Source organism: Ranitomeya imitator, chromosome 6 (assembly GCF_032444005.1).
Source record: "Ranitomeya imitator isolate aRanImi1 chromosome 6, aRanImi1.pri, whole genome shotgun sequence".
In the NCBI taxonomy this organism is placed as follows: Eukaryota; Metazoa; Chordata; class Amphibia; order Anura; family Dendrobatidae; genus Ranitomeya; species Ranitomeya imitator.
The window spans coordinates 46,523,423-46,639,757 of NC_091287.1; the positions used below are offsets into that span (position 1 = coordinate 46,523,423).

Below are 116,335 nucleotides of genomic sequence, written 5' to 3' on the forward strand. Positions count from 1 at the left end.
CCAAATATTAAAAAAAAAAATAATCATAAATCCAGAATAATCCTCTTCGTGTGATACATTCCAGAGGAGTTGTGCCTTTAGGTAACACTTATCGTCCATGATGTGGCTCCGTAATATGGAAAATGTGCAAGCGGCAAACGCCCGCATGAGTTAAAAATGGCGTCGGCGGGGCTCTGTGTTGAAGAATGGCAGATTGGAAATGACCGGCGGTGCGGAGAAAAAGCAAGTACAAATTACAAAATACAGATTACAACCAGTATCATTACACAGACAATTGTTTTTTCTTTAACGGGTGTGTACTTAGAAGAAGAATGTTGGAAGCATTGCGGATTTAAAAATTTCAATTTTTTTTTTTTTTTTTTTTTTTATAGGCATGCTTTAAAAACAAAATTTTTCAATATTAAGAATGAGCGGTTATCTAGAAGGCAGTACAACCAGCAGTAGCATCGACATCGGAGTCCAGATGTTAAATGGTAACCTGACGTAGTGTTAGTTTTCATGCTGCGTGGAAAACGTATGTTGAAGAGAGAAGCGCGCGTTCGTGGCACAAGATGAGGATTTATCAATGGGTATTATTACACTATTCCCTACTTCCCAATGAAGAACTGATCTGGAAAAAATAAAAATAAAACACAAATAACCGTGATGCCAGGTCAGTTTGGTCGGTCCATCAACCAATTGGTCTTGAGAAATTTGGGTCATTATTTGTCTTAGAGCACAGATGCATTAGAGCTAAACCCTTCTGATGAAAGAGCAGATCTCTGGCACTAAATGGGTTAAATAATTAAGAAAAAAACACCAGAGTTTCAGAAATATGAAGACTTTTTTTGTTTTTAAACTTTGCTTTAAAATCAGATTAGACTTGTTGGTACTGAATTTCAAAAAGAAAAATATAAAAAAAAAAAAAAAGAAAACATGTAAATCATTAATCCGCATAGTGCATGATTGTTTCGACGTAATTTCCAGGGAAGAGGCCTGTGACTCCGTTGGAGACCCCTTCATACCAGCCGTCGTCATTCTTCTTGATGACGTAAATTATTGATCCCTCCATAAAAGACAGCTCGTCTTCTTTGTCCTTCGAGTAGTCATAAATGGCAACGACTAGAAAAAAAAAACAGCAAAATTGTGAGGAAACAATGGGGGAAAAAAGAGCAGCAACATGAGAACGCAGCCAAAACTATGTACTGTAACAAGGAGGGCACCAGCATTACATTTTGGTAATCACATCCAAAGTTGGCAGGCTTCACTGATTAATATGCAAAGGTTAATGATGTCCAGTAAATATAAAGCTGGGCCCCAATGAGTCGGACGCCAATCATGTGCCAGCTATGTTGAGGGACCCCACTCAGTCAGCCGCTGATCGCGTGCCAACGATGGTGAAGCGATCCTCGGTCGGCCACCGATCACGTGTGAACGATGGCCCCTTCGTCGGCCACTGATCGCATGCCAATGATGGCAAGGGTGCCTCGTTGGCATTCATTATGTACCAACAATGGTGAGACAAATGGTCAGCCTCCAATCAAATGCCAACGATGGTGAGGGACCCTTGGTAGGCCGCTGATCGCATGCCAACGATTGTGAGGGATCCTCAGTCGGCCGCTGATAGTGTGCCAACTATAGTGATGGAACCTCGATCGGCCACCAATCGCGTGCCAACAACTGTGAGGGATCCTCGGTCTGCCCCGATCACGTGCCAACAATTGTGAAGGATCCTCAGTCGGCCGCTGATAGCGTGCCAACGATTGTGAGGGATCCTCGCTCAACCACTGACAGCGTGCCAATGACTGAGGGACCCTTGGTCGGCCACCGATCGTGTGCCAACAACTGAGGGACCCTCGGTTGGCCGCCGATCGCGTGCCAACAATTGTGAGGGATCCTCGGTCGGCCACCGATCGCGTGCCAACGATGGGGCAGGCGACTCTTGGTTGTGCAAATGTTCATTAAGACATTTATCAGCCCATGAAAAAAAAAAAGAAAAAAAAAAGCTGAACATTCCTGGACTAATCAATTCAGAACTCCAATAAAAACAATGGATTCTCCCACTCCCCACAGCGGTGCCTTTTCCTGCGATGTCGGTGCCACTATTCCTAGACGGTGAAGTGTCATTGTTGTTTGACACTTAACCCTCTGATTCTTGTCACGTCAACCCCTGGGAATAGCGGCGCAGAGATAGCAGAAAAAGCACCACTGTGAGACTGGAGTGTCACTTGTTTTTATTTTAATTGATGTCATGAATTAATTAAGCAGGGGATGTCCAGTAGAGCAGAGGTCCCCAACTCCAGTCCTCAAGGCCCACCAACAGGTCATGTTTTCAGCATTTCCTTAGTCTTGCCCAGGTAATAATTGCATCACCTGTGCAATGCAAAGGAAATCCTGAAAACATGACCTGTTGGTGGGCCTTGAGGACTGGAGTTGGGGACCTCTGCAGTAGAGGACGACCCTCTAACACCTGACCGCAAACATCAGGAGGAAACAAGGGCAACTGCTTTTCCCCGATTCTCTGTGACTTGCCCGATTCATTCATTTAAATGGTTGCAAGTAACGATAAGCGAGCATGCTCCTGTGCTAATAGATCGTATTCGAGCACGCCGGAGACAATGTTCGAGTCCCCGCGGCTGTTCAACAGCCGCAACACATGTAGGGATTGCCTAACAAACATGCAACTCCTGCATGTGTTGCGGCTATCAAATAGCCGCGGGGACTCGAACATAGTATTTAAGCACGCAGAAGATACTCTATTAGCACAGCAGCATGCTCAGATAACACCTTATCTGAGCACATGCGCTCATCACTAGTTGCAGGCAACTCTACATGTCACCATTCGCAAATACAAAAAAAAAAAAAAATTATATACATATACATATACATATACATATATATATATATATATATATATATATATATATATATATATATATATATATATATACACACACACATATATATATATATATACACACACACATATATATATATATATACACACACATATATATATATATATATATATATATATATATATATATATATATATACACATATATATATATATATATATATATATATATACACATATATATATATATATATATATATATATATATATATATATATATATAGATATATATATATATATATATATATATCTCTATATATATATATGCATATATATATGCATATACATACATATATACATACATATATACATACATGCATATCTACCGCGGCAGCACCAAAAACAAATGTGAAAGATCATTCTATAGCACCTCGATTAGAACAAAAACCACCACCTTTAGAACAGAAAGACGACGCGCCATCATAACTCCACAGCACCTGACTGGAGACACATGGTGCCTAACCAATGGACCCCTAAAATCCATCCTGATCACCCACGATCTAACCAACACCAAAAACCTGAAAAATATTTTGAAGAAGAACCACCGGACCACTCACCTTTCTCAAGATACGTCTTTGGAGCCCATATTGGATCTCCGTCTGCATAAGGGTCATTGTATTGGACCACAGCGGCTTCTTCTTCCTCGTAGTCTACAGGGGGCGGTGGCGGGGGAGGAGGAGAGTCATCGAACATTGGAATCTCGTCCGGCGGGGGCGGAGGTGGAGGTGTAGGACTGTCGGCAACTTGAGAAGAAATTAGGACAACATTATAAAAGTTTCAAGCGTTTGCCAACAAACTAAAGTTTAACCCTTTTACTAGAGTTTTTATTTAAAAAAAAAAAATGAAAAAATATTTGCCATCTGGGATGTGAAAGAATTAAGCCCCATGTATTACAGTATAGAGGCGAGCATGCGTTAGAGAGATCATGCATCAGCCGCAGCTAAGAAGCGTCTCCCGATCCCTACGTAGACATTCATACAGTTCCTCCATGGATATGATCTGAGTGGGGCGCAGGTCGGTGCCAGACCGGGGACGGATTATCTAGCCAGAAGAGACCCTAGATAGCAATATGCCCGATATCTCCCCTGCGACATCTCATGTGTATAGGGTGTCCTAACGTTTTTACCCCCCAACAGATGGTCGTCTGTCTTGCCAAAATCTGTGGGCTTGGCTACCATTAATCAAATGTCTATGGCCAGGTTAAGACAAGTACCATGAAAAGTTTAAGCATGTAATCGGACATTCACCAACCTTGTATGCGGCAGTCACAAAAATTAATAACTTTAGACATCATAAATGACATAACATGAAAAATGCAACCCACAAGACGCGATCGCACACTCACACCAAGTACGAGGATGGCATTTATTGGAAATCAGGTTTTACTTTTTATGGCTAAAGTGAACGGTTCTGTGTAAAAACTCCGAGTGAAGCAGCGTCCCCTTCCTCTCTCGGAGCAGGAAATCTCAGCGTGGCCGTCACTGACGGCAAATCTCCTGACTGTACTTACGAAATGGGGGCCCCGTTTTAGAAATTTGACAAAGGGTCATTTCTAGCTGAAGTATAGTCAGAAAATGAGACGCTCCTTTCCCCTCAATTCAATCAAAAGGGTATTTCCTTGATGTGCTTGAATCTTGTAACATCGCATAATGACTTGATCATTGGGTGTCTCAGCACAAAATGACTGTTCAAACCAAGCACAGGAGCTCAGTGGCATCACCACTTCCCACCAGTGCAACCTTCCCACCTACTTATTTTCCAGTCATTTTGTGCTGACCGATGCCCTTATAAACACTTAAATGCTTCTGTCAGGATGTTGTAAGGGTGGTGATGCCCCTTAGTCATGCTGCGTTCAGAACAGAGCGCTGCTTCCAAGGCACCCAAAAAGGAATGGCGCGGACAAAGCTCCTGCGCTAGCGCCATCACTACGACGTACTATTAAGTAAACAACTGCATGGTTCCCCTGATGTCACATTAATGTCACGGGGTAGAGATCCATCTAAAGTTACATTCACATAAAAAAAAAAAAAAATCTATAATCTAAAAAGAAAAAAAAAAAAAAAGCACGTTAATGTGAATTTCTAGTCAAAATGTAAAGTTGGCCATGAATTAGTAAATCAGAAATTCGTGTGAAGGCGGCTGACAAAAGAATATTGATGTCTCTGTAAATAAATGGAATATAAGTGACAAGAATTAGTGCAGCCACCATACTAATATGAATGGGAGAGAAGAGAATTATTTAGGATTGTCTGGTAAACATAAATTACGTACCACAGGTGAAGAAGACTTATTGATCAGTGGGGGTCCCAGAATGGGAATTTTTTATCCCCACTACAAATTGATGCAGGAGGTTCGGACACCCATTCATTCTCTATGGGGCTCCAGGAAAAAAGTAAAAGCGCAGCGCTCGGCAGCACTATGACATGAATGGAGCAGTGGTAGAGCAAGTGCACTGTCACTCCATTGCTTTGATTGGTCCTATCGATCAGTAAGTTCTCACTAGTGATGAGTGAGCACGCTCTGGTGCTAACAGAGTGACTTCGGCGTGCTCGAATATGTTGTTCGACAGCCACAATACATGCTGGAATTGCATAACAAACAGCCAATCCCTGCATGTGTTGTGGCCGCCAAACAGCCGCGAAACACGGAGTCACGGGGACTCGGACATAGTATTCGAGCACGCCGAAGTCACTCGGGTAGCACCCAAGCATGCTCAGATGACGCCTTATCCCAGCACGTTCGCTCATCACCAGTTATCACCTGTGGATTGGTGATAAAGGGATAATCTGGTGAACACAAGTTAAAAGCAAGCTGTCCGTAGGATCAACCCTCCTAAGCAGTCTATATGAGCATGCAGGTCATAGGAAGCCGAATAATATATCTCCATATCTGCTATTCAATGTCTTATTCCAGACAAATCCACAGTTTCTTAATATGTAAATGAGCTGTTAAGATCTATGGGCCGGACATAGTTCTCTTTCAGAAAGGGAGGAGTTACCAGTGAGACATGTAGATTAGGAGAGCAGACTGTCAGTCATTACATGTCTCACACCGGTAACAGCCAGTTTTCATTTATTATATGTTCTGTAGGCAGATTCTCAGGGAGATCTATGTCCGGCCCATAGATCTTAACAGCTCATTTACATGTTAAGAAAAATGTGGATTTCTCTGGAATAAGACATCAGATCACAGACATCGAGGTATCATTTTATTCATCTTTCCATGACCTGCGTTATCATATAGACGGCTCAGGAGGGTTGATCCTACTGACAGATTCCCTTTAAAGGGCGACAACTGATATGGTTGCACTTCCTGTTATTTTTGCCAAAATGGCCACTAACAAGAATGTCAACATCTCAGAACGCAACGCAATGCGTTGATTAGTGATTACACTAATCTTTGGCAGCTTGTTTAGCACTTGATTTACGGCCAATTTTACATTTTGGAATGTAAACTCACTTTAAGATGGTTTAATAGAGCCAAGAAGTACCATGCAGATTTACGGCCCCTGTGTGAAAGAAGCACCTAGTAGACCACCAAAACGGCAGACGCTACCGGCAGCCAAGTGTGCAGCCATGCAGAGAGTGAGGCTTGGTGCTCCTTAGCAGCGCGTGGAAGGACTTACTGTTTTCTTGCACCCTGGCCACGAAGCCTGTGAGAGGTATCTGTGGAGTCAACTGAGGCATTGGGGGAGGGGGAGAAGCGATAGAAACTGGAAGCAGCGACATCACAGTGGAGACGAAAAAGAAAGAAAAACAAGTAAGGAAAGAAAGAAAAAAAAAAGACAAACAAGCGGCAGTCAGTAACGAGGACCAAAAGCGGCAACATATCTACAAATTACAGAAAAGGGGGAAAAAAAAAAAAAAGAAACGAAAAACACTGGTGGTTTACGTGTCATTGGTGACAATTATAACAAAGTGAATTAGGGAGACGTTTGCAATAAAAACTGAAGTAATATAAAGTTGTGATCAACACAAAATCGCTTCCAAGAAAGAAAAAAAAATGGCATTTACGCAATAAAAAAAAAATATTTATATATTTTTTTTACAAGTTGACTTCAGTCTTTATTGGAAGAACAACATTACAAATAAATATATATATATAAAAAAAAAAAAAAAAAAAAAAGAAGTGGTACGCTTCCATTACTGGGAGCAATTTCCCAAATTAGGTCCTGTGAAATAGTGCAGTGCCCTCTTATGACCAGTAGAGGTCGCCATTGTACACAATGAGGCCAAGGACCTTGTTCTGCAGGGTCGCACAGCAATGGAAGCGCCACGAATATTAGCAGCAGGCGAATAAATAAAAAGGTGAAATACATTTTTTTTTTCCCTTGTTATGCAATTGCAAACAAACCAGAAAGAATTTAAATTCACAGACCTGGTCATGAGATTCAGTACTAAGGTCCTTTAAATACATTTTTTTTTTTTTTTGCAGATCAGCAGCTTAATTATATTTCTGACCAATCAGAAAGCCCCACAATATATGCTGGGAACAAGTTATGGAGATTTCCAAGAAGGGAAAACTGGCAATATGTTAGTTTATTTACTGCATGTCTGTTAGGTCTGACAGCGCTGTTCTTTCCATCCGAGCCACAGATGTCTCATTGGTATTGTCAGACCCCATTGTAAGTCTATAGGGTCCAAGGAAGATGGAAAACATGATGCAGATTGGAGCACGGCTTTATTGGGTTATGTTATATTAAGGGGGCATGCCAGGGTAAACTCCCACTGCCATGTTCTCAGGGGTTTGGTATGGAGATTTAAAGGGGGGTTGTCCAAGATTTGGGTCATCAGTATCAGATTGGTGAAGGACCGATACGGCCCCCCTAAAGAATCAGCCATTAATGTCTGTTGATTGTGGACCTGCACAGCGCCATTCACTAAGTAGTGGCCATTCTCCGGTACTGCAGCTCAGCTCAGCTCCCATTGGCATCAATAGGAGGCGATCTGCAGTACCTGAGAACGGCCACTACAGTGTGTACACAGAGCTCTGGTGTCCCAGCTACATGGTTTCCTCCTGGACCTATGAGACCTGTAAAACAGACTGATGGGAGTGACGGGCATCCAGCCCCACTGATCTGATATTGTTGAACTATTCTTAAGGAGCCATTTACAGGATTAATCTTTAGGGGGCGCACTGCTCTTCTGTCTCCTGGGTTCCTAGTTGCCAAGGGCGGTGGGCTTCCGAAGATCCAGTTAAGACCAACAACATGGTCACGCAGCTTGTCCGACCAAGCATGGTCCCAAGCTGCTAGCAGGGGCAGCTTTGGCTCTGCAGCATCGGAGGAGGCAGGGACACCATGCCTGGTTGGATCCAGTAGAAAGCACAGTGGTAACAATAACTCAGAGGTGGCCTGTAACCTGGGTCACGAGCGGTGCATTATAATGGTGAAGGGGCTTGTGACCAAACCTGGCCATCAGAATTTGCAGAATTTTACAATTGGAGGACGTGTAGGACCGGTCTTGGTCATATGACTTTGTATGGATAGACGTGCTGCTCAATTAGTAGGGAAAGTGGCACTAACGAGAGAAAGTGGCCAACCCTTTAAGGATAGGTCAACAATATCCAACCCCAGGAGAACCCGTTTAAACAGACTGTCCAAGATTTTTAAGAAATTGTCTTGAAGGGAATGAATATCACTTCCCCCTCATCTAGTAAATTCCCCGCCACACTGTTTGTAGAGATGGTGTGCCGTGCACAACCGCTGCACTGAGGAGGACAGTCAATGGCTGCGGCGCGCATGTCCCAGGCCGGTACATTAATGTGGCACTTAATCACAATCCCTGCTGGGAAGCCTTTTCCACACACCCCCCTCCTTGTATATAATCCTAGACAACACCTTTAATTAAAAGGACGTATCCCATAAATCCTAATAAAGGGCCGGCGGTGCTCAGAGCCCCATAAACCTGAAAAGCCATAGATAATATGCCCAGGAGGCCACATATTGTAATCCACAACTTCTCAGGTTTATAGGGCTCTGAGCACCGCTGTCCCTTTATTTAAGGCATTATGGGGGTCCCAGACTTCAGATCTCCCACTAAATGTCACTGAGGAACATTACAGTCCTCTATAAATGGAGAAGTGAAAACAGTTTGGGGGGGTTAGCGCTAGGAAAGTGGTTCCTTCGGAGGATTAGCTAGAAACAGATGCCACCGCGGCACACCGCACACACAAATGCCGACATACACTGCACACAGCGATATGACGAGAGGGGAACAATCAACAGGTGAACTAAAGTCAATCAGCAACTCAAGAAGGTTATTGGTGAGGGTCAGCGAGCTCAGACGACCACCAATCCCCAAAAATAAAGTGGCCATGGTACGATTTCTGTGGACAGCTGTGTAGGAAAGGGCTGCCTAACCCACGAGGCTTCTTGGGGACTGACCAGAACCAGAGATGTAAGAAAATAAGATTAGCCGACTACTCCGAGATGCCTCCACTTGTGACAAGGTCTAGTTTTTGCCAAATGTTTGAGGATTGGATGTCATGCAAGCTCCTGGTCCTTCATTGATGACCTCTTTTGGGTTCTTACTAGAAGGGATGTAAGTTTAGTGGTTGAGGACCAGTCTTCTCCTTGGAGAAATATACGGTACCGTAGCTCAGCCACATCTGATGAGCTGCAGTACCCGACAACCTACAGGCAGGAGTGGTGCCGTTACCACTTTACGTTCCAATGTCATTTGTAGTATTTCACATTTATGTAACAGGACTAGGCAAAAAGACCACCCAATAAATACTGGAGAATGTTAGAACCAATAAATGTGAAGAAAAAAAAAAAAGCACAGGCTTACTTGAGTTTTGGGAATACAGAGGCCCGCCATTGATATGAGGTTGCCCCGAGAATTGGGAGGTGACAGAGGGCGTCCGTCTGTATCCCCCAGAAGAAGCAGTAGACGTAGTAGAGTTGTGCCGAGAGATCTGCCTCGCCATTGAGCCAAACTGAGAGCCAGGAGCCGGGCCACCACCAACTGCAAAGAATGAGCCGAGAAGAACCCCAGAAAAGAGCTAAGTTATTATTATTCTTCTCCATTAGACGGAGTAGAGAAAAAAACAAAACAAACGCAGAGCCTCAAAACAGCAGCAGGAAAGATCTGCAGAGTCCGCTCGTACCGTAGCACTTGGTAGAGGAAGACACAGGTTTATGGCGGTTGTGCCCTGTATGATGCCATCTCCTCGACATCATGACATCCGCCGTCCTGTGCAGAAAGGCGCTCGCAGAGAACGTCTGATGGGAGGTCGCACCAACTTTGTAGCATGCACATGTATCACCACGCAAAGTTGGATTGGACTTTGCATCTGGGCGCCATGTTTTGAGGATGCTCGAGCATGCGATGGCAAGTGAACAATACACTGAGAGTGATCACCCAAGATGGAACCAGAGGCTGAACGCCCTAATAAATACACAAAAAAGCTGTATAAAATAAATCAAGAAGGCATGGTGTCCCCCGACTACAAGTTCAGGGGGCCATTTAATGGTTGACGTTTGTATAGAGGTTCAGGTTCATCCTGCGTTACATTTGATCTCTAAAAACAAAAAAAAAAGAAAATCTGGGAGCACAGACTCTGGTTACCGCTCTTCAGTAATTATTCCCATTACAGAGCATTTTATATTGTCGCTAAATGTACAAATGGATCACGGCATCTAGTCCATCACCAATTAAGACATCTGGAATTAGCAGTTTTAGATTCATGCAGAATAAATTATTTCTTCGCCGAATGAATGAAAACCTCTTGAACACTTTCCTTCTTGCCAGGTTCAGAACGTGGTTATTGTACAGATTAACGCTACGAGATGAGAGCAGACGCCCACTGGTGTTATGTCGGGTCAGACGCGCTGCTCTGCGGGAAGAATGGGGTGGGACTTCCTCCGAGATGTATTTGTACGTCCCGACCAAGTCATTACTTATTAACGATGCTCAACAGAAACGCTGACGGCAAGGAAAGTCCACAAGACGTTTTGCAAAGCCTCTAAAGTGAAATGTGACTGAAGGAGAAGCTCGGGAGACGCTGAAGACACCGGGGAACGTGTCTCCGACACTGTGCCATAAACCTACACACATGGGTCATACGTGGCACGCGTCACATCACTGATCGATGGCCGTGTACCATACAGGGGTGCTCTGGATCTTCCACATTGGAGGTGAGCTGTGCCGATGGCGTTACGACCTCATACACGGCATGTATTCTCTTCTAACAGGACACGGGCACCGTACCCGACACCTGTGCACATTGACTGGTGCGCGGGGTCGTAACGTCATCAGCAACGCTAGGGTTTTAAGGTTAATGGTAGACATAAGTCCATCAAGTTCAACCTATCACCGGAGATGATGACCCAAAGGAAGGCAAAAACCCCTGGAGGAAAAAGCCAATAGCTTAATATTAGGGGGGGGGAATCACTTGCCACCTCCATGTATGCCAGACTAGTTCCCTGGATTAACGTCCTGTGGTTTACTTCCAGAGAATGACAATCAGTCCTGCCCAAACGATGACCTCACTGGTGCACGGCACAGAAAGTAAACAGGATTGATTTTTATTTTTTTATTTTTTTTAAAGTGACTGCGTTCTTGTGACTCTTGACAGTGTGCGCCGTCAGGATTTTCCACTGCCGGTGGGGAGACTGGGCAGTCATGTGAGCACAAGTACGCGTTCTACATACTACCGATCACATTCCGACTAGATGTGTCCGGCCTTGCATAATTCACTTACATTGAGCGATGCCGCGCACGTCAAGTCTGAACGTGACCGCACGTATGCAACAATGCAATATTTGCAGTCACATGCCCGCCAGCTCCCGACGCAGGAGAATCCTGACAGCGTGCACACTGTGCACTGTGAGGGTTCACAAGTTTACAGTCACAGAACACCTGCAGACTTCAACTCCAAGCATGAACAAACCCTTTAAGTAAAGCTACCATTCCAATACTACTAGCAGACATCTAGAAGACCCTGAGGAATTGAGCCACTAAATCATTAGAGATGTGCTGGCCGGGGAATGACAAAGTTTATTTCAAAAAGGAACCTGTCAGCAGGATTGTGCACAGTAACCTACAGTGTCAGGTCGGCGACGTTATACGGATTACAATGACACCTTGGTTGATTAAATCCGTCTTGTGGTTGTTTAATATTTATTTTCAGTTTTGAGTTAATGATATGCCCGGGCTCCGGCGCTGAAAATAAAGAATAAACAACAACCACAAGACGGATTTCATCACCAGGTATCATTGTAATAAGTATAATGGCGCCAACCTAACACTAAGTTACTGTTCACAATCCTGCTGACAGGTTCCCCACCTCTCTAAATATACACCCACATCAGACTAGGCAGAGAAGGGGGCTGGCTTAGCTACTGAGACGAGCTGACATCACTGATAATGAGGGACCAGCTGATCAAAATTGTATGTGAAAGGTGACAGCTCATTTCAATATCTAAAGCCAGCACCCTTCTTTGAATTTGAAAAAAAAAAAAAACAGGGGGGGCTGGCTGAGCTCATACAATAATTATATTGCTACTTTGTAGATAAAAGGTTTTAGGATAAAAGCAGTGATTCTATAGAGGCATGCAATATAATGAGGCATCACCGAACGCGTCATCAGAATGATGCCACAAGTAGGAGATGGCCATCACGCACATATGAAAACGTAGATGTTTTGGTATTCAGGCCAAAAAAATAATAACCAATTCACTTCAGAGGCTTTTACACCAAATGACATTACATGGATTAGAGACATGATAAGTCGTGTGAGTCACCTATGGATCATTAACACCAGGAAATGAATCTACAATCATTGGTACACCTTGAAACCACCATGGATTAATGTAGAAAGGCACCCAGACTCCACGTTGTAGAGGTCTCACCTGGAGGAGGGGGTGGAGGTGGTGGTGGCGGTGGAGGAGGAGGTGGTGGTGAAGGTGTGGGACCACCAGAGACACCTGGGGGAGTTTGGGTAGTGAAATAACGTGTATTGTCAGAACAGACACAAGGTTGTAAAGCGACGCTTTGTAGTCTCAACACATGATATGCAATAATCGGACACGGTGAATCTGAATACACAGCACTTAATGAAAAAAAATGTCCTAACGCAGTGTGTAAGATGAACAATATATTATAATACCCCAAGTAAGATTAGAGGCGGAGGTGACTGATCACTACAGCTGTCTTATGGGATGAAACGTCCTGTGTTCTGTAACTCATTTGTGTCAGCTTTGCTGTGTAGACTGGGACAGAATGAGCAGAATGAGCAGTTACAAGTCTACACTGCTCCAGATCTAGATCAGACAGGAGAGTAGAGCTGGCCATACACATCCGTCAGCTGAATACTCTCAAACATACACAAACTTTTGGCTCAGTCGAGCCTTGTAAAAAAAGAAATAAAAAAATTAAAAAAAAAAAACAATCAGGATTAGGCCAAGATTAATCCAATGTGTATGGCCAGCTTCGACTCTGTATACATCTACCTGCCACTGGTGAAGGGGGTGATCTCCATTCCCGGACACTTGAAGCCCATGGTCTATCAAGTCCTCTTCTAAACGCCTAAAATTGCAATGTGTACAACCAAAAACATTCATGTCCATGGAAATGAAGCTTTGGCTAAACCTCCCATAGTTCCTGGGAAGAACTAGCCCATAAGCCACAGGTGAACTATCCCACCCGATGAGCAGCTGACACCAAATCACAAACCTGTCGCCTCATTGATGGTGGAGGGTCAATCTATGGGAACACCAGGAGCTGTGAAAATACACAAGTAGTCCTGAAGCCCAGTCCTACGCTAGGACAACAACCCAGAACAAGGGTCAGGGAAAACCACTCTACCGCCCAATGTAAAGTACAAGGAGAGAAGACTATGGCCTACACGGCATCTTTGGCCACAATACAGTTTATGCAGCCAGAGATTGGTGTAAGTCATGGCTACATCACAACATATTGCAGATAATGGGTGGTATTGCCCCCTGCAATGTACCGCGGCTGCAACAATCAATTTGCTTGATACAAATCACGATGTCCCCTTGCACGAGGCTACGATGTAACAGTGGCACAGAGCACACGTCATAGCCAAAGTTTCCTTGTAGGCCCTGTCTTAGGTCATGGAACAACACGTATTACCACAAACTCTATACTGGTCATATCTATAAAAAAAAAGAAAAAAAGGTCAACCTGAACACAGATGAAGTATCAACGTGAGGCCAATTCGTTTTTTCCCCCTTCCTATGTTCGGCTTGTGATTCATGGTTTAACCAAAAGTTGCATCTAACAACATTTCTAAAGAAAAACTTTTTGGGGGCACTGCACTGAAGTTTTCCACCAAGTTGCTTCCCTTAACGCTGCCTTGTATTTGGCCCAGGATCAGCTCATAGGTGATCTCCACAACCCTCACGTACAGTGCTACATCCTTAGCCAGGTTACTTCTCTCTCGTAAGTTTATCATACAATGCCGGGTTTCTACCAACAATGGAAACATCAAAATATACAAAAAGTATCACAGAAGATTCCTAAATGTTGTGGTCGAGACAGCTTCACCCAAAACGCCCCCTGCATCTGTCTGGCACGTACCGTATGTTCTTTTAGACCCTTAATCACTTGTTCCCAGGGCGATGGAAAGTTTCTATAGACCGGCTAAGAATTTTTTCTTGAGCTGCTGATGTTGACGCCAAGATCCGTGGTGTGGAGAGGACAATGTTCCCCGCACTAACGTAGGCAGTGTCTTCACTAGTGTCACAATTCTAACTTCCGAATACCGTACAGATGAAGCACAGCGATTACGATGGGGACAAAAACCAGAACAAGGAGCCCTACCTTGCCCAATAGTTGGTGGTGAAGGTGTTGGCACAGCGATAGGAATGCCAATGCTGCTGCTGCCGCTATTTTCTCGACTTCCACTTCCTCCGCTGCTTCCACTGTCAAATGACACAGCAAAATCAGATCTAGTGGTATTATTATATGTATATCTCAGCATTTACAGGTGTATGTAGAGAACAGTGCGCTGGACCAGAGCAGGAATACTCCAGAATGACAGAACCAGTCATACTAAATCTCATTATACCCTATGACACGTGCCCCTATAATGTTGGAGAAAGGAGGCATTATACTCTTTATAAAAAGATCCATGGATGTATTGTTAACTTTTATAGGCATATCCTTGGGAAGACCACCGTGGTGATGAAGCTCCTCAGACCAAAGCAAATTCTAAATCATGGCATCTTTTTCTCACAACTTTGTAACGCCGTCCCTCCATTATTCCTCATAGAAAGTTTATAATAAATAAAAAAAAAAAAAAAATCAACAACTTCGCACTACCACCCCCTTTATCAATATTGTGTTTCGTTAAAGGGAATCTGTCACCAGTTTAGTCATACCAACTAAAACCATCTGTGCTGCAGTCTATAAATGGTTATACAATGCTCTGACTCCCCCCAAAAAATTTTTTAAAGATCTCCTACGCTGTATGGTAATCCAGTCGGTCTGATCCAATGGGCCTGATTTTGGGCTTCTCCATCCCTCCCCTGCGGCAGCCGCTTGCCGTCATCTTTAATTGACACTGCCTGGCGAAATTTTGCGCCTGCGCACTATGCTTTGCACTAAAGCAGACAGACGAAAACATAAGTATGTAGGTCAAAGCATAGTGCGCATGCGCGAGCCGCGATTAATGTGCGCAGGTGCAAGGTATCGCCCGGCAATGGGGATGACAGAGGAAAAGTCATCCATGTTAATTAAAGGAGGATGGCAAGAGGAAGCCAGGAGGAGGGATGGAGAAACTACGCCCATCAGACCAGACCCACCAGATTACCATACAGTGCGGGAGAACATAAAAAAGGTTTTTGGGTGTACAGGACCCCGGTATGGATGATGAAGGCAGGACGGAGAAGAGATTTAAAAATGCCCAAGATGCTCTGAAGAGGGTGCGGACCTTCTACACACGATGTGGTCGTGTTCTCGCCTTCAGCCCTTTTGGGTGAAGGTGCTTAATTTGATTCAAGAGGTGATGGGGTAAATATTTTGCGTCATCCGCCAACTTGCCTCTTGGGATGTATGGATGAGATCGCTACGGATGAATGGGGGAGATTGGCCATTACCAGGCTGATGTACGCTGCAAGGAAACTTATTGCGGTGCATTGGTTGAAAGAGAAACCACAGGTTAAACGAGAATTTGGGAATAGAATAAATGTTATTGTCCTTATGGAAAGAAACATATTAAGAGAGGTCAACATACACAATTTGAAAATGGGGTGGATGGTTGGATTATCCAGGAGTGGAGTCTGTTGAGCTACTGCAGAATAGGTTGAGTGCCTCCTATTTGTTTCTGACAGAATTTATACACTTGTACAGTTGCGCAACTAAGGCTTTATGTAACTGTACCAAGCTGTGACCAACTAGGTTGATAATAAGGGATATTGGGCAAGGGTGTTGCTTAAAGAAAAAGTAAAATTGCTCTGAACATTAGGCATCTGTTTGGAATTTGTACCAGACTGTTACAACTTTTGATATATGCCTTAATAAAAAATACTTGATTAAAATAAAAAATAAAAAGTTTTGGGGGGTTATATAGGGGGGAGTCAGAGCGTTATAGGAGTATTTATAGGCACCAAATACGGTCATAGTTTTAGTTTAAAGGTTCACTTTAAGCAATTCAACAACTGATAATGTATATATGTGGCGACCATACTATGTTATTTTATGCATCACTTAATTCCAGAATCCTTCTTGTATATAACACACACCTCAATCACAGTAAGAAGAAATCTGGAATTGATTGTAATATAAAGAAAAAGGAAAAACCTGAGTAACTTTTTAATTTACAGAAGTTAGAAGGCGTCTTTTAGATAGACGCCATTGAGCCCAAGTACCTGTGTGTCCTTGGTCTCTGGTTCAGTGATGCGGTCCTGCCTGGGCTGTGCTGACTTCCGAGCCTCGCCGGACTGGTCATATAATCGTTAGGAACAGTAGGAGGCTTCACGGGTTCCAGGGTTTTATACGGAGTATTCCGCCTGTATAAAGAAGTTAAAAAGATGGCTCCTTAATCTGGTCATTTCCAGCGATTGCAAAATACAGGACTGCAATGAGTACGGGATATAAAAGAAGTCAACAGCTGAAGACCCAAAAAGGTGCCAATAATAGTAATCAGAGGAAAGTCCAACATAAATTCATGAAAAAAAGAGAAGCAAGTAGATCTTCAAAATATGAAGAACTGATAAGTATATTTACAACTTTATTATAAAACACGGCCTAATTTTCTCAAAAAAAAAAAAAAAAAAGAATCTGTCAGCACATTTTTACAGACGTGGTATGAATGTATAATGTTTATCACAAAAATAAATTCTACCTTTTATGTAGCGATCTGATGTGCCAGCCATGAAGAATCTAGTGTAAAAATTATATGCAAATAAGGCGGGAAGTGCACTAGGGAGTGTGGCAGAAGCAGAGTCCACATGTATTGACACGCCCCAGTGCACTTCCAGCCTGATTTGCATCGGGCTTTTACGCTAGAATTCTTATGACTGGTACAGCGGATCTGTACAGAAAAAATATGGTTATTCTTGGGGGACAGGCATCTTTACAGCTGTACCGTGACTTCCATATATAAAAACATGCACAGATTCCCTTTAAAGGGTATTCATTTTGAAGCAATTTAACCCATTATCTACCAATGTCTTTTTTGGGATGCCTAATCTTTTGCTTCTAGCAACTAAGATTTTATAATTTTTATAATTGCCGTAGGTCCAATTTTTGGTGTTGGGTTCGTAAAATGAATGTTTTCAAAATAGGAAATCATGTCTGTCATTTTTAATTGAATATTGGGATGCCCTTTGCTGAAAAATCCATAAAATGAAAATTTCTAGTTTGGCAAGTAATGGGTTAAGCTTATACTGCTATTTGCATATGCATCAATCAGCTGACTGGTTCCCTTTAAAAGACGTTAACTCAGCAAGTTTCATACATAGAAAACTCTGGGGAATATCCTCAGTCAAGGGATTTTCCAGGTTTAGGTTAAGAATGCTTAGGGCTTGTTCACACCTTGCTTTTTGTGTGTGTGTGTGTGTGTGTGTGTGTGTTTGGGGGGGGGGGGGTTTTACCCCAAAAATGCGACATATCACAATACCAGCAAAGGGAATGAGACTTCTGAAATCTCAAGCACAAGCTGCTTATTGTTTCCTTGCAGATTTGAAGCAGTTTCATCCCTGTAGCATCTTAATTCTTGGAGCAAATGAATGGGGAAAAAAAAAAAATGCATCAAAAGCGGACGTATTATAAGCAGCATTATTGTTACCAAGAGACATTTTTGGTGAAGGAAAAAAAAAAAAAGTCTGCGTCAAATACTTATTCAAGGTATCATGAAAAGTTCAGCAACTTTCTAAAAAAAAACTTTCATCTCAATTCCAAATACCCTCTAGACTTTGTCCTGCTCACAGCTGAGGATTTGCTACAATTAGGTCCAGTCTAGGTCATCCTCTCCAAGCTAAACACATCAGCACAAACTTCTCTCTAGTCCTGATGGTTTGGTACAATGTATTGGTGTAGGTAAGTATTTTAGCCTCAACTCCAGACTCACCGGTTAATGTCTACAGTCAGTACAACCGTAATATCCCATCCGCTATGATCCAGATTGTACAAGTTTTTAGACTAAGGATGTAAACAAATTCGAACAGCACGCAAATGCAATAATAATCCAATGTATAAATAGGTGCAGAGCTTTAAATATAAGAATGAACATTCTTTTTGCGCAAGAATTGGAAACTTCTCTAAAAAGCACGGTTTTGTTTAGAAAGTCAATTTCTAAATACCATATTAGGGGAATCTTGAGTTAATAAGAGGGGAACTCCAATTACTGACCCTCATTTCTTAGCCAGGAGCGTCTACAAATAGTGTTGCTGGCTCTAGGGGACCCAATTCGCCCAAGCATTAGAACGTTTCCTTTATTGGATGCTGCCCTTCCCTTGGTTGTTCCTTCCCGGGTAAAGGCCTGGCTATTCACTGCTTGCGTTGAGAAACACGTGATGGTGTCTCCGCAGCTCCTCTACATGCATTTGCATATTTGGGGGCAGTGTTCTGGATCACTGCGTTGAAAAACACGTGATGGTGTCTCCGCGGTGTTGGATGTTTGGTCTCCACGAGGTCAATCATCCGTGCCTTTATAGACTTTCTACTAGGCACTGCTCCTGATAGCCAGTTTCCTACCCCACACTGATGAGGGGCAAAAACCCCGAAACAGCTGTCTGTGGATGGATACCATGCTTGGCATAGGTGGTTTTCCTTTATTGGATGCTGCCCTTCCCTTGGTTGTTCCTTCCCGGGGAAAGGCCTGGCTATTCACTGCTTGCGTTGAGAAACACGTGATGGTGTCTCCGCAGTTCCTCTACATGCAAGCATTAGGACAGGCAGCCAGATTAATTTCAGTCATAAAAGTGTAATGCCTCATTTCACCTGCGGAAGTGCTGCAGGATAATTGAACGCTTGCGTCTATGGCCCTCCACAGATTAGTTGATTAAAAATAGTGTTTGAATAATACATAATTAAACGACACCTTTAACCAGTTTTTCTTTTATAGTCTTACCCCAAGGTTCCCCTGCCCTGCATCGGTGGACTGGGTGGCTTCTGTGTAGGAGGATTTGTCCTGCTCAATGTCCCGGTTCTCGCCGCCTGGTTACTTCCATGCTGGATAGGAAAAATTACAAACGTCAGAAACTCATATCGCACATCGCTGGAATGGTTATCATCAGATTATATTAGGCAGTCAGGGTTCCCAGACGTAGCTCAAGGGTCAAGTAGGCATGTAGCCTCTAATAATTTGGTATCCCATCGTCATCCTAACACAATTATAGAAGAAAATCTTTTTTTTTTCCCACTTTGCCAAAATAGCAAAATTTGAGAAATATTTCTGGCAATTTACAAGAGATACTGTGACTTCCTTGTCTCGAGAACTAGCAAGTACGTCAACTTAAGGAACCCCATTATAGTTTTCCTTTGACATGACTATTGTGGAATCCCCCTTACATAAAACTCCACATATATAGATTCATGGACACTTGTACAAGAGCAACAATCAATTTGGAAGACCACATGTCCTTAAAAAAACCTAAACACACAGAAATTAGTTCAACTTGTCTGGGAAGCCTTCCATAATAAAAATGCAAGTGGAGAAAGCAAGGAATTTACAAAATGTGGGAAGTGCTTGGATAAGGTTAGACGAATGACTATGCTACAATTATAAGGTCAATACATCAGTGCTACATGGTCATATCAAGCTACGCTGAATATCCAGAAGGATGCGGAAGAGAAGATGGAAGGGGGTGGATAGCTCGGCAGCCACGGTTACTGACACTATGGGATCAGATGGGATGAAATGACAAAGAGCGTTGCTTACCTTGGCTTTTAGCCACTTAATGATGGCAAAGGGAGAAACAGAAAGGTAAAGATTAATAAAATGGTCACAATGAGAGGTCACTTATTAGACATACATGGAAAGAATTCCAACAGATTCCGTCTCTGGTCTTTGAACCGATCTACAAAGTCGAAAATCCACTGTCTACACCAGGGATGGACAAAATACTGAAGATAGTCAGAAAGGCCACTCCTGGAGCTAGGAACGAGAAAAATATTGATGGCCTTTTCTCAGAAAAGTCCTTCAATCAATATTGATTCTGTGGTGTCCAGCTTACGGGAGCCATGAAGCACCATCATTCTGCTGATCAACAGAGATCCAAGGGGACAGCTATTAACTATTAAACAGGTAACCCAAACACGGACTTATGAATATGGATCCTACCTCTGAGACCAGCACATGTCGAGAAGAAGGGTCCCAAAGGCAGTCAACCAGTCTGGTGAGATGGCCGTCAATGGTTGCATCCAGATGGGATGAGGCTTTGGGACCCCTTTTCTTGACGCAGATACAGGTTCCAAAAACAAGACCTACATCTCAAACGTTTTTCAAATATCTTGTATATAGCCCTGGACGTAAGATAATTACCCCTCCATGGCCTAGCCTATAACGTTCAAAATGTCCATCCAATGTTACACTACTGCCTAATCTTCAGAACAGGTGTGGAGAGAACACTGGGCATTGAAATTCCAGATAAACATAAGATGCTAAATATTTGGCACCGTTCCCGTTAATTAGAAATTGATCATTTAAAACACTCATTAGGGTCAGGAGAGGAGAAGTAAAATTAGAAATTTGGGGGAAGGTACCATACTCCTTGGATTCATTCATCCCTGGTCTATGCACAGTGGAGAAGTTAATTTCATGAACCAAGATAATTTAAGAAAATACCAAGGACGCCACACTTCAGTAATGTCGGTCTGGCAACTAAACGAATCACTAATCCTACAATAGGATGACAATAGGTACATTCGACTTTTGCTGGCATGTCCCTTCAAGGATGGATAACACAAGTGTGGCTGAATGAAATTAGCTTTCCAAAAACAAACTTTCAGGTTCCCAAATATTACATGGGGTTCCTCAATATAAAGAATTTAGAGGTTCTCTCTTTTCCAGTTTCCTCGGGGGCAGGTCTACTAAGTAATCTGTTCGTGATTTGCCAATGTTATGTAAAAATACATCCACTTTTTTTTTTTTACCGGCTATGTTGACTATTAACATGGAAACAGAGGACACCCTTTGTGGGTCATAAACTAGTGAAACTAGGCTAAGTAAACACTTTGGGGAAGCAAAGTAAGCTAGATGTAGGGTAGCAAAAAAGTAACCCTTAAGTTTAAATTTAATAAAAGTTTTACACAACTGTAGAGGTAATAACATGGCAGGTTAGGTGGACCTAACCAGACCCATAACTTAAAGAGGACCTGTTCTGTCGCTTGCTCGAAAAAATGAGTTACGGTAAATAACTTTAACTAGCCATAGTCTGAAACTTTTCCGTTTTGCATTGTGTCACTTCACTGCAGAGATATTCACATTTGTTGCTTTTGGAGCGGTGTGTGTGAAATCTCTATTTGCAGTCCAACTGCTTCAGTTTTCTTTTTGGGGTATACACGTTCACCTCTCCCTCCCAGACATTTTCATGCGATTGGCAGCATCTGGCAGAAAGTAGTGAAAGCGCACACCTCCAGAGAAAACGCTGAATAAACGCCCAGTTGGTTTGCAAGTGGAGATTTCTCATACTGTGGTTCAAAAGCAACAAATCTGAATATCTTTGCAATGGAGCGACGCAATGCAAAACGGAAAAGAGCAGCAGAATCATGGGAGATCAAGGATTTGTTTAAAGGTATTTAACTGAATCTTTTATATCAGGTGACAGGGTTCTTTTTAATGAATCTCAGTGATAGTAATATTGGTTTCTAAAACAAAAATGCATGAGCCGATCTTCCTGGAAGGGTTTGAAAGTCAGCCATTTTAGGAGATGCCAGCAATATAGTCAATGCTATAATGATGGAGAATTACATTTTTACAGACCCACATATTTGAAGTGTTCCTAGAATTGCCATAAAAAAAAAAAAAAAAAAGCTCAAGAGCATGCAAGGTACGTGCCCCACCGCAGAAAAACCTAGTAGACAAGCAACGAGCTGGCTGCAGCCTCATGAAGTCATCTAAGTGTGGAAGTGGATCAGAGCACACCGCCTCCTATCTATTCTGCCAGCTGTTGCCGCCGACGTGTTCCACACCACAACTTCCTCATCAAAGAGAAGACAAATGTCAGCACATGCACAGCCAAGAGGAAGAGCATAGGAGGATCAGCGGGGCACGGCGGGCGAGACTGCACAGCACGTCTGCTACATAGGAGGATCAGCGGGGCATGGCGGGCGAGACTGCACAGCACGTCTGCTACATAGGAGGATCAGCGGGGCACGGCGGGCGAGACTGCACAGCACGTCTGCTACATAGGAGGATCAGCGGGGCATGGCGGGCGAGACTGCACAGCACGTCTGCTACATAGGAGGATCAGCGGGGCACGGCGGGCGAGACTGCACAGCACGTCTGCTACAACCTTCAGATGATGGATTGTGGCAATTGGAACTAGAACAATGTTAATGGAGTCATATTGATAACAGGTCAACTGGTCCTTGCCGGACTAGTAAAAAAAAAAAATAGATATATATATATTAAAAATTAAATATATTTTTCTCATTCCTGAAAGTTTTTGGAACGGCTGTTTGAACCACATCCCACACACGGAAAAGGAATAATGTATGTATCGGCCTTCAAAACCATGACATAGTAAAATGTATACTGTGGGTTTAAACCGGTCACGATTTAGAAAAAACGAGGAGGGAAAAAAAAAACACAGGCATCTTGGGAAGAACAGATGTGGTTTATTACCGCTTCTGCCTTGCCCATCTCACAATGGCAAAACGTATCATGGAGGCAGAACCCCACTGATCTGATATTGAGGAATAGGTCAATGGACAAGTCCTGGGATATGCTATGCCATCAGGAAATCTCACGTGTTTGCAGTCAGACCACAGGGAATATATGAAGAATTTAATTTCCCCATTTTCACATCTGCCTATATACGAGGAAGGGTGCAATTACAATGATGTATATGCAAATCCAAAGGTTAACCTACACAATACCGGAGAGACACGCATCAGAGCGACGCACATTTACTAAAAGATTGTTCCAGTCTTACAAAATTCAGACTCGCCAAAGGTCCTGTGGGATTGCAGCTGGGAGCACATACCCGTTAGGTCATACATATATCATGTAAGACAAAGGCAAAAATAAATCTTCGCGAAGCCTAGGAAAGAGGAGGGACCCTCCCCGAGCCCTTTCATAAAAAGGGATGGAAATGATTATATGGACTGGCAGAACAATAGGCTCGCTGGAGAGAACGCACATTGTGGATAATTGTGCGGCTGCTCCGCTCTTACAACTCCAGGAGAATATCTTATGAGACAATGGCCGTTACTCATCAGACATCTCAAGATTCACAGACTTCCCCTTATTTACAGCTTATTACATAACAAAACCCGACTCCTGTACAAAACTCCCGATTTAGTACCGCGAGTAGTTCAGCTATATCGATTTAGGTACAGGATGACGTGCAGGAACAAGGAATAGAGAAAGGCGAGTATGCCCAATATTCAATATCTGAGAGGTGACATGGCAGATGAGAACAAGAAACATGTAGTGATTACTAAGGGGTATCCTTTATCCATCCCTAGGTATATGGGGCAGGAAAAGCAGAAAGTACACATCCATATGAGTATATTCTTCAGTTAGCATTTGATGGGTTAAAAACTATATACATACACACATACATACATACATTATGGAAGGCACTTCCAAACTGAGTGGCTTTTATTAAATATATTGAAAGGCGCTGTGTCAGAAGTAGCTTGTATCACCCATCCACAGGGTACAACTGATCACAAGAAGGTCCCTTAAGGGCCCCCAAAGTTTTCTGAGTGAATGGAGCGATAGTGAGCACATGTATACAACCCCTGGCAAAAATTATGGAATCACTGGCCTTGGCGGATGTTCATTCAGTTGTTTAATTTTGCAGAAAAAAAAGCAGATCACAGACATGGCACAAAACTAAAGTCATTTCAAATGGCAACTTTCTGAATTTAAGAAACACTAAAAGAAATCAAGAACAAAAAAAATGTGGTAGTCAGTAATGGTTACTTTTTTTTTTTAACCAAGCATAGGGAAAAAATTATGGAATCACCCTGTAAATTTTCCATACCCAAAAATAACACCAGCATCAAATTAGATCTGCTCGTTAGTCTGCATCTAAAAAGGGGTGATCACACCTTGGAGAGCTGTTGCACCAAGTGGACTGACATGAATCATGGCTCCAACAGGAAAGATTGAAACAAAGGAGAGGATTATCAAACTCTTAAAAGAGTAAATCATCACGCAATGTTGCAAAAGATGTTGGTTGTTCCCAGTCAGCTGTGTCTAAAATCTGGACCAAATACAAACATGGGAAGGTTGTTAAAGGCAAACATACTGGTAGACCAAGGAAGACATCAAAGTGTCAAGACCAGAAACTTAAAGCAATATGTCTCCAAAACAGGAAATGCACAACAAAACAAATGAGGAATGAATGGGAGGAAACTGGAGTCAACATCTGTGACCGAACTGTGTAAGAAACCGCCTAAAGGAAATGGGATTTACATACAGAAAAGCTAAACAAAAGCCATCATTAACACCTAAACAGAAAAAACAAGGTTACAATGGGCTAAGGAAACGCAATCGTGGAATGTGGATGAAAGGATGAAAGTCATATTCAGTGATGAATCATGAATCTGCATTGGGCAAGGTGAGGATGCTGGATCTTTTGTTTGGTGCCGTTCCAATGAGATTTATAAAGATGACTGCCTGAAGAGAACATGCAAATTTCCACAGTCATTGATGATATGGGGCTGCATGTCAGGTAAAGGCACTGGGGAGATGGCTGTCATTACATCTTCAATAAATGCACAGGTTTATGTTGATATTTTGGACACTTTTCTTATACCATCAATTGAAAGGATGTTTGGGGATGATGAAATCATTTTTCAAGATGATAATGCATCCTGCCATAGAGCAAAAACTGTGAAAACATTCCTTGAAGAAAGACACATAAGGTCAATGTCATGGCTGCAAATAGTCCGGATCTCAATCCAATGGAAAATTTTTGGAGGAAGTTGAAGAAAATGGTCCGTGACAAGGCTCCAACCTGCAAAGCTGATCTGGCAACAGAAACCAGAGAAAGTTGGAGCCAGATTGATGAAGAGTCCTGTGTGACACTCATTAAGTCCAGGCCTCGGAGACTGCAAGCTGTTATAAAAGCCAGAGGTGGTGCAACAAAATACTAGTGATGTTTTGGTGTGTTTTTTGGTTTGTTTTTCATGATTCCATAATTTTTTCCTCAGAATTGAGTGATTCCATAATTTTTCCCCTATGCTTGGTTAAAAAAAAAGTAACCATTACTGACTACCACATTTTTTGTTCTTGATTTCTTTTAGTGTTTCTTAAAACCAGAAAGTTGCCATTTGAAGTGACTTTAGTTTGGTGCCATGTCTGTGATCTGCTTTTTTTCTACAAAATTAAACAACTGAATGAACATCCTCCAAGGCCGGTGATTCCATAATTTTTGCCAGGGGTTGTAGTAGTGATGGTTGCACATGCTCACAACTGCTCCATTCACACAAAGGACTTTTTTCGGTATGAGTGGAGGTCTCAGCATTCAAACACTAAGAAATCATACAAATCACTTATTCCATGTAGAGGTGGTATGTGTTTATGGGATAACTAGGGTTGATCGAATAGCTTTGGATAAGTGCTTATCTGAATAGCTGTAGCGCTTCCTGATTAGCAGGATCTCCATACATGTGTTGTCACACAGCCGCGACACATGTATCTGCACAGATGATCGGCAGCGCTCCAGGGATCCAGGTCACCGAGGAAGCTATTCGGGAAGCGCTATAGCTAGTCAGAGAAGCACTTATCCAAAGCTATTCGATCAACCCTAGGGATAACGTCTTTAAAAATTTTTTTTTTTTTTTTTTTTAAATGTATCCTCTGTGGTGAATGGCATAATGGGAAGTCAGAATGAAAGTGATCACCTCCCTGGAAGTGCACGCGTGTTCCTCTGGGTGATCTACGGTGTTGTATGTTGCCGACAAATGTGCTGTATATAGATCATTGATGCCATTTTAAAAGGGAACCTGTGCGGTCCAAATTCCCTAGGAGAGTAAAAGCAGAGTGTTATAAAGATGATAATTAGCATCTAATGCAAGTGTCTGTCATAGGATGTGGAGTCTAAGCCAAACCTCGGACTCCTCAATTTCCCGGACCCCACAGCCCTGGTCACAGGTAGCAGTCACCAGTGAAAATGTTGTCATGCTGCACCCCAATCATCGGGGCGGGGTTCAGCGTGGATTTGTCCTCATGCCCACTGTTCAGTTGACGGACGTCCCGCTCAGCATGTAAAGGTGTAAAGGTGCCAAGTGGGTCGTCAATCAAGTAAATATTGGGCGTAATTAGAGGGCACCGGTGGTTGCTCTGTGCGCTGCCCGATGAGCAGAGAAGCAGAGCGCAGCACGATTTTCTACTTTCACCAATGATTCTAGATGCCAAATATCAAACCTGCTTTTTAGGGAGTCTAGACCTGCCATGTTCCCTTTAAAGTCTAAAATCATAAAAGAAGAAGCAGCTAAAATTACAGTTTCTTAGTTTACGGAAAATTGTTGTGTAAGCTACACGAAAACACTATTTTCCCATGCCGTACATGTGTCATACATATCTACAGGATGCGCCATAGATGTATGGGAAGTTAGAAACACGTGTGCACAACCGTATGAGGTGCACGGGTAGGTTCCCAAACCGTAATCAGCAAATAATACAAAACCCGGCACTCAACTTTGGGGTGTGAAGAAACGAAAGATTTATTATCCCAAATCAGAAAACGTTTCGGTCCCACAACTGGACCTTCATCAGTAACGTTTACTGGGACAATATATAGATTCAAGTGGCTATATGGCCTGCCCGGAGGTAGCTACCAATATAGTATTGGATATCCAGAGAGAAAAGTTACAGCCTATATGGGTGCTGTCATCGCGGCGTCCACCGCTGAATAGCAAGTGCAAGTGCCATTGCATAGCATTGTGCCCGGCGATCACATTGTAAGGGAGGAGTGGGTGCCATTTAAAGCAGTGATTGAAGCTTTCAGAAGCAGCCGGCTGCTGTGTAACACCGGGAGAACCTGCTCTGTGGATCGGGGCTCGGCTTCCAAACCCGCCGTACAATGCATATACATGTCATACGGCAGAGTTTATATAAATATTCAGATTCTGAAATGTTATGGTCATTAGTGATTAACGGCACAGGTGGATGACAAAAGGAAGGCTGGTTAAAAATAGGTTATGCAAAAATGGAAGCTTTTTCCAAAAAACACAGCGCCACCGTTGTGCACAGGTTGTTTGGGGAATTGCAGCAATTTAATAAGATCAGATGTGGCACAAATTTTTTTTTTTTTTATAAAGTGCCCATGTTTCCCTTATCCTGTACTGCTCCTTTCAATACAACAAAAAAATTATTTTTTTAATAAATCGTCCAAAAGGAAAATGCATGGAAGCTGTATACAATGAAGTCCCAGCTGTCACGTCGCGGTGATAAGTGACCCTCGGACTGTGGGAGAGAAGTAAAACGTCAATCTTCCCTGTGCAAACATCCAATATCTGTTCCAGACACCTAGGAAATAGCAGCGTGCTCTGTTGCTAGAAAATAGGACTGTTGGGGGGTTTTTTTTTTTTAGTGTGGGTGGATCTCAACTGCAAAGCCCAAAAAGACATTATCAGAATGAATACCAGTAAGCCAGCTGACTTATAATGGGATGTACGGAGGTAAATGCAAGCTGGCATGCCATGCTCTGTAGTGAAGCCTGCCTTATACTGAGGACATGCAAGTGGCGCTGCGGGCAGGCATTGCCATGGATCACAGCGATGCAGCCGAGCAGGGAATTAGTACAGGGCAGCCTTCATATCCCCCGGGGGTAAGGAGTGCAGGGGAACAGATCCGGCCTTGTGCTTTGGAGGAAAAAACAAAACTTCTATTGGGTTGGAATTATACCCAGAATTCATTGCTCGAGTTTAGTTATAAAGCATGAGCACAATACAGTAAACCGATACACAAAGATTAATGAAAGTCTGGAAAAGAGGAGACCGACAAGAGCCTAATTAAAGATGGCAAATCCCATTACATGGAGAGACGCCTGCACTGTGTCAGTCACGACACCGCAGCTCTGAGATAGAATGGTCTAATACATTCTCCCAGCTCCATATGACAACACTTCCTGCACCTGGCTACTGGCCTGAATGGAGTATATATATATATATATATATATATATATATATATATATATATATATATATATATATATATATATATATATATATATATATATATATATATATATATATATATATATATATTTTTTCATACACACACACACGCCTTCCTTTGTAAATGGGACATGTGCTGCCGAGAACAATGGTATTCTACGTGCGCAGAACAATTGCATTAACAATCGTTCTGTGAGCAGTAAAGTGCGGTCTGCCCGTCTATAGCTGCCGATCAGCTCAGCTGTTATTACTGCCGTGATGCCCGGTTGGAATGGGATCACAGTGAGCTGCAACAATACCGGCGCAGGAAGCTTTGTCATGGGGACAATTTTTAACCCTCTCTTTAGTAACTCGGGCAATTGGCGTTGGCCGATACTTTGCCATTTAAAGCTGAAAGGTACTTGTCACCGCCGGAGGTTACGTCACAGCGGGCAATTCGCTGGGGTGGTAACACGGCAGGATAACTCCACATGGTGGAATTTAAAGGGGGGGTCCGAACAAATATTTGCAAAAATCGACCACAGGATAGATGATGGGTTGCTGTTACTCGACAATGGGGATCACAAGTCCCCCATATGAATAGAGTGGCAAACAAGCGCACCCAAATTCATCATCTATGGGACAGATGTAGAAAGTCAGACCCATAGACTCAATAGACTGGCAGCGCCCACGCTTGACCACCACTGTTGAAATGGGGGGGGGGGATTATATCCGCCCTTGTGACTGACGAAGGCATCAGCACCAATAATCAGCTGCTTATCCTCTATCCTATGGCAAGGGTATTACACTAACTTAGAATGGAGTAATTGTGCCCACACAAATCAATGACTGGCCGGTGAATGTTACACAAAACATTAGGGAAACAGTCAGTAAGCCGAATTCCATTCCCGGTGATCGGATGTTTAGACACCCTGTCTCCCAACTCTTCTTAAGAAAAAAGAAGAAATGAAGAAGAAAAGAACATCTAGGAATGAGGGCGAACGTACAAACCGATCTCTTACCTTCACTCCGTGGCCTACATCGTCCAGCACCGTGTAGTCTATGGGCTTTCGAATGTACCTGACGGGGCGCTCCATGTTGGTAGGAGCGATAATTTTATGGCTCCTTGCAGTGTTCTTGTTGGTAGTCAAGATGCCGATCTCTCTGCGAGCCACCTTCTCCTTGTGGATGTCCACAGTCTGCAGGGAAAACATTTGGGCTCAGAGTCAGAATTTTACAAGTTCAGAAAATCTAGAATTTCTAGCAGTTCTACAGTATGTTGTGGACTTTCCAGATTTTCAGAGAATTACAGTAAAAAAAACTGATAATATGCAAAAATTGGTAAAAAAAAAATAAAAAATAAAGTATCAAGTTATCAATTAAAAGGAAACCCCGATGCAGATTTGCCTCCGTCACAAGAGCTGCCGTGTCCCTGTCCATAATATATTGTTGCACTCTTACCTGCACGTAGCAAAAAAAAACGCTTCAATATGATGAGGCTTATTGAGAAATGTCAGGCTACTTACACCCACCTCTGTAATGCCCAAATACCCCATTAAGCGGGGTATTAGGGTGGTTCGTAATTCTGCCTTTTCGGGTTTGCAGCAGCTAAACCTAAGGGTTAGGTTTCTTAGAAAACGTTGTGTTTTTTTTTTTTTTTTTTTTTGTTTTTTTTTTATGGTGGGTAGAGTAAGTGATGCCTTTATTCCCATAAGCAGGAACCAAATGTAGAATAACCAAAAGGATCCAGGTGAAACATCCTGGCCCCTGTCTTAAAATATGCCAGAAAGTGCCATTGTCATATTCAGAAAAAAAAACAAGAAACAAAGGCACCCATTGCCTTAACCCTTTCACACCCTGGCCATTTTTTTTTTTTTTTATTAACCAGTTTTCACTTTTTGTACGTCGTCTTTTCAGAAACACAACTTGTTTATTGCCCCCCCCGTTCACTGCTGGCTGTAGAACGAGTTAACTGAGCATCCTTCAGTCAGTCTGATCATAACTTTCTGAGCCCCCCCCCCCCCTCAGGATATACGACCACAGACAATGTGAGGACACGTTTCCTGGCCATGAGTGCAATGTCCCCATTTGATGTCACTATATTCATGCATCAGGGTATACAGGAGATAAGAGTCGCTGGAGCAATGGAAAAAGCAATTGTAAATCTTGAAAAGCCTTCGTGTCAGTAGGGCGAGGGCTCATTTCATAGATGGGGGCATTTCTCTGGATAAATATATTTTTACCCTGCCCGTCATACTTCCTCTTTAAAAACAGACAACTTGCTATCTAGAGCATTAAATCTCCAGCACGTTCCCACGCCTCTGTTAGTGCCGCCTCGCTGGCATGTAATTGATCTCTTCCATGGCACGCCACCAGCCAGGACTCCCCGCGCCAGGCATATTTTTAGACCCGACGTGTCTTTATGGTTCAGTCGGGATTGATCGATTCATCTTCTGGTAAATTGACTAAACTCCTTAGATCTCATGGAACACGTCAGGGTAAAATCTTGTGGATCCACAGAAGAGAAACACCAACCATTATACCTTCAAGGAGGGCAAACATCGCCGTGTCCCCCGCCACTCGCCGACTGCACTAAACCCACCTACAGAGCGCAGGGTTTTTATTTTTTCCGTGTCTTCTAGTAGACACAGTGCCATACTTTCTAATGGTTGTGCCAGGTACTGCAACTTATCGCAGCCTTTCAAGAAAATAAGAATGAGCTGTAATACCAGGCACAGCCACTATTAAATATGTGGCGCTGTGCCTTGTAAACAACGAAAGGATCAATCAGCTGATCGATGGGGACACCGGCAGTCAGAACTTCAATCTCATATTGGACAAGTAATTAATATCAAAGACCTGGAAAGCCCTTTTGAAAGGGGTTTCTTCATTCTCCATATATTCAAGAGCCCAGAAAAAATGGTTTATCACTATTCCAGCTCTACATGATATGGGTGGCTCCGCTCAAAGGCTGAAGTGACAACCAAACAAGGGGTCAACATTTGTGATGAGCAAATGTGCTCTGATAAGGTGTTATCTCAGCATGCTCGGGTGCTAACAGTGACTTCGGCGTGCTCGAATATTATATTAAAGTCCCCGTGGCTGCATGTCTCGTGCCTGTTCGACAGCCACAATATATGCAAGGATTGCCTGACGGGCAAGAGCACAGCTCATCTGGTCTTCAGCATTGCCTCCATAAGAATGAATGGAGCAGCAGTGCGCATGAATGACCTCCACTCCATTCACACTGGGTTCTTCAGTGCCCTGGTTCTTGGGATTAGTGGGGGTCCCAATGGTCAGACCCTCAGCGATTGGAACGTTATCCCCTTTCCAATAGATACAGAGACTGGCCCTTTCACACGATACAATAATCTGCGCATGATATGGTATATTTCACCTGATTTATGGGAACGGCCGTTATCTGACATGGTCAGTGATGGGTCTTGTAATGGAGTCTCAGAAGTAATCATTCTCTCCTTACAGAATTAGGACTTTGAGAAACCCGTGCAGAAGTGACAGTTCATTTTGCCTTCCAAAATGTTTAATTTGTCATGAATATGCCTTTTTTTTTTCACGTTGTAAATGGCGCTGTGCTCCTGAAGCTGGCGTTGGTTTTCCTTCGGTCCGGTGCCTCTCGGTCTTTATTTGAATACAGGGAAGAACGGGCCATATCTCAGGCATTGTCGCCAAAAGTGTTGTGATGAGGATATCACTTTGAGGACCACGCCCACTTGGCCATCATGATTAGATTTGCATATAGGCAAGAGGGAGCCAAATCAAGAAGAAAAACCATTTCCAGGTTGAAGAGAACAGCGGCGTTTATAGCAAATAAATGAATGACATTTATGACAAATGATGGGTCCGCCAAGTCTTTATAAGGAACATATAATCCTGCCAGGAAGAGAACCTGAGATTCTCATGGACGCCCCCCATCTGTCCACTGTCGGGGTGGATTTTCCTCCAGTGGAGCCGAGCTGCAATACCACACACAACCTCAGCACAGGTGTGGAGCAGTTTTAGGAAGAAAGCCGCCATGTTTAATTTTTTTCAATGGAAACCGAGTACCAATTGGTGTTTCCACGGATTCTGGGACAGTTTTTCCTTTTGCCTCTATGTCCCTTCCCCCTATTTCTAAGCTAGACCCCTGGGTAATAATGCTGCAACTTCTCCCTTTGAACAACTGGGCGTATACCATAGAACTTGAGTGGGCGTTTCCCATTTCTGCCCCGACGCCGGCCAATTAAAAAAAAAGACAGCCACACCCACTGAGAAGTCCCACGATCTACAGCCAGTTGGTAAAAGTGAAAATTTGCATCTTTATTACCAGGATGCATACATGTAGAACGGAGGGTCATGGAAGAAGAAAAAAAAAAAAAAAAAGTGTGAGAATCGCTGGAGCAGCGGCAATTGGAGGAGGAAGTTTAAACAATTTAAAAAAAAAAAAAAAATGTGACATGTTCTCTTTAAATGAGCAATTTTCTAGGGCCAATTGGAATACACCCATCTTCATTATACCCCGAAGAACGGATCTATTTGAGCACGAGAAAAAGCTATTTATGCCAAAATATTTCAGGGAAAATGAAAAATTTATATGCAATGTGACATTTACACTAATCATTCGAATCACAAGGAACAAAAAAAAAAAAAAAAAAGGAAAATGTTATATTGCAGCTGAAGACTATGCAAATTCTGCTCAGTTTCCAAAATTGAAGTTATGTAAAATGTCAGCAGGTGCGGCACAGCTCCCGAGATAGTCACGGATCCACCAATAACCCACAGGAAGGAGTCTTTCTGCCAGTTACATTGTAAAAGGAGCTTGTAGAGTACTGGACAACGACTGAAATAAACCCTTAAGGGCTTGTGCCCACGCTGCGGATTTTCCCGCAGCGGATTTGGAAAATCCGCAGTGCAAAACCACTGCGGTTTTCACTGCGGATTTTCTTGCGGTTTCTTCTGCGGATTCTTCTGCGGGTTTTCAACAGCTCTTTCCTATTGGTGCTGGTTGAAACCCGCTGCGGAATCCGCACAAACAATTGACATGCTGTGGAAAATAATCCGTAGCGTTTCCGCGCGGCATTTTCCGTAGCATGTGCACAGCGTTTTATTTTCCCTTTGGTTTACATGGTACTGTAAACTTTGGGAAAACTGCTGCGGATCCGCAGCGGTCAAATCTGCTGTGGATCCGCAGCAAAAACCGCAGCGTGTGCACACAGCCTTAATCTGCCATCACTCATTCATGTGACTGCTGCAGCCAATCACAGGACTCACTGCCGACAAGCATGATGGGTTTTTCCCCCTTCAGAGAGCGCTGCATGCTGCCCTATTCAGGTCTTCAAATGGGACGGAAATGTCAGAGCCCCTATCGGGGCGGGGGGGGGGGGGGGGGGGGGCTTATAGTGAAGATGTAAACAGGGGCAAATGCCATAACTCATAGGCTAAAGCAGCAAAAAAAAAAAAAAACAAACGTTAACCTTTTTTCCCCAAAATTTATAGGTTGTCTTTTTGTTTTCTTTTTATAGGTCTTCGGCTACTTTCACACTAGCGTCGGATTCGGCCCGTCGCATTGCGTCGGGCCGAGATTCCGACGCTAGCGTTTGATGCGCCGCACAACGGGTGCAGCGGATGCATTTCTCCGGCGCATCCGCTGCCCCATTGTGAGGTGCGGGGAGGTGGGGGCGGTCCGTCGGCAGCAAAAAAAGTTACATTTAACGTTTTTTGCTCCCGGCGGTCCGCCACAACACGGCGCAACCGTCGCACGACGGTTGCGACATGTGTCAATACTTCACAATACATCGGTAATGTTACTCTGTGGGGCAAAAACGCATCCTGCAAACAACTTTGCGTTTGCGTTTTTTCCCCTAAACAACGCATTGCGACGTATTCAAAAAACGCCAGTGTGAAAGTACAGGATATTTGGACCTTTTCTGCCCACTTACTTCTATTACGTGCAAGTGAATAAGAAATTAAATGTGAATTACTACATTACGATAATAACTGTTACATGCAAGTCTTCACCTGTAGACATAAGAACCTACATTGGACTTTTTTGCTTATATATTCTCCAAAGAGATAACATGCTAATCTTGTTATTACTACATCACCCAAAACCACAGAGGTAGTCATCCTCTTAACCTTCGTCCGGCTGAGTAGGTACAATTGTAACTATTCAGTTTTAAAATTGCAATAACTTTTTTTTTTTTTTATTCTCGAAAAACCGTAGAGGGCTGAAATTTCGTGACATCTCTGCAGTTTTGGTCCAGAATATATTGGCCAAATTTCAATAAAATATATATGAAGGTACAATTGTACCTCTGCAGCCTGTTAACATTGTAAAACTATGCAGCCTGACAAAGGTTAACTAATATCACCCTGAAGTTGCACTAAACCACGGGCAAATTTTGGGCAATGTAGCCTGACAGTGGCCCTATCATATCTACGTCCTTCCCTATAGAATAGTGCAGCAAGATGCAATTTTCTAATCCTAAAATACAAATAAGGAACATTAACAAAAGAGAAAAAAAAAAAATAGACTTCTTTCATGTATAGTGATCCTGAAGTGCAGCTTGTATTATACTCCAGAGCTGCATTCACAATGCTGCAGAACCAGACTCTACTAGCATCCTTTCATGGCCTGACTTCTGCACATAGCTTTAGTGTGGCGATTTTCACGCTGGAAATTACGTTTTTACACTCAATACTGCAAAATAAAAAATGTCAATCGTTTCCAATGACCACTAACAGAATTGAGAATGCAGCTCTGGAATAGGTCGAGTGTACATATTAAAGGGGATGTTCACACAATGTGTTTTTGTCAAGATTTCTGAAACCTCATGCATGTGTTGATTATTTTTCCTTGCCGATTTAAGCACTTTCAAACCAGCAGACTGAATTCTTTCAGTGTTTTTTTCGCCCACTCTAATGAATGGGAAAATGTGCATCAAAAACACCAATTTATTATCCAGTATTTTGCCAGCCATATTTGTTTTTAATGCAGAAGTGCCATTATTAGGCTTGATGGATGTCTCCCCCCCAGGGTCTCCCAACCATTCCGAGAATCCGGTCTGACCCCAACACTTTTCTGTGCAGTGAATTGCAGCAATGGCCCCATTCCGATCACGGCAGGGGCGGACACTGTGCTGGGAAAAATTAGAAGGGCTATACCAGCACCATAGCTTCTTCATTTTAGAATGGGTGGGGGGTCCAAGAGGAGATACTGATCACTTTATCCATCCGTTCAGAGGAGTTTACCTGGGAGATATGATTGATGGAGGACTCCATCCTCCGCAGCTGGGAAGCTTGGATGTCCAGCAACTGGAGAACATTGTTGGCCAATGCATTGATTTGATAGGCAACGCTTGCCAAGGATTGGGTCGTGTAGGCCTTGGTCTCTTCTAATGCTTTCCTCTTGTCTGGAGCCTGCAGAAGATAAATTAAATAAGATATTTTAAAATGTAGCTCAGTGCGATGGCATCAACTAAATGAGGTAGGTTGTCTCATTCATACCGCCGTGCGAGTCCATCACCAGACCCACCAGAAGAACCTGGATTACAATGATAGGGCTGGAGGGATTCAATGGAGGCGCCATTAATGAATGGTAAGGTATCAAAATTCCAGATGTGGGCCATAAAAATAAAAAATACAATGGGATCCCCCTAGTGTGGAACAGTGTACACCGACCGGTGCAAACGTAGCGTTATCGATCCACCGAGTACGTGGAGCTGTAATACACCAAATTTAGCCTCACCATCACGATCCAGGACGGTATGAAGTCACACCGCCCATGTGCAGACATGTCCACAATCTCTTCATTGTAGGAATGTACAACCATGCGAGTAAATAATGTCATAACCTTGGAGAAGGTGCGTGCTTCACATAGTTGTGATATCCAACGGCGCACATTCCCCGTTAACCCTTTACCTCTCCACATCATTAAAAGCAAACCCTTCCTTTTATAGAAAAGGAGCCAAAATTTCACTTGTATTACGATATATAAAGTCCAAGGGGGGCACTGAAGTTTTGGCGCTTGAACGTCAAGGGATTTACCTGGAAGGTAATGGTGGGTTTCTTCAATACCTTTAGCATACATGCAAGGAACAATACAGAAATTTATTTTAAGAACGGCCATTCATTAAATCTCCATGATTTGATTCAAGTGCACATTTCTCCACCTCCGGAGCTGTACTCCTGCTGTCACATTATGTGAAGCTCACAGAAGCCAGGGTTATATGCAATGTTCTGCTCCTACACACACAAAAAAAAAAATCCTTCAGTACATAATGTGACGGAGCTGGCAGTCGTGGGCGGCCAACTTCTAGCAACCAGATAACTATGTGCTTATATATTGCAGCTATTATACAGGTGAAATACCAGGATACCGCGCCACACATTGCACTGTATAAAGGCGCTCCAGCGGCTCAGCGTGCATCATCTTATAGAAGTCCCATCAAACAGAAGACCAATTCAGATCGCACCAAAAAAGCACGAATAGTGCACCAAATGACTTATAAACACCCACTTGATTAAATAGCAGGGTGCATACACCAACAAGTTCGGTGCGGAGGATCTATGATCTAGAATGAGCTGTCATAATTTTGCAAGAACAATTGCAAGTCAACAATTGTTGACTACTGCCTCCTACGTCTGACTTTCCGCCTCCAGTATGCGCACACGGCCAAAAATGATGCACGTCAGAGGGCACGTTAGCTCTGTCAGCATCGCTATAGTCTTTTTTTCCTTGTCAGCACATACGTCCAAATCACATTTTTGGGGCGGTGCGGACGCAAGCCACCACTGGGCCATTGAACGGGTGCCAAAATTCAATGTGAAAGCCAGGGTAAGTTCACACTAGGCGTTTTTCTTTAGTTTTTCTTGCGTTTTTGGCATGCTAGATTTTTCTCTTGTGCATGCTGATAAAGTTCAGTGTTGAAGGAAAACAAAAACAAAAACAAAAAAAAAAAAAAAAAGTCCTATTCCAAAGAATGGGGTTTTGGCACAAAAAAAAAAAACCGCAGCAAAACCTCATAGTTGAGTTTTTGGTGCGTTTTTTCACCACTCAGTTAATGGGAAAAAAATGCTGAAAGAAGTGACATGCTCTATGTCCAAAAAACATGCAAAGCACAAAATACTGGTGAAAAAAAGCAACACCAAAAAAAAAAAAAAAAAAATACAGTGTGCGTGCATGAGATTTCTGACATCTCGTAGGTTTTATTTGTACTGTAAACCGTAGATGGAAACTAGCATAAAAAAGGCAACAAAAACACCCAGTGTGAACTTAGCCTTGCTATAATTTTGGGAAGTCGGGATGGGAGAGAGAGAACCTAAATAAAAACTCGGTCTAGCACTCTTGCGTTCTCTATGAAGCAGTTAAGTCATCAGACATGCCTGTTGGTGGCTAATCAACAAGAAGAAGCGATTGGCAGAAATCAGACATGTCCGTTCGACATCTCGACAATTCGTTGTACGCACCCATACACACTAGACTGCCGGGTGATTGAGGTCATGTCGGCGAGCTCGGCTAACCTTCATCTAATGTCTATCGGGGCCTTTAGGTCAGTCTCCATATAGCAGCTGTATCGCTTTATGGACCCCAGTATGTTTTAGGGTAATGAAACCCATACAAATTAGATTGAAGTCTGCCGTTTGGGACAATTTTTATGATAAAGGTGTGATTGTCAGCCATTTTGGTGAAAATAGTCAATTTCCACTGATGAATGATTTTTCAGCGTTCAGAACATTGGTCGGACATTTTTTCAAGCCATTAGCAACAAAAAATCCAATACCGGCCGATGTAATCAGATGTATTTTCGGTCATCAACAATCATTCGTAGACCCATTTTAGTCTATAGGGGCCTAAAGGCTAAAAAGAAAGGCTGGATTCGTGGGTGGTGCGCAGCTGGTGACCACTGTGGGTCTCAAAATTTTCACTAAAATCACTGGCGGGAAAGAGGGCATTTCCTTAGTGCAGCCATTGAAATCAGCAGCGGTCAGATGCCGGACCAGAGCAGAGTGAATCTTTTTGCGCAAAGATAAGGAAGAACTACAATTCAGGCTTGTAGGCCTGTGGCAAACACGCCATTTCACTGGCCAATGCTTTTATTCTACCTCAGACATGAGCGTTGCCAGGCATACATAACACCAGCTTATCACATGTTCCATTATATTCACATACACATAAAAATGGCTCAAATGTGCATAGTAATGGAGGACACTAGGGAGAAAGTCAGACAAAAGCCTCATGTACCAAAAGCGTGAAAGAAAAGTCATCATTGCCCTTAGCAACCAATCAGCTCTCAGCTTACATTTTTTAAACTGCTCTGATAAAATGAAAGCTGGGCTGTGATTGGTCGCTATGGGCAACAAAGAAGGTTGTTTTTAAACACTTGATATTTGAGGCGTATATAGCATTTCTATTGGCAGCGTTCTTACCCCTGTACCTCAGCTTCCTGGGGACTGAAAAGGAGGAAGTCACTTTACAGTTACCCCATAGAAATTTAGGAATAACTGGTATTTTAGTGACCCTTCCTGCAACAGTATATATTGGTTAGCGGTAACAAATGGTGTCTGATAAAGGAGCAGTGCGCAGAGTATTGATGGCAGGCACACAACTGCAGCTGTTTAGGACATCCAGATAGCCAGTGGCCTCAGCGCGGGGGCGACCGGCTGTCGAGGAGAGGGTTAACGCTCCATTATTCAGCCGCCTCTATACAGGAGGCACATTTGTATGCAGACGACACAATATTTCACTTACTGGTCCTACTCTAGAAACACGGCTTACAATCCCGCGCTGATCTACAGCCCATTTATCATGGCGAGAAAAATTTAAAAAAATAAATTTATTTAAAAAAAAAAAAATCAGGGTGGCGTGGCCAGTGCCCGACAGATTGGAGAGGTGGAAAAGTTATAGAAAATTAATTCCATTTTATTTTTCTTTACAATGGAGTTACACAGTTTCCGAGAACATGTCTGTGTACCAAATTGTTCATGGTATTCTGTCGATTAATGAGAACCTTCATTCCTGTTCTGGACGTCTAAGGCAAGATTTTACGTTGGATACCTGCCCTGTAAGTCTATGTGCACACGTTCAGGAATGTCCGCAGAATTTTCCTGAATAAAAAAAAAAAAAAAAAAAAATTCGCATTTTTTTTTGCGGATTTTTCGCGTTTTTTGGCAAAGCTTCCCAATGCAATAATATGGCGGCAAAAAAGCAAAAAATCCGCAAAATGAATGAACATGCTGCGTTTTTTACCGACAAAATGCAGCATGTGCACAAAAATTGCGGAATGCATTGAAATGATGGGATGCTTAATGTAAGCTTTTTTTTTAACGTTTTTTCCCCCACAGAAAACGGCTGAAAGAACGTGAAAAAAAGTGAAAAATCCTGAACGTGTGCACATAGCCTGAAAAGCACTGCACCTGTGTGTCCATTGCACTACCAGGACTTTGGTTGGACTCAGACATGGGAGGGTCGGTCATTGCTTTGCCAACAACGCCAAAAATTAGTGTGACTGTGTGAATAGGAAAAAAGAAACATTTCTGATTAGTCTCCTGTTACAATGCCTATACACATTAAGGTCAAATTCACACATCTGGGACACAGGGTCCAAGTACTGACCATGATATATGGAACGGCCACGTGACTCTGTATAGGAAAATATAAGGTTGGACGTTGAGTTTGGGTCAGGAAACCAAATGGCCGATCCATACATCATAGACCATACAATGGCCGAAAAGCCGCAGACACTGGAGGTACCATACAATTAATTTATGTATTGGGGCCTCCCAAATACCTGATGTCAGAAAGGTGGGCGAAAAATTTAAAAAAAAGGGATGTTATGTTGAATTTTATCTCCTAACCATTTGGTTCTCAGGGTAGATAAGCAATGGCTAGAAATGACCGATGGGGGATCTAATCCACACTTACCCACTGAAAACACATACAAGCTTTGCAGCACCACAGCAAACAGGGAGGAAAAATAAAAAGATCGCAACTTAAAGAAAAAAATAGAAATACCCCACACACCTATACATTAGATCCTTTCTATAAATTTACTGTGTAAAAATAGCAAAATAAATGGCAAAAAAAAAAAAAAGCAAAAATTGTAATAACTAAAAATACTATTATATTCTATTATTTAACAGACAGGTAATCACACGCATGCTGCAGGTGACATATCATAAGCCAACCAGAAGTAATGTTCTATCTAGTTCCCCATACAAACAAGGCACGTACTATATAGACATACACCAGTGTGGGCGAGCAGCACAGAGGAACTTCCCGGGATGTTATGCAATGCTGGTAATTTCCAATAAAATGGAGCATTACAAAAATTAGAGATGTAGAGACGGGCAGTAAATGGTGTCTAAACTCATCTGCAATCGATTCATCAACTTTCACCCAGATCCCCGGCATTCAGAGCGGCTCGTTCCAGAGCGCAGCGAGCCCGAAGCTTAGAGACACAACGGCCCTCGTGTAGCCAAAATGCCCGTGAGAAAAGAAGTCCTCGTTTTCTCTGTAAGACAAGTTGACTCATGAGGTCCAGTGAGCCTCGGGCTGCCTCCACATTAGATTTGGGAGACGCGCTCTTCAGGAGGTCTTCGTACCAAAAATGGTTATAGTTCAAAAGTAAAGTAAAAGTGATTATAACTGGGCATAATAGATACTCTCAAGAATGTTCTTCTGTACACTAACCATTTGTTGTTTTTTTTAACACTGATCCCCCTTCTTTCCAGACAACCATAATTGGTGATTAGTTTGCTAAAACCATCATTTGTTGTTAAATGTCACCGGACGATTGATCATTTTGGTTGACATTAGGCCTGGGATACGCTGCGACTTTTTGTAGGGCTACTGATGGATTTTAGCTACAGATGTGGCCCAAATAAAAACTACCATATGTTGTATGCAATTGGGTGGCCTGCAGCTTCCACTTATTAGTGGCTGTCACATAGTTACAGTGTAGAACCGGCTGAAAATACACTTTAGACCAATATGTATGACCACCTTAAAGGGAACAAGACACAGATGATCAATATAGTGGGGGTTCAACAAACAGCAACCCACCCTGCTCAGCAGATATCTGGGGCGGCAGCAGACGGACATTCAGTCTATGAAGCTGGAACAGCACAGCTGCGTACCCGGTGTAGTAGCCGTTCTGCGGCTCGGAGCATAGTCACTTCAACAGGAGCTGAGCTGCCGCACCCGAGAACGGCTACTACACAGTGTACAGAGCTCTGTTCTGGCTCAGTACAACGCAAACTTCATTCGGCCAAGGAGCTAGATATCAGCGCACGGTGGGGTAGATGTCAGACCACCGACCATCTGACTTTGATGACCTTTCCATTTAAATGTATGGTTTTATGTAACAGCTAAAATGTTTAAAAAAACAAAAAACAAAACAAAAAACAATTTGGGGCTTACATACAATATTGTCCAAGCAAAAAAAAAAAAAAGGATTATTCCTATATTTGCGACATCTGTGTTACACGGTATACTCCACACATGTAACAAGTAAAACTCCAGGCAGGAAGGAAGTCCCCATTCTTCCACCGACAGCGAGAGTTAATGTAAACTCATACGGAGATACACCCTTTCCTCCCGCCCTCCTGACCTCACAGATCAGCCAACACAAGCTAGAAAGCAGAGTTTATAGACTCATTGACACTCAGACTCTGCCAGGAGCCGCAGATAAAGAAAGTCCTGGACTCCACCACTATAAATAGGCTCCGACCCTATAAACGGACATTGCTCAATGGCAGATTGCCGTCCTTCCTTCCTCCTGTCTATAGGTTACGACACATTTTGGGTTCTGTTCAGGTGACGTCAAGTTCATGTTCTGGAGAGGTTCCCAAATCCTCGCCATCGACAAACGTGTTTACTTCACTCTGAACAAACAGAAGATCTAATATGAGAAGGGCGGCGCCAAAAAACAAAACAGATCAGTCGTGTGGAAAATGCCTAAAAACATGTAAATTATGGATGGAGCTGTGTGGCGTCGTCACATATCGTATATAAAAATAAAAAAAATGCTTAGTCAACTGCACTTTTCTATATAGAGGCATCCGGGGTGGGGGAGGGGGGGGGGGGGGAAGAACATGGTATACGGGATTTAAATGAGGGCCTAAGGGGAAACTTACGGTAGATTATATGGGTGTATATCGGCATAAAATGAAGGTGAATATTCAGAAATACCACCGACAGACAGTTTAATTGTAAGTGAATTCTGCCTTAGACTGTCAAAAGTGGAGACAGCAGCAATTTAAGCGCCATCAAGATTAGATTTTTATTTTTTTTTTATACGCTGGTGCCAAGTTCATCAAGAAAGCCGAAGTCTGTGATGAACTCTTAAAAGAATATTTGGTATTTACACCATTTTTTTTTTTCTACACGATTTAAATCTGTTTTCCTGAATTTGGCACTCATTTTTTGTTCCTGCGCCCCTCCATTCCTAAGATATAGCAGTCTTTGAAATCTGGTCTTTCGGCTAACTAGGCAAAGTCCTCAAGAAGACACCCCATAAAGAAAAAAAAAAGGGGGATGACAAAGCCCAATTGGCCAAAACACCAGGTTCTGAGCAGGTCTGAGCCCCAGTTTCTGACCGCCATCAAATGTCCCACAAAAAGGGATTTAGATTTGCCCCGCCGGAGCCAGAAAGTTTAAATTAGGCAAACAGATCTAAGACATGCAAGTCTTTCGCTCCATGGGCAGCACATCAGAAATGGTCCAGATGTGGTCTGATGTTGGGCTGTAAGGATCTTCATAAAAAAAAAAAAATATATATATATATATATATATATATATAAAATAAAAAAAATCACAACCATAAGGCTTTTTAAAATCCATCCAGTCACTATAGGGTCTAAGATCCATTAACACAATAGACTGGAAAAGAATGGCCAAATCCATTATGTGCTGAGAATCGATAGACGCATGGTGCAATCTTCACGTGCACCTCAGGGAGTGTAAAACGTTATCGCCATCTCCAGTAATGCGCTATATTCAATACAGGGAGGACGATGACTGTGGATACATCGGCTTCATACAGTATAAGGTCTGGAGAAACCAGGGGGTGAATGGAAATCTCAGGACTTCACAAATCTGTGACTACAAAAGAAAAAAAAAATCCCACGATAATCAGTTTTTCATCCGTTTGCGTTGTGTGTCAGTTTTAACAGTCACGTGTCACCAGTTTTTTGTTGGTATCGGAGAAAAAAAAAAAAATCACCACGGATCAGATTATGAACTTACGACCTGTTTAGTAAAACAGGAGTTATTTGGGAATTACTATGGAACCTTCTGGGCGACCTGACCTTAACCCCATGATACCTCAGGCTATTGACAGTTTGATCTACGGTAGTTGACAATGGAAATTACCCGAGATGTTTATAACCAATCTAGAGATCAATGGCCATCTTGGAGACCATTAACACTAGGATGGGACCATATTATATATCTCCGGACAGGGCAGAAGCGGCCGTATCTAGTGACCTAAAGCTCCGTGAGAGTCACAGCACAAGTGGAAAAGACTAAAGTCTCTGCTGGGAATTCCTCTTCAACCCAAACACCACTTGGGTGGGTGGGGAGAGAATCATGTTCCAAGATCTCCAGAATACTTGTCTTTTATAGGGATTAACTTCATATCTATGGGTTGACATAATCCAAGCAGCGGGGTCTTCTCTCCATTACAGTGGGTGGTAGATGAATACAGTAAAGCTGAGTCAGGGCTCGTATCATGGAAGATTAATCCGACTGGCCCAGTGTTTTGTATAACCACTGCAAATATTGGCGAGATGAATACACACAAGCTTACCAGGCAGCACAGTACCGTGAAGATGGCATTAATTCAGGGGGGGGGGGGCACAAATTCTCATTGCACAATAATATCTTACTGAAAGCTGGCAAAAGAGACAAACGCCCCCCCCCCCCCCCCCCCCCGTCCCCTTTCTAAGGCGCGATATACAGTAATGGAGGCCTTGTATTTGGGGGTGTATGTCCTCAATCCCCAATATGTACTTCCAATGCAAGGAACTGATGTATAAACTGCACAGGTCACTCATAGGATCTCATTATAAAGAGGCAAAAAAAAAAAAAAGTAAGCCATGCAAACTATGCATTTCATGTTTTTTTGCAATGGCGCTGTATGAAAAAGTGCAGTCTGCACACCATGATGGAGGCCAAAAAGCAAATCTTGACCTCAATCAGAAGTACCCTTGGATACATGGAATCTAAATATATATAATCGTCCAATTCTGTCTGTTTGTCTGTAATGGAAATCCGGCGTCGCTGATTGGTCGCGCCAGCCACCCGCGACCAATCAGCGACAGGTAGTCGGTGTGCCACGTAGTTCAGTCACGTTTACTGGCCAAGTTCTGTCAGTCACAGTGCCACATAGTTCAGTCACGTTTACTGGACAAGTTCTGTCAGTCACAGTGCCACATAGTTCAGTCACGTTTACTGGACAAGTTCTGTCAGTCACAGTGCCACATAGTTCAGTCACGTTTACTGGACAAGTTCTGTCAGTCATAGTGTCACGTAGTTCAGTCACGTTTACTGGACAAGTTCTGTCACAGTGTGATGTAGTCCAGTCACGTTTACTGGACAAGTTCTGTCAGTCACAGTGCCACATAGTTCAGTCACGTTTACTGGACAAGTTCTGTCAGTCATAGTGTCACGTAGTTCAGTCACGTTTACTGGACAAGTTCTGTCACAGTGTGATGTAGTCCAGTCACGTTTACTGGACAAGTTCTGTCAGTCACAGTGCCACATAGTTCAGTCACGTTTACTGGACAAGTTCTGTCAGTCATAGTGTCACGTAGTTCAGTCACGTTTACTGGACAAGTTCTGTCACAGTGTGATGTAGTCCAGTCACGTTTACTGGACAAGTTCTGTCAGTCACAGTGCCACATAGTTCAGTCACGTTTACTGGACAAGTTCTGTCAGTCATAGTGTCACGTAGTTCAGTCACGTTTACTGGACAAGTTCTGTCAGTCATAGTGTCACGTAGTTCAGTCACGTTTACTGGACAAGTTCTGTCACAGTGTGATGTAGTCCAGTCACGTTTACTGGACAAGTTCTGTCAGTCACATACATACTGTACATATTCTAGAATACCCGATGAGTTAGTATTCGACCACCATCTACTATTACATATATTGAAGGCTATGTGGGGGGCTCATACTGAATACAGAAGGCTAAGTGGGGGCTCATACTGCATACAGAGGGCTATGTCCATCCTCAATCTGAATTTAGGAAACTATGTGGGGGCTCATACTTTAAAAGGAGGCTTTGTGGGGGGCTTACAGTTGCATGTAAAAGTTTGGGCACCCCTGGTCAAAATTACTGTTATTATGAACAGTGAAATTATCTCTAAAAGGCCTAAAGTTAAAGATGACATTTCCTTTATATTTTAGGCAAAAAAAAATAAAAATCCCCCCCCCCTTCTACATTTAAAAAAAATTACAAACCTTTACATGCCACTGTACACAACAGGCTTTTACTAGTGTAAACCAAACAGAGCTCTGCCCACAGAGATGGATAGCAGACATACTGCACTAGCAATATACTAAAGCAAACCAGCCCGAAACGCACACACACACACACCTGTATATACCGGCCAACCTCTGCAGCCAGGCAGGCACACAGGTCTGGGTTAATCTTTAGGGTGAATGCAGTGTGCACTTTTTTTAGTGTGGTGTTTGTATTTGTTGTGTGTCCCATTTTTAGCATTATACATTAAAAGTTACATTTTCTCTTATTTGGGGGTTTTGTTCATGTTAGCACTCATTCAATTACCCCCTTATACCTAGTCTTTAGATTTCTGAATTCAGATGTCCAAAAAAAAAAAAATATGGTCCAAGTACGGACCTCTCTTGTCCCGAAACCAAACAGCCTCATAGGTATGTATGATTCTTCCTTCATCTCTAAACTCCTCGAACGCCTGGTCCACTCCCGTCTTACCCGCTATCTCTCAGATAACCCTCTTCTCGACCCTCTTCAATCTGGCTTCCGCTCTTTACACTCTACTGAAACTGCCCTCACTAAAGTCTCTAATGACCTACTAACAGCTAAATCTAATGGTCACTACTCCATGCTAATTCTCTTGGATCTCTCCGCAGCTTTCGATACGGTGGATCATCAGCTCCTCCTCACTATGCTCCGCTCCATCGGCCTCAAGGACACTGTTCTCTCCTGGTTCTCCTCCTATCTCTCTGACCGATCCTTCACTGTATCTTTTGCTGGTTCCTCCTCATCTCACCTTCCCCTTACTGTTGGGGTTCCTCAAGGATCAGTCCTAGGCCCCCTCCTCTTCTCTTTGTATACTGCCCCTATCGGACAGAATCAGTAGATTTGGTTTCCAGTACCATCTCTATGCTGATGACACCCAATTATACACTTCTCCTGTTATCACGCCGACCTTTTTAGTAAACACCAGTGATTGTCTTACCGCTGTCTCTAACATCATGTCCTCCCTCTATCTGAAACTGAACCTGTCAAAAACTGAACTCCTCGTGTTCTCTCCCTCTACTAACCTACCTTTGCCTGACATTGCCATCTCCGTGTGCGGTTCCACCATTACTCCAAAGCAACATGCCCGCTGCCTTGGGGTCATCCTTGATTCCCAGCTTTCATTCACCCCCCACATCCGATCACTGGCTCGCTCTTATCTGCATCTCAAAAACATTTCTAGAATTCGCCCTTTTCTTACTTTCGACTCTGCAAAAACTCTTACTGTTTCACTTATTCATTCCCGTCTGGACCATTCTAACTCTCTACTAATCGGCCTCCCTCTTACCAAACTCTCCCCGCTCCAATCTGTCCTGAATGCTGCAGCCAGGATTATATTCCTCACCAACCGTTACACCGATGCCTCTACCTTGTGCCAGTCATTACACTGGCTACCCATCCACTCCAGAATCCAGTACAAAACTACTACCCTCATCCACAAAGCACTCCATGGCTCAGCACCACCCTACATCTCCTCTCTGGTCTCAGTCTACCACCCTACCCGTGCCCTCCGCTCCGCTAATGACCTCAGGTTAGCATCCTCAATAATAAGAACCTCCCACTCCCGTCTCCAAGACTTTACACGTGCTGCGCCGATTCTTTGGAATGCACTACCTAGGTTAATACGAATAATCCCCAATCCCCACAGTTTTAAGCGTGCCCTAAAAACTAATTTGTTCAGATTGGCCTACCGCCTCAACACATTAACCTAACGATCCCTGTGTGGCCCATTCAAAAAAAAAACCAAACAAACACATAATCAGGTCCCTCGCATCATGTTCTCATACACTTTATGCAGTTAATAGCCCTCGTTGTCTGTACTGCTACATACTTAGGCTGTTAACTGGTTCATGCAGCTTTACATGAACACCCGAGCCTTACACTATGGCTGGTCCGAATAACTAAAGCAATTGTTACCATCCACCTCTCGTGTCTCCCCTTTTCCTCATAGTTTGTAAGCTTGCGAGCAGGGCCCTCATTCCTCCTGGTATCTGTTTTGAACTGTGATCTCTGTTATGCTGTAATGTCTATTGTCTATACAAGTCCCCTCTATAATTTGTAAAGCGCTGCGGAATATGTTGGTGCTATATATAAAATTATTATATGCCCACAGGTAGACCATGCATCATGGTCTACACCCCTCCTTCCCCCAAACCCTTTGATTTTGGTGGGATTGGCCAACCATTTAGTGTATGGGGGCCTCCAGACATCAATTCAACGGATCCTTTTGTATGGAGCAGAAATAAGCCGCTACCAGAAGCTCATCTAAACGTGTGATTTTTATAGGAGCTACGCGCTTAGTTTATACTTACTGCCTCCCTTTATTTGCAGATTTTAGAGAACTTTAGGAGGCCACGTTTCATAACAAGCTTTATCTGCAGCATCTTCCATACGATGCACAGAAGGAATCTTCCTATATACATGCCCTATCCAAATCTGGTCAGTTTCCAGCAGCGGTAATATGCAACATGTAGCAATGCAGAGCATTTGTGCTGGCTGTACCGTTAGCGTCACCCCATTAATGCCTCACACAGATCTACAACAGGACCAGATGGAGACACTGAAAAAGAGAAAACATCCACTACTAGGGTGGTGCCAAAGGAACAGGAAATGAGCCGGTGTGTGCAGCTGTTATCACCGCGCTGCCTGTAAATGAGCTCCCAGAACGGCCTTTGATGGCCCATTTCCTGTTATTTCTAGCGTGAACACCTCGCTGCTAATGTACATCTTACACTATACCACCCCAGCAGGCTGGCACTGCCACACCCACTCCACTTTTCCTAGCCCCTCCGAAAACACTTCATACACACAGTGACCTACTACTTGGAGAATCTGTGAAATGATGGTGTAAAAAAGTAGAAGGTGCCCTAAAAACCATTCCACAAAGTGATGATGGTGCATAAAAGGTCCTAATGGACAAGTGCCCACATGGCAGTGACGCACGTAGGCACCGCAGTACTGAATACACACAGGAAGATCTTACTGCAAGTGATTTAGGAGATACAGATCATCACTGGTCTTTGGTGTGCTGCACAGTCGCCCTCTCCCTTTTTGCAAAAAAGTTATTTGCCAACACCAAAGGCATATGAATAGCTAAAAAGGGACAACCCGGGGAGGGAGAGATGTTCGAGCATGAAATGCACTGTCCTCGGACCTACATTTCTGAATGAAGACTTGTCCATATTCAAGTCACTGAGTATTATACTGAATTACAACAGAATATATTCTCAAAATACAAAGTAACTCCAAGTCAATCACACTTCTGGTGACAAATCGACTTGTCCAGTTCTGAAGCAACACAGATTGTGAATCAATTTCTCCTGCTATTGTGAAAATGGAACAGACAGCTGGTAGAAATTATAGGCAAATAGCAAGATAACCCCTATAAAAGGAGTGGTTCTGCAGGTAGTGACAACAGACCATTTCTCTGTTCTCATCCTTTTTGATTATGTTCGTCACTATTGATTTTGTAATTGCTCTCACCTTTACAGGTACAGTAGCAACCCACAGAAATTGCTCAGATAGTACAGCTCATCCAGGATGGCACATCAGTGCGAGCTGTGGCAAGAAGGGTAGCTGTGTTTGTTAGCACAGTATCAAGAGCATGGAGCAGTTACCAGGAGACATGGAGGAGGCCGTAGGAGGACAAAAACCCAGCAGCAGGACCACTACCTACTCCTTTGTGCAAGGAGGAACAGGAGAAGTGCCAGTGCCCTGCGAAATGACCTCCAGCAGACCACTAACATCCATGTGTCTGCTCAAACCGTCAGAAACAAACTCCATGAGGGTGGTTTGAGGGTCCGACATCCACAAGTGGGTGTTGTTCTTACAGCCCAACACCATGCAAGGCGATTGGCAGATTCGACATTCGAGCCCTGTGCTCTTCATAGATGAGAGCAGGTTCACACTGAGCACATGTGACAGAGTCAGGAGACGCCATGGATAACATTCTGCTGCCTGTAAGATCCTTCAGCATGACCGGTTTGACAGTGGGTCAGTAATGGTGTGGGGAGGAATTCTTTGGAAGGCCACACAGCCCTCCATGTGCTCGCCAGAGGTAGCCTGACTGCAAATAGGTACTGGGATGAGATCCTCAGACCTATTGTGAGACCATATGCAGGTGCAGTGTGCCCTGGCTTCCTTCTGACACATCACAATGCCAGACCTCATGTGGCTGAAGAGTGTCAGCAGTTCCTGCATGATGAAGGCAATAATGCTATGGACTGGCCTGTTTGTTGTCCAGACCTGAAGCCAAATCGAGCACATATCTCCATCCATCCACCAACTGATGCTTTAATCCAGGTCTGAGAGGAGATCCCTCAGAAGAACATCCGTCGCCTCATCAGGAGCATGCCCAGGCATTGCAGGGAGATCATACAGGCACGTGGAGGCCACACACACTACTGAGCATCACTTCTTTTCTTCACGCATTTCCACTGAAGTTGGATCAGCCTTGATTTTGAGTATCACTGCTAATCCAGACCTCCATGGGATATTAATTTTGATTTACATTGATCATTTTTGTGTTTTGTTGTTCAACACATTCCACTATGTAATGAATACAGATTTGCAACTGGAATATTTCAGTGATATCTTGGATGTGGTGTTTTAGAGTCCCATTTATTTTTTTGAGCAAATATGTAAGAATGTAACCCAAAATACGGCCTGAATTTATCACTAACAATATCTGTATAGCTAGCGACACACAGGCAATGTGGTGTTCAGGAAAGATGACCCGCATACGTCATATTTAGAGCTATAGTTAAGTAAAAAGGGCAGCACACTGCAGCGCCAAAACATGCAAACTTGAAAACACGAAATTTGAACTGCATTACTGCACTACAAATATGAAAAATGAGAGCTTTTAGCGCATAAAAATGGCCATATTTATGTGTACCTCGTAGCCACTTTACGGCATCTCTCTTATACGAGGTCCTACGCTTGACCTACCTCACCGAGAATAAACGTCTCCATCTGAATGGGTACATGTGAAACCTCTTCTTGGACTCAAATTCTCTCTTTCTGTGGAGGGGTATTGGACCTACTATAATTAAAACACCTGTGGCCAGGAGGCGGGGAGTGCACGATCAGAAGGCCAAAGAATACACTTCAAAAACCTGACCTGCACATCCAAACATAGACTGAGCGTGAACAGGTGCTGAACCCAGAGTCGCCAACTCGTATATAGTTAAGTAAAAAGGGCAGCACACTGCAGCGCCAAAACATGCAAACTTGAAAACACGAAATTTGAACTGCATTACTGCACTACAAATATGAAAAATGAGAGCTTTTAGCGCATAAAAATGGCCATATTTATGTGTACCTCGTAGCCACTTTACGGCATCTCTCTTATACGAGGTCCTACGCTTGACCTACCTCACCGAGAATAAACGTCTCCATCTGAATGGGTACATGTGAAACCTCTTCTTGGACTCAAATTCTCTCTTTCTGTGGAGGGGTATTGGACCTACTATAATTAAAACACCTGTGGCCAGGAGGCGGGGAGTGCACGATCAGAAGGCCAAAGAATACACTTCAAAAACCTGACCTGCACATCCAAACATAGACTGAGCGTGAACAGGTGCTGAACCCAGAGTCGCCAACTCGTATATAGTTAAGTAAAAAGGGCAGCACACTGCAGCGCCAAAACATGCAAACTTGAAAACACGAAATTTGAACTGCATTACTGCACTACAAATATGAAAAATGAGAGCTTTTAGCGCATAAAAATGGCCATATTTATGTGTACCTCGTAGCCACTTTACGGCATCTCTCTTATACGAGGTCCTACGCTTGACCTACCTCACCGTGCACTCCCCGCCTCCTAGCCACAGGTGTTTTAATTATAGTAGGTCCAATACCCCTCCACAGAAAGAGAGAATTTGAGTCCAAGAAGAGGTTTCACATGTACCCATTCAGATGGAGACGTTTATTCTCGGTGAGGTAGGTCAAGCGTAGGACCTCGTATAAGAGAGATGCCGTAAAGTGGCTACGAGGTACACATAAATATGGCCATTTTTATGCGCTAAAAGCTCTCATTTTTCATATTTCTAGTGCAGTAATGCAGTTCAAATTTCGTGTTTTCAAGTTTGCATGTTTTGGCGCTGCAGTGTGCTGCCTTATTTAATTAACTATATACGAGTTGGCGACTCTGGGTTCAGCACCTGTTCACACTCAGTCTATATTTGGATGTGCAGGTCAGGTTTTTGAAATATTTAGAGCTATAGACTTTGCTACACCACGTAACTTTTTTTGCCGGGTTCTCACTATTGAAAAGCCCAGACATGTACACTTACAAAGTATGAGTGTAGTAAATGCCTCCATACAGATTAACGAACCCACCGATATTAACTAATTGACCAATTGTCAGGGGGGAGAGAAAGAGAGAGAAATCTGGGAGTTGGAGTTGCAGCAGCGGATCTTCTTGTTAGGAGCGGAGATAAGCCACTGCCGGAGGAGTGGGCAGCTTCTCTCTCATAGGAGGACACAGGAACAGGCCAAACTCAAGGTTATCAAGTATGGAGGAGTCGGGGAACACAGCTGCCGGCTGAAAGATTGCCCGGCTGACTGCTATCTAATGAGAATGGGGGCCTTAGGAAAAAAAAAATAAAAAAAAGTTACATCCTTAGAGATTTTGGAGGACATATTGATTACCCATTGGGAGGACAGGTCAATTAGTTCAGTGGGCTCTGGCAACTAGCACCCCAACCAATAAGCCAAATGAATAATCAGTGAACAGAGCCTGACCCCACAGCGCCATACACGGTGTAAAAGACGTCCTCAAGTACTGCAGCCAAGGCCCCTTTCACACATCAGTTTTTTGTTGTCAGTCATAATCCGTTGGCTCGACGGATCCGTTTTTTTTGGACGGATCCGACTAGCGGATCTGGCTAATTGGATCGGAGCATGCTCAGTAAAAAAAAAACCTTTATCAGTCGCCGGATTCCGTCATTTGACGGATCCAGCGCCATAGGCTTCCATTCTAGCAAATGACGGAGGGTGCTGGATCTGTCGCTGTCCGATTTTTCGTGAGGCCATCCGTTGCTAATACAAGTCTATGAGAAAAAAAAAAAAAAAAAAACAGATCCGGCAGCATCAGTCACCGGATCCGTTTTTTGTTTGGGTTTGTTTTTTCAAAATTCAACAGATTGCGACTGATGGCAAAAAAAAAAAAATGATGTGTGAAAGGGGCCTAAGCTGCCTTCACTTTACAAGGTGCTGAGCCGCAATACCCAAGAACTGCCATTACAGAGTGTGGCGCTGGTGTCCTGGCTCTCTACGCGGTTTCCAGCTCCCACAGCAGACGGAGGAGAGCAGCGGATAGGGGGTGTCCCTGTTGTCAGACCACTACCCATCGGAGTTTGATGATCTTTCCCAATAATCAGTACTGGACAGCCCCCTAAACATACACGTCATGAGCTTTTCATGGTCTAGTAAACTAAGGCATACCCTATTATTCATGGTACAGTAATACATAGGACGCCATTTGGTCTTGTCTGGTAGCCCTAATGGGGCGTTCCCCCAGCATAAATATTCTATGTATGGATGTGGCCCTCGCTATACTGCTCAGGATGGGCGACAGCAGGAGACATGGAGGTCCCCACAGTTCTGCAGTATAACATTATTTGGAGATTTCAGCAATTCTCTATGTAATCATTAAAGTGGCTCAAAAAAAAAAAAAAAAAAAAACCGCTTCATGCCCTGAGAAGCAGAATAATCAGACACAAGTAGTGTTTGCCAGTGAGAATGTCTGGATATGAGGAGCATGGCTAATCAAGTCAGAAGAAACGGAAACGCCAGCGGCAGCGCAGAGGGAGACAGGCTGTAATGTAATTAGAATACGAGACGGACCCCAAAATCCAGAGCCGTGAGCGGAGGGCGGCGCAGCTCTACAGTGCAGCTTTCATCTCCTACCGCTCTGTGCTGGGAAGCCTTTCATTTGTAGGTCAGCCTGCAGCAGACATGACCTAGAACGCTGCCCACCAAATGACAGGCCTCAGTATAGCAACACGTGGGCGACTAAGGCTGCAGTCACACACGGCGGTCACGCTGCGGATTACCTGGAGTCTGGGGGGATATAAGGATGAGGACGCTGGAATTCAATCCCCCGATCCTTGTGTCCGGGGAGGGATATAAGCCATTGAACGGACAGGAGTTCCCATGTAAGGCCTCTTTCACACTTCAGTCTTTTGGCGTCAGTTTGAATCCGCCATTTTCTTTAAATAGCGGATCCGCCATTTTTTTTTTTTTTTTTTGCGGATCCGCTATTTTCCCATAGACTTGCATTAGCGATGGATAGTGGCGGATGGTCGTCCGTTCCATCCGCCATGTGACGGATCCGTCGAGATTTGGCGGACGTCATCTAGACAGACAGAGTAACGTTTTTTGTCTCCGCCGAAATGGCAGTTCGCGATGGATGCGTCACGTCCACCATTCCATAGAATGGCCGCCTATGGGCGACGGATCCGTAGCGACCGTCATTTCGGCGGATCAGTCGCCCCAATCCGCTTTTTCAATTGCGCATGCTCCAAAAAGTAGATCCTTTTCCAAGACAACCCCCAAGTAACGGATCCGTCAAAAAAACGGATCCGTTAGAACCGTTTTCTTAACAATCGTGACAGATCCGTCACTATGTCAGCGACAGTCACACGTCATACGGAGCCGCTCCATCCAACGTTTAGAGCCGATCAGCGGGGATGCCGGGTGACGGACTTCCACCAATCTGAGGATATCATAGGCTCAGACAACACCTTAAAAGGTACCGTCACACATAACGATATCGTTAACGATATTGTTGCTTTGTGACGTAGCAACGATATCGTTAACAAAATCGTTATGTGTGACAGCTACCAACGATCAGGCCCCTGCTGGGAGATCGTTGGTCGCTGGGGAAAGTCCAGCACTTTATTTTGTCGCTGGATCTCCCACTGACATCGCTGAATCGGCGTGTGTGATGCCGATTCAGTGATGTCTTCACTGGTAACCAGGGTAAATATCGGGTTGCTAAGCGCAGGGCCACGCTTAGTAACCCGATGTTTACCCTGGTTACCAGCGTAAACGTAAAAAAAAAAAAAAAAAACAACACACTACATACTTACATTCCTGGTGTCTGTCTGGTCATGTCCCTCGCCTTCAGCTTCCCGCACTGACTGGTGAGCGCCGTAAAGCAGAGCACAGCGGTGACGTCACCGCTGTACTTTACGGCCGGCGCTCAGTCAGTGCGGGAAGCTGAAGGCGAGGGACATGACCAGACAGACACCAGGAATGTAAGTATGTAGGGTTTGTTTTTTTACATTTACAACGGTAACCAGGGTAAACATCGGGTTACTAAGCGCGGCCCAGCGCTTAGTAACCCGATATTTACCCTGGTTACCAGTGAAGACATCGCTGAATCGGCGTCACACACGCCGATCCAGCGATGTCAGCGGGAGATCCAGCGACAAAATAAAGTTCTGGACTTTCCCCAGCGACCAACGACCTCCCAGCAGGGGCCTGATCGTTGGTCGCTGTCACACAACGATTTCGTTAACGATATCGTTGCTACGTCACAAAAAGCAACGATATCGTTATGTGTGACGGTACCTTAAGTCCCAGTGATAAGCCGGGGAAGCTCCATTGATAGGTGCCTGCCCACAATGGTACACACCCTGGCTGGCACACACAGAAGCCACGTCCTCAGCACATTGGTAGTGCGCAGCACTGGAGAAACCCTTGGCGCAGATTTTTGCCAATAACAAGCACCGATCAACAAGGTGATCTCCATGGGCCAATGCGCACTGTGCGGGGAAGAAGGATCATTAATACGATCTTTCGATCCATATACATTTTGCTTATTGCCAAAGGGACGCCGCTGCTTTGTTTTGCTTGTTTGTTGGCTGATCGCTGCCCAGGATCGAAAATGATCCAGCCAATCACTTCAGTCGGTGAGGTTGATGGCTGGATCACCTAGTTTCCAAGGATCTGATGTCCTAATGATCAACCTCATTATGGCCGATCCCTAATCTTATGTATATGGCCAGCTACAGCTCAGGACACGGTGCCCATGTAGCAGACGGACGGCACAATCCAGCCTTGCACCCCATCACTGACGGCACCGAACAGCACAATTAACCAAGGTGGAACAACAATAGCCGGTATTGTGCCGGAGCAGAAGAATACACAGAATACAGTCGCTGCTCAGCCATTATTCACAGCAGAAGCAAACAGGCATTAGTGAAGATGTAAGAGCTGCGGACACCGGGATGTAATATTCATGAGTTATTCCTCTTATGAAACAGCTTTTATTCCTGCAGCATCAGTGCCGAGCAGAAAAACAGCGCGGGGATTTCATGTGAAATGCGTGGAATCTAGACAGACCATTATTGATGGCAGATTAAGGGTGGAGTTGGAAGAACTGGATTCTCTAGTCTGTCTGCTGAGCTGTGGAGCAAGAGACCAGCAAGAAAGGACAAAACCAGCACGTCTGACTGGGAGAGAGAACAGCTGCAAGGATTTAGGTTTCTGAGGAGCTGTATATTCAATGTAACCTTCATTATACCACCTTAGTGTCTGCCCGCCCCAGGAGTGGCAGAGGCACTGATCAGGATTGTAGGAAAGCTGGATTACCATTGAGCCTTAACAGTTTGCTGACAACCCATAAGGCCGATAACTTACAGCTTCCAGAGTTGTCTAGTAGGAGCAAAAGTGCAAATTCATCCAGGGATCTAAGAAAAATATTTAGAATTGAGAGTCCTCAGTGGTTGATACCTTTTAATAGCTAACTGAAAAGATGGTAACAAATTGCAGCTTTCGAGACTACACAGGTCTCTTCATCAGGCAAAGACTAAAACAAATTCTGAAGAATCACATTTATGCACAACATAGTATAGAAAAAAAAAAGGGGGGGGGAACCATGGATAATACAGGTGACATGAAGCAGAATTACCATGGGTGATAAACAGTTACGTCCATAAATATCGGGCCAATTCTTGGATAAGGATTGTTTTATTGTCCTGTGATTAGGGTCTCTGTTGTGATGACCCCACATGGTCTGATGGGCAAGTTCCTTAGTTGATGTAAAAAGACATAAATCCATGTGACACATTCATTCCTGCAGTCAGAATGTCAAAGGTCATCATCAGTTTATATTCCCAGACTCTCTGATCTTTCTGCGATTTGAATTTCCCCTTTAAACACAAGTAATTTCATGTCCATAATGTTATGATTTGGGAGACAGAAATGTATTGCCACAGGTAGATCCATTCTTTTTTCTTTTATTGTATGGCGGTGAGAGTTCATCCTTGTTCTCAGTTTCTGCCCTGTCTCCCCCACATACAGACCCCAGTTGGACATTTAGTACAAATTATTAAGTACACCACATTAGAAGTGATACAGCTGAAAGTGCCTGGTATCTTGTAGTCCTGATGTGAATTGGGGATCTTTATCTTGTCCGTGGTCATTATAAATGGACAGGTTTTACATTTTTTCTGGTTGCAAGGAAAGGTTCCTGCAGCTGTTGGAGAGGACAGGGAGCTCTTGACACTGATGCTTCTTAGGTTTGGGGGCTGCCTAAAACACAGTAGTGGGGGGTCTGGAAAAATGGATTGTAAGCGGGCATCTTTTTGTAGTAAAGGTTGTAATTTCCGTGCAGCTCCCCTTAGCACCTCCAGATTTGGATTGTAGGTAACTACTAGAGGTACCTGGTTATTTTCTTCTTTAGCTTTGTAATGTAGCAGGTGAGTACTTGATATTCTAGTTGCTCTTGTAATCTGGTTTTCAATTGTTCTTGGATGGTAGCCCTGATTCAAAAAGGTCTTTCTGAGGCGACCAAGGTGCTCATCCCTATCCATTGGGTTGGAACATATACGATTGTATCTGATGGCTTGGCTGTAAACAATAGAGTTTTTTATGTGTTTTGGATGGAAACTGTCCCATTTAAGGTATGTGGGAATATAAACTGAGACGACCTTTGACAGTCTCACTGCAGGAATGAATGTGTCACATGGATTTATGTCTTTTTACATCAACTAAGGAACTTGCCCATCAGACCATGTGGGGTCACCACAAGAGACCCTAATCAGAGGACAATAAAACAATCCTTATCTAAGAATTGGCCCAATATTTATGGACGTAAAGGTACCTTCACACATAACGATATCGTTAACGATATCGTTGCTTTTTGTGATGTAGCAACGATATCGTTAAGGAAATCGTTATGTGTGACAGCGACCAACGATCAGGCCCCTGCTGGGAGATCGTTGGTCGCTGAACAAAGTCCAGAACTTTATTTCGTCGCTGGATCTCCCGTGGACATCGCTGGATCAGCGTGTGTGACACCGATCCAGCGATGTCTTCACTGGTAACCAGGGTAAACATCGGGTAACTAAGCGCAGGGCCGCGCTTAGTAACCCGATGTTTACCCTGGTTACCAGCGTAAAAGTATAAAAAAACAAACACTACATACTTACCTACCGCTGTCTGTCCCCGGCGCTGTGCTCTGCACTCCTCCTGTACTGGCTGTGAGCGGTGGTCAGCCGGAAAGCAGAGCGGTGCCGCTGTGCTCACAGCCAGACCAGAGAAGCAGAGCGCCGGGGACAGACAGCGGTAGGTAAGTATGTAGTGTTTGTTTTTTTTTACTTTTACGCTGGTAACCAGGGTAAACATCGGGTTACTAAGCGCGGCCCTGCGCTTAGTAACCCGATGTTTACCCTGGTTACCCGGGGACTTCGGAATCGTTGGTCGCTGGAGAGCTGTCTGTGTGACAGCTCTCCAGTGACCAAACAGCGACGCTGCAGCGATCCGGATCATTGTCGGTATCGATGCAGCGTCGCTTAATGTGAAGGGGCCTCAACTGTTTATCACCCATGGTAATTCTGCTTCCTGTCACCTGTTTTATCCATGGTTTCCCCCCCCCCCTTTTTTTTTTCTCTGTGGTATGTTGTGCATAAATATGTGATTCATCAGAATTTGTTTTAGTCTTTGCCTGATGAAGAGACCTGTGTAGTCTCAAAAGCTGCAATTTGTTACCATCTTTTCAGTTAGCCATTAAAAGGTATCAACCACTGAGGACTCTCAATTCTAAATATTTTTCTATCTACTGGCTAACACGGTACCAAGATATATTTCTTTCCTGTATCCAGGGATCTAGCGAGATGGGGGCAAAATGCGATTGTTGCAGGATTAAAGGGATAATATACAAGGACAATATAAAATAAAAACACCAAACCCTCACACCTGGACTGGCGCCGCTCCAACGATGTCGGCACAATATGTGCACCGATGCTTGTGTGACGTAGTTATGTCATGCGAGATCTGGAATGCAGAAAAATATGCGGCACTCACCCAGTAGAAGCTGTATTTACGTGCTCTTTATTGGAGCGGACCCGTTAAAGCACATTTAGTTGCGAAACGGCCGTCGTCCAGCCTCCATCACTGCACCCTCCGCTCCACCTGATGTCTTGAATGGATGTATTCACATTCTTTGTTCCAATAAAGAGCACGTAAATACAGCTTCTACTGGGTGAGTGCCGCATATTTTTCTGCATTCCAGGACTATATAGATCTCATTGATTTTTATGCAGTGCACCTATATACCCATAGCTTGCGTGACGCCTAGTTGTCAGAAGTTGCGAAGTCCATAGGCTGTGCAGCGTTATACTCTTGAGTGCCATCCAAATGCTTTTCTTATTTGTTATGTCATGCGAGAGCTGCGGCCCATCAACTGCTTTGCACCGAGGGAAGTGCTCCTGTGCTCCGAGGGAAGTGCGGGCGCTGCGGCCCATCAGCTCCTGTGCTCCGAGGGAAGTGCGGGCGCTGCGGCCCATCAGCTCCTGTGCTCCGAGGGAAGTGCGGGCGCTGCGGCCCATCAGCTCCTGTGCTCCGAGGGAAGTGCGGGCGCTGCGGCCCATCAGCTTCTGTGCTCCGAGGGAAGTGCGGGCGCTGCGGCCCATCAGCTCCTGTGCTCCGAGGGAAGTGTGGGTGCTGCGGCCCATCAGCTCCTGTGCTCCGAGGGAAGTGCAGGCGCTGTGGCCCATCAGCTCCTGTGCTCCGAGGGAAGTACGGGCGCTGCGGCCCATCAGCTCCTGTGCTCCGAGGGAAGTGCGAGCGCTGCAGCCCATCAGCTCCTGTGCTCCATGGGAAATGCGAGCTCCGCGGCCCATCAGCTCCTTTGCTCGAAGGGAGGTGCGGGCGCTGCAGCCCATCAGCTGCTTTGCTCCTAGGGAGGTGTGGGCGCTGCAGCCCATCAGCCACTTTGCTCCAAGAGAAGTGCGGGCGCTGCGGCCCATCAGTGGCCACAGACTGCACCAACATCCCTAAAAAGGCACCGCTCCAGAAGGCAAGTACACAATGCTTTTATTTTATGTGGGGCCGCTTGCATTTAACAGGGGCTGTCCAAGTAGTAGACCCCCATCTTCATCCATTTGTGTCTACATCACTTTTTACCATACCTGCTGCAGATAAATATCCTCACACGGGAGCGTCCCATTAGTCACACAGAGATCACCCATCGTGCGGTGCTGGTTGCAGCTGAGGCTCTGAATTCTCCTCTGACCAAAGACAACTTCAGCGCTATACAGCCTTACAGAATAGGTTGGCGCCATATAAGCTGGCCAAAAAACAGTGTGCACCTCACTACAGGATAGATCTGGCCTGTAAATGCGTTTTTTTAACCCTTTCGTAATCTCTACCTTGCAGTAGGAAGCCCACACATACGGTGGAACCACACACACAAAAAAAAAAAAAAAAGTTTGACACTAAGCTTGTCGGCTTGTTACATGGCAACTATGAAGAAGAAAACTAAAAGAAAAAAAAAAAAACCGCGTGAGGTTTCAGGAAGTAACCCTGAGCTATCCGAGTGTCCGATGTGGAAATGTTCCGCAGAATTATGTATCACATTAGAGAAGACAGATTTATTGCAGAAATGTCGGCGTGTGCATGGATTTTTGTAGTGAGTGAAAGCCAGGAAATCCATAATCGCCAAAGAACATGCTGGGATTTGTAGTTCACAACAGCTTGTGTGCCATAGGTTGCTGATCCACAGGGAAAATGCCAATGATAAGGAACCCTAGCTCCACACCAAAAAGAAATAAGCCAGCGTTTGCCGTTTTCTGTATTGATTATGAATCAGATTCTGCATCAGAAACCACATGAAAAACTCTCCATACACCCCTTGGACTTTTTTTTTTATAAAATCCTGTTCATTTCAATGGAAAACTAGCCTATAATGCACATGGTGCTTTTTTGCTCCACTTTGAAAAAGAAAAAAAGCAACTTGTCAAGTGTTGTTGTAATTCTGCATGGAAAAAAAATTGTTGGAAATTTGAAGAATTGAAACATTAAAATGCTCCATACACAAAAAAAATAAAAAAATTATAATATATATATATATATATATATATATATATATATATCTTAACAATCCATAGGGCCACAGTGAAGTTTTACATTTTTTTTTTTATTATTTTTTTTATTAAAAAAATCTGGTGAGGTTTTCAAGAGAAACCCATGCCATTTTTGACCAGGTTCTCAGATCTGAAATGTGTTTTTTGATGAGTGATGTGGAGGACATTTTATTTTTTTTAGAAGCCTTTGGACTTGACAGTGTCAGGTTGGGCAGATTCTACAAAGAATGGGCAAAAACTAACCGGTCCCTTCTTTTTTGCCCCTGGGAAAAAAGGTTTTCGAAACTTCATCAGAAAAACAAATGAATGGTCAGTAAAGTGTATTTGTCATTGAAATCAATAGGAAGAGTATTTGATCAGCATCGAAATCCACATTAAAATAAATAAGAAACAACATTCACCAAACAGGAGCAATTCTGGATCATAGAGGGGGCGAGTATTGCGGCGTTTGCTTTTTTTAAGCCTTAAGGAAAAATAAAACTAATAACCTGAACAAAAATAAAGATAAAGCTAAAGATTCTTGCCTTCCTTCCATCAAATGCAAAGCCAAATAAGTCATAGCCCCTGACTCCATTTATAATCCGGCTATCTGAAATTCTGGATTATTGGAATTTTACTAAATTACTTTATCAAAAGGACAATTAATAATCTCTCTATACCGTTGCCTTGTTATTCCCAATTAACCATTTTGGGCGTCAATAAGACGGAGGAAAATGACCGTCCACAAGATCAGCTATTTCCAAGCGTCTATCATGAAATCATTCCGTGCAGATGTTAGTCACCGCTCCAATATGACTTCATGGACCTCCGCCTCCAGATTCTGACTGTCACAGCACGTATTACTTCATCTTCCGGCCGAGTACAAGGCGGCGCACGACCTGAGCAGATCACAAGGTGCCGGACTGAGAAGTAGGACGCAGGGGGTGAAAGGACTCCATTCATGGCCCAGTATAAACCTCTAATCTGGCAAGGCTGGCACCAGATAGGGGCAGGATTAATGAGTAATTTGGACTAAAATACTGAATTAACAAAGGGGGTCCGGATCGTCATCTTCGTATCTACTCCCTGAGAACATCTTTTAATGGCAGATCTTACACACACAAAATGCAATGATTTGACCGAGCGAAGTGTAATGCCCAATTTACCCTGTGGGGGAGCTGTAGAAAAACCAAACCCTTCCTGCGAGGTTCCCGCAAATCTGATCAATGGGGATCCTAATTAGGTCGACGCTTTTTGTTCAGCTATATATTCTTGAGCAAGTGAGGATTTGTCCACAGCGGAGAACCTCTTTAAAGTAATAGTTACATGTAAACTGTCGCCACGGCCCGTTTGTTTCTAGAGATCGTGTCCCGCACACACATTAGGACAGGTCGACCATCTGATGTGTATCCCCCAACAGAAGGAACAGCCATTGGAATTTCGATACTTGATTCTTTTGCCCTTAGGAGAAGTCATTGATGAAGTCTGGTAAAGGCTTTCTCCCCTCTCCCCATTGTAAACACCAATGCTCAACTGAGCCAAGCACTCTTGTGCATGGAGGGTGGGGTCTGCCAAACGAACTGCTCTCAGGTATGGCAGCTTTAGGTGTCAGCTGAGACCGCCGACTGGGGTGGGATCGGCCTATTTGATGTGTATGGGGGCCTCCCGAGCCTTCCCAGATGGATGACATAAGGGAAGAGAAGGATGAGATATACTGAATTTCAGAGCCTAAACCTTAGGTTTCTGAGGAAGGTAAACCGTTGTCAGAGGAGTCTCTGAGCAGTCTACTATCCTCTTCATATGGAAAACATATGCATGATCAGCCAAATGGAGTGTCCATGTGTTTGGTCAGGAGGAAAAGAGGTCAGGTAATGTGAGGGCATATTTGGTTCTGACATTTGCTTGCAATTAAACTGAAAGTGCACGGGGGGATAGGGGTGTCCGTGAGTAAATAATCAACCCCAACACCACTTTTAGTCCGATTTGCTTATGACCGACACATCAGATCTTTACAAAATCTATCAGTTTAATGGAAGGGGAGGTAGTTGACAAGCGCCTAGATAGATACACCACTACTTCCAAGTGTAGAGAACATGTCCCTTTAAATATCAGTAGTTTTGTCTCAAGCAATGGAATCAAAAAGTTGCAAACTTCAACAAGCAGAGAAAAATGTAAGGAGCAGATAGTGAGGGATTTACAGCAGAATTCACCAGGATTTGTACCGATAGGGGTGAAATCTGCAGCAAATCAGCGACAGAAACTGATAAAGCGAGATTTAAGTATCCTCACTGCGAATCTTCAGTGGAAATCCACAAGGAAATCCTGCAGCATTTCCATCCAGCGTGGAAACAGCACAGAGGCGACTGCCAGGAACCGCTGCACTCGATCACTGGTGCCCCCCTACTTCAGAGCGGGCAGCTCGTGAACATGGACGAAGCAGCAGCCCCCCATCTAGGGTCACATTCTGAGTTCGGCATTCCAGTGCAGGACCCCGAGGGAGTTTCTGGATTCCTCCAGAGCAGGAAGCAGTGGGGTCTCAGTTTATGGAGGACACGGTCTCACCAGCTGTCACCTCTCCCTGCACCGCATGTTTACACAGGAGGGATCAGGATTACACCACAGCATGGGGGTCGTCATCCCGAAACTCCGCACACCGACAGCTCCATGGCCCCAATGCATCACCCACCATATGGCAGACATACTAACCATGGCAGCGCCAGTCAGTAGCCATCACAGGGACCCAACTGGCCAGCAGGACTAGTGACAGTAACATGACTTCATGCCACAGGCTGGCACTGGGTATAGAAAGGGCAATATAAATAAGTGTAGGGCTACTACTCCCAGCATGTCCTGGCGATACACCACAGGTTGGTTCTGGGCACACAATGGGCATCGGGTAGATGAAGAGCCTTTCCTTCCATCTAGATCCATCGCGCACAACGGATGACTCAAGTGTTAGTGGAACAACAACCCCCAGAATGTCCCGATGCAGTGGCACAGGCTGGCGCTGGGTACAGAATGGGCATTCAGTAATCAGGGGACTTTCCTTCTGGCCAGACCAGTGCTCCCCAGCAAGGAATGGGCACTGCATGAAAATATCCTCTCTATCTCTAGGGAAATATAGCCCAATCTAAGTACTACAACTCCCAGCATGACCTGTCTCTGCATCTAATGTCAGTGCTGGGCTTAGAATGGGTACTAAGTAAATGTGCATCCTTGATAGGGAAGCATTGGCCAATCTAAGAACTACAACTCCCAGAATGCCCTGTCCCAGCAGCAGAGGTCAGTGCTGGGCATAGAAGGGGTAAAACATCCTTTCCCAATCTAAGATTCCCCATCTGTCAGCAGAACTACAACTGCCAGCATGCCCTGACCCATCAGTCAGCGCTGCCCAATGTATGGTAGCAAGTTTTAGCATGGCCGCCTGCTGTCAGGGCACGCTGGGAGTTGTAGTGCCCCCACTGCTGTCGGCTGGCACAGTGCCGGATATGATAGGCAGCCATGGCCAGGGTGCTCTGACTCATCAGACAATAGGCACACCCTGTGGGCAGAGCAGGGCACCGCCGCCGGGCCGCACCGGGGCCAGCACCATCCGCACTTCCTGCGCTCCCTCCGGCCAGCACCCCCGGCAGCACTGACATCAATCACGCAGCTGTCACCTGGATGTAGTTGGTCTCGCAGTAATCCGCCACCCGGGTGAGGTTCTGGTAGCTCTCGATCAGCGCCCGCTTGCCGGCAGGGATCTCCTCCTCTAACAACATCTGCAGCTCCGCCATCGTCCAGCCCTGTGCATCTCTTCCTCCTCGTACAGCCGAGGACAGACAGCTGAGCCCAGACCCGCCCGCCCGCTATTCTGGGATTCCGAGCCTCGCTTTCACCTAAGCCCCGCCTTCCTACGTAGATCACACGCCCTGACGGCTTCCGTACTCTGCGCAAAGGATCACGGGACTTGTAGTTGTTTTTTTTGTCCCCAACCACTATCTTAGTTGCCCATAGCAACGTTATATTTTTTACAGTCTCTTTGAAAAATAAAATATTTCTGTGATGACCTAATTGACTTTCTTTGTGTGTGCAAGTTTTCATCAAGTCTCCACTGCAGACTATTTTCTTTTTGTGCATTGTTTTATCTTCCTTTTTTCCAGGAGCGAAGCAACATGGTCTAGAAGGACTAGGGAACAGGAAGTGTATGTAATAGGTAATGTGCAGGATGAGGTAGAGGATAGCTACATGGTTTTCTTCTCGATGCATTTCAAAGTTGACACACTTGTTGAATTGTGAAATTGTTGTAGTTCTCCTGAATAATTGTGACAACTTAGAAAGGCATCGAAAATAACAGCGCATATCTATCCTGATACCTGATACCAGCAGCGCAGATTACCCACAATTCCATATACTACTGGAACACCCGCCAGGGCCGTGGGGTACTCCGTACCGGATCCAGTACTCACAGGGGGATGTCACAGCGGCGGCGACCCGGTCCGTGGCCCTGGGCACCCACGTTAAAAGGAATGTCCTTAAAGGGGTTTTCAATAAAGTTTGTGTTCGTGACCAGGGGCGGATTATATTAGGGTCAATATGGGCGGTAGCCCAGGGCCCAGTGGTGTGGGGGGGCCCTGGGCTACTGCTCAGATTGCCCGCCGCCAGTCAGGGCATTACTGCCCTGACTGGCATATGGGCTCGGTGGGCAGAGGGGGTGCCCCATACCGGCGCTGCGGCAGTTAAACGCTATTGATGGGCGGGCGCACGCCCGCACGTCAATAGCTAACACAGCCGCCAGCCAATTGGAGGCTGGCAGCTGACATCAGCCGCAGCGCCGACGTCTGACGTCATTGTCAGTCGCCGGCGAGTGCGCGCTGCTGGAGGGAGCTACTTTGCCGAAGGAGCCTGGACAGGTGAGGAGAACATTTTTTTATTGCGAACGGCAATCCGGGGGGCCCGGGCCAGTATGCTGGAGACACTGGGGGCAGAGATGCTGGACACACTGGGGGCAATATGCTGGAGACACTGGGACAGAATGCTGGACACACTGGGGGCAATATGCTGGACACACTGGGGGCAATATGCTGGACACAGTGGGGGCAATATGCTGGACACACAGGGGCAGATTGCTGGAGACACTGGGGGCAATATGCTGGACAAACTGGAGCAGAATGCTGGAGCACTGGGGGAAATATGCTGGAGACACTGGGGCAGAATGCTGGACACATTGGGGGCAGAGATGTTGGACATTGGGGGCAGGATGCTGGACACACTATGGCAGGATGCTGGACTCATTGGGGCAGGATGCTGGACGCATTGGGGGCAGAGATGCTGGACACTGGGGGCAGAGATGTTGGACATTGGGGGCAGGATGCTGGACACACTATGGCAGGATGCTGGACTCATTGGGGCAGGATGCTGGACGCATTGGGGGCAGAGATGCTGGACACTGGGGGCAGAGATGTTGGACACACTGGGGGCAGGATGCTGGACACATTGGGGGCAGAGATGCTGGACACTGGGGGCAGAGATGCTGGACATTGGGGGCAGGATGTTGGACACACTGGGGGCAGGACTGGAGACAGATGGGGCAGGATTGGAGACATGGGCAGAATGTAGATACGGGGCATGATTGGAGACACGGGGCAGAATGAAAGACATGGGGCAGGATTGGAGACAGATCGTGCAGGATCATGGGGCAGGATGGATACGATGGAAACTGATGGGGCAGGATGGGGAGATCATATGGAGCAGAATGGATACTCATGAGGGCAGGATGGGAGAACATATAGCAGGAGCCAGGAATGATATAAATCATATACACCAGACCATACATGCACCACTACGTACAATACCTACGGGTGCTCGGATATATTAAAGGTTCAGTGCAACCAAGAGTACATATCGAAACCTTCTTCTTCCTTCTTTTTGTGCAAAATCTTTGCCGCCATCTTGCACAAAAAGAAGCACGATGGATCTGGAGTTGCACGCTGGGATCCCTTCTATCCAGCTCACACCTTACCGGTGGGCGTGACCTGGATGATCCTGACGTCCTCCTCTTCTGACGCCCTTTCTGTTTCCCTGGCAACATCCGGACCAATTGCGCAGGCGCTGCGGCGTCACTATCCTTCTGTTAGACGGGACCTGATTGGTCTTTTTCCGTTGATCGCGCTATAGCGTGCCACTGTGTGCGCATGCGCGGTTGGTACCTAGCAACGCGGCATTTTAGTAGGGGCCTCGGGATTGGTTGACATCACATTTAAATATCTCATATGTCTGGATTACGTCACACCCCCGGAAGAAGGCACTGCGCCGAAACGCGCGTTGGGGCTCGTGGCAGAGTGGTCTCCCCTCAGGTATTATGACCGGTTTACCTTATGCTTGTTCACTCCTCTCTTTATTAGATTTCAGCTTTGCCTTGCATGTTTAGGTAAACACTTTGCACTTTTTGCTGTTTACTTATCTATATATCCATGCATTGGTAGGGGCTGACATGTTTTACTGCACTGTGTAACAGAGCATACTTGCACTTTATAGGAGTGAATATCAGTTTATGATGTACTGTGTATCACTTACCTGCGGGTCTCCACACTGTCTGTGTTTGGTGATCATTTGTCATGTCCTGGATTCCCTTTTTGATATCTGCATGCTGTTTTTATTGGTTATTTAATAAAGATTGTTATCTTTTACTTGGTTCTTCGTAGTGCTGGTTTTTTTAGGTCTCTCCAGGAATGATATAGTAGAAGAAAACACAGCACTCAATAGAAAAAAGTTTTTTGTAGGTGCTCAAGTAGGGTCTCCAACCCATAGAACATCAATAGAAAAAACTTGGCACTCAGTAGTGAGAAAAATTATTTTGCTTCTTTTTATTATTACTGCATCCAGACAAAATTGACGAATAAACGTTTTTCGGTCGGGCACAGAACCTTCATCAGACAATTCTTTAGTGTGAACTGGATGTAGAAGCAATCTAAGAAGGTATAAGGAGCGTCCACAGATTATATAGGTTATATAACAGCCTACTGCAATAGGTATAATCTGCTGCAATAGGTATGATCTGAGGTATGGAACACCAATCACACAGGGAGGATAAAGCGTTGGGGTATGTGGCAACATCAGTTGCAGAGGCAAAGCGCTGTGTCCAGATCAGTGAGGAGGAAGCGTGGCAACATGCCGTGCAGCAGGAGGGACACTGTTCAGATCATACCTATTGCAGCAGATTATACCTATTGCAGTAGGCTGTTATATAACCTATATAATCTGTGGACGCTCCTTATACCTTCTTAGATTGCTTCTACATCCAGTTCATACTAAAGAATTGTCTGTTGAAGGTCCTTTGCCGGACCGAAAACGTTTATTCATCAATTTTGTCTGGATGCATTATTTTTTGAGGACACTGTTTTGAATGGGGGGGCGGTCCTGTTACTGTGTAGAGTGACATTATGTTGCCTCTTTTTGTTCATGTGGTGTAATGTAGAAGTTGGGAAAAATTAAGTAATGTGTTCTGCAAGCGGAGCCCGAGATAACTGTGTTATTTCCTGTAGAGACGAGTCCTGGCTGGATGATGTGATGGCGGTCTGTGATGGATGAAAGATGAAGGACTTCACCTAGAGACATCACTGGTGAGTCAGTGTGTTACCTATACACTGACACTATACATTGTACACAGGACCTCTGTATATAGTATACAATGTTACCGGTGATCTAACTGAAGGGTAAGAGTTCGATACAACCTCAGTCTTCCGGCTACCGGTATCTGCGCTCTGCCAGGGAGGTAGCCCAGTCGCAGCTGTCCTCCCCTATTGTCACTCTCCTGTGCTTCGATCTCTTGCACGCTCACTAAATGCTGTTCTTTCCTGCTGTATATCACTTTCCAGGAGCTGCAGCACCTCTGGCTGCATGGCCCCTCATATGTCCTTCTGCCTCAATCTGCTCCAGTCTGCTGTCTAGCACTCACTAAGGGTATGTTTCCACGTTCAGGAAACGCTGCGTGTTCGACGCTGCGTAGAGCCGCAGCGTCAAACACGCAGCGTCCAGATGTTACAGCATAGTGGAGACGGGATTTCATGAAATCCCGTCTCCACTATACATTAAAAGACGCATGTGGCAGACCCACGGAAACGGACATGCGGCGCGTCTTTTAAGAACGCAGCATGTCCTTACAATGCTGAAACAACGCAAGAACAAAGCAGGTGACCTGCCAGTGACCTCAGGTGCATATTTGGTCAGGATTTTACTCAGGTAAGATCCTGACCAAATCCTGATGCAATCCTGAACGTGGACACATACTCCTCTCACCAACAGCCTTTCCCTCCAGACCAGAATGTATTTATAGGGGAGCCACCCCTAAGCAGGATCAGAGCTCCCTTTTCTGGCCTGGAGTGTGAACATGTTGTGTGCTTTATGTTACCTGATAAAAGGAATCCTTCATCGCTTCCATCACTCCCCTGTGAGGAAAGCAATGCCACTGTGACAACCAGGACCCTGGGGCGCTACACTACTACATTGGGATCTCCATCCTGTTGGGCCTGCAAAAGCAGGATCAACTTATTGCCAAACTTGATCAGTGTTGAGAGCAGAACCACTTATGTTATCTACTGTGCTGTGGGATAAAAACCCTATTGCACCTTTAATGTCCCCCCAGCTGTGGCGTATCTAGGTGGGTGAGGGCAGGCGGTACATCCAAGTGACATCTGAGTTTTATGGATACATTTCCATTATTATTTTTTTTTATATTTATTAATAACTGCCTGCAAACAAGATAAGAATCAGTAACATACATAACATATAAAGACAAAGAAGGGCATAACAATATCCAGAAAGTGTAACTTGAAAGATTCAAAAGAAGACGGGGTTATTCAGTATAACAATCAATCCAGACCCCAACTCCTCCCCCCGGCACGTCTGAAACATTTCCATTATTAAAGGGACACTGTCACCTGAATTTGGAGGGAACAATCTTCAGCCATGGAGGCGGGGTTTTTGGGTTTTTGATTCACCCTTTCCTTACCCGCTGGCTGCAGCATGCTGGCTGAAATATTGGATTGAAGTTCATTTTCTGTCCTCCATAGTACACGCCTGTGCAAGGCAAAATTGCCTTGTGCAGGCATGTACTATGGAGGACAGAGAATGAACTTCAATCCAATATTGCAGCCAGCATGCAGCCAGCGAGTAAGGAAAGGGTGAATCAAAAACCCAAAAACCCCGCCTCCATGGCTGAAGATTGTTCCCTCCAAATTCAGGTGACAGAGTCCCTTTAACCTAGAGAGATGTATTTGATCATGTACATTTTTTACTGCAGTAGTATGAACACAGATCACACACGAACATCATAAAGACGTTAAAAAAACGGACACACAGATGAAAATTAGAAAAAAAAGTCCAAGTTTTCAAAACGACGATCTCACGATTTCTCATACGTTCATCTGCAGGGGCCCTAAAACTTAGATGCAAACGAGGAAGCCGGTCCGTTTTTTTTCATGCTGCCCATGGTTTAGAAAGCATGAATCATCTCTAAAGGGCATTTCCGTTTTTAAGTTTCTATCCTACAATGGCTTATGATTAACAAATATAGTTTTGCAGGTTCATAGATGCCTCTCTGCTACTGCCCCGAGTCTTTGATGACATGCTGCAGCGTTGCTGAACTTGCAGAGGGTGTGAAAAGCCGTGGTTGTTACGTTTACACTAAGAAATCCTTTGGGGAATTGGAAATTAAAAATGGACAATCCCTTTAGGGCAGTCCCACACGTCCAGATAATTCCGGTACCGGAAAAATCGGTACCAGAATTATCCGTGTCCGTGTGCCCGTGCGTTTGTGGCACATCAGTGTGGCACACGTGCGGCACACGTGTGCCGCCCGTGTGCCCACTGGGTACCACACGCACCGTGCAGGAGACAGCGCTAAAGTTTAGCGCTGTCCCCTGCATCTGGTGCTGAAGCCGCCATTCATATCTTCTTTGCAGCAGCGTTTGCTGTAGAGAAGATATGAATATTCTTTTTTTTTTGTTTGTTTCTCGTGTTTAAAGTAAAGATCCATGTGCCCACCCCCCTCCCACCCCCTGTGCGCCCGCCCGCTGTTCTTAAAATACTCACCCGGCTCCCTCGCTGGCGCTGCTTCCTGTCCTGGCCGCACCTTCTACTGTATGAGCGGTCACGTGGGGCCGCTCATTTACATTAATGAATATGCGGCTCCACCCCTATGGGAGGTGGAGCCGCATATTCATGACTGTAATCGGCGGCCCCGTGTCTACGTGTGTCAGTGGCTTCAGTACGTGAGGAAACTGTCACCTCAAGTACCGGAGCCACTGACGTGTGAAACCGGCCTTAGGTGTATCTGTATTTTTGCACTTGAGTCTGCCACTGGTTTTCAGAATGAAAGTCTTCTAGGAAGAACTCGATTCCCTTTGGCGCTGCTCAGGAATTATTCTTACTGAAAAGCTGCCACAACATTGGAAGCACGCTGCCATTCACATGGTTTCCGGAAGCCTGAGACCTTTGGAAAAGACACCAGGACATCAACATAATGTCACGTTCCATTTCCCAACTGTCATCCCTTAATGACAACCTGTTCTCCCGTCCTTCCTTGCTGCGCTTTCTTCCTCGCCAACTGTAACTTTCCAACAGTTTAGAAAAACATTACATGATACTTTATCAATAGAGGAAGAATTGGAAATGTAAGATTAGATCACTGCCAGGATGAAGCTTGTCTGTCCCGGTGGATTTCTAAAGAAGATTAGCGGAAGAAAACTCTGAGAAGCTGGCTACAAAGCCAAAGCTGACATCATGTGCGAAGTCCTTCATGTTCTCCCACACTGTACAAACAGAAGAGAGGGCTCTCCTGCCATTAAAGTGACTATGGAAGGTGTAAAATGTAATGCTGTCGATGTTTAGGTAAATCGTCTACTATATAATTGTCTAAGGGTCACTTCCGTCTTTCTGTCTGTCTGTCTGTAACGGAAATCCCAAGTCGCTGATTGGTCGCGGCAAAACAGCCACGACCAATCAGCGACGGGCACAGTCCGGAAGAAAATGGCCGCTCCTTCCTCCCCGCAGTCAGTGCCCGCTCCATACTCCCCTCCAGTCAGCGCTCACAAAGGGTTAATGGCAGCGTTGACGGACCGCGTTATGCCGCGGTGTAACGCACTCCATTAACACTGCTATTAACCCTGCGTGACCAACTTTTTACTATTGATGCTGCCTATGCCTAGTAAAAAGATCTAATGTTAAAAATAATAAAAAAAAAAAAAAATAGTTATATACTCACCGTCTGTTGGCCCCTCGGATCCAGAACAGGCCTTTCGCGCTCCTCGCAACGCTCCGGTGACCGCTCCATGCATTGCGATCTCGCAAGATGATGATGTAGCGGTCTCGCGAGACTGATATGTCATCATCTTGCGAGACCGCAATGCACTCTTGGGACCGGAGCGGGCGAGGAGCATTGGTAAATGCTTCGCCTGGATCCGGGGGCCAACGGAAGGTGAGTATATAACTATTTTTTATTTAAATTTTTTTTAACAGGGATATGATGCCCACATTGCTATATACTACGTGGGCTGTGCAATATACTACGTGGGCTGTTCAATGTACTACGTGGGCTGTGCAATGTACTACGTGGGCTGTGCAATATACTACGTGGCTGTGCAATATACTACATGGGCTGTGCAATATACTACGTGGCTGTGCAATATACTACGTGGCTGTGCAATATACTGCGTGGGCTGTGCAATATACTACGTGGGCTGTGCAATATACTACGTGGCTGTGCTATATACTACGTGGGCTGTGCTATATACTACGTGGGCTGTGCTATATACTACGTGGCTGTGCAATATATTACGTGGCTGTGCAATATACTACATGACTGTGCAATATACTGCGTGGGCTGTGCAATATACTACGTGGGCTGTGCTATATACTATGTGGGCTGTGCAATATACTACATGGCTGTGCAATAAACTACGTGGCTGTGCAATATACTACGTGGCTGTGCTACATACTACGTGGGCTGTGTTATACACTACGTGGGCTGTTATATACTACGTGGCCTGTGTGATGCACTACGTGGGCTGTGTTATACACTATGTGGGCTGTGTTATATACTGTGTGCATGGGCTGTTATATACTATGTGGCTGTGTTATATGCTATGTGGGCTGTTATACACTCCATGGGCTGTGCTATATACTACGTGGCTGTGCTATATACTCCGTGGGCTTTGTTATATACTACGTGGCTGTGCTATATACTCCGTGGGCTGTGCTATATACTACGTGGCTGTGCTATATACTACGTGGCTGCGCAATATACTACGTGGCTGTGCTATACTACGTGGCTGTGGTACATACTACGTGACCGGCCGCGAACAATCAGTGTCAGACGCAGTCCGGCCGCGAATTTGTGCGGAATTTGAACCACGCTTCGCTAATTGGTCGCGGCCGGCCGAATCCTGTGTATTCAATGTATTATTCTAAAATCTTCATAAATAAACTACATACATATTCTAGAATACCCGATGCGTTAGAATCGGGCTATCATCTAGTAAAGAATATGAAGAGAGAGAAATCGCAAAGGAATATTTTCTGATATGTTTTTATTAAAATCAAAACAATATTTGCATTAGCTGCCGACAGGGGACCCAAAATAACAGCAGGTGTTGTCTATCAGGACTGGACCAGAAATATTTGGGGATCGTAACCTCTTTATAACACTTCGACCATCCAGCAATGTCGTTTACCTAAAGGTTTATTCTCATAAACATAAATGGTTAAAATTGCAAGTAGTTGAAGAAAAAGAGCAAGAAACTTTGCAAATAATTAAACCCCATAACAGTCCGGCGATGAGCCAACATCTCTCCCGACATATGTCATCTGTTTTGAACAGCTGATATGTGCCCCTAACAGCCGTGGGTGGAATCACGATCCACCTGCCGCTGTTAACCTGTTAAATGCCGCTGTAAATCTCTGAGAACAGGCGATCAGACAACTGTAGCTTCTAGTCTCCCATGGAGACTATTGAAGCATGCAAAAAGTAAAAAAAAAAAACAGTTTTTAAAAATATTAAAAAAATATAAAAGTTCAAATCACCCCCATTTTGCTCCATTCAAAATAAAACCATTAAAAAAAATCAAACATATACATATTTGGTATCGCCGTGTTCAGAGTCGCCCAATCTATTAATATAAAAAAATTATTAACCCGATTGGTAAACGGCGTAACAAGAAAAAAAATAAAAAATGCCAGAATTACTTTATTTGGCCACCACGACATTGTAATAAAATACAATAACGGGCAATCAAAAGATCGTATCTGCACCAAAATGGTATCAATAAAAACGTCAGCTTGCCCTGCTAAAAATAGGCCATCACCCAAATCGAGATCACGAATAATAGAGACGCTACAGGTCTAGGAAAATGGCACCTTTTTTTTTGTACCAAAGTTGGATTGTTTTTTTACACTAAAATAAATAAAAAAGAACCCAGACGTGTTTGGTGTCTATCTGCTATATAATTGTCTAAGGGTCACTTCCGTCTTTCTGTCTGTTCTTCTGTCTGTCCTTCTGTCTGTCACGGATATTCATTGGTCGCGGCCTCTGTCTGTCATGGAATCCTAGTCGCTGATTGGTCGTGGCAAAACGCCCACAACCATTGCCACGACCAATCAGTGACGGGCGTAGTCCGGCGGCAACATGGCCGCTCCTTCCTCCCCGCAGTCAGTGCCCGCTCCGTACTCTCCTCCAGTCAGCCCTCACACAGGGTTAATGGCAGCATTGACCGCGGTGTAACGCACTCCATTAACGCTGCTATTAACCCTGTGTGACCAACTTTTTTACTATTGATGATGCCTATGCAGCCTGAATAGTAAAAAGATCTAATGTTAAAAATAATAAAAAAAAATAAAAAATCATCATATACTCACCCTCCGGCGCCTTTCCCGCTCCTCGCGACGCTCCGGTAACCGCTCCATGCAAGCGGGAGGTTCCGGTGGCAAGGATGGTATGCGACAAGGACCTGCCATGACGTCACGGTCATGTGACCGCAACCTCATCAAAGGTCATGCGTGAGAAGGACCTGCCATGATGTCATGGTCATGTGACTGCGACATCATCACTAGTCCTGCGCTACCAACCCTGGGACCAGAAGCTGCCGAGTGCACCGCACACAGGTGACATGACTACAAGGGCTCCCTCGGAAGGTGAGTAAATGTTTATTTTTTATTTTTTAACCTGTGACATACGTGACTGGGCAGTATACTACGTGACTGGGCAGTATACTACGTGGCTCTGCTGTATACTACGTGGCTCTGTGCTGTATACTACGTGGCTCTGTGCTGTATACTACGTGGCTCTGTGCTGTGTACTACGTGGCTCTGTGCTGTATACTACGTGGCTCTGTGCTGTATACTACGTGGCTCTGCGTTGTGTACTACGTGGCTCTGTGCTGTATACTACGACGCTGTGCAATATACTATGTGACTGGGCATTATACTACGTGGCTCTGTGCTGTATACTACGTCGCTGGGCAATATACTACGTCGCTGGGCAATATACTATGTGGCTGGGCAATATACTACGTGACTGGACAATATACTACGTGACTGGGCAATATACTATGTGGCTGGGCATTATACTACGTGGCTGGGCAATATACTACGTGACTGGGCAATATACTATGTGGCTGGACAATATACTACGTGGCTGGGCAATATACTACGTGACTGGGCAATATGCTACGTGGCTGGGCAATATACTACGTGACTGGGCAATATACTACGTGACTGGGCAATATACTACGTGACTGGGCAATATACTACGTGGCCAGGCAATATACTTCGCGACTGGGCAATATACTATGTGGCTGGACAATATAGTACGTCGCTGGGCAATATACTACGTGACTGGGCAATATACTACGTGGCCAGGCAATATACTTCGTGACTGGGCAATATACTACGTGACTGGGCAATATACTATGTGGCTGGACAATATAGTACGTGGCTGGGCAATATAGTACGTCGATGGGCAATATACTACGTGGCTGGGCAATATAGTACGTGACTGGGCAATATAGTACGTCGATGGGCAATATACTACGTAGCTGGGCAATATACTACGTGGCTGGGCAATATACTACGTGGCTGGGCAATATACTACGTAGCTGGGCAATATACTACGTGGCTGGGCAATATACTACGTGGACATGCATATTCTAGAATACCCGATGATGTTAGAATCGGGCCACCATCTAGTGAACTCATAATTACCTGAATCATATTGGCAGGTCAATTTTAACATTTAGCGAATATGGTAAAAAAAGCGCATCAAACTTTTAATATTGGGAATGACTGTTTCTATATTACTTAAAAGGCCTCGGACGATAAAGAGGACCTTTCACTGGATTTTTTATTTTAAACTGAGTATCTCCTACAATTGCTGCTGCTTCACTGAGTCTGAAACATTTTTTTATTTTAAATTCTGTTCCCCTATGTCTCAAAATGATGCCCCCCAGTAATAAAGGTTCAAAGTTTCTCATCTGCCACCCGGGCATATAACATTTGACTTCTTTTACTCCTCTATAATAGAAACTCTGTGATACACGCCCAGTTGGTTGAAGGCAAAATTTGCACCATTATTAACAGGGGCATAAAGTTGGAAGAGAAGAGCACAAAAGAAAAAGAAAAACTGTTCTAGAATCAGTGAAGCAGCAGCAATTGGAGGAGGGACTCAGTTTAAATGAAAAAAATCCAGCGAAAGGTCCTCTTTAAATGACCACTGATCGGCTACATACAGTCATTTCATGGCCTATTTTGACAGCCTGGACCAAATTCTATGTCAATTGAATGATTTTTAATACAATAATTCTGTGCATAGTTATGATCTGTACATCTCCTGTTCAGATAGAACAATGTGCTGCCGAGTACTGTGATTGTGTGATTATCGTTGGCATGAACAGTCCAATCACCCTACACATGAACTAGCCTTCTGATAGATGCTTGTTCACGATTATCGGCTCATCTAAATGAACTCTTAAAGGGAATCTGTCAACTGGTTTTGTTATTCAATCTGAGAGCAAAATAATATAGCATTCAAAGAAGAGATTGCAGCGATGTGTCACTTACTAGGCTGTGCGCTGTAGTTTCCCCTTGAGAAAGTAATATGTAACCACGCGAAACGCCTGTCAGGGACTGTGCCATCCATTTTTATGACAGCCGGAGTTATCCATATAGGTAAGACGTGCCCTCACCAGTTTAAGGCTGGGTTCACATAGCGTTATAGTCGTCCGTTAGACGGACTACGTTACACCGCGGCAAGATGAATCACCCACGGGTAGGGCAGTGGGGTACTCGGTACCGGGTCCTTCGGTTCTCAAGGGGGATGTCACGGTGGCTGACCCGGTCCATGGCCCTAGGGACGTCCGTGTAAAAGGGAAAGGTCTTTAAAGGGGAAATGTTCGTGACGCTACCTGTGGTATTCGGTCAGGGTGACCAACGCTGCCTTAAGGCCATGTTCACACAGTGTGTTTTTTACCGCGGAAACGCAGCGGTTTTGCCGCTGCGGTTCCGCGGCTGTTTTCCATGCAGGGTACAGTACACTGTACCCTATGGAAAACAGGACCCACTGTGCACATGGTCCTGAATTGAAAAAAAAAAACCGCACTGATTAGCTGCGGTAAAAAAGAAGTACCATGTCACTTCTTTTTGTAAAACAGCAGCGGTTCTGCACCCATAGACCTCCATTGTGAGGTCAAACCCGCAGTAAAACCCGCAGATCAAAAATAGATCTGCGGGTTTTATTGCGGTTCGTGGTGCAGAACCGCTGCAGCAGGAAGTGCGGGGAAGCGGGCGGAAGTGCGTGGGTGGAGTGTGGCTGCCCCGATCCCACCCCCCCATGCTCCGATGCCCCTCCCCCGTGCTCCGATGTCACCCCCCCGTGCTCCGATGCCCCCCCCCCGTGCTCCGATGCCCCCCCGTGCCCTAATCTCCCCCCCTTATACTTACCCGGCCTCCCGGTGTCCGTCCGGCCGTCTTCTCCCTGGGCGCCGCCATCTTGCAAAATGGCGGGCGCATGCGCATTGCGCCCGCCGAATCTGCCGGCCGGCAGATTCGTTACAAAGTGCATTTTGATCACTGAGATATAACCTATCTCAGTGATCAAAATAAAAAAAATAGTAAATGACCCCCCTCCCCCCTTTGTCACCCCCATAGGTAGGGACAATAACAAAAATAAAGAATTTTTTTTTTTTTTTTCACTAAGGTTAGAATAGGGTTAGGGTTAGGGGTAGGGTTAGGGGTAGGGTTAGGGGTAGGGTTAGGGTTAGGGGTAGGGGTAGGGTTAGGGTTAGGGGTAGGGTTAGGGTATTTTCAGCCATTTTAACCCTAAAAAAATTCCTAGAAAACACACAGACTCTGGCTAGAAAACTGCATCAAAAAACGCATCAAAAAACGCATCAAAAAAGGACCAAAAAAGGACCAAAAAAAGGACCTGCGTTTTCTGCCAAGAGCTGCAGTTTTTTAACCCCTTCCCGACCTGTGAAACAGCGTATGCGTCATGAAAGTCGGTGCCAATCCGACCTGTGACGCATATGCTGTGTCACAGAAAGATCGCGTCCCTGCAGATCGGGTGAAAGGGTTAACTCCCATTTCACCCGATCTGCAGGGACAGGGGGAGTGGTAGTTTAGCCCAGGGGGGGTGGCTTCACCCCCTCGTGGCTACGATCGCTCTGATTGGCTGTTGAAAGTGAAACTGCCAATCAGAGCGATTTGTAATATTTCACCTAAAAAAATGGTGAAATATTACAATCCAGCCATGGCCGATGCTGAAATATCATCGGCCATGGCTGGAAATACTAATGTGCCCCCACCCCACTCCTCCGATCGCCCCCCCAGCCCCCCGATCTGTGGCCCGCTCCCCTCCGTCCTGTGCTCCGCTCCCCCGTCCTCCTGTCCGCTCCCCCCGTGCTCCAATCACACCCCCCCGTGCTCCAATCAAACCCCCCCGCACTCCGATCCCCCCCCGTGCTCCGATCCACCCCCCCTGCACACCGATCCACCCCCCTGCACACCGATCCACCCGCCCGCACACCGATCACTCTCCCCCATGCTCCGATCCCTCCCCCCCGTGCTCCGACGCCCCCCCGTGCCCTGATCTCCCCCCCCTGTGCCCTGATCTCCCCCCCTTATACTTACCGATCCTGGCGGGGTCCCGTCCGTCTTCTTCCCCGGGCGCCGCCATGTTCCAAAATGGCGGGCGCATGCGCAGTGCGCCCGCCGAATCTGCCGGCCGGCAGATTCGTTCCAATGTGAATTTTGATCACTGTGATATAATCTATCACAGTGGTCAAAATAAAAAAACAGTAAATGACCCCCCCCATTTGTCCCCCATAGATAGGGACAATAATAAAATAAAGAATTTTTTTTTTTTTTCACTAAGGTTGGAGTTAGAACTAGGGTTAGTGTTAGGGGTAGGGGTAGGGGTAGGGTTAGGGGTAGGGTTAGGGGTAGGGTTAGGGGTAGGGGTAGGGTTAGGGGTAGGGTTAGGGGTAGGGGTAGGGGTAGGGTTAGGGGTAGGGTTAGGGGTAGGGGTAGGGGTAGGGTTAGGGGTAGGGTTAGGGGTAGGGGTAGGGGTAGGGTTAGGGTTTCGGTATGTGCACACGTATTCTGGTCCTCTGCGGATTTTTCCGCAGCGGATTTGATAAATCCGCAGTGCTAAACCGCTGCGGATTTATGGCAGATTTACCGCGGTTTTTCTGCGCATTTCACTGCGGTTTTACAACTGCGATTTTCTATTGGAGCAGTTGTAAAACCGCTGTGGAATCCGCAGAAAGAAGTGACATGCTGCGGAATGTAAACCGCTGCGTTTCCGTGAAGTTTTTCCGCAGCATGTGTACAGCGATTTTTGTTTCCCATAGGTTTACATTGAAATGTAAACTCATGGGAAACTGCTGCGGATCCGCAGCGTTTTCCGAAGCGTGTGCACATACCTTTAGAATTAGGCTATGTGCACACGGTGCGGATTTGGCTGCGGATCCGCAGCGGATTGGCCGCTGCGGATCCGCAGCAGTGTTCCATCAGGTTTACAGTACCATGTAAACCTATGGAAAACCAAATCCGCTGTGCCCATGGTGCGGAAAATACCGCACGGAAACGCTGCGTTGTATTTTCCGCAGCATGTCAATTCTTTGTGCGGATTCCGCAGCGTTTTACACCTATTCCTCAATAGGAATCCGCAGGTGAAATCCGCAGTAAATCCGCAGGTAAAACGCAGTGCCTTTTACCCGCAGATTTTTCAAAAATGGTGCGGAAAAATCTCACACGAATCCGCAACGTGGGTACATAGCCTTAGGGTTAGGGTTGGGTTGGAATTAGGGTTGTGGTTAGGGTTAGGGGTGTGTTGGGGTTAGGGTTGTGGTTAGGGTTACGGCTACAGTTGGGATAAGGGTTAGGGGTGTGTTGGCGTTAGAATTGAGGGGTTTCCACTGTTTAGGCACATCAGGGGGTCTTCAAACGCAACATGGCGCCACCATTGATTCCAGCCAATCTTTTATTCAAAAAGTCAAATGGTGCTCCTTCCCTTCCGAGCCCCGACGTGTGCCCAAACAGTGGTTTACCCCCACATATGGGGTATCAGTGTACTCAGGACAAACTGGGCAACAATTACTGGGGTCCAATTTCTCCTGTTACCCTTGAGAAAATAAAAAATTGCTTGCTAAAACATCATTTTTGAGGAAAGAAAAATGATTTTTTATTTTCACGGCTCTGCGTTGTAAACGTCTGTGAAGCACTTGGGGGTTCAAAGTGCTCACCACATATCTAGATAAGTTCCTTGGGGGGTCTAGTTTCCAAAATGGGGTCACTTGTGGGGGGTTTCTACTGTTTAGGCACACCAGGGGCTCTGCAAACGCAACGTGACGCCCGCAGACCATTCCATCAAAGTCTGCATTTCAAAAGTCACTACTTCCCTTCTGAGCCCCGACGTGTGCCCAAACAGTGGTTTACCCCCACATATGGGGTATCAGCATACTCAGGAGAAACTGGACAACAACTTTTGGGGTCCAATTTCTCCTGTAACCCTTGGGAAAATAAAAAATTCTGGGCTAAAAAATTATTTTTGAGGAAAGAAAACGTATTTATTATTTTCACTGCTCTGTGTTATAAACTTCTGTGAAGCACTTGGGGGTTCAAAGTGCTCACCTCACATCTAGATAAGTTCCTTTCGGGGTCTATTTTCTAAAATGGGGTCACTTGTGGGGGGTTTCTACTGTTTAGCCACATCAGGGGCTCTGCAAACGCAACGTAACGCCCGCAGAGCATTCCATCAAAGTCTGCATTTCAAAATGTCACTACTTGACTTCCGAGCCCCGACATGTGCCCAAACTGTGGTTTACCCCCACATATGGGGTATCAGCGTACTCAGGAGAAACTGTACAACAACTTTTGGGGTCAAATTTCTCCTGTTACCCTTGGGAAAATAATAAATTGCAGGCTAAAAAATCATTTTAGAGAAAATAAAATTTTTATTTTATTTTCATGGCTCTGGGTTATAAACTTCTGTGAAGCACTTGGAAGTTCAAAGTCCTCACCACACATCTAGATTAGTTCCTTTGGGGGTCTAGTTTCCAAAATGGGGTCATATGTGGGGGATCTCCAATGTTTAGGCACACAGGGGCTCTCCAAACGTGACATGGTGTCCGCTAATGATTGGAGCTAATTTTCCATTTAAAAAGCCAATTGGCGTGCCTTCCCTTCCGAGCCCTGCCGTGCGCCCAAACAGTGGTTTACCCCCACATATGGGGTATCAGCGTACTCAGGACAAACTGGACAACAACATTTGCGGTCCAATTTCTCCTATTACCCTTGGCAAAATAGGAAATTCCAGGCTAAAAATCATTTTTGAGGAAAGAAAAATTATTTTTTATTTTCATGGCTCTGCATTATAAACTTCTGTGAAGCACCTGGGGGTTTAAAGTGCTCAATATGCATCTAGATAAGTTCCTTGGGGGGTCTAGTTTCCAAAATGGGGTCACTTGTGGGGGAGCTCCAATGCATAGGCACACAGGGGCTCTCTAAACGCGACATGGTGTTCGCTAACAATTGGAGCTAATTTTCCATTCAAAAAGTCAAATGGCGCGCCTTCCCTTCCGAGCCCTGCCGTGTGCCCAAACAGTGGTTTACCCCCACATATGAGGTATCGGCGTACTCGGGAGAAATTGCCCAACAAATTTTAGGATTCATTTTATCCTATTGCCCATGTGAAAATGAAAAACTGAGGCGAAAAGAATTTTTTTGTGAAAAAAAAAGTACTTTTTCATTTTTACAGATCAATTTGTGAAGCACCTGAGGGTTTAAAGTGCTCAATATGCATCTAGATAAGTTCCTTGGGGGGTCTAGTTTCCAAAATGGGGTCATTTGTGGGGGAGCTCCAATGTTTAGGCACACGGGGGCTCTCCAAACACGACATGGTGTCCGCTAACGATGGAGATAATTTTTCATTCAAAAAGTCAAATGGCGCTCCTTCCCTTCCGAACCTTACCATGTGCCCAAACAGTGGTTTACCCCCACATGTGAGGTATCGGTGTACTCATGAGAAATTGCCCAACAAATTTTAGGATCCATTTTATCCTGTTGCCCATGTGAAAATGAAAAAAATTGAGGCTAAAAGAATTTTTTTGTGAAAAAAAAGTACTTTTTCATTTTTACGGATCAATTTGTGAAGCCCCCGGGGGTTCAAAGTTCTCACTATGCATCTAGATAAGTTCCTTCAGGCGTCTAGTCTCCAAAATGGGGTCACGTGTGGGGGAGCTCCAATTTTTAGGCACACGGGGGCTCTCCAAACGTGACATGGTGTCCGCTAAAGAGTGGAGCCAATTTTTCATTCAAAAAGTCAAATGGCGCTCCTTCCCTTCCAAGCCCTGCCGTGCGCCCAAACAGTGGTTTACCCCCACATATGAGGTATCAGCGTACTCAGGACAAATTGGACAACAACTTTCGTGGTTCAGTTTCTCCTTGTACCATTGGGAAAATAAAAAAAATGTTGCTAAAAGATAATTTTTGTGACTAAAAAGTTAAATGTTCATTTTTTCCTTCCATGTTGCTTCTGCTGCTGTGAAGCACCTGAAGGGTTAAAAAACTTATTGAATGTGGTTTTGAGCACCTTGAGGGGTGCATTTTTTAGAATGGTGTCACTTTTGGGTATTTTCAGCCATATAGACCCCTCAAACTGACTTCAAATGTGAGGTGGTCCCTAAAAAAAATGGTTTTGTAAATTTCGTTGTAAAAATGAGAAATCGCTGGTCAAATTTTAACTCTTATAACTTCCTAGCAAAAAAAAAATTTTGTTTCCAAAATTGTGCTGGTGTAAAGTAGACATGTGGGAAATGTTATTTATTAACTATTTTGTGTCACATAACTCTCTGGTTTAACAGAATAAAAATTCAAAATGTGAAAATTGCGAAATTTTCAAAATTTTCGCCAAATTTCCGTTTTTATCACAAATAAACGCAGAATTTATTGACCTAAATTTACCACCAACATGAAGCCCAATATGTCACGAAAAAACAATCTCAGAACCGCTAGGATCCGTTGAAGCGTTCCTGAGTTATTACCTCATAAAGGGACACTGGTCAGAATTGCAAAAAACGGCCAGGTCATTAAGGTCAAAATAGGCTGGGTCATGAAGGGGTTAAAAAACAGTCCTGAAAAAAAAAGGATGGAAATCAGGAACGTGTGAACATACCCTAAGGGGTCCGTTGGGGTGATGTTATGGCAGCTAGATGGTGTACCTTCCCACAGGTGAAGTGTGTCCCCAGGGCTTCCCAGAGTGTAGATGGTGAATGGTGAGAGGTGCAGTGAAGAACCAGGACACAGGGTTGCAGTGTCTTTACCTTTTACTGAAGGCTTCAGCGTCCACAGTCCAGAGCACCGGATCACTGGGCAGGCAGAGTCCGTCCGGTCTGAAGGCAAATCCAGAGTCCCCTTATCCAGGTGGAAATCAGTAGCGTTCCTCTAGCGCCTGAGTGTTGTAGTACCTCCCCGCTGAGCTTCTCGGTGAGGTCCTCACAACTGTCGTTGGTGTTCTAGATGTTATTTCTCTTTCTCTCTGTCCCCCAGATGGACAGGAACAACCCGTATGACTGATGGCCTGAGGCTTTTTACAGGGACCCTATGACGCCCCAGCACCCACAAGTTGCCACCGTGCCTCCTGGGTGTAAGGTCGGGCAGCTAACGTGAAATTAACTGTCCTGCCAGTCTCTGAAGTAAAGCATAGAGTTCCTTACTCCCTCGGTGTTCTGGCTACCGGCTTCTGCGCCTCAGAGGGAGGCAGCCTATTGCAGGGCAGGACTCCCTCTGGATTCCTTTCCTTGTGCTATTGCAGCGCCCCAGGGTCCTGGTCGTTGCAGTAATGTCATTCTTCCACCAGGGGGAGTGATGTTACGTCTGAAGGCAATAAAGGAGATCACCTTACCAGGTATCACAAACCACACAACGCACTTCACACTCCAGTCCACCAGGGGGAGCTATGATCCTATGTAGTAGGGCACTCCTCACAGTTGGGTAAAACTGGTGGTCTGGATAGGAAGTTAGAGAGAAGCTGACTGGGCTTCACCCAGGCAGCATCTGTCAGGCAGACAGGGGAAGGAGGAACATCAAACAGCTGCAGACAGAGAGATCCCTGACAGGGGTGGGATCCTGTCAGAGGCCTAGCCAGAGGGAGCCACAATGGGCGTGCGCTAGCGATGTGCTGTCATTGAGTACCAGACCCTGGGACGGGGGCTGCAGCGCTTCCGGGTGCATCACTGCTAGCGCAGATAGAGCATCTGCTAGCTCTATCTGCGCTAGCACAATGGAATGTCGGCACTTGCATTAACAGCAGCCCGTTAACGCATGTGATGAACAGGCTGCTGTTAACGCAATGTGAACCTAGCCTGATACTAATTATACTCATTACCTAATAGTATTTATTTGGATACTGTCTCCTATTACCTCTTATTTTGATAACCCATGACTGTTTCTATATACAAAAATGGAATTAAAAAAAGTATTTTTCTAATCAAACATCACTACTTAAAATCATTTGCACTCCATATGCTCCTGTTTTCATATAATTTCAATACAATAAGTGTTTTATCAGCAGGAGATTATCACTAAAGGATCAGGTCTCATGAGCAAGCCAGTCCAGCTAATCAGTGTAACCCCGCCCCCACCACCAAATGGCAGCTTGCTGATAGTGTGCACAAGAAGCTTCCAATCAGTGGTGTGGGCGGGGTTATACAGAGCTCAGCATACTGAGCTCTGCTAGATCTGCAGGAGAAGAAATAGGGATTCTATCAAAACTGCACCAAGCAGCACAGTAAGTGACACATCACTGGAATCGGGCTCTCTGCGCTTACATCATGCTGCACTCAAATTACGTAGCAAAAATCTTCTGACAGATTCCCTTTAAAAAGATTGATCACTTTATCTTTACAGGGCAAGAGGGGAAACTATAATACATGTATATTGGTAAATGCTATAGAATCATGTGCTCAACAAATCTGATAAAATAGTAATAAATGGCCACACCCTTTAAAAGACAAGAAACATAGGCAAAAAAAAAAAAAAAAAAACACTTATACAGTGTCCCTTTATCATCTTGTTTGCTAGACTACAGTCTGAATATAAATGTGGCGCCATTCGGGTTAATTGATGAATATAATTATTCTGAATAGTAGGCGAAAATAGTTTCTCCGTTTCTTCTGTACGCTGGGTGAATAAAGGTCGATTTCTTGAATACCAATAGTGTCAGCGCTTCCAAAATAGGAGCACAAAGCAAACTCATCAGGGCTTATTATGTGTAGCTGATACGTACAATGGCCAGTGATTACTAAATAATTATGTGTGATTGCGAGAACAACGCCGATGTGATGAATACAAAAGGAAACGGGAGGCTACTGGTAGAGATCAGAGGAGTAGGCATTTATGCAAGGCACAGATAAAATGGGAGCCTCACAACCCCCACTCATGGTTTTAGGGTTAAATAGGTTGTTCAGCACATACAGGGCTATTGGATGGGTCGTCAATATCAGATCGGTGGGCATCCAACACCCGCTAGCCCATCGAGCAGTTGCTTGCAGATACTGCGGAGGGGGGGGCAGAAGTAACTGTACGGAGACTGAGCTCCACAGCTCCCTACACTGCGCAGTGGCTGTTCTCAGGTACTGCAGTTCAGATCCTTTTAAAGTAAATGGGAGCCGAGCTGCAGTATCCGAAAACGGCCACATCACAGTATATGGAACGGTTTGGTCTTGGCTTTATAGCAGCTGAGAAGAGCTGAGAAAAAAACAGAAAAGAGCTACAAACTCTCCTGACAGACAATCAGAATGAGCTCTCTAAGGAATTCTCAGTTAACCCCGGAGCTTTTTTCGATTTTGCGTTTTCGTTTTTCGCTCCCCTCCTTCCCAGAGCCATAACTTTTTTATTTTTCCGTCAATATGGCCGTGTGAGGGCTTATTTTTTTGCGGGACGAGTTGTACTTTTGAACGACATCATTGGTTTTACCATGTCGGGTACTAGAAAACGGGAAACAAATTCCAAGTGCGGTGGAATTGCAAAAAAAAGTGCAATCCCTCACTTGTTTTTTGTTTGGCTTTTTCGCTAGGTTCACTAAATGCTAAAACTGACCTGACATTGTGATTCTCCGGGTCATTACAAGTTCATACTTCAAAAAACTGACCGTCACATCCAAACATAGACTAAGTGTGAACAGGTGCTGAACCTAGAGTCACCAACTCCTATACAGTCACATAAATAAAACTGCAAACATGAAACATGAAAATTGAATTGCATTATTTCTAGTGCAGTAATGCAATTCAATTTTCATGTTTCATGATTACGAGTTCATAGACACCAAACAAGTCTAGGTTTTTTTTATCTAAGTGGTGAAAAAATATTCCAAACATTGCTAAAAAAAAAAAAGCGCAATTTTCTGATACCCGTAGCGTCATCCTTTTTCGTAATCTCGGGTTGGGTGAGGATTTATTTTTTGCGCACCGAGCTAACGTTTTTAATTATACCATTTTGGTGAAAGGGCGGGTGATTTGATTAGTTTTGATGCCTTCAGTGTGAATGTACAATTTTCATAGTCATGAAAATACAGAAAAATCTTTAAATGAGAAGGTGTGTCCAAACTTTTGGTCTGTACTGTATACGTGTAATCACTAGTAATAAGATGCATAAGTAATCAATCAATTAATCATACAAAGCACATACTTATAGATGGTACACATCACAAAATAATAATATGAGATGAAAGAACAAAGTGCATATTTATCAATATATATACAATACACAGGACAAAAAAATGTCCAAACATCCCGGCATGAAAAAAATGGGGGGGGGGGGGGGGGGAGGGAGGTTCGAATTGAGTATACATTTGTCCAACAGTTGATAGAGGAGATGCTATTCAAGATATACGGTAGGTCACCATATCAATCTGTATGGATTTGAAGAACCAAGGGTCCATATTTGATATAATGTTAACAGTTGCCACAGATCCAGTTGCACCATAATCAAAGGGTACTAGAAATAAAGAATACATAAAAACAAAATAAAAAAAACAAAACCAGTATATGCGGAAATGACAAAGAAGATGCACAGCAGCGAGGAGATTACACAAATGGGGCAAAAGAAAGATTTTCATTAAGTCCACTTGGTTGTACTGTCTGGAGAAGCCATATCCAGCAGGTCTCGAGTCTAGCCAACCGTTTAGAGGGCTGACCCCCCTGATATTAATTTTCAACGCATCAATGCCTCTCACCCTCAAAAGTGTGGAATCACAATCATGAAATGCATTGAAGTGTCTTGGCAATGTCTTTAGTGTGGCCGGAGGCCGCCTGTATTCCAAGTACATGCTGCCTAATGCGGACTTTTAATTGGCGAGTAGTAAGGCCAACATATATTAGTCCGCATGGGCATGTTGCGTAGTAAACTACATATCGAGTAGTACATGTCATGTACTGTTTGATCGTAAAGGATCTAGTGCCACTCGAATTGGAGAAAGAATTACACCTCTCCATATTGGGACAGGCGACACACCGGCCACATGGAGCACTGCCAGTCCTAGATGCAAAATTGTCCAAGAAGGTCACTGGACGTTGGCCAGAATAGTGGCTGCGAACTAGATAATCTTTAAGATTCCTAGCTCTTCTGAATGTCAAAAAGGTCTATCAGGAAGAAATTTTTTAATAATCGGATCTACTCTAAGAATAGGCCAAGCCTTTTCTAATATTTCACGCACCCGATCATTATCAGTCGTGATGAAACGTATTTTTCTGTCACTATGAGTTTTAGATGTAGACTGGCTCTGATAGAGCAGACTGTGTCGGGAAGCATGTTTAGCTCTTTGGTATGCTTTTTTAATAGACCTTCTACTATAGCCACGAGCAAGAAAACGTGTCCTCAGTTCATCCGCTCTCCTTTCAAAATCACCATCTGTGGAACAAATCCGACGAAGGTGAAGAAATTGCCCCACCGAAATAGAGCTGTTCATGTGCCAGGGGTGACCTGAGGATGCATGTAATAAAGTATTGGTAGATGTTGATTTACGGAAAATATCCATATGTACAACACCTGAGGGGTCCCTCTTAATGGTCACATCCCAAAAAAATCGATGGACTCTGCACTCTATGAAAACGTAGGGATTCAAGCTTGAGGAGGCTAATTTGCATATTCCAGGTGCCTTCTGGGAAAAGCGAAGTCTCCCTAAGCTAGAAGATCGTTGGGTACAGCCGGGACCAGCTGCTTGGAAAGCATCGGCAAACCAGGGATTCAAGCTTGAGGAGGCTAATTTGCATATTCCAGGTGCCTTCTGGGAAAAGCGAAGTCTCCCTAAGCTAGAAGATCGTTGGGTACAGCCGGGACCAGCTGCTTGGAAAGCATTTGCCTGTAGGATATTATTGCAAGAGAGCTTGGCTGAGTAGATTACACAAGAAGGAAAACACACAGCAAGTCAGCAGGATCTAGGAGCAACATGGCAGATGTGACAACCTACATGGTGAGCTGCAGCATGTGCTACATGTTCACAGACCGACCAGAAGAAGAATCAAATTTCACCTGTCAGAAGTGTAGACTAGTGGCCCTTTTAGAAGAAAAGGTGCGGGGTCTGGACGAAAGAATAGCAACTTTGAAACTCATCAAGGAGAATGAAGACTTTCTAGACAGAACAGAAGCATCTCTACTGGTCACAGAAGGTGAAAAAAGTGTCAGAGAACCTCCAAAAGCAGATGAGTAGAAGCATGTGACCAAAAGAAGCAAGAAGACCATGGAGAAATCACCAACCACACAACTGAAGAACCGATATCAAATCTTTGTAGAGGATGAAGATGGCACACCTAAGGATGAAGCAATACCAGCAAGCAAAAAAGAAAAGGGCACACAGCAACAAGTGACAGCAAAAAGTACAGCCAAGAAGCAACGAAGAGTGGTGGTGGTGGGAGACTCACTACTGAGAGGCACAGAAGCAGCCATCTGCAGACCGGACATAACTGCAAGAGAAGTATGCTGCCTTCCAGGTGCGATGATCAAGGATGTGACCGATAGGATACCAAAGCTCTTCAGCTCCAAGGACGTCCACCCATTTCTTCTGATACATGTTGGCACCAATGACACGGCAAGGAAAGACCTACCGACAATCTGCAAAGACTTTGAAGAGTTGGGGAAGAAAGTAAAGGAACTGGATGCACAGGTAGTTTTTTCTTCTATCCTTCCAGTAGACGGGCATGGCACCAGGAGATGGAACAGGATCCTTGATGCAAACAACTGGCTAAGACGATGGTGCAGACAACAAGGATTCGGATTCCTGGACCACGGTGTGAATTACTGGTATGATGGACTCCTCGCCAGAGATGGACTACACCTCAACAAACCTGGGAAACACACATTCGCCAGAAGACTCGCTACACTCATCAGGAGGGCGTTAAACTAGAAGAAGAGGGGACGGGAAGAAAAACATTAGACTTGAACAAAGAAGACCCAGGAAAACATACTCAGATGGGAGGTAAGAACATTTCTAAAGCAATCCACAGCGACGAGATTGGAACAAAACAAAATCCTCTAAACTGCATGCTCGCAAACGCCAGAAGCCTGACAAACAAGATGGAAGAACTAGAAGCAGAAATATCTACAGGTAACTTTGACATAGTGGGAATAACCGAGACATGGTTAGATGAAAGCTATGACTGGGCAGTTAACTTACAGGGTTACAGTCTGTTTAGAAAGGATCGTAAAAATCGGAGAGGAGGAGGGGTTTGTCTCTATGTAAAGTCTTGTCAAAAGTCCACTTTAAGGGAGGATATTAGCGAAGGAAATGAGGATGTCGAGTCCATATGGGTCGAAATTCATGGAGGGAAAAATGGTAACAAAATTCTCATTGGGGTCTGTTACAAACCCCCAAATATAACAGAAACCATGGAAAGTCTACTTCTAAAGCAGATAGATGAAGCTGCAACCCATAATGAGGTCCTGGTTATGGGGGACTTTAACTACCCGGATATTAACTGGGAAACAGAAACCTGTGAAACCCATAAAGGCAACAGGTTTCTGCTAATAACCAAGAAAAATTATCTTTCACAATTGGTGCAGAATCCAACCAGAGGAGCAGCACTTTTAGACCTAATACTATCTAATAGACCTGACAGAATAACAAATCTGCAGGTGGTTGGGCATCTAGGAAATAGCGACCACAATATTGTACAGTTTCACCTGTCTTTCACTAGGGGGACTTGTCAGGGAGTCACAAAAACACTGAACTTTAGGAAGGCAAAGTTTGACCAGCTTAGAGATGCCCTTAATCTGGTAGACTGGGACAATATCCTCAGAAATAAGAATACAGATAATAAATGGGAAATGTTTAAGAACATCCTAAATAGGCAGTGTAAGCGGTTTATACCTTGTGGGAATAAAAGGACTAGAAATAGGAAAAACCCAATGTGGCTAAACAAAGAAGTAAGACAGGCAATTAACAGTAAAAAGAAAGCATTTGCACTACTAAAGCAGGATGGCACCATTGAAGCTCTAAAAAACTATAGGGAGAAAAATACTTTATCTAAAAAACTAATTAAAGCTGCCAAAAAGGAAACAGAGAAGCACATTGCTAAGGAGAGTAAAACTAATCCCAAACTGTTCTTCAACTATATCAATAGTAAAAGAATAAAAACTGAAAATGTAGGCCCCTTAAAAATAGTGAGGAAAGAATGGTTGTAGATGACGAGGAAAAAGCTAACATATTAAACACCTTCTTCTCCACGGTATTCACGGTGGAAAATGAAATGCTAGGTGAAATCCCAAGAAACAATGAAAACCCTATATTAAGGGTCACCAATCTAACCCAAGAAGAGGTGCGAAATCGGCTAAATAAGATTAAAATAGATAAATCTCCGGGTCCGGACGGCATACACCCACGAGTACTAAGGGAACTAAGTAATGTAATAGATAAACCATTATTTCTTATTTTTAGGGACTCTATAGTGACAGGATCTGTTCCGCAGGACTGGCGCATAGCAAATGTGGTGCCAATATTCAAAAAGGGCTCTAAAAGTGAACCTGGAAATTATAGGCCAGTAAGTCTAACCTCTATTGTTGGTAAAATATTTGAAGGGTTTCTGAGGGATGTTATTCTGGATTATCTCAATGAGAATAACTCTTTAACTCCATATCAGCATGGGTTTATGAGAAATCGCTCCTGTCAAACCAATCTAATCAGTTTTTATGAAGAGGTAAGCTATAGGCTGGACCACGGTGAGTCATTGGACGTGGTATATCTCGATTTTTCCAAAGCGTTTGATACCGTGCCGCACAAGAGGTTGGTACACAAAATGAGAATGCTTGGTCTGGGGGAAAATGTGTGTAAATGGGTTAGTAACTGGCTTAGTGATAGAAAGCAGAGGGTGGTAATAAATGGTATAGTCTCTAACTGGGTCGCTGTGACCAGTGGGGTACCGCAGGGGTCAGTATTGGGACCTGTTCTCTTCAACATATTCATTAATGATCTGGTAGAAGGTTTACACAGTAAAATATCGATATTTGCAGATGATACAAAACTATGTAAAGCAGTTAATACAAGAGAAGATAGTATTCTGCTACAGATGGATCTGGATAAGTTGGAAACTTGGGCTGAAAGGTGGCAGATGAGGTTTAACAATGATAAATGTAAGGTTATACACATGGGAAGAAGGAATCAATATCACCATTACACACTGAATGGGAAACCACTGGGTAAATCTGACAGGGAGAAGGACTTGGGGATCCTAGTTAATGATAAACTTACCTGGAGCAGCCAGTGCCAGGCAGCAGCTGCCAAGGCAAACAGGATCATGGGGTGCATTAAAAGAGGTCTGGATACACATGATGAGAGCATTATATGCCTCTGTACAAATCCCTAGTTAGACGGCACATGGAGTACTGTGTCCAGTTTTGGGCACCGGTGCTCAGGAAGGATATAATGGAACTAGAGAGAGTACAAAGGAGGGCAACAAAATTAATAAAGGGGATGGGAGAACTACAATACCCAGATAGATTAGCGAAATTAGGATTATTTAGTCTAGAAAAAAGACGACTGAGGGGCGATCTAATAACCATGTATAAGTATATAAGGGGACAATACAAATATCTCGCTGAGGATCTGTTTATACCAAGGAAGGTGACGGGCACAAGGGGGCATTCTTTGCGTCTGGAGGAGAGAAGGTTTTTCCACCAACATAGAAGAGGATTCTTTACTGTTAGGGCAGTGAGAATCTGGAATTGCTTGCCTGAGGAGGTGGTGATGGCGAACTCAGTCGAGGGGTTCAAGAGAGGCCTGGATGTCTTCCTGGAGCAGAACAATATTGTATCATACAATTATTAGGTTCTGTAGAAGGACGTAGATCTGGGGATTTATTATGATGGAATATAGGCTGAACTGGATGGACAAATGTCTTTTTTCGGCCTTACTAACTATGTTACTATGTAAGATGGATATTCAGATCATTGCTGTTCAAAAAGGAGACATACTGCCCAAGGTCGACGGATGTGCCCTGCCAGACGAAGAAGATGTCATTAATATACCGTGCCCAAAAGGGGACACGGTCAATTGATCCCTGTTCGCCTGACAGGATGAGGTCCCTCTCCCACAGCCCCAGGAAGAGATTTGCATAAGAGGGCGCATAGGCCGCTCCCATGGCAGTCCCCTGGACCTGCAGGTAGAAAAGCTCTACCTCTAGCTTGTCCCTCCTCCTACCGTATCTCTACATAGAATTTTAACAGTAGCAGCCGTCTGTCTTCACTGAATACAGAATTTTACCAGGGAATTGAGAACTTTGACCATGAATGAACAGTACTGGAGGAGAAAGAAGCAGATTTCTCTGATAAGATATATTACAAAGTTTATTATTTTAATGTGGACTATTCATTTATGAAATAAATGACGGTTACAATTTACCATAGATCATCAATTGGCTATGTATTGTGGAATTTCATGGTGACCAGTGTGTTTTCATTTTTTACTACTTTAAGAAGGTTTTTTACCCTTTCAATTTGTCTTCGCCCTCTTTCTTTTGCATTTCACTGTAGAGGCTTCATCTGTCGCCTGCCTTGGCCCTCTGGAACTGATGTTGAGGTCCCAAACTTTGGTCCAAGGACCCCATCCTCTGATTCGCTGTTAAAGCTTTGTATAGTAAGCCTAAAAGACTGCCAATAAGTGAAAATTGAATGGGCACGTTATTCTGTGCAGCACCCAGCTTCACAACGAAACTTCTAATACGGGTAACAACAATTTCATCTGAATGTATGCAGATATTACCACGGTCAATGCTGTCATTTCGGAAATCTCTCCATTTATTGTCAGCATTGCACATAGTTTAGGCCACTGCAAGGTACAATTTTGCTTCTAGATGTTTTATGATGTTATAGACCAATTATTATTTTAGTACCTAGAAAACTAAGAAATTACAGGAGAACCCTCGCCTTACAGTCAAGACAAGATGGAAAGCTTCAGTTCTGCATGAAGCTACAATCTGCAATATGACGGTATCAGAGCAGAGAACAAACTCTCTACATCATAAGCTTTGTTATTATAGGCAATATGTGTCATTTTCTGACCCTCTAAAATCTTACTAATTTACTACCTGATGGAAGTGTCTCTTATTGACTTGCAGAATGGGACACACAGGAGGTCCCCAAAATTTAGTGGGTAAACAATTCAATGTAATACCCATTCCATTGAAATGACACAAAATTGATGGGGCTGGTCTTTTAGACCTGCTTTTGGAGAATGGTGTTAAAGGGAATCTGGCATCAGAATTGTAGCGCGATGCGGGACAGTATCTGCGGGTGATGTACGCTTTTCCTTTTACACCATGGTGCGCAACATGAAAGTGAGGGTCCTGGCTGGGTGTGTGGTCCTTACATCTGTGCAGGTCGTATGTAGCTGGTGGTAAGGGCTTGCCACAATCTTGTGTCTTACAGTTCAATGAAGGAGACGTCAGTTCCAACACAAATTCTTTACTGGGTGGTAACTTGGTTAAAATTATATACAAGGATAACAGGTACAAAGTCTTATGGACATTTCCTTTAAAATATAAAGCATTTTCCACTATCAGTCTCCTTCCTCCGCAGTTTACTCCAGGGCTACTAAGGCACAATGTTTAGTCCTCAGCAACAGCAACAAACCAGCTTTCACTATACCATACTGATCAGCAAGTCTTTTTACTTGCTCTTCAATTCTGCATCCTATTTCTTCTACTACTGGTCTGGCACCCTGGAAGCCTCTCACTCAGGATCACCACTAGTCCATCTTACTCAGTCCTGCTTAGGTCCATTACCTTTTACACAAAACCTAAAATTATGATACACCACCAATATATGAAAAAAAAAATATAGTTTATTCTTTGTACAGTACTCACAACATTTATAAAATACGTAAAAGAAGAGAAAAGGCCACCAGGTGGCTGAAAAAGGTACGAGGCCACATGTAGGGTATGAAACAGAGTAATAATAAATGTAGCAAAAACTAAGACAATGAAGTACAATAAATAAAAAAATGTATTTTTTATGATGATACTAGACTATCAAACAGTAAATCCTATCCTCAGAATGTATATCATTAATTTAGTTTAATGCTTCATTAGAACAATATCGTAGAAATTAATTAATACTAAATACACATACTGTCCTAAACTACAAATAAATAGGGAATATATATTATCAATTCACTATAATAAGGGCCACTGCACATAAGTTCATCAATTCAATCAATTATTCGAAAAAAAAGTATATAATTCACAGTGCTTCAGAAGGAGATATATATATATATATATATATATATATATATATATATATATCAAGTACACAGATAAGGGTGAACATTGTGCAAAAGTAAAGTGAGCATTGTGCACCAATAGTAAATCCTCACATCTAAGTGAAAAGAGTTAATAATAATATAAATAATAATAAAGGAGGAATGTAAAAGAAAAAGATGGCCTAACTGCTATAGTAGTATCATGTCATTAAGTCTGATATACTAGCCCCGTAATAGTGAACCAACAGCAAGATACATACCCCACTGGTGAACCCGCACGACGCGACGCGAGTTTCGCCTTGGCTTTGATGAGGGAGATCTTCCTCGTCAGGGTTCAGAGAGGGTTCTCTTGTTTCTACAAGACTAGGGAGTCCACTACTCCTTATGGGTCATTTGCACCAAAGCTGTTCCATCCAGCATGTCCACATGAAAATTCCCTCTCTGAACCCTGCTTATACAGGTACTATACAGATGATCAGGTTTTTAAGTACATCAGATAGGGATTATATACATTAGGTAGGACTGCTCTATATGGGTATACCTTGACGATTGGTGGAGCAGCTTAGTATACATTTTTTTCAAAAAAAACGTATCAACTAAATACCCTGTTTTTTCCATCTTTTGACTAGCACTTGCTTATTACTGTGATATTTTTTTTTTACAATAGAGTATTTTGACCTCACTGTGCTCTTTTGTGTCTTCAAGTTTCTTGGTGGTGTGTGAACAGGTTCCTACAGACTTGTTCATTGTGCAAGTAGCCCATGTGTTTATGGTTCTGTAATTGTTCTCTTGTTTCTACAAGACTAGGGAGTCCACCACTCCTTATGGGTCATTTGCATCAAAGCTGTTCCATCCAGCATGTCCACATGAAAATTCCCTCTATAAACCCTGCTTATACAGGTATTACAGTGGGGCAAAAAAGTATTTAGTCAGTCAGCAATAGTGCAAGTTCCACCACTTAAAAAGATGAGAGGCGTCTGTAATTTACATCATAGGTAGACCTCAACTATGGGAGACAAACTGAGAAAAAAAAATCCAGAAAATCACATTGTCTGTTTTTTTAACAATTTATTTGCATATTATGGTGGAAAATAAGTATTTGGTCAGAAACAAAATTTCATCTCAATACTTTGTAATATATCCTTTGTTGGCAATGACAGAGGTCAAACGTTTTCTGTAAGACTTCACAAGGTTGCCACACACTGTTGTTGGTATGTTGGCCCATTCCTCCATGCAGATCTCCTCTAGAGCAGTGATGTTTTTGGCTTTTCGCTTGGCAACACAGACTTTCAACTCCCTCCAAAGGTTTTCTATAGGGTTGAGATCTGGAGACTGGCTAGGCCACTCCAGGACCTTGAAATGCTTCTTACGAAGCCACTCCTTCGTTGCCCTGGCGGTGTGCTTTGGATCATTGTCATGTTGAAAGACCCAGCCACGTTTCATCTTCAATGCCCTTGCTGATGGAGGGAGGTTTGCACTCAAAATCTCACGATACATGGCCCCATTCATTCTTTCATGTACCCGGATCAGTCGTCCTGGGCCCTTTGCAGAGAAACAGCCCCAAAGCATGATGTTTCCACCACCATGCTTTACAGTAGGTATGGTGTTTGATGGATGCAACTCAGTATTCTTTTTCCTCCAAACACGACAAGTTGTGTTTCTACCAAACAGTTCCAGTTTGGTTTCATCAGACCATAGGACATTCTCCCAAAACTCCTCTGGATCATCCAAATGCTCTCTAGCAAACTTCAGATGGGCCCGGACATGTACTGGCTTAAGCAGTGGGACACGTCTGGCACTGCAGGATCTGAGTCCATGGTGGCGTAGTGTGTTACTTATGGTAGGCCTTGTTACATTGGTCCCAGCTCTCTGCAGTTCATTCACTAGGTCCCCCCGCGTGGTTCTGGGATTTTTGCTCACCGTTCTTGTGATCATTCTGACCCCACGGGGTGGGATTTTGCGTGGAGCCCCAGATCGAGGGAGATTATCAGTAGTCTTGTATGTCTTCCATTTTCTAATTATTGCTCCCACTGTTGATTTCTTCACTCCAAGCTGGTTGGCTATTGCAGATTCAGTCTTCCCAGCCTGGTGCAGGGCTACAATTTTGTTTCTGGTGTCCTTTGACAGCTCTTTGGTCTTCACCATAGTGGAGTTTGGAGTCAGACTGTTTGAGGGTGTGCACAGGTGTCTTTTTATACTGATAACAAGTTTAAACAGGTGCCATTACTACAGGTAATGAGTGGAGGAAAGAGGAGACTCTTAAAGAAGAAGTTACAGGTCTGTGAGAGCCAGAAATCTTGATTGTTTGTTTCTGACCAAATACTTATTTTCCACCATAATATGCAAATAAATTGTTAAAAAAACAGACAATGTGATTTTCTGGATTTTTTTTTCTCAGTTTGTCTCCCATAGTTGAGGTCTACCTATTATGTAAATTACAGACGCCTCTCATCTTTTTAAGTGCTGGAACTCGCACTATTGCTGACTGACTAAATACTTTTTTGCCCCACTGTATACAGATGATCAGGTTTTTAAATACATCAGATAGGGATTATATACATTAGGTAGGACTGCTCTATATGGGTATACCTTGACAAATTGTGGAGCAGCTTAGTATACATTTTTTTGCAAAAAAACATATCAACTAAATACCCTGTTTTTTTCCAGCTTTTGACTAGCACTTGTTTATTACTGTGATATTTTTTTTTACAACAGAGTATTTTGACCTCACTGTGCTCTTTTGTGTCTTCAAGTTTCTTGGTGGTGTGTGAACAGGTTCCTACAGACTTGTTCATTGTGCAAGTAGCCCATGTGTTTCTGATTTATTATTCAAGATTCAAGATTCAAGATTCAAAGAAGCTTTATTGGCAGGACCAAATACACATCAGTTTTGCCAAAGCAAGTGTATAGAGGCAATAGGGATAGGGACTGAGGGGATGTTGGGTAGGAGCTGTGGGGGGAGGTGGATGGGGCAGATCCAGGTTGGGGGCTATAGTCCATGGCATAGGGGAGGTGGATGGGGCAGATCCAGGTTGGGGGCTATAGTCCATGGCATAGGGGAGGTGGATGGGGCAGGTTATTATTACTCTGTTTCATACCCTACATGTGGCCTCGTACCTTTTTCAGCCACCTGGTGGCCTTTTCTCTTCTTTTACGTATTTTATAAATGTTGTGAGTACTGTACAAAGAATAGACTATATTTTTTTAATATATTGGCGGTGTATCATAATTTTAGGTTTTGTGTTGAATGGTTACACGCCTATACCAGTATTTGTTTGCCTTGTAAACCCATTACCTTTTGCATTAGAAGCTCCAGTCTTTGAGACTTAGCGTCTTATCCAAGGGCGAAAAGGCCACTCTATCTTGTCACTCACTTCTCTTCTTGATCACACTATCCTTTCGTGCTTAGTCTCCTCACCTAGGATCACGCTTCTATGCAGCTCTGTTCGCTTCACTTTCCAAACCCTATCTCATCAACTACTAGGAAGCTGTTGCTCTCTATAACACTAACCCACCCCTTTAGGCTAGTCCCAAACATTAACTGTCTCCTAACTTACCCTAATGTCACTATCTATACTACAGTCAACTATCTATCCCTACTAGTGATGAGCGAGTGTACTCGTTGCTCAGGTTTTCCCGAGCACGCTCGGGTGACCTCCGAGTATTTATGACTGCTCGGAGATTTAGTTTTCATTGCGGCAGCTGAATGATTTACAGCTCAGATAGATAGTCGCTCATCACTAATCCCTACACTACCAATTGCATACACTATGCCTTACACTATCACATCCTACACTATATATGAATATAATACTACTCTACACTGTACATTACAACACAATTCACATGACACAACGTATACAAATACGTATCACATAATACAATACACATATTGTGATTGGTGTCTTCAGTGTTAGGAACGCTGCAGCACAGTCAACCACCCTTACATGATCATCCCTCCTAAGCCATTTATATGGGCATGTAGGTAATAGAAAATAGAATAAAATGATACCTTGATATCCGATATCTTTTTCTAGAGAAATCCGTGTTTTTCTTAATATGTAAATGAGCTGTTAAAATCTATGGGCTGGACATAGATCTTCCTGAGAATCTGCCTCCAGAGCTTATTTTAGATGAAAACGGGCATTACCAGTGTGAGACATGTAATGACTGACAGTCTACTCTCCTGACCTACCGATATCAAGGTATCATTTCATTCAGCTTCCTATGACCTACATGCCCATGTAGATGACTTTGGGGGGTTGATCTTACTGCCAGATTCCTTTTAAGGTCTTGAGCCATTAAATTCAGATGAATTGGCTTATTGCCTCTACTGATCTATAAATGATGCTGAGCCAAAGTAGTAGACTATAGTACTGTTCCCCACCTCCAGGCCTTATGGCCCCAAACAAATCATGTTTTCAGGATTTTATTAGTAATGTACACGTGATGGACTTATTGCTTGTGCAGGTGATCCAGTTATCACATGTGCAATACACAGGAAATCCTGGAAACATGACCTGTTGGTGGCTCTTGAGGACTTGAGTTGGGGAGCACTGGACTATAGTAAAGCACTGTACTTGGCAACATAATAGTCAAGAAGCTGCGCTCCCTTCTCCCATCGTCATGCAAGATTTAGCATAACTTGTATTTGATTCTATTACTTCTCTGCTCTTTGTGGGTTCCGGAGTTGAGGGGATGGTCCTTCTTAGCGACTACTTGCAAATATATTTAGGAAATACTGTCAATAAATGAGTCGGCCGACTGTACTGACAAGTGCAACTTTTTCTGGGATTAAAATTAATAAATTATTAATAAATTAATAAATTATTCTGAATTTTGACCCACAAAACTATATATCAATTTGTACAGCTCATCATGCGCTATAGCAGTGTCTCCCAAACATCATCCTGATGGCACCCAACAGATCATGTTTTTAGGATTTCCTTAGTATTACACAGGTGAGAGAACCTGATGCCTTTATAATAATTCCATCATCTATGTAATACTAAGGAAATCTTGAAAACATGATCTGTTGGGAGCTATGAGGACTGGAGTTTGGGGGCCGTGAGATCTGGATTTTGAGAAACACCGCACTTTTCCATGCTCTGCTTGCAGATTTGAAGGCTTGAGATCCCTCTCCAGTGTTCCCCAACTCTGGTCCTCAAGAACCACCAACAGGTCATGTTTTCAGGATTTCCTTAGTATTGCACAGGTGACTGAATGCTTGCAATTATCACCTGTGCAATACTAAGGAAATCCTGAAAACATGACCTGTTGGTGGCTCTTGAGGACCAGAGTTGGGGAACACTGCGAGTCTAAGCCTTCACTGCCACTTTTCTAGCTCTTGCCTTGAAAGTAATTTCAAGAAGGAAATACATGTAACTACAAGGCATCGTTCAGTTACAAAACTGTGAAGTGATACCTAATCTTTTACCTAAAATGCAAATAATCAGATATACAATAGAAAATCAACTTCTGCTTCAGTGCTAAAAATGTAACTGCCTACTGTATATGAGGAGCACTTACCCAAGTCCTTCTCCTTTTACAGAAATCTGTTTGCACTTCTTCTTCCTATAACCAAAACTCTCAACATCGAGGCCCCCATGATGACCCTATTCTTTTGTGAAACTGAGGAGCGGGGGAGGTAATTTTTCTTGAATATTCTTGCTTCATTGAGAAGAAAATACAACAGGAAAAAAAACATGAAGCTGTTAGCAAAAAAAAAAAAAAAGTATATAACGAAAATTAACAGTAAAAAATGAAACTCAATTACAAAGCTGTTCTGATGCAGATGTAAGAGGCGGCCATATCCCAACTGAGTACAGCCGCTATACCCCCAAATCTCTGGCCACAGAGCATGATTTGTCACGTTCCCCTTAACTCCTTGGAGACGCAGATAAATATATATATTTTTTTCCACTTTCGTTTTTCTCCTCTCTTCTTCCAAGAGTCATACTTTTTTTTTTTTAGTTTTCCATCAGCATAACCATATGAGGGCTTGTTATTTTGAAGGAAGATATGTATTTTTGAATGACATCATTCATTTTAAGATGTACTAAAAACAGAAAAGAAATCCAAATGGGGTAGAATTTTTTTTTTAAAAAGAGCAATTCCGCGCCATAGTTTTCTGAGTTTAATTTTAATAATTTTAGAATTTTGTAGTAAAAATTACCTCTTAATTTTTTTGTATGGGTAACTAAACATAAAGTGATACCAGATGTATATATAGGTTTTATTGATCATACAAATTAAATAAAACTGTAAAAAAATTACTTTAAAAGGGGTTCATCCCCAATTCTTCGATTGTGGCAGCTACACCCTGACGTTGGCTGCATAACACACCAGCACCGCTATACCCATGCGTCGTGCACATCCTTTCTACATGTTACCAAGGGGTTAAACTATATCCGGCTTAATACGACTTTCCATAATATGCTGTCCTATGTGTTTACATGAGGAATACCACTTTTTCTGGTCAATATATGAGTTGTATCCTGGTTTTTTTTTTAGCAGTTTTTTTTTTTGCTTCTGCACTAAATACGTCAGCAGCTTCTCGTTTTCTCTCTCTTTCCTGTCTTCCCCCAGCTTCTTCTCCATTCTTCTCTATAGACTCTATAAGTAGAATGTGTATTTTGTTCCTTCACGGAATACAGATTTGTGGACAGATTTGAGCAGTTTACAAGAGTGAATGATCAGTGCAGGAGAGAAGACGTGACTCATAATTGGAGAAAGAGGCATTTTTCTATAATAAGATATATTACATTTTTTCTGCTACCTGTTACACTATTGATTTTTAGAAAAACAACTCTTTAGGAGTTACCAATTCATAAGAATGATGAAGGCCACTGGAGGTCAAAGCAGCTGGTGGCGAAGAAGCCAAAAAGGAGTGGATGGGCTGCCAGGACAGTCCTAGGAATGGCAGGAGCATCATTACTAATAATCCAGAAGTGGCATTGTCAAAGAGGAGGTTCTAGGCAGAGGTGCTCCAAAATTAAAATCATGGAGTGCTGTAGAGTAGAAAAATAGGATTCCATAGGGTGCAGGGAAAATAGCCTCTTGGAGTCTAAGTGTGGAAGGAGAGAGAGTCCAATGCCGATGATAGCCTGTGAGCCGGGTCTCTACAGATGTTCCAGTCTTGAGACGGCATAGTACGCAGGGTCTGAAGAGCATATTGCGTAGTGAGTATGTAAGAGGAGGCAGTGGTACCCCTGAAGAGCCCTTGCAGGATGTGACCATAGTGAAGAAAGACTGCCATCTGCTGGCTGGGCAAAATCAGGCGGAACCAATTTGTAATGGAAGAACTGAAGGGGGAGAAGCTTTGTGTGCTGGACCTAGTAAGGTGACTCGCAGGACAGAGTTCCTGGATACAGTATAAAAGTCTGCACGCCAAACCACAGGCAGATTTTGCGCCAAGAGAAAGACAGAAGCAGACGCGGACCATTGATGGTGCTGAGGCAAACATGACAGACATCAGCAGGATGTCTACACCACTAGGGTGTCAATCACAGCCTGACAAGGTTCAGAATGCATACAGGAAGACCAAGAGTTCACCGGTCAAGACCAGGACCTGCGTCCTATGCCGGTCAAGACCCAGAGACCAGATGTCACTTGTCAAGAGCTGATGCACAGTCTTTTCCTCTCCAGGCCCAGGAGACATTCGTCAACGATCATGTAGAGAAGATCCGCAAGGAGACAACGACTGGAGAGGCACGTCTGCGATTGAAGAAGGACAGCACGAGTGAGTAGGGCCATCAGTTCCAGCTTTAACCTACGGTACCATGGCCAGCTGGGATCAGCGCAACAGGTTAGGAGGGGGGCGTTTGGTGTGTGGAAGGCTCAACGTGCTTTAATATACTTCGTCAGAAAGACTTGCGCCCTAGCAAAAAACTCAGTGACCCCTGCTAGGGCCAGAGTTAAAGGAAGAACCTCCCTGGTAATTACAGTGAATGGGCATTCCACATTTGTGATCAAGCTGACAGTCGGCTCATAAAAGGTGCAGGATGCCAGCTCCCAGTGATCAATTGTACTAGTAGACATGAGTGCAATTGACACCCTGACCGCCGGGTCAGAGACATGTCAGCAACGTGTTCAGGTTATGTGATGAGGTCATGTCATCACTCTGCTGAAATCACTATCCGATGCAGCACTGGTGGTAAGTGCTCCAGTGAAGTTGAAGACACCGAAGATTTATTGTAACTAAGGTGGGGAAGATCTGAGGACACAGTTTGGAAGTGAAGAGGGGATGGGTGTGAACACAATATGGGGATTGTGCTGTTCGGTGTAAGTTATGTTCTTCAGTTTTATGTGTTTTCATGCTATGTATGTTCTTACATTTCTGCTCTGCTGCCACCCAATGGCCTTTTTCCATATGGCAGCTTGTTATTTATTTATTCTTGTGGGCAAGTCCTCCACTTCCGGTTCAGAAGTCAAGTCTTCTCTTCCTCTGGCAGCCATTTCATTTTTAGTTACATGCTGTTGTGAGAGGACACGCTTGAACCGGGCTTAGGAAGGCATCAGTCTTTCGACCTCTTGCTGTTCACTCTTGCTGCTCTCTCACTGTCACTAATACACTTGCTGTACCTGACTCAACTCTGGAGAAGTTACTGTATACCATCCTACGCTGTATGTCCAGATTTCAAATAAACAAGTCTGGATTGCACAATCCCTGGTGTGCATCATCTCTCTGGATGCTGAACAGCATTGGTCCTGTCTGCCCTACAGCAAGGAAAACTGAAGGTACGATTTTATCTCACAACCCTTGTTAGTCAACTACACCTCCATTCGCCTCATGTGGGGACCGAACAGAGATCGGAAGGAATTTGAGGACACAGTATGAAGAGGCAGGTGGTAGATGGGGGGGCCTGTATGAGGAAACAGTATAAGGAGGGTTGGGTGCAGAAACAATATGGTGAGTGGGGTGATGTGACCAGACACAGCATTAGGAGCAAGAGTAAGAATGTATGCTGACACAGAATGGGGAGCAAGTGGGATATAAGAGAAGACAGTATAAGTAGGAATTTGGAAATGTTTGAAGAGACTTTTGAGGGGAATTGTAGCGGATATAGTTGTGGGACAACAGCACTGTGGTCTGAGGATAGCCTGGAGAGGATTAACTAGGTGAACATCTGACTCTTCGCTAGAGTCCCTGATGGTGGGGTTAGACTTGGCTCCAGATGGACACCAGATGTACTCCAGGACGGACCTCGGAGGCACGGCAGCTAACTCCAAGGACACGGAGCTGGAACTGCCTAGAAAGGGAAAGCTAGGTTTTAATACAGGCAGGCACGGCAGGAATACAGGACTGTCAAGTGCTGGTGGGAACAGCTGGTATACAGGCCAGTACTGGCAGGTGCAGACAGGAACAGGTGGTATATAGATGGGCACCACAGTTGCAGACTGGTATGACTGTAATATAGGCAGGCACTAGCAGGTGCAGGCTGGTATACAGACAGATACTGGCAGGTATGCCTGACATATAGGAAAAAAAAGACAGAAACATATTGATTAAATACCCTACAGTAAATAAATAAACAGCATAGAGCATGAAAATAAAATACGGTATTTAGTTAACCTTTTATTTTCATAAAAAATGTAAAAAAAAAATGCCACTACTCTACGGTGACCATAATTGGGACAGTCCTAACTCTAATATTAAAAACCTGACTATTTGTCAAGTGACCTGCATGTGGATAAGGGCTGAGAAAGACTGGGCCCAACTAGTGGACACACAGACATGAGAGACCACATCAACATAATGCCTTAGCTCAAAGGAAAGGCAGGCCACACCTATATATGCGCATGATACAAACAGACAGAAAAAGACCCAAAGGTATGAAATGGGATATAAACTAGTGTGCATGCAGCATGTAAGCGCATGTTCTCACTGGTCACTGAACAGAAAAAAACAAAGACAGAAACATGATTAAATACCCTGCAGTACATAAATAAACAGCACAGTGCATGAAAATAATATACGGTACTGAGTTAACATGTTTTTTTGATTAACAAAATGTGAAAACCATCCCACCAGTGTTCAGCCTCTGTAATCAATGTTTCCATTCAGTGCCAGTAAGCAGAGGAAGACGTACGGGCTGGATCTTATGTATATATAAAATAAAGGTAAAAGCAATCTTTCTATTACTTTTGATAGTGTCTCAGAGGCCTCAATTGAGCCACTGTTTCATATGAGACTGTACATTTGCAGCGTCCCAGAGACCTGGCCGTTGCAGTATGGCTCGAAGGCGAGAAGCGGTACGTCCGATGGACCTAAAGAGTTCTCCTGACCAGGTATCACCAGAACACATTACACTTCACACTCCGGCCACTAGGGGGAGCAAAAGGCTTTATTTATTGGGCCACTCCTCACACTGGTAAAACTAGGGGCTGGGGAGGAAGTTAGTCAGAAGCTGACTGGGTTGGAACCAGGCAACATCCCGTGGCAGGGGGTGTTGCGGGGAGAAGACACAGGGGGGTCCCTGTCAGGCGTGGGAGCCTGGCAGGTGCCTAGCGACAGAACAGAACGTAACGGAACCGCGCCTGCACACCTTGCGGCGGTGTCCTAAGGAAAAGACAAGAGGGGAAGAATATTGTGGAACAGTGTAAACGAGATCAGCACAAAGGAGAGCCAGTAAGAGTCGTGCCGAGAGAGGAAGGCAACATCTTACTGAAGCGCGTAGTCGGTGGCCGGATCACCGTAGGAGTAACTGACTTCAGGCCTTACTTCAAATTCCGCTGGACAGTCAATTATAGGTTGGCTGTCTACCTTCTACACCTACGAAGACATAGGGGGCAACATTGGGAGAGGGGCGTCTCTAGGGTCCCGGAAGACCTCCAAGCCTTCCCGTCAAACGGGTGGCGTCCTAGCCATACTTTATCTGGGGGACATTAGAAACTAGCAACATCTGGAACCAAAGAACGAGAGAGAGATAGAGAGCTGTAGAGAACGAACGAAAGAGAACAGCAGTTGTGAGGACTATTCCGAATGCTCAGCAGGGTAGGACTACAACACACAAGCGCTATTGGTAGGCAACGATTTCCATCTGTGAGGGAAACTCTGGATGTGCCCATCGGACCGGCCGGTCTCTGATAGCCCAGTTGAACGTGCTCTGGACTGAGTGTACTCAAGCCTTCAGTAAAAGGTAAAGAAACTGCAACCCTGTGTCCTCGTTATTGCCTGCACCTCACACCATCACCATCCACCTTACTGGGAAGCCTTGGGGATATACTTCACCTGTGGGAAGGTTTACTGTTATAACCTGGTGGTCAGGACAATAATGGACCTGGTGGTTAAGAGCACACGGAATGACCTGATAGTTTCTGATAATAAAGGACGAGCTCTGGGACGTGGGAACTCTGCTGACCGCAATCCCTAATCCTATCAAACACACTAGAAATAGCCGTGGATTGCGCCTAACGCTCCCTATGCAACTCGGCACAGCCTAAGGAACTAGCTAGCCCTGAAGATAGAAAAATAAAGCCTACCTTGCCTCAGAGAAATTCCCCAAAGGAAAAGGCAGCCCCCCACATATAATGACTGTGAGTAAAGATGAAAATACAAACACAGAGATGAAATAGATATAGCAAAGTGAGGCCCGACTTACTGAACAGACCGAGGATAGGAAAGGTTACTTTGCGGTCAGCACAAAAACCTACAAAAAGACCACGCAGAGGGCGCAAAAAAGACCCTCCGCACCGACTCACGGTGCGGAGGCGCTCCCTCTGCGTCCCAGAGCTTCCAGCAAGCAAGACAACAATAAAAATAGTGAGCTGGACAGAAAAATAGCAAACCAAAGAAATACAAGCTGAAACTTAGCTTCTGCTGGGAAGACAGGTCACAAGAACGATCCAGGAGTGAACTAGACCAATACTGGAACATTGACAGGTGGCATGGAGCAAAGATCTAAGTGGAGTTAAATAGAGCAGCCAGCTAACGAATTAACCTCGTCACCTGAGGAAGGAAACTCAGAAACACCCACCAGAGGAAGTCCATGGACAGAACCAGCCGAAGTACCATTCATGACCACAGGAGGGAGCCCGACAACAGAATTCACAACAGTACTCCCCCCTTGAGGAGGGGTCACCGAACCCTCACCAGAGCCCCCAGGCCGACCAGGATGAGCCAAATTAAAGGCACGAACCAGATCGGCAGCATGAACATCAGAGGCAAAAACCCAGGAATTATCTTCCTGACCATAACCCTTCCACTTGACCAGGTACTGGAGTTTCCGTCTCGAAACACGAGAATCTAAAATCTTCTCCACCACATACTCCAACTCCCCCTCAACCAACACCGGGGCAGGAGGATCAACGGATGGAACCACAGGCGCCACGTATCTCCGCAATAACGACCTATGGAACACATTATGGATGGCAAAAGAAGCTGGAAGGGCCAAACGAAATGACACAGGATTGATAACCTCAGAAATCTTATACGGACCAATGAAACGAGGCTTAAACTTAGGAGAGGAAACCTTCATAGGAACATAACGAGACGACAACCAAACCAAATCCCCAACACGAAGTCGGGGACCCACACAGCGCCGGCGGTTAGCGAAACGTTGAGCCTTCTCCTGGGACAATGTCAAATTGTCCACCACATGAGTCCAAATCTGCTGCAACCTATCCACCACAGTATCTACACCAGGACAGTCCGAAGACTCAACCTGCCCTGAAGAGAAACGAGGATGGAGACCATTGCAGAAAAACGGCGAAACCAAAGTAGCCGAGCTGGCCCGATTATTAAGGGCGAACTCAGCCAATGGCAAAAAGGACACCCAATCATCCTGATCAGCAGAAACAAAGCATCTCAGATATGTTTCCAAAGTTTGATTAGTTCGTTCGGTTTGGCCATTTGTCTGAGGATGGAAAGCCGAGGAGAAAGACAAATCAATGCCCATCCTAGCACAAAAGGATCGCCAAAACCTCGAAACAAACTGGGAACCTCTGTCAGAAACGATGTTCTCCGGGATACCATGTAAACGAACCACATGCTGGAAAAATAATGGCACCAAATTAGAGGAGGAAGGCAATTTAGACAAAGGTACCAAATGGACCATCTTAGAAAAGCGATCACAAACCACCCAAATGACCGACATCTTTTGAGAGACGGGGAGATCCGAAATAAAATCCATAGAAATATGCGTCCAGGGCCTCTTCGGGACCGGCAAGGGCAAAAGCAACCCACTGGCACGAGAACAGCAGGGCTTAGCCCGAGCACAAGTCCCACAGGACTGCACAAAAGAACGCACATCCCGTGACAAAGACGGCCACCAGAAGGATCTAGCCACCAAATCTCTGGTACCAAAGATTCCAGGATGCCCAGCCAACACTGAACAATGAATCTCAGAGATAACTCTACTAGTCCATCTATCAGGGACAAACAGTTTCTCCGCTGGGCAACGGTCAGGTCTATCAGCCTGAAATTTTTGCAGCACCCGCCGCAAATCAGGGGAGATGGCAGACAAAATTACCCCCTCTTTGAGAATACCCGCCGGCTCAGGAACACCCGGAGAGTCAGGCACAAAACTCCTTGACAGGGCATCAGCCTTCACATTCTTAGAGCCCGGAAGGTACGAAACCACAAAATCAAAACGGGAGAAAAATAACGACCATCGAGCCTGTCTCGGATTCAACCGTTTGGCAGACTCAAGATAAGTCAAATTCTTGTGATCTGTCAAGACCACCACGCGATGCTTGGCTCCTTCCAGCCAATGACGCCACTCCTCGAATGCCCACTTCATGGCCAACAACTCACGATTACCAACATCATAGTTACGCTCAGCAGGCGAAAACTTTCTAGAAAAGAAAGCACATGGCTTCATCACCGAGCCATCAGAACTTTTTTGCGACAAAACAGCCCCTGCTCCAATCTCAGAAGCATCAACCTCAACCTGAAACGGAAGTGAAACATCTGGCTGGCACAACACAGGGGCAGAAGAAAAACGACGCTTCAACTCCTGAAAAGCCTCTACAGCTGCAGAAGACCAATTGACCACATCAGCACCCTTCTTGGTCAAATCAGTCAACGGTTTAGCAACAGTAGAAAAATTAGCGATGAAGCGCCGATAAAAATTAGCAAAGCCCAGGAACTTTTGCAGGCTCTTCACAGATGTCGGCTGAGTCCAATCGTAAATGGCCTGGACTTTAACAGGGTCCATCTTGATAGTAGAAGGGGAAAAAATGAACCCCAAAAATGAAACCTTCTGAACTCCAAAGAGACACTTTGACCCCTTCACAAACAAGGAATTCGCACGAAGGACCTGGAACACCATTCTGACCTGCCCCACATGAGACTCCCAATCATCCGAAAAGACCAAAATATCATCCAAATACACAATCAGGAATTTATCCAGGTACTCTCGGAAGATATCATGCATAAAGGACTGAAATACTGATGGAGCATTGGAAAGCCCGAATGGCATAACCAGGTACTCAAAATGGCCCTCGGGCGTATTAAATGCTGTTTTCCATTCATCGCCTTGTTTAATACGCACAAGATTATACGCCCCTCGAAGATCTATCTTAGTGAACCAACTAGCCCCTTTAATACGAGCAAACAGATCAGACAACAACGGCAAAGGATACTGAAATTTGACTGTAATTTTATTAAGAAGGCGGTAATCAATACAAGGTCTCAAAGAACCATCCTTCTTGGCCACAAAAAAGAACCCTGCTCCTAACGGTGATGACGACGGGCGAATATGGCCTTTCTCCAAGGATTCCTTTATATAACTCCGCATAGCGGCGTGTTCTGGCACAGATAAATTGAACAATCGGCCCTTAGGAAACTTACTACCAGGAATCAAATTAATTGCACAATCGCAATCCCTATGAGGAGGTAGGGCACTGGCTTTGGGCTCATCAAATACATCCCGATAATCCGACAAAAACTCTGGAACTTCAGAAGGAGTGGAAGACGAAATAGACAAAAATGGAACATCACCATGTACCGCCTGGCAACCCCAGCTGGACACAGACATAGATTTCCAGTCCAATACTGGATTATGAACCTGTAGCCATGGCAACCCCAAAACGACCACATCATGCAGATTATGCAACACTAGAAAGCGGATATCCTCCTGATGTGCAGGAGCCATGCACATGGTTAATTGGGTCCAGTACTGAGGCTTATTCTTGGCCAAAGGCGTAGCATCAATTCCTCTCAATGGAATAGGATACTGCAAGGGCTCCAAGAAAAAACCACAGCGCCTAGCATACTCCAAGTCCATCAAATTCAGGGCAGCGCCTGAATCTACAAATGCCATAACAGAATAGGATGACAAAGAGCAAATCAGAGTAACAGACAATAGAAATTTAGACTGTACCGTACCAATGGTGGCAGACCTAGCGAACCGCTTAGTGCGCTTAGGACAATCGGAGATAGCATGAGTGGAATCACCACAGTAAAAACATAGCCCATTCCGGCGTCTGTGTTCTTGCCGTTCAGCTCTGGTCAAAGTCCTATCACATTGCATAGGCTCAGGCCCATGCTCAGATAGTACCGCCAAATGGTGCACAGCTTTACGCTCATGCAAGCGATCGATCGATCTGAATGGCCAAGGACATAGACTCATTCAGACCAGCAGGCATGGGAAACCCCACCATGACATCCTTAAGGGCTTCAGAGAGACCCTTTCTGAAGATTGCTGCCAGGGCACATTCATTCCACTGAGTGAGCACAGACCACTTTCTAAACTTCTGACAATATATCTCCGCTTCATCCTGACCCTGACACAGAGCCAGCAAGATTTTCTCTGCCTGATCCACTGAATTAGGTTCGTCATAAAGCAATCCAAGCGCCAGGAAAAACGCATCAACATCACGCAATGCCGGATCTCCTGGCGCCAGGGAAAATGCCCAGTCTTGAGGGTCACCACGTAACAAAGAAATAATGATCTTTACTTGTTGAACAGGGTCACCTGAGGAGCGAGGTTTCAAGGCAAGAAACAATTTACAATTATTTTTGAAATTCAAGAACTTAGATCTATCACCAAAAAACAAATCAGGAATAGGAATCCTAGGCTCTGACATCGGATTCTGAACCACAAAATCTTGAATGCTTTGTACCCTTGTAGTGAGATTATCCATCCAAGAGGACAGACCTTGAATGTCCATGTTTACACCAGTGTCCTGAACCACCCAGAGGTAAAGGGGAAGAGAGAGACAAAACACACTGCAAAGAAAAAAAAATGGTCTCAGAACTTCTCTTATCCCTCTATTGAGATGCATTAGTACTTTGGGCAACCTGTACTGTTATAACCTGGTGGTCAGGACAATAATGGACCTGGTGGTTAAGAGCACACGGAATGACCTGATAGTTTCTGATAATAAAGGACGAGCTCTGGGACGTGGGAACTCTGCTGACCGCAATCCCTAATCCTATCAAACACACTAGAAATAGCCGTGGATTGCGCCTAACGCTCCCTATGCAACTCGGCACAGCCTAAGGAACTAGCTAGCCCTGAAGATAGAAAAATAAAGCCTACCTTGCCTCAGAGAAATTCCCCAAAGGAAAAGGCAGCCCCCCACATATAATGACTGTGAGTAAAGATGAAAATACAAACACAGAGATGAAATAGATATAGCAAAGTGAGGCCCGACTTACTGAACAGACCGAGGATAGGAAAGGTTACTTTGCGGTCAGCACAAAAACCTACAAAAAGACCACGCAGAGGGCGCAAAAAAGACCCTCCGCACCGACTCACGGTGCGGAGGCGCTCCCTCTGCGTCCCAGAGCTTCCAGCAAGCAAGACAACAATAAAAATAGCGAGCTGGACAGAAAAATAGCAAACCAAAGAAATACAAGCTGAAACTTAGCTTCTGCTGGGAAGACAGGTCACAAGAACGATCCAGGAGTGAACTAGACCAATACTGGAACATTGACAGGTGGCATGGAGCAAAGATCTAAGTGGAGTTAAATAGAGCAGCCAGCTAACGAATTAACCTCGTCACCTGAGGAAGGAAACTCAGAAACACCCACCAGAGGAAGTCCATGGACAGAACCAGCCGAAGTACCATTCATGACCACAGGAGGGAGCCCGACAACAGAATTCACAACAGTTTACCATCCAGCTGCCATTCCATCACCCCAGCGGACCCCACAGCAGCGTTGGTCGCCCTGACCAAACACCACAGGTGGCGTCACGAACTACTGACAGACTGTACTACCATTTTCATTGGACGCCCCTTAGCAGGGTCACGACCGGGTCCAGCCACCGTGACAACCGCAGAACAGAAGGAGAAGGGACCGGTACCGAGTGACTTGTAGCCCTGTGCCTGGGGGCGTTCCACATTGACTTTCGTATATTACATATTGCATCAGCCCACTACAGTTTACTAACCACACAATTTAGGATGAATAAGAAGATTATTCGAATAATCGAACAATGAAAGATCACCTTCCGCCTCCTTGATCTAGTCCTGTGGAAGAATGTAATGAATGGGAGCTATGGATATAAAAATCTCTGGCTCCCTCTTCAAATAGACCATCTTAAGAAAGAGCCCAAGGAACCATGGTTCCATTGGTGGAATACAGGTCTGCTCCTCTGCCCATCACTAAACCCACAAAGATGTTTGGGAATGTACTATACTGTATGTAGTTGCCGACTGGAGCTTGGGAGACAGTGGGTATCTCTCGGTAGAGGGGTTATGGGACTATCGGCTCCAAGATGGGATCTTATGGAATGCAGACATTGCATTGTGAACTTCTACCTAGAATTGCTGTAAGACCATGGATGTAAGGAATAGAAAATAGCATTGTTAATCTGCCTAGATTATTACAACCCTTTGTCATGACTCTGTTGTGGGGTGACCCGGGACCAGGGGCTCTTTCCCTGTCCCTAACACTAGGATGCGCCCTAGTTGGCCCTGTTCCCCGGGTTACTTCTGAAGGTGAAGATGCCGGGGTCACGTACCTTCCCTTATGGCTTGAATCCGCCCTCTGTCTGTACCCACCCAGGGAAGAGGGGAGTAGTTGTGCAGCACAGTAAACAAACCAGACGAACAAGGAAACATGAAGAAAAATGAAACATACATGAACATACATGAAGGAAACATGAAAAATGAAAAATACCAGGCATACAAATATTCACTCACATATAACAAAGGAATGCACCGGGGAGTGGAGGATGGGGTCAAACCAAAGTAGGAGAAGGAAAGGCAATTATCACAAGCAACGAGCAAACTAAACCAAGCAACAGTCACAGATAAACCCAACCGCCTTCTCAAATAACCACTAACAACTTCCCTTCAAGCCATGCAGGATAAGCTTGCTCTGACAAACTGTGTCAGTCAGGACCCAGATTATATACGAGATAGGAGTGGCTAACAGTCCTCAGCTGAGAACCCTACCTCCCAGAACTCCCAACATGGCCGATTAACCCCTGTACTGCCAGAAGAAATTTACACCATTTAAAAAGAATGTGAAGTGCTTCTTTTTAGTGCAGGAGTAGGAGCAATCAGACATTGCAGTATTCTGCCTCCTCTCTGTCGCGGTAACCCTGTGACACCCACAACCTCAGATCTTCCCACTGTGCTTCCCTATTTCACAACTACCTGGAAGGGAGACCCTTTTCTAACCTCACCAACCCCGCTGCTACAGTGGGCTAGCCCCAAACATTAACTTTATCAGTATATACTAAGCTTATTGCCCTTATCTTATGTCCCATAACATTGTCATGCTACATAATGATATTAACAGTACTTATTCTGTTCCTTCTTACAGTGTGTATATATATATTTATTTTTTTATTTGTTATAATTTATAGTTATTCCCCGTATATTTTCCTGATGTTGGTATGCTGGCCAGTTGAGATTGTCTTCATATGACTAATAAATATACAATTTGGCATTCAATAGCGAATATATTAATTTAATATTGAAAGTATCTCTGCTCTGTTTAAGATACTGGGCATAAGAAAGGCACACTGATATGGGTCCTCTTACGGAGATTATGTGGTCTGAGAAGGTCACAGGTCGAAGTAAAGGTCCATGGGCAGCGGGAGACAACCTGAATAAGGTGTTGTCCTGATTGCCGAAGGTGGAATGTTATAGTGGCCCCTTTGATATCTGGATATAAGATGGATTTATTGCGTAAACAGCAAGGAACATTAACCCCTTCCCGACCTTTGACGCATACGCTGCGTCATGAAAGTCGGTGCCATTCCGACCCATGACGCAGCATATGCGTCATGGAAAGATCGCGTCCCTGCAGGCCGGGTGAAAGGGTTAACTCCCATTTCACCCGATCTGCAGGGACAGGGGGAGTGGTAGTTTAGCCCAGGGGGGGTGGCTTCACCCCCTCGTGGCTACGATCGCTCTGATTGGCTGTTGAAAGTGAAACTGCCAATCAGAGCGATTTGTAATATTTCACCTAAAAAACTGGTGAAATATTACAATCCAGCCATGGCCGATGCTGCAATATCATCGGCCATGGCTGGAAATACTAATGTGCACCCACCCCACTCCTCCGATCGCCCCCCCAGCCCCCCGATCTGTGGTCCGCTCCCCTCCGTCCTGTGCTCCGCTCCCCCGTCCTCCTGTCCGCTTCCCCGTGCACCAATCACACCCCCCGCGCTCCAATCAAACCCCCCCGCACTCCGATCCCCCCCCCCGCACACAGCGACCCCCCCGTGCTCCGATCCACCCCCCCCGCACAGCGATCCCTCACCCCGTGCTCCAATCCTTCCCCGTGCTCCAATCCTCCCTCCCGTGTTCCGATCCACCCCCCCCATGATCCGATCCACCCCCCCGTGCTCCGACGCCCCCCCCGTGCCCTGATCTCCCCCCCCTTATACTTACCTGGCCGCCCGAGGTCCGTCCGTCTTCTTTCCTGGGCGCCGCCATCTTCCAAAATGGCGGGCGCATGTGCAGTGCGCCCGCCGAATCTGCCGGCCGGCAGATTCGTTCCACAGTGAATTTTGATCACTGAGATATAACCTATCTCAGTGATCAAAATAAAAAAAATAGTAAATGACCCCCCCCCCCTTTGTCACCCCCATAGATAGGGACAATAAAAAAAATAAAGAATTTTTTTTTTTTTCACTAAGGTTGGGGTAAGAACTAGGGTTAGGGTTAGGGGTAGGGTTAGGGGTAGGGTTAGGGTTAGGGCTAGGGTTAGGGTTAGGGGTAGGGCTAGGGTTAGGGTTAGGGGTAGGTTTAGGGTTAGGGGTAGGGGTAGGGTTAGGGGTAGGGTTAGGGTTTCGGTATGTGCACACGTATTCTGGTCCTATGCGGATTTTTCCGCAGCGGATTTGAAAAATCCACAGTGCTAAACCGCTGCCGATTTATCGTGGATTTACCGCGGTTTTTCTGCGCATTTCACTGCGGTTTTACAACTGCGATTTTCTATTGGAGCAGTTGTAAAACCGCTGCGGAATCCGCAGAAAGAAGTGACATGCTGCGGAATGTAAACCGCTGCGTTTCCGTGCAGTTTTTCCGCAGCATGTGTACAGCGATTTTTGGTTCCCATAGGTTCACATTGAACTGTAAACTCATGGGAAACTGCTGCGGATCCGCAGCGTTTTCCGCAGCGTGTGCACAAACCTTTAGAAT

The 116,335-nt window shown here is 44.4% G+C and overlaps 1 protein-coding gene across 12 annotated transcripts; it reads right to left on the reverse strand.

Annotated features, from left to right (window-relative positions):
• Positions 1-323: 323 nt before the first annotated feature.
• Positions 324-65,400, reverse strand: ABI1 (abl interactor 1). 12 transcript variants are annotated; one of them, XM_069729602.1, is made up of 12 exons: positions 65,169-65,385; positions 35,899-36,066; positions 29,673-29,849; positions 20,252-20,266; positions 19,442-19,542; positions 16,737-16,877; positions 14,689-14,789; positions 12,753-12,827; positions 9,688-9,864; positions 6,522-6,608; positions 3,454-3,639; positions 324-1,101 (listed from the first exon to the last, which is right to left on the reverse strand). In XM_069729602.1, the coding sequence occupies exons 1-12, from the start codon at positions 65,283-65,285 to the stop codon at positions 926-928; spliced, it is 1,521 nt and encodes a 506-aa protein (XP_069585703.1). In that variant the 5' UTR covers positions 65,286-65,385; the 3' UTR covers positions 324-925. The 12 variants fall into 12 exon arrangements, with proteins under 12 accessions (XP_069585703.1, XP_069585705.1, XP_069585706.1 ...); XM_069729604.1 differs by lacking the exon at positions 20,252-20,266 and having other exon boundaries at positions 65,169-65,400; XM_069729605.1 differs by lacking the exon at positions 12,753-12,827.
• Between the last annotated feature and the right edge of the window lie 50,935 nt (positions 65,401-116,335).

What these genes read in the sequence shown, in the direction of transcription:
- ABI1 (XM_069729602.1), bottom strand. Translation starts at nt 65,285, where the DNA reads ATGGCGGAGCTGCAGATGTTGTTAGAGGAGGAGATCCCTGCCGGCAAG. An exon ending in CCATCAATCATATCTCCCAG is followed by an intron (nt 29,850 to 35,898) that starts GTAAACTCCTCT and finishes TTTTCCCTGCAG; the next exon opens with ACTGTGGACATCCACAAGGA. An exon ending in ACCACCAACTATTGGGCAAG is followed by an intron (nt 12,828 to 14,688) that starts GTAGGGCTCCTT and finishes AAACTCCCCCAG; the next exon opens with GTGTCTCTGGTGGTCCCACA.